The 141,715-nt window shown below is 44.9% G+C and overlaps 3 protein-coding genes across 7 annotated transcripts; all 3 read left to right on the plus strand.

Moving 5' to 3' along the window:
• The first annotated feature begins 3,972 nt into the window (after window positions 1–3,972).
• Kdm3b (lysine demethylase 3B) lies at window positions 3,973–81,328 on the plus strand. Of its 4 annotated transcripts, none has more exons than XM_042691929.1 (24): window positions 3,973–4,191; window positions 14,734–14,901; window positions 18,224–18,337; window positions 21,096–21,201; window positions 23,829–23,953; window positions 27,493–27,567; window positions 31,566–32,165; window positions 41,060–42,308; window positions 43,893–44,094; window positions 47,101–47,315; window positions 48,387–48,539; window positions 52,626–52,733; window positions 54,547–54,674; window positions 57,508–57,787; window positions 58,571–58,827; window positions 62,579–62,848; window positions 63,776–63,947; window positions 64,958–65,048; window positions 65,189–65,319; window positions 67,751–67,870; window positions 72,898–73,037; window positions 75,249–75,425; window positions 77,268–77,402; window positions 79,939–81,328. In XM_042691929.1, exons 1-24 carry the CDS (start codon window positions 4,000–4,002, stop codon window positions 80,017–80,019), a joined length of 5,289 nt encoding a protein of 1,762 aa, XP_042547863.1. In that variant the 5' UTR covers window positions 3,973–3,999; the 3' UTR covers window positions 80,020–81,328. The 4 variants fall into 4 exon arrangements, with proteins under 4 accessions (XP_042547863.1, XP_042547864.1, XP_042547865.1 ...); XM_042691930.1 differs by having other exon boundaries at window positions 62,582–62,848; XM_042691931.1 differs by lacking the exon at window positions 31,566–32,165.
• Window positions 81,329–83,298: 1,970 nt separating this feature from the next.
• On the plus strand, window positions 83,299–89,420 carry Reep2 (receptor accessory protein 2). Of its 2 annotated transcripts, none has more exons than XM_042692125.1 (8): window positions 83,299–83,346; window positions 85,031–85,103; window positions 85,395–85,471; window positions 87,830–87,950; window positions 88,135–88,248; window positions 88,575–88,722; window positions 88,820–88,950; window positions 89,036–89,420. In XM_042692125.1, exons 1-8 carry the CDS (start codon window positions 83,315–83,317, stop codon window positions 89,102–89,104), a joined length of 765 nt encoding a protein of 254 aa, XP_042548059.1. In that variant the 5' UTR covers window positions 83,299–83,314; the 3' UTR covers window positions 89,105–89,420. The 2 variants fall into 2 exon arrangements, with proteins under 2 accessions (XP_042548059.1, XP_042548060.1); XM_042692126.1 differs by having other exon boundaries at window positions 88,581–88,722.
• A 20,106-nt stretch (window positions 89,421–109,526) lies between these two features.
• On the plus strand, window positions 109,527–113,260 carry Egr1 (early growth response 1). The gene is made up of 2 exons (XM_042692195.1): window positions 109,527–110,070; window positions 110,751–113,260. The coding sequence occupies exons 1-2, from the start codon at window positions 109,773–109,775 to the stop codon at window positions 112,073–112,075; spliced, it is 1,623 nt and encodes a 540-aa protein (XP_042548129.1). The 5' UTR covers window positions 109,527–109,772; the 3' UTR covers window positions 112,076–113,260.
• Window positions 113,261–141,715: the final 28,455 nt, after the last annotated feature.

A 141,715-nucleotide genomic window follows, 5' to 3' on the forward strand; every position in this document is an offset into this window, starting at 1 on the left:
TAGAAACTTATCTAGATGGGCTTATAGGCTTTGGGTTGCAAGAAGATGTCAAAGTGAGAGATGGCCTGGACTCTGGTGCTGAAGAGATGTAAATTTAATCATCAGAATTTAGATTCTAAAGACCTAGGCAATTCTCCATCCTAAAAATACTTTTTCTTTTCAAATATCAGTCCTGGGGCTTGAACTCAGGGCCTGGGTGCTGTCCCTGAGCTTTTTTTTTTTTTGGTCTGGTTGTGCAGCTTGAATTCTGGGCCCAGGCACTGTCCCTGAGCTCTTCAGCTCAAGGCGAGCACTCTATCATTGAGCCACAGTGACACGGGTTTTCTGGTGGTTTATTTGAGATAAAAGTCTCACAGACTTTCCTGCCTGGGATCTCAGCCTCCTGAGTAGCTAGGATTACAGGTGTGAACACTAGTGCCTGGCTCCCTGAGCTTTTTTGTCCAAGGCTAGCATTCAGCTACTTGAGCCAAGCGTCATTTCGAGATTTTTAGTGGTTAATTGGAGATGAGTGTCACAGACTTTCCTCCCAGGGCTAGCTTCCAACTTTGATCCTCAGATCTCAGCCTCCTGAGTAGTTAGAATTACAGGTGAGAGCCACCAGCACCTGGCTATCCTAAAAACATTGCTTATACAAAATTATCCTGGCAGCAAAACTTCTTTTGTCCTAGGGAAAGGTATTTTCCCTAATGTTTCAATTTGCTGACAAGTCCTATTTGCTACGGAAAGAAGCTGCACTGCTCAAGTTTTTAGGACTTTCTTTTTTTTTTAATTATTTTTATTTGCAGATTATATGATCCTCTACCTAATAGACTCTACAGATTCTTTTTGCTTATGTGGTGCTGAGGAATGGAACCCAGGGCCTCATGCATGCAAAGCAAGCGCTCTACCACTGAGCCACCTTCCCAGCCCCAAGTTTTTAGGATTTTCTATTCTACCCTTCTCCCTACGTTAACAGTCATCCAACGTGTATAGATGAAACAGCTGCTTAGAGATCCAGGCAAGAGCCTCTAAAGGTTTTTTGTTTGTTTGTTTTGAAATTTACCATTTGTGGTGCTGACTTGTCAGGGCAGCAAGAATAAGATGCTTTAGCCTACATCCTACTTTCCAGTTTCAAATTTGTGGCATTCATTGAATACCAATGAATTGGCTTCCCTACCTGGGACAGAAACCCTAGAAAAAGTTGTCAGGAAGGAGGGGTTTTTGGAGATTAGGGAGGGCAGCAGAATGTGGTTAAAGAGGCTTAGAATCACAGCTTTTCTTTTAATATTTCAGTTTTATCTACTGGTGTGTAGGTAGACTGAACACTTAAAATGACTTTGGTCCTGCTTTTTTGAATTCTATAGATTTTTTTTTTTTTTAGTCAGTTGTGAAGCTTGAACTCGGGACCTAGGCACTGTCTGTCTCTGGGCTCTTTTACTCAAGGCTAGCACTCTACAACTAAGAGCCACAGCCCCATTTCCGGTTCTCTGGTGGTTAATTGGGGTAAGAGTTTCACAGACTTTTCTGCTGGGACTGGCTTCAAATCATGATTCTCAGATCTCAGTCTCCTGAGTAACTAGGATTAGATGTATAAGCCACCAGTGCCTGGCAGTCTATAGATTAAAAAAAAAAAAGTATATGTTTTGTTGCTATTTTAAGTGCTAGGATCAAACTTAGGGCCTTGTACATACTACACAAATGTTCTCCCACTGAACTAGACCCCTAGTCCTGTAATGGGATTTTCAACTTTATATTCTGTGAGACCAAGTTTAATAATAATGTCTGCACTCTGGGCCTGGGCGCTGTCCCTCAGCTCTCAGCTCAAGGCTAGCACTCTACCACTTGAGCCAAAGCACCACTTCGGCTTTTTTCTGCTTATGTGGTGCTGAGAAATCGAACCTAGAGCCTCATGCATGCAAGGCAAGCACTTTACCACTGAGCCACCTTCCCAGCCCTAATGTTTAATTCTTGAAGTCTCACCAGTACAGTAAAGAATGTAAACTCCAAGAGGAAAGGGTATTTTTAATTCAATGTTGTGTCTCCACACTTTGGAAAATTTCTAGTACATGATAAGTGCTTGCCATATTTGAATACATTTCTCCTTTTGCCCTTTCCATCCCTGAGATTTGTCTCTGGTGCTGTTAGAAAACAGCTTTAGACACCCAGACAATTAAAGTCTCATATAGGGGAAAACCTAAGCCGTTAATTTTGTTAGAAAAGCTGCAAGACAGGTCTTGTATGGATTCATACTATTTTCTTCCAACTACAATTTATAAGACATATATGCTTTCTTAGATATTTCTCAGTTCAAGGAATATTCTGAGTCAAGCTTGAGGTCAGCTGTGGAAGATGGAGTTTATGAGAATAGGGAGGGAATTGTTTTTGTTTTTGTTTTTGTTTTTTTGGTCTGTCATGGGGCTTGAACTCTGGGCTTGGGCACTGCCCCTCAGCTCTTCAGCTCAAGGCAAGCGCTCTACCACTTGAGCCACAGTGCCACTTCCGGTTTTTGAGTGGTTTATTGGAGATAAGAGTCTCATGGACTTTCCTGCCCAGGCTGGCTTTGAACCGAGATCTTCAGATCTCAGCCTCCTGAGTAGCTAGGATTACAGGCGTGAGCCACGGGCGCCCGGCGGGAGGGAACGTTTTGTGGGTGCTTCATAGGCTTTTCTAGATGTTGTGTGCTTCCAAGTTGGTATCACTGACAACAGCCTTTGCCACAAGGAAAGTTAGTAAAGGGTACAGATAAGATTATGGAGAGATGACTGAGAAGGCACTGAAGCTTTCTATTACATATAGGGCAGATCAATGGAAGTCCCGTTTAGAGCAGTAGTCATAGTTTATTACTAGACCCTTTATCCTGATTTGTATCTGTTTTGTATATACTCAATCTCTATATTCATGAGGCCATAAAATGTGCTAGGCTGACAATACCAACATTAATTGAGGTTTCCCATTGTCTCGTGAATAACTAGCCAAAAAAAAATCTCAGCATTTTTTTTTAGCATCTTCCTTTTGTACAGCCTCATTTTCTAATAAGAAATGATCAACATCCTACACCTGTAAGATAACTTCAGTTCGGAGTTATGGGACTTTTCTTTGCCTTCAACCACAACTTCCATGGTAAGATGAAGTGCACTGAAACCCAGAGAGGAAAATTCCTTTACTGCTGTTCTTTTTGCGTGTCCCTTAAGTTGAGAAATACTGTAGAATATAAGAATATAACATTGGAAGACTAGGAAAGCAAAGAAGCTCTGAGGGCTTAATATCAAGATGTTGGAGACATACTGGCCTTCATAAAATTCAAAGTAGCATTGTTACCACTAATTCATCGGCCAATTGGAAAGGAATTTATGAAGTACTAGCACTACACAATGGGATGGTATTATGTTATGGACCAATGAGAAGAAAGATACTGTATTTCATGGACCAATAGAGAATTTCCTAAAGGATAGTTAGGGGATGGGCGGAGCTAATTTTTCGGTTAGAAAATCAAAGGGATATTGGGGTCGCTAACTTAGCCCCAAACATCTACTGTCTAGGTACCTTGACCTCTTCTCCCCTACCTCCCTAAGTCATTGCTGTTGAAATGAAGTATGCCAAAATCTTCTCAACATATACTAACACTCTGAAAATGTCCGGGTGGTACCAGGGATGGTGACAAGGGGGCCTGAAGGCCCCACCTATTCCCCCCAACCGGGCCGAACCTGCAATTCCCCTCCCGACCGCAGGGGGCACTGCAGCCCCTGGGGAGGTTGGGGCGGAGCGCTGCGAGGGGCCCAGAGCTGCCGCCCCGCTCCAGAGCGCGGGGGGCGCTGTGCCGGGCCCGGGCTGCGGCTCCGCTCCCGGCCACGGGGGGCGCTGCGCCACACCGGTGGTTGGTGGTGGCTGTTGGGGGGGGTGGGGGGGGAGCGGCGGCCGCGGGTGGTGCGGAGGGAGGCCTTGCGGGCGGATCGGGCGCTCGGCGGCGGCGGAGGTGGTGGGAGGAGGCGGGCGGGAACGCGGGTCTGGCTGACCCTGGCGATGGCGGACGCGGCGGCCTCCCCGGTGGGCAAGCGTCTGCTGCTTCTGTTCGCGGACACCACGGCCTCGGCTTCGGCCCCCGTGGCGGCAGCGGTGGCGTGTGGAGGAGATCCAGGGCCTGCGCTGCGCACTCGGGCCTGGCGGGCCGGCACGGTGCGGGCCATGAGCGGGGCGGTGCCCCAGGACCTAGCGGTGAGTGGCGGCTGAGGCGGGCACTTGAGTCCGGTGCTGCAGGGCCTGTGGGCCGCCTCCCCGGGGGCCTTTGTGAGGGGGCGGTGTGGTGGGGGTGACCCAGTTCCGCGCCCCCGGATCTCCTTAGCGCCCCCCGCCGGCACTTCAGCACCCCGGCACCTGAGCTGTGGCCGGCATGGCTTCCGCGTCGGGGTGCGCGCCCCAGTTTCTCCTGGGGGGCGGCCAGGGTGCCAGGAGCTGCTGCTTCTAGCCGGTTGGCCCCGCCTCCTGGGCGCCCCTTTGCTCTGCGTCTCCCCCTTCCTCCTCCCAACACGCCTTCGGAACAAGCTCTCGAACCCGAGGTGCCCGGGCCTGGCAGAATTCTGCCGGCGCTGCCACAGCCCCCTAGAAGACGCAGACCTGTAATCCCCAGGTTTGCCCCGAGCCCCGCGCCCTGTTCATTTCCTCTCGGAGCCCGGAGTGGAGCGGCAATGTGGGCAGTGGTGGGAGGCACCGAGGCTGCAGTGGGAGCGCTCGGGGATTTTTTTTTTTTTAATCTGGCAGTTACTTCCTCGTCTGAGCTGGGCTTGGCCGGCTCTCACTCTGGGCTGTTTTCGAGCTCCGTTCTCTGCACTTGTGGGTGACAGGAAGCTGCAGTTTAGGGCTTGTTGAGAAGTTGGAGATCTTTCTCAGGGGCTGTGGGGTGGCTGCTGGGTGGGGTGTGTGGGGGGGTGCTCTTTTGCTCCCAGCTGGGCTACTCCCTCAACCTTGGGGACAGGTTTTGTTTTGAAACTTTTGTGTTGGAAGCTGGGTCGCTTTTGCACGCTTGCAGGGGTGTGTTTTGTGATTAAAGTAGTTCGGTGATTTAACTTCACTAGCACTCGGTCTTATAATGTATTAATTTTGTTAACGTGGTGGTAAAATAGCTGAGTTTGGGCAAGCCTCTTTAGTTCCTCATTCTAACAGCAGCCCTCTAAGATATTCTAGTGAGGTAAGGCTATGAAAAAAATGGAGTGGGAGAGTCTTTTGAAATTTAAGATAGATCAGCACGCAGAACCTAAATATTCTTGAAGAACTTGTTACTGCAGACATTTGATTCACTAAATAGTAACGTATTTTGTGAGATCTGAAGTAGTGTAGGCTTCTGATGTTCATTTTTCTTCCTTTTCATCAACAGTGTTAGACTGCCTTTTTTTTCCTTTATGGGTAGACTTGTGGCTGGCCTAAGCTTGCCTTTTGCTGCTTTGATACTCTCCCATGCTGTATAAGAAAGGCTGCTAGGACATTCAGTAGGTTTTAGTAGGGCAAAATCGTAATTTTTCTTAAACCACCCATGAATATTACAGGGTAAGGATAATGATGATCAAGACAAGGATTTGAATCTAAATGCCTCTGTGCTTGTTTTAGAAAGCTAGGATGGGGGAGGGAGGTGACCTCAGATACACTAATTCACCCTTGGAAACAATGCATATTTGATATATTTATGTGTGTATATATTTATATATTGTCCTGAGGTATAGTCTGCCTTACTACCTTTTTGGTTGAGGCTTTGTTTTCTAGTTCTTTCACTGGTTCTTTCCTCCTTTGTATGAATTGCTAATGGGTTTTGCACCTGAAATGGCTACCATTTCATTTTGTTGTTTTCTGGGCTCCATAAGGGCACAGATTTTTGAAACTCACTGAGAAGCTGAACATCGTCTAAATTCTGAATATTGAGCCCATGGAAAGGGGTTCTCAAACCAAGTAAAAAGTTGCAGTGATTATTAAAGTTCTTAAACCTGTGTTGAGGTTTGGCATGATGCTATCTGAATGTAGAAGCAAAAGCAAGTTTGGGCTTTGAGAATGAATTTATACTTGTATGTTTCTCTAGAAACATAGATAAGAAAAGAGATACAACAAAACTCAAAGTTGCTTTAGATTTTCTTAACTGGCTTGCAGAATTATTAAGATTTGTTATGTTCTGAAGTTCTATTAGTGACAATGACTAGAACTAGACCTTACTGTTTTATTGTTTCATTGAAGAGATTTCCTTTGGAGTCTGGGCATGTGGACCTTTCCAATTTGTACCACACACTGTAGTAAACACAACTATCCTCCAATCAAAAGTGTTCTTCCTGTACTCTAGGGTGGAGTTTGCAAGCAGCTGGCATGTGATTGGGCAGATTTTCTTTCAGTTACATTTAAGATGTTTTAAGGCACGCTTGGTTTTGAGTAAAGCATAGCAGGGCTCCCCAGTTTAAGGATGAGTAATTGAGAGTTGGATGAATGAGTTTCTTAAGTGATTGAAGATAGAATTCTCAACTTTAGGCTCTACTAATATCCTTTTCTAAATGCTTTTTGATGCAGAAGTCTCTCAGAATATAGTATTCATAGTTATCTGTTTTTATTTTTAAAACAATATCAATGGGCTTCCTTAAGATGTGATTATGCAAGTGAGGTTGCTATTGACTGGGAGATTCTTTTAGGTAGATATGTTGAATAGCAAATATATCCTGATAAGTAACTATTGAGATTTTTAGCCAACTATAAAGTTTTTTCCCCCTTTACCTTTGTCTTTCAAAACGAGACTTAAAAAAATCCTATTGCATAATTTTTAGTGTATGGATTTGGTACATTTATTGCTAGTTTTCCTTTCCTAACTCCGTTGTACTCTGTGTTTCTAAATCATTATTGGACCTTGGTACTTTCACATCTGTAGGTATAGTAGATAAACACACAGACCCCAAAATCATGGATTCATTTTTGTTATAAAAAGAGACTATTTGCAAAATGTTGAGCAAAGCTGTACACATGAAAAGACAGAAATCTTCATCCTCTACCAGGTCTACTTAACAACAACAACAACAAAATATATATGTATATATATACACACATATATAATTTTTACCTTAAGTATTTGACCAAAAAAAACAAAAGCGCTTATCTCTATGCAAAAATTTGCTGTTTTAGTTTTTTCTCTTTTTTAATTAAATAATAATAATAATAATAATAATTATTATTATTATTATTGCCTGGGGCTTGAACTCAGGGCCTGGGCACTATCCCTGAATTTTTGCTCAAGGCTAGCACTCTACCACTTTAGCTACAGTACCACTTCTGGCTTTTTCTGTTTATGTGGTACTGAGGAATGGAACCTAGGGCTTCATGAATGCAAAGCAAGCACTCTACCATGAAACCACATTCCCCCCTCCCCAAATTGCTGTTTTAGCAGGCTGCATTAAAAAAAATATTAACAGTATATCATGATCAGCTATATATATATATATATATATTTTTTTTTTTTTTTTTGCCAGTCCTGGGCCTTGAACTCAGGGCCTGAGCACTGTCCCTGAGCTGCTTTTGCTCAAGACTGGCACTCTACCACTTGAGGCACAGTGCTACTTCCAGCTTTTTCTGTTTATGTGGTACTGAGGAATTGAATACAGGGCTTCATGCATGTGAGGTAAGCACTCTACCAATAAGCCACATTCCCAGCCCTCAGCTGTATATCTTAAGACCCAATACAGGCACTCTCTTGCTGAAAGTGAATTCCAGGGCCTAACACATATTAGGCAAGCACTCTACCACTGAGCAACATTCAGAATCATTATAACTTCCTTATATTCCATAGAATAAATGCACTATCATTCATTTCTCCTTTTGGTGAATATTTGAGTTATTTAAAGGTTTTGGGGGGGAGGGCAGAAAGAGACACTAATAATTCTACCATTAATATACTTAAACATATATCTTTTGGTAATCCAGGATTTTTTTTCATTTTTTTATTGTTTTGTTTTGGTCAGTCATGGGGCTTGAACTCTGGGCCTAGGCCCTGTCCCTCAGCTCTTCAGCTCAAGGCGAGCGCTCTACCACTTGAGTTCTACCACTTCCAGTTTTTCTGATGATTAATTGAAGATGAGTCTCATGGACTTTCTAGCCCTGGCTAGGTTTGAACTGCAGTCCTCAGATCTCAGCCTCCTGAGTAGCTAGGATTACAGGCGCCTGCCTCAAGTAATCCAGGTTTTTATTTATTTATTTATTTTTGGGTCCGGTCATGGGGCCTAAACTCTGGGCCTGGGCGCTGTCCCTCAGCTCTTCAGCTCAAGGCTAGCGCTCTACCACTTGAGCCACAGTGCCACTTCTGGCTTTTTTCTTTTTGCTTATGTGATGCTGAGGAATCGAACCCAGGGCCTCATGCATGCAGGGCAAGTGCTCTACCACTGAGCTACCTTCCCAGCCCAAGTAATCCAGGTTTTATGTCTGTATTTTACCCATTTAGGACTGGATTGTAAGGTTGAGTATATGTGTTTTTAAGTTTCATTTAATATTACAGATTATTTCTCAATATTCTCCAAACAGCAAAAAAAAGTTTCAGTGCCAGTCTGATAGGTGAAAAATAGTATATAGCATTTTCATAACTAGTTTCTGTACTGACTTTTTACATTTCTTCCTTTCCATTCCCTCCTCCTCCTCTTCTTCTTCTCTTTCTCTTCCTCTTCTTCCTCTTCCTTTTTCTCTTCTTCCTCCTCTTCTTTTTTCTTCTTCTTCTTCATTTATGCACCAGTGGCTCATGCCTGTAATCCTAGCTGCTTGGAAAGCTCAGATCTGAGGTTCTCCGTTCAAAGCCATCCCAGGCAGAAAAGTCCACTAGACTCAGTCTTCAACTAACCAGCAAATAAACTGAACTGGAGGTGTGGTTCAAGTGGTAGAGCCTGTGCCATGAAGGAAAAAGCCAGAGGCGAGTTGGAGGCCCTCTTTTAAGTACCTGCCCCAGGACTGGTGTGCACGTGTGCACACACGCACACATGCACATGAAGAAGAGGAAGAAGAAGAAGAAGAAGAAGAGGAGGAGGAGGAGGAGGAGGAGGAGGAGGAAGATGTCATCACAATTCTCAGGCTTTTTCAATGGCTTGAGAAAAGTTTACTTCAGAAACTTGCTTGACTTACTTGAAAATAACTCTCCCAGATTAAAAACTTTATGAATAATCTTTAAATCTTTAAAAAATTTTATTTTGATCTTTGGATCTTTGGTCCATCTGGGATATTCGTTTTAATAGGCATGTGAAATCGAGAATCTAATTTTTTTTCCCCTAGTGAGTATCAATGTGTACCAGCAACAATTTTATTAAACTATTCCTTTTTTGTAGGAAAAAACTTGAATTAAGAGGTTCTATAAATGTAGCTTCTCAGCTGTCCAGAACTTGCCAGAGGAGGGGCTGGGAAGGTGGCTCAGTGGTAGAGTGCTTGCCTTGCATGCTTGAGGCCCTGGGTTCGATTCCTCAGCACCACATAAGCAAAAAAGAAGAAAGCCGGAAGTGGCGCTGTGACTCAAGTGGTACAACGCTAGCCTTGAGCTGAAGAGCTGAGGGACAGCGCCCAGGCTCAGAGTTCAGGCCCCACGATCGGACCCAAAGAAAACCCAAACAAAAAAACAGAACTTGCCAGAGGAATGAAAGCATAGCTGCCTTAATTTTTTTTTAATCAGTTGTGGAGGTTTAACTGGGCCTGGGCACTGTCTCTGAGCTACTTTTGCTCAAGGCTAGCACAATACTATTTAAACCACATCTCCACTTCCACTTTTCAGGTGGTTAATTGGAGATAAGAGTCTCACAGGGGCTAAGAACGTGGCTTAGTGGTAGAGTGTTTGCCTAGTATGCATGAAGCTTTGGGGTTTAATTCCTCAGTGCCACATAAACAGAAGAAGCTGGAAGTGGTGCTGTTGTTCAGGTGGTAGAGTGCTAGCCTTGAGCAAGAGAAGCTCAGGGACAATGCCCAGGCCTTGAGTTCAAGCCCTGGAACTGGCAAAAGAGAAAGAAAGGAAGGAAGGAAAGAAAGAAGGAAGGAAGGAAAGAAGGAAGGAAGGAAGGAAGGAAAAGAAAAGAAGGAAAGAAAGTTTTATGGACTTTCTTGCCGAGGCTGGCTTTGAACTGTGATCCTTAGGATTACAGGTGTAAACCGCCAATGCCCCAGCTCTGCCTTAATTTTTTATCCTATAATCTTCATTTCCATCAAAAAAGATATTCTAAATTCCTTTTTTTCTTTGATTCCAATTATAATTGTATCATGTTATTTCTATTTGGAAGTCTGCCAAGAGAAATGAAAGTGTATCTAAAGTATTTTGTTTTTACATCCACCTTTCTTTTCCTCTTTGTCTCAGGACAGAGTGGGCTAACTATAAAGTATTTGTTTACTGTGTTTCTAGATAATGTAATTATAGTCAGGTTCAGGATAGTACCATATTTTTAATGTACAATCCATTCCTATTCTCCATCTATGTTCAAACTTAGAATTTCATCCCTAATTAAAATAGAGTTTATACCTTTAAAATGTTTGTCCTAGCCGGTGCTGGTGGCTCACATCTGTAATCCTAGCTACTCAGGAGCTGAGATCTGAAGATTGCAGTTCAAAGCCAGCCTGGGCAGGAAAAGCTGTGAAACTCTTACTCCAAAAAACCACCTGAAAACTGGAAGTGGTGCTGTAGCTTAAGTGGTAAAGCACTAGTGTTGAGTTGAAGAGCTGAGAAGAGCTGACAGACAGTGCTCAGACCCAGAGTTCAAGCCCTATGACTGACCAAAAAAACAAAACAAAAATGTTTGTCCTAAATGTTCTTTTCTTGTAATTCCAAAAGTGAAACAAAAATATGAGTTATAAAAAAGTATCTCTTTTGTGTTTACTAAAGGCAAAATATTTTGAATGCTTAGCTTTAAAAATAGAGATTACTTAGTTGGTAAATATGTATACTGTTTAATTGTGGGCCCTTCTAAGTCACATCTTAATATCTTAACTCTATCCTTATAGTAGCAGGCTTATTTGTTTGTTTCTTTGTTTTTGTCTGTCGTGAGGCCTGAACTCTGGGCCTGGGTGCTGCCCCTCAGCTCTTCAGCTCAAGGCTAGTGCCGCTCTACCACTTGAGCCCCAGTGCCATTTCCAGCTTTTTCTGCCTATGTGGTGCTGAGGAATTGAACCCAGGGCCCCATGTATTCAAGGCAAGCACTCTACCACTGAGCCACCTTCCCAGCCTGCAGGCTTACTTTTGAAACGTGGAGCCACAGTTTAAGTTTTTAGGTACTCAGGTATTTTGCATAGTTCTTTTTTTTCGCTCTCTCTTTTCTGCTGGTCCTGGGGCTTGAATTCAGGGCCTGGGAACTGTTCCTGAGCTTTTTGCTCAGGTCTAGGGCTCTTCCACTTGAGTCACCACTCTACTTCTGGCTCTTTTGGAAGTTAGTTGAAGATAAGAGTCTTACTGACATTCCAGTCAGGGCTGGCTTCAAACCATGATCTTCAGATCTCATTCTCCAAGTAGCTAGGATTACAAGCATGAGCCACCACCAGTGCCCAGCTTGCAGCTTGCATAGTTTATTTCTAATTGAACTTTTTTTTTTTTTTTGCCAGTCCTGGGGCTTGAACTCAGGGCCTAAGCACTGTCCCTGAGTCTGTGCTGAAGGCTAGCATTCTACCACTTGAGCCACACCCCCACTTCTAGCTTTTTCTGTTTATGTGGTTCTGAGGAATTGAACCCAGGACTTCATGCATGCTAGGCAAGCACTCTACCACTAAGCTACATTCCCAACCCAATTAAACATTTTTTGATAGCTGGGCACAGTGGTACTGCATGCCTGTCATTGCAGCTTTGCAAGAATCTGGAGATCTGGAGGGTCCAAGAGTCAGGAGAATTTTGTTTCTGCCCCAGCATGTTCAGAAATATCTATGAGAACCCTCTCCCCACACCATGTTGGCATGCACTTGTCATACTAGATAAAACAAGAAATGTAAATAGGATTACAGCCCAGGACAGTCCAGGCAAAATAAAAGCAAATCCTATAAAAAAAATAACCAGAACCAAAAGGCCTGAAGCATTATTCACACAATAAAGCACCTGCCTAGCAAGCACCAAGCTCTGAGTTCAAACCTCAGTACACACGCACAGTGCTTTTGAGATGGGTTCTTGTTATGTTTGCCAGGCTGATCACTCCTTTTTCTCCATAGGTCCTAAAAATCTGAGCTCAATCAGTTCTCCTAGCCTTAACCCACCAGGTAGCCAAGACTACAGGCACCTGCCTGGTTCAGTTTCTTTTTTAAAAGTTCTATGAATATGTATTTTTGTTTTTTTCTATTTTGTGACAGGATTTTACTATATAGCTCAGGATGGCTTGAAACTTTTGATTCTCCAATCTTGGTCTACCAAGTTCTATAATTACAAGACTGTGCCACCATATCTAGCAATATATGATTTTGAATAGTTTTTTTCTGTGTACTAGGAATTAAACCCAAGGCCTTGCATAGGCTAATCACATGCATCACTGTTATGCTACATTCAAGCTATTAAAAGCTCTATCTTAATTTATCTCTGCATTCTCTTTATTTCAGAGTTATGCAGTGTGCCCACCAGTGATCATCACACTGTACATTCATTTTGTCAGCATCTCATCCTTTACTATATAATCAGATCTTTTAATTACTCATTTGTTTATTAGGGACTTGGTTCACTTATACCTCACCAAAGGCTTTAGACTCAGTTGATTGGACCTCGTCCCCAATTTGTTCTAGTTGATTTAGATTCCTCCTTCATAAACAGACTCAAAATGGGGCTCAGAGGCATGGCATTTTCTGTTGTTGGTGATTTACTTAACAACAGCTGAGATGGGTTCCTGTAGGCTTTGATTCCTCATGGCCTGGGGGACACAACACCTGTTACTGCTTCTCAGTTTTCCACTGCCTTTGACAAGATGGTGTTTTTTTAAGCTCTCCCTCCTCCTCTATCCTCATTTGCCTGTGTCTTTTACCCTTGTTCTATAGATGGGCAAAACTAGCCTGGTTGTTTTATAGTGACTCACATGGTATGAGTACATTGTTTATCAAGGAAGAAGCTTTTTTTTTTTAATAGGGACTTTAGGGGTAATCAGACCCAAGGGAACTGACTCACAAAACAAACTCTCTAGAGATTGATTTGAAACTCCATATGCAAGGCTATTAATTTACAATGGGATATTTACCTGTGCCGATGAAAGCCCACTCTTAGTTTCCTCAAGAGACCAAATTATAGGCAAGAAGGATCTTTGCCATGTGAAATATCAAAGAGAAATTGGGCTGAACAATTTTTACAGTAAGCAGCTCTAAGTTGGTGATTTTTTTTTTTTTTTTTGTCAGTCGTGGGGCCTTATCTCTGGGCCTAGGTGCTGTCCCTCAGCTATTCAGCTCAAGGCTAGAGCCCTAACACTTGAGCCACAGCGCCACTTCTGGCTTTTTTCTGCTTATGTGGTGCTGAGGAATCAAACCCAGGGCCTCATGCATGCAAGGCAAGCGCTCTACCACTGAGCCACCTTCCCAGCCCGCTCCCCCCCTCCCACCCTCTTTTTAAAGTAGGGGAGTGCTCATCCTGGTGTTTGAACTCCAGGCCTGAGTGCTGTCCCTGAGCCTTTTTGCTCTAGCCGCTTCTCCACTTCTGGCTTTTTTATGGTGGTTAACTTGAAATTAGAGTCTCACAGACTTTCTTGCATAGGCTGGCTTCAAACAGCAATCCTCACATCTCAGTCTCCTAGGTAGCTAGTATTATAGGCATGAACCACCTGTGCCTAGCTAATCCTCTGGGTTTTCTTTTGTTTTTTTTTTTGTTGTTGTTGTTTTTGTTTGTTTTGTTGGTCCTGGGACTTGAACTCTGGGCCTGGGCACTTCAGCTTAAGGCTAGTGCTGTACCACTTTGAGCCACATTGCCACTTCTGATTTTCTGGTAGTTAAGAGTCTAGAGGTATGAGTCTCACAGATTTTTCTGCCCGGGGCTGACTTTGAACTGCTATCCTCGGATCTCAGCCTCCTGAGTAGCTAGGATTAGAGCTTTTTTTGGGTGGTTAATTGAAGGTAAGAATTTCATGGACTTTTTTTGCCCTGGCTGACTTTGAGCTGTGATTCTCAACTCTCCTGAACAGTTAGGATTACAGGCATGAGACACCAGTGCCCAGCTAAGACAGTGTCTTGCTGTATAACCCAAGCTTGCCTCAAACTCATGGTCCTCCTGACACACCAGCATGTGTGTCCTGTTTTTACTCCCACTATAAACCATGTAAGAACTTCTCCCTACTCTCCCACCCTATCTACCCCCTAAATGTTCAGTCTTTTAGCAGCAATTGATATTAGCAACCTGAAGTTTGTAACTAGATAACCCCCAGTTTTGTTTTGTTTTTAAAGAGAAAAGGTTTTTCTGTTTCCTAGGTTGATACTGAACTCCTGGGATCAAATTATTTTCCTGCTCTTGCCTCCCAAATAGCTGGAACTATACCCATGTACCACTATGGTTGGCTTATCCTCCACCTAGTATGTGTAAATGTTAGTTGTAAGTTTCAGTAGGGCTACAACTAAACATTACTGAATAACTGGATAGTTTCCACTCTCTTAATTCTGTTCCCCTTTTTCAGAGTGAGGCTGAGACCAACTTTCTGGCTCTAAACTAAGATCAGTTTTCATTAGCATCCTTTAAAAGAATTTACAATAAGTATAATTCTTCCTAGTTATTCAAAACCTGAGGGGTTATTTTTATGTGTCACTCTGTTGTATTTCCCATCCAAACTGCTTCTTATCTCATTTTTACAGATTTTTGTAGAATTTGATGGTTGTAACTGGAAGCAACACTCCTGGGTTAAAGTTCATGCTGAAGAAGTTATTGTGCTTCTCCTGGAAGGGTCACTTGTATGGGCACCACGGAAAGACCCAGTCCTTCTCCAAGGCACTCGAGTTTCAAATGCACAGTGGCCAGCTCTGGTGAGTAGATTTTGTTTTTCTTTCTTTCTTTTCAGCAGTGTTGGGGAAGGAACCCAAAACCTCCTAGAGTCATGTGAAACTATAGCACTAGCTCTTCAAGTGGCTTTAATTTAAGTTAATTAATTTATTATTATCTTTAAGTAGTTGTACAAAGGAGTTGCCACTTGATACAGAAGTTTATAAATACAATGCACACTTTTCAACATCTCACCCATCCCTGCCAACTCATCCCTTCTCTCACTTTTCTTAATTGTAGCATATCGATTGAATTCATGAAGTGGTTTTTATTGGATAGGGATATACCTGAGCTCTCTTTTATTATAACTGCTGTAATCACCAAATAACTAATCCTTTAGAACTTGCAGAAATTACATGCTAAACATAATTTTATTCTGAAGTTACTAAATAAAAACTAAGAGAGCTTTTCTCCTATTTTCTAAAACTTTATATTTGGTAATATTTGATACTTTATTACCTCTGAAGAATTTTTTCACCTTTAGTCTTTTCTCATAGCAAGGTTCTGAAACAATGTAAACTACAACTTTTTTTAAAATCAAGCTTTGTTTTGTGAAGCGAGATACAAGTGTTATAAAATTTATGACTAGGAAGTGGTGCTGTGGCTCAAGTGGTAGAGCACTCCCTTGAGCCAAAGAGCTCAGGGACAGCACCCAGGCCCAGTGTTGAAGCCCCAGGATGGACAAAAAATAAAAAAAATTATGACTAGCCAGGTACAGGTGGTTTACGTTTGTAATCCTAGCCACTCAGGAGTCTGAGATTTAAGGATCAAGGTTCAAAGCCAGCCTAGGTAGCCACATCCAAGAGACTCTTAACTTCAGCTGACCAGCATAAAGTTGGAGTCAGCCTTGTGCAAAAAAGCTAATCCCTGCTGCGTGCTGGTGGCTCACACTTGTAATACTAGCTACTCAGAATGCTGAGATCTAAGGATAACCGTTTGAAGCCAGACCAGGCAGGAAAGCCCATGAAACTCTTATCTCTAACTACCAGAAAACTAGAAGTGACACTGTGCCTCAAAGTGGGAGAGCGTTAGCCCTGAGCAAAAGCTCAGGGACAGTGCCCAGGCCTTTAGTTCAAGCCCCATGACCACCACCAACAAAGTGGGAGGCTCGGAGTTCAATTTCCAGAATCAGCATTAAAAAAATGATAAAATAGAACTTAAAGCTGGGGCTGGAGAGGTGGCTTAGTGGTAGAGTGCTTGCCTTGCATGCATGAGGCCCTGGGTTTGATTCCTCAGCACCACATAAGCAGAAAAAGCCGAAGTGGCTCTTTGACTCAAGTGGAGTGCTAGCCTTGAGCTGAATAGCTGAGGGACAGCACCCAGACCCAGAGTTCAGGCCCCACCACCGACAAAAAGAAAAAACCCTCAAATCTGGGTGCATATGGCTCATACCTGTAATCTAGCTATTCAGGAAGCTATGAAGCCAGCCAGGATAGGGAAGTTTGTGAGACTCTTACCTCCAATAAACTACTCAGAAAAGGTCAGAAATGGCATTGTGGCTCAAGTGGTAGAGCACTAACCTTGAGTAAAAGAAGCTCAGGAACAGAGCCCAGGCCCAGAGTTCAAACCCCAGAACTGACCAAAAAAACAAAACCAATAAACTCAATACTTAGAGAATCCATTTGCTTCTAGCTATTCTATTAGCAAGATTCTTGCATAAATGATCATTTTGGGGGGGGGGGGGTCCGGTCGTGAGGCCTGAACTCTGGGCCTGGACGCTGTCCCTCAGCTCTTCAGCTCAAGGCTAGCACTCTACCATTTGAGCCACAGCGCCACTTCCGGCTTTTTTTTTTTTTCTTATGTGGTGCTGAGGAATGGGGTTTTGTGGGGTATTGTTTTGTGGTAGTCTCACAATATAGGCCAGGCTCTCAAACTGGTGACCCTTCTGAAATACTAGAATTAGGAGTGTGAAATACTGTTTTCCTTTTTTTTTTTTTTGGGGGGGGGGGGGAGGATCTGGTCGTGGGCCTGAACTCTGGGCCTGGGCACTGTCCCTCAGCTCTTCAGCTCAAGGCTAGCGCTCTACCACTTGAGCCACAGCGCCACTTCCGGCTTTTTCCTTCTTGCCTATGTGGTCCTGGGGAATCGAACCCAGGGCCTCATGCATGCAAGGCAAGCACTCTGCCACTGAGCCACCTTCCCAGCCCTGTCTTTCATTTTTGTTTGTTTTGCTTTTTGTTTTTCTGTTTTGCTAATCCTGGGACTTGAACTCAGGGCCTAGCCACTGTCTCTGAGCTGCTTTTTTGCTCAAGGCTAGCACTCTTCCACTTGAGCCACAGTGTCACTTTTTTTTCCCTGTTTATGTGGTACTGAAGAATCGAACCCAGGGCTTTGTGCAGCTAGGCAAGCACTCTGCCACTAAGCCACATTACCAGCCCTCATTTGTTTTTAAGTTTACTTAAACTATTAAAGCAGCTTTTACAAATGGAAACAGTGCAACTCAGCATTTCTTTTACAGACTATGAAATAGTGATAAGAATTTAACAGGCTCCCCTCTGTACAGTATGTTCACAAATAAAATAAAATAAAATGAAAAAAAAAAAAAGAATTTAACAGGCTGATCCTGATGGCATGGTCATGGCTGTGCAAGGCTTAAGGATTATGGGTTTTTTTGAGGCCAATCAGGGCTACATAGTAAGGCCCTCAAAAAAAAAAAAAAAAAAAGAAAAAAATATGTACATGTTTATATTAATAATTAGAAATCCCATAACATTTTCAGAGCAGTAAAGTATAACAGATTTTGCCTTCTTGAAGTCTGACAAAACGAGTCATATCCCTCGGAAAAATGAAGAATTTCTCATTTCTACCTGTCCTTTTTTTTTTTTTTTGGTCGGTTGTGGGGCTTGAACTTTGGGTCTGGGTGCTGTCCCTCAGCTGTTCAGCTCAAAGCCAGTGCTCTACCACTTGAGCCACAGCGCCACTTCCATTTTTCTGGTGGTTAATTGGAGATAAGAGTCTCACGGACTTTCCTGCCCGGGCTGGCTTTGAGCCACAATCCTCAGATCTCAGCTTCCTGAGTAGCTAGGATTACAGGCAAGAGCCACCCGTGCCCGGCTCTACCTGTCTTTTTTAGCTATAAATAAAAGTATTGGGCAGACTTTCTGCTTAATTTCTTCCTATAATTGTTTGAGGGACAGATGTTGAATTAGAAATGTTTTTCGAGGGACTCATGCTTTAGCCTATCTGTATTGATTGATAAGGATGAAAGATGTTTAGAAATGGGAACTTTCCCCGAACCTAGAGATTTAATTGTTACCTATTTTTCTTTCCAAGTGCTAATCAATTTCTTGTCCTTGTACTTCACAGACTTTCACTCCCTTAGTAGATAAACTGGGTTTGGGTTCTGTGGTACCAGTAGAATACCTTTTGGATCGAGAGCTTCGTTTCCTGTCAGATGCTAATGGATTGCATCTGTTCCAGGTATTTTATACTTTTGTACCTTCACTCTGTTATATTTCTTTGAGTGTGCTAATTTCTTTGTTGATGTAAGTATGAGTATTTATCACCCCATTTTTTAAAAAAAGATTTCCTCAATAAATTTCCTTGTGTGTGTGTATAATTAAGGTGTATTTGCTTCCTTGAAAAGCACATTTGGTGATTGAAGCTTCTCTTTTTTTTTCTTTTTTCTATTTTTTATGTTTCCCTATTCCAGTCTAAAATCACTCAATACTAAGAGGACAATTCTGAGGGTCCCTTCAGAAAGGTGACTTCTCTAAGGTAGCTTTTACTGTAACTTGAGTCTGAGACATTTATGATTACCTCAGTGACAGGTAAACTAGGAACAGTGTGGGCTGGTGCCCGGAAACATGAAATATTGAAGAGTTTAGGTTATGTCTTTAGCTACAAAGGAAAGGAGTAAGTGGTTTAAACAAACTAGCATCTCAGTTGTGGTTCAGAATTTAAGAAAAGATACTGTATTTTTCTTGTAAAGGTTGCTGTCTGAAGGATAAAAACTGAGAGTCTTCCCTGAGTGCTGGTGGCTTAACCCTATAATCCTAGCTACTCAGGAGGCTGAGATCTGAGGATCCAGGTGTAAAACCAGCTGGGGCAGAAAAGTCAGTGAGACTCATCTACAATTAATTAGCAGAAAGCCAGAAATAGAGGTGTGGTTCAAGTGGTAGAATACTAGCCTTGAGGAAAAAGCAAAGTGAGAGCTTGAGGCCTTGAGTTCAATTCCCGATACAGGCACCAAAAAAAAGTGAGATAGAGATCCTAAGAATTATATGGGCATTATCAAAGTTATAACAAGGATTTATTTTAGCATAACATTTAAAATAGGTAAAAATAGAAAAAGAAAAACATTTTCTGCTCTAGATGCAGAATATATAAAGACTAGCTAGGCGCTGGTGGCTCACACCTGTAATCCTAGCTACTCAGGAGGCTGAAATCTGAGGATCATGGTTCAAAGCCAACTCGGGCAGGAAAGTCCATTAGACTCTTATCTCCAATAAACCACTCAGGAAACTGGAAGTGGCACAGTGGCTCAAGTGGTAAGAGTGCTAGCCTAGAGCTGAAGAGCTGAGGGACAGCACCCAGACCCAGAGATCAAGCCTGGTGACCAACAACAACCACAAAAAAATTAAAGACTCGTTTTACTCTTATTATTGAGAAGTATTTTCTAAGCTGTATTCTGTGAGAGCTTAATGATTTCTTTTTGCTATATCTTCCTTTCTCACTAGGCAACCTTGTTTTGTTCATCTTTAGTGTTTATATGAAATGGCACTCAATAAGTGATCCACAAGTACTAAAATAAGCAAAAATTTGCAAAGAATAAAATATTTTGGGGGCTGGGAAGGTGGCTCAATAGTAGAGTAATAGCTTTGAGCTAAAGAGCTAAGACATCGCCCAGGCCCAGAGTTCAAGCCCCACGACCAAAAAAAAAAAAAATGTTAGTCAAGTAAGTGTAAGAAACATTGACATTGACATAAGCTGGGTGCCAATGGCTCATGCCTGTAATCTGAGCTACTCAAGAGGCTGAGATCTGAGGATCAGGGACTGAAAAGTCCCTATGAGACTTTTGTCTCCAATTAACTACCAGAAAACCAGAAGTGGAGCTGTGGCTCAAAGTGGTAGATAGAGTGCTAGCCTTGAGCAAAAGAGCTCAGGAATATCACTCAGGCTCTGAGTTCAAACCCTATGACTGACACCAAAAAAAAAAAAAGGAAAAGAAAGAGAAAGAGAGAAAGGAAGGAAGGAAGGAGGGAGGGAGGGAAGGAAGGAAGGGAAAAAAGAAAGAAACATTGGCTTGTACAGATTTATTTTTTTTCCATGTAACATCTCAGAACCATAATATTATGTCAAAGGAGTATTTAATATTCCCCAAACTTAACTGTCCCTAGCATTTATTTTTGCAAAGAATCTTGTAAAACTAGAGAGTTCTACAGATAATTTTAGCAAATGCTCTTAGAGTTTCTTTGTATAAGATTTTTTTCTCAGGGGCTAGGAAGGTGGCTCAGTGGTAGAGTGCTTGCTTTGCATGCATGAGGCCCTGGGTTCGATTCCCCAGCACCACATAAGCAGAAAAAGCCAGAAGTGGTACTATGGCTCAAGTGGTAGAGCACTAGCCTTGAGCTGAAGAGCTGAGGGACAGTGCCCAGGCCCAGAGAGTTCAGGCCCCGTGACTGATTTAAAAAAAAAAAAAAAAGATATTTTTCTTATCTAGTTAAATCTTAGTCCTGAGGCTTGAACTCAGAACCTGGGCATGTCTCTGAGCTTCTTGGGCTCAAGGCTAGCCCTTTACCACTTGAGCCACAGCACCACTTCTAGCTTTTATGTTTATGTGGTACTAAGGAATCAAACCCAGGGCTTCATGCATGCTAGGCTAGCACTCTACCACTAAGCCACATTCTTAGCCCCTGTGATTTTGCTTTTGTTTCTTTGGTTGTTTTTTTTTTTTGTTTTGTTTTGTTTTTGGTGCCAGTATTAGGACTTTAACTCAGGGCCCAGGTGCTGTCCCTCAGCTTTTTTGCACAAGACTGATGCTCTACCACAGCTTCATTTCTGACTTTTTGGTATTAATTGCAGATAATGGTCTCATAGTTTTTCCTACAGAGCTGGCTTTGAACTGCAATCTTCAGATTTTTAACTTCCTGAGTAGCTAGGATTATAGACATGAGCCAGAGCCTGTCTGATGCCATTCATTTTAATATTAGGTGTTCTCTTCTTTTATCTTTACCAGATGGGAACAGATAGCCAAAACCAGATCCTTTTAGAACATGCTGCACTGAGAGAAACAATTAATGCTTTGATCAGTGACCAAAAGCTACAAGAGATATTCAGCCGAGGTAAGAACAAGTAGTCTTCTGACCTGAAATGTGAATCAAGTGGACAGTCATGTTGAATGATGGAATGGGACATTTGTTCTTATCATCTTTTTGTGAGTGGAGTTCTAGTTAGCTGGATCTCCAAAGTAAATAGGATCTCAAGTAGACCAGTATTTTCTCTTCATTCCACATTTTATAACACACAATTTTGTTGTGAGTTTAGTTTTGTTGTTTCACTCATTTCTTCCATATGTACTAAGGCTGGGTAGCTGACACCTGTAATCCTAGCTACTTAGGAGGCTGAGATCTGAGGATCATGGTCCAAAGCCAACCTGGGGAGGCTGGGAAGGTGGCTCAGTGGTAGCGTGCTTGCCTTGCATGCCTGAGGCCCTGGGTTCAATTCCTCAGCACCACATAAGCAAAAAGAGAAAAGCCGGAAGTGGCGCTGTGGCTCAAGTGGTAGAGCACTAGCCTTGAGCTGAAGAGCTGAGGGACAGCGCCTAGGCCCAGAGTTCAGGCCCCACGACTGGACCCCCCCAAAAAAACAAAGCCAGCCTGGGCAGAAAAGTTCCCTTGATATTCTTATCTCCAATTAACCTGCTCAGAAAATTGAAGTGGAGCTGTGGCTCAAAGTGATAGAGTACTATCCTTGAGCAAAAGAGCTCGGGGACAGCGCCCTGGCCTTGAGTTCAAGACCTACAATGCACCAAAAAAAAAAGTGCTAAGGAGTACATGTACTAGACACAATGTTAAGGCACCAGGAATACTGTAAATAGCTAGAATAGCTAGAAAATGTTTACTTTCGTTGCATTTACTATTTGCAGATTTCTCAAGAACTCTAGATTTGATATCAACAAAAGATACAGAGTAAAAAATATATTTTTAGAATACTAGGTCCACTGACTCATTCACAAGAATCAGAAAAAGAGAAGGGAGGAGTGGGAAGGGGAGGAACTATGGATGTAGGTGAATATTGGAATGCTCACATAATATTCACAAGGCACCAGGCTCAATCCTTAGCACCAGGGGTAAAAAAAATATTAGCTTTTTTTCTTTTGTCAGATCTAAACAGGTATAGGTAGGAAAACTACTGGGGAAAGTTATAGGATATTTTTGGCCATACTGGGGATTGAACTCCAGGTCTTGCATTTGCTAAGTAGGCACTCTACCATTTGATCCACTTTCCAGCCTTATTTGTGTTGTTTATTTTTGAGATAGGATCTCATTTTCTTCCCCAGCCAGGTCTGGACTATAGTCCTCCTATATGTGCTTTTCTGCTTGCTAAAATTACAGGTCCATGCTATTATACCCAGCCATTAGTCAAGTTGTGGTCTCACCAACCTTTTTTTTTTTTTTTTTTTTGCCTGGGATACCCTCATACCATAATCCCCTGATTGCCACTCTCAAGTAGCTAGAATTGGGCTGGGAAGGTGGCTCAGTGGTAGAGTGCTTGCCTTGCATGCATGAGGCCCTGGGTTCAATTCCTCAGCACCACATATGCAGAAAAAGCCACAAGTGGTGCTGTGGCTCAAGTGGTAGAGTGCTAGACTTGAGCTGAAGAGCTGAGGGACAGCACCCAGGCCCAGAGTTCAGGCCCCACAACAGGCAAAAAAAAAAAAATCAAGTAGCTAGAATTCCCAGCATGAGCCACTGTGCCCAGCTAAAGTTATATTTAACCAAGTAGTAGTATAGAGGAAGAAAGAAGTTGAAGGAAAAATTGACATCAGAGATGAAATTTGAGTGACCACAATATGAAGAAAGGATTATGTGAATGTATATAGAAACATTTTAGGATCATCTAATAGTAATGCTTTAGCTATATAGCTTCAAATATACAATATATTGAAGAAACAACTGGCCTTCATTAAAGGGCAGCTGAAATTGTAAGGTAATATTACCTGCTGATAAATATTACCTTTGACCCTCTGTGTTCCTATGAAGACAGGTGATAGATTTGTTCAGACTATTACTTATAGAGAGATTAAAAATCTCATAAATTGAACTCTATCCACTGCTATTGAAAATCAGATAGCAGAATTTTAATAGTCAAATGTCATTCTTGTGATTGTTTGACATAACACCACATTAAATTTAGTAACCTACTTTTTTTCATGTACATATCAGGTACCTGAGTACATTTCCATACTTCCTGTAGGTTTTTAAAAAAATTATTGTAAAGGTAATATACAGAGGGGTTACAGTTACATGAGTCAGTAATAAATACATTTTCTTTTGAAGTCATCCCCCTCCCCCCAGTTTTCCCCTCCTGACTTCCCTCGCTTCAGAGTTGTATATTTCATTTCTAACATTGTGACTACTGCTTCATGTAGTTTTGACTTGTAAGTTTTCTTTCTCTTCCTATATTATTTCTAGAATTTTATACTGGAGAAGAGGTGGAATTGGGAGCCTGGGAATGTCTAAGGAATCCTCAATTAAATGAAGAATTTATAAAGATTGGGAAAAAAATCACTTTTTTTCTTAAAGTTCTGAGTATGGTAAAACTAGAATTGCTCCTTTATTGAGCTCTGTATAGAAAGTGTCATGTATTTACATTATATAATTTGTCTTCTACTTTTAGAATTGATTATAAAACTTACATATTTTGGATTATAATCCAAAATAGTCAACTGAATTGATCTCTTCTTTAGGTCCCTACAGTGTTCAAGGTCACAGGGTCAAAATATACCAGCCAGAGGGTGAAGAATGCTGGATCTACGGTGTTGTAAGCCATCAGGATTCAATCACCCGTCTTATGGAGGTATCTATAACTGAGGTGAGGCTCTATTATTCTAAGATCCATATATCTCCTTACTGAGGATAGTATAGAGAAAGTAAGCACTGTAGTACTTATAAGACTTTAGAGCCGGGTGCCAGTGGGTCACACCTGTAATCCTAGCTACTCAGGAGGCTGATTTTGAAGGATCACGGATCAAAGCCAGCCTGGACAGGAAAGTCCATGAGACTCTGATCTCCAATAAACCACCAGAAAACTGGAAGTGGCACTGTGGCTCAAGTGGTAGAGCGCTCACCTTGAGCTGAAGAGCTCAGGGACAGTGCCCAGGCGTGTTCAAGCCCCACAACTGACAAAAAAACAAAAAACAAAAACCTTTATGATTGTAAATAAAGGCCATGCAACTTTTTTTTTTTTTTTGTCAGTCATGGGGCTTGAACTCTGGGCCCGCGCGGCCCTCAACTCTTCAGCTCAAGGCTAGTGCTATACCATTTGAGCCACAGTGCCACTTCCATCTTTTTCTGTTTATGTGGTGCTTAAGGAATCAAACCCAGGACTTCATGCATGCGAGGCAAGCACTCTACCACTGAACCACCTTCCCAGCCCTGCAACTTTTTTTTAACCTCACAATTCTCATCTGTAAATTAGAGGTGATTATGCAGATCCCCCCTAACCTCATAGCACTCTTTTGAGGACTGAGAAAATGTACTTGAAAATACTTTGGAGCCATGTATCATAGCACATGCCTGTAATCCTAACACTAGTGAAGCTGAGGCAGGTTAATGGAAAGTTTGAGACAAGTATGAACTGCATAGTGAGAACCTGTCTCAAAAAACAAAGCAAAATAAAATAGAACTGGGAAAGTACCCCTAGTAATCAATAGGACAATATGTAAATGAAAATAGTAGTATTATATTCATAATAACTAGTTGTTAAAAGACTGGTTAGCCTTTGCTTTTGTACTGCTTCTATTATTATATCCTCGATGCTGAAAAAATGAATTGTTTCTAATGAATAAACAAGAAAATGGCATCTAGAGATACCTAGAGAATCATTTAGGAGAAATAATAGATGAGTGTTTGGAGGATGACAAATAGGTACTTATGGTATCTTTGGTTTTAGACTTACTCTTTTATGTGTATGTGCCAGCCCTGGGGCTTAAATTCAGGGCCTGGGCACTATACTTAAACTTTTTTGCTCAAGGCTAATGTTGTACCACTTGAGTCATAGCTCCACTATGGCTTTTGGGTGGTTAAATGGAGATAAGAGCCTCACATACTTTGCTGACTAGTCTGGTTTCGAACTGCAATCCTCACATCTCAGCCTCCTCAGTTAGGATTACAGGATGAGCTACTAGTGTCCAACCAGACTTACTCTTTTTTTTTGTCATAGGGCTTTAACTTAGGGTCTGGGCACTGTTTCTGAGCTTTTTCACTCAAGGCTAGTACTCTACCACTTTAGCCACAGCTCTACTTCCTGTGGTTTATGGAGATGAAAGTCTAATAGACTTTTCTTCCCAAGCTGGCTTTGAATCATGATCCTCAGATCTCAGATTTAGCTAGGCGAGGTGGCTTATACCTGTAATCCTTGAGGCTCAGGAGGCCGAGATTCGAGGATCATGGTTCCAAGCCAGCCTGGACAGAAAAGTCCCTGTGAGATTCTTACCTCCAATTAACCACTCAAAAGCAAGAAGTGGAGCTGAGGTTCAAAGTAGTAGAGTTCTCAGGGACAGTCCCTGAGTTTAAGCCCCATGACCGACAAGAAAAAAAAATCAAAATATAAATGAAATATTTCTATTTTATCATACAAAATGTAAACAAAAGTACTTCTGTTTGCACGCTCTCTCTTTCTCTCTCTTACATAGTAGAAAATGAGAGCTGTCCCTTTCAAATATCATTTTACCCACTCCCTTGGTAACTAACCATTAACAATTTGGTATGTATATCCCATATTCTTCAAAATATTTTCTATGCACATATACACATATAGTATACTTATTTGACAGAATTCTATAAGTTGTAGTTTAATAATTAATAGGTTGATATAGTATATCTAGTCACACAATTTCTCGTTTTTTACTAAATTGTTTCTAACATCTTTTTAGTGTATGCTGGTTCTGGGGTTTGAACTCAGGAGTTTGAAGCTCAGTCCCTGAGCTTCTTTTGTTCAACTCTAGCAGTCTACCACTTGAGCCATAGCTCTACTTCCAGCTTTTTATTAGAAATAAGAATCCTCCCAGACTTATATGCTTGGCCGGCTGCAAATTGTGATCCTTAGATTATAGCCTATTCAGGAGGCTAGGATTACAAGTATGAGCCACCAGCACCTGGCTATAACATCTTTATGTCAGTATAGAGATCTGATTCATCCTTTTAAAATATATTCTACTAAATGGATCTACAGTAATTAATCTAAAATTGAGGGATATTTAAATCACCACCAATATTTTCACTAATAAAATAATAACACAAGGAACATACATGAACCTCCTTTTTACATTCATTATTTATTTGAAATAAATTTCTTGGTATATAACTTATTGTGTATTTCCAGTAAGTTTGGTATTTCCTGTCAAATTACTCCCACTCCAAATTGTTTTTTCTTTTTTTGGGGGGGGGGGTCCGGTCGTGGAGCCTGAACTCTGGGCCTGGGCGCTGTCCCTCAGCTCTTCAGCTCAAGGCTAGCACTCTACCACTTGAGCCACAGCGCCACTTCCGGCTTTTTTCTTTTTGCTTATGTGGTGCTGAGGAATCAAACCCAGGGCCTCATGCATGCAAGGCAAGTGCTCTACCACTGAGCCACCTTCCCAGCCCAAGAAGTTTTTTCTTCATTGTTGTTTTTATTTTCTTTTTTGTCTTTTTTTTTTTTTGTCTGTCTTTGGGAGGGTAATGGGAAGCACAGAGGGAGGGGACAAAGGTGAACAAATGCAGCAGTGGTACTTACTAGACTAGTTGAAAATGAAGTCTGTAACTTGTAGGTATGAATGGGAGGGAAAAACTGGGAGAGAATGAGGGAAGGAGTGACATTATCCAAAAAGAAATGTACTCATAGTTGGAGGAAAATGAGGGAAGGGGTAACCAGTTTGACAAGAAATGTACTAGCTGCCTTATGTATATAACTCTAACCCCTCGGTACGTTACCTTGACAATAAAATTAAATTTAAAAAAAGGAATGTACTCATTATCTGACTTAAGTAACTGTAACTCCTCTGTATATCACTTTTATAATAACAGTAAAAAAAATTTAAAAACTTAATATGCCAAATAGAAATTAGAGATACAGAATTTGAAATGAGCATTCTTAAAAAGATATACTTGAGCCTTCACACAATCGGCTTTTTCATTAATTCACTTAACAAATATTTTCATATTTATTATGGTCCAAACTTCATTTCAGGTCTTACTATAGCAGTGAATGAGAGTTTAGATCCTTGCCCTCATGGAGTTGTCACTCTTGAAGAGGAATAGGAACAATACATAGTGTGTAAATGAGGAAAATGCATAGTTAAGTCTTGATAGATAAGGCATTAAATTTCTTTTTCCTCTTTTTTCTTATGTTCTGCTGTCCTACTCATACCACAGAGTGGTGAAATCAAGTCGGTAGATCCTAGACTTATCCATGTGATGCTGATGGATAACTCCACGTCTCAGACAGAGGTATTGTAATAGACTGAGTATCTGAGTAGACTCATGAGCTTGTATTCTCTTGTTATGTAATGTCTCTCACTCTCTGTATATGTTTTCCATGGATACTCTTTGATTATTCAACTTTAGCCACTACACCTTTTTTTCTGCAATATATGTATGTATGCGGGATAATCTCATGAAAGAAACCTAGTTTGAACAAACCTTTTAGTCATGGCTCCATTCTCTAGGTGTTACAACATCCAAGCCCTATTTATTTCTTCTTACATTTCTCATGACAGGTATATTTGAAAGAGATGGCAGATATTTAAGACTGTGATAAACAGTAGTAAATCATAACCTACTCAGTAATACAAACTGAAGAAAAAAGCCAAGCATTGGAGACTCATTCCTGTAATCCTAGCTTCTCAGGAGGCTAAGATCGGAGGATCATGCTTCACAGCCAGCTTGTCAGGAAAGTCCACGAGACTCCATATCCAGTTAACCAACCAAAAAAAATAAAAGGCCAGAAGTGGAGCTATGGCTCATGTGGTACAGCATTACCCTTGAGAAAAAAAGCTCAGAGACAGTGCCCAGGCCCTGAGTTTAAAACCTAGAATCAGCACACACAAAAAATATTTTTTTAAGAAAAAGCATGTTCTTCTTTTTGTTTGTCTGTTTTTTGTTTGTTTGTTTTGCCATTAGGTGGCAGTGAGCTCCCAGGGAATCTGAAATTCTATATTTCCAAATAGAACCAAATCAAACAGGTACCTGGTTTTGTGCTTTTTTGCACATAGTGAATTCTTTTATAATTATTACAGACTAACCCAAGTTTTGGTTCATTCTGAATTTTGGCAAGGAATTTGTAAAAGAAAGAAGGTAAGTTAGAAATATCTGCCTGAACCAATTAAGGAATACTGTGTTAATATCCTTTCATCTGTCCACATATTCTTCATAGTGCCTTAGCACCTCTGTAAATATTATTTTGGGGGAAACCCCTACTGAGTAGATAGTTCTTCATCAACTTTTTTTTTTCTTTTTTCTTTTTTTTGCCAGTCCTGGGCTTGAACTCTGGGCCTGGGCACTGTCCCTCAGCTCTTCAGCTCAAGGTTAGCACTTTACCACTTGAGCCACAGCGCCACTTCTGGCTTTTTCTGCTGAGGAATCGAACCCCGGGCTCATGCATGCGAGGCAAGCATTCTACCAATGAGCCACCTTCCCAGCCCTTTCATCGACTTTTTTATGTAGTCAGTCTTGACTAGATAAACAAGAGCAGGATGGGAAAGAAAGAAGTAGGTTTAATAGCTCTTATTATTATCGTGAATAGGGCTGTCTTGCATGACTGAAAACCTATTACTTCGATGGTGTATTGAGTCCCATTTTTCATTCCTTTCCTTACTTTATTTATTAAGTACTTATTTATACCAGATCCTATTCAGCAGTCCAGCTGTAACTGAAGAGTACCTACCTCAGTGTCCTATACTGCCTACTCATATCCTGCGTATTCACCATAAATGAGACACATATATTCTAGTTGAGGAGGTTGCTGTGCACCAGGCTCTGTAAGTTGGGTAAAAGAGTTAGAAGTAGAAACTGTGTTTTTTAGTAGCAAATTTAGGGTTTTTTCTTTAATTTTTTCCCCCAAGTTACTAAGGTTTGAGCTTAGAACCTACTGCTTGTTCTGGCACTCAATCAGTTGAGCTATGCCACTAACCCATGTTGTTCTACTTCCGAATTTGTAATGGAGTGACTATTTTCTTGGCTGGCCAATTGCAGTTATTATTGACAGTTTGTCAAGTTTAACAGAAACTCCTTTTAGAGATTCAGAATCACAGTTTCCTTGAAGTGAATGAGTGAATGAGCAATAAGGAAGGAAAGACCTTAATGAACATATTTCTTCTGTAGTTCAAAACACTGAAAACTAGTTTATGCTCTATGCGTATATCTATCTTCATAGCTACTTAGGAGGCTGAGATCTAATCATTACCATTCAAAGCCAGTCCAGGCAGAAAAATACAAGAGACTCTTACCTCAAATTAGCCAGCAGAAAGCCTGAAGTAGAGCTGTGGATCAAGTAATAGAGTGCTAGTCTTGAGCTGAAAAAAAGCTAATCTAGAGTTTGAGGCCCTACGTAGGTGCTAGTGGCTCACACCTATAATCCTAGTTACTCAGGAATCTGAGATCTGAGAATCATGGTTCATGGTTGGTAGCCAGCTGGGACTGAAAAATCCCTGTGAGACTCTTATCTCTAATTAAGCACTAGAAAGACTAGAACTGGAGCAGTACTTCAAAGTGATAGAGCTCTAGCCTTGAACAAAAGAGCTCAGGGACAGCACCTAGCCCCTGAGTTCAAGCCCCACAACTGACACACAAAAAAAGTATGAGGCCCTGAGTTCAAAAAAAGGAAACTCCATAATGATGGAGGTGAAAAAAAGATGAAGTTGTTTTTTGTTTTATTTTGTTTTTGTGCCCATCCTGGGTGCTGTTCCTGAGCATATTTGCACAAGGTTATTTATCCTATGAACCATAGCTCTACTTCTGGCTTTTTTTAGTCTCATATAGGCACTTTCATCCCCCAGGCTTGCTTCTAACTGCTATCCTCTGATCTCAGCCTCCTGCATAGCTAGGATTACAGGCATGAACCACTGGCACCCAGAAAAAAAAAAAAAGGAAGTTTTAAATGAGAATGAGGATGAAAACAGTGTTTAGCAAAATAATAGTTCTTAAATGAAATATTTAGGAAACTTAGCTAATATTACCCTAGTATGATAAGTATTTTATCATAATAAAAATACTATTTTATCTATGGCTATTATCTATTTTTGAATCTTACATAATATTCTCAGAAACAAGGGGGAAAGCACAGGAAACCTTGGCTTTCTGTGAAAGGAAAATATAAGAAAGAAAATGAAGGAGAAACAAATTAAGGCAACAAAAATATAGAATTAGAACTGGCAAGAATTATAAAATTTGAAAAATATTACCATTATAATAATGAATACAATGAAAATATAACTCTGTAAAGAATAACAGGGTGGGATGTAGCTCAGAGTCAAAGCACTTGCTTAACAAGTGCAACATCCTGGGTTCAATCCCCAGTACCAAAAAAAAAGAAAAAAGAAAAGAAAAGACAAAAAAAAATACAGTTAAACAAAAAGGAGTAGCTTAACTAAGCTGGTAAAAATTAGTGGCTAAATAACTATGTGTTTCTAGCTTAATTACCATCCTAACCTCTGAATAAACCTAAAAGCAATACCAACATTGTAATGGGATACCAGTATAAAAATGTTTTACATGTAAAGCCTTGCTTGAGAAATCTTAGCTATATCCTATGTCCCATTCTCCTTATCCTTCTTAGGGAACGACGATGATTGTTTCTTCCAATCCATATCATGAGATTGTCTGAAATTACCATAGAGAAAAGAGGGATTTTTCTTTTGGCCTATACTGCTCTTATTCTTTTTTGTGTTTATTTTGTTTTCCTCTGTCTAGATGCTTTGAACCAAGGTTTGAGGATCAGTTATGTCTTTATTCTTGTGTCTGTGCAATTCAAACTTGTCTTTGTTGGGTTCACTTTTCCTTTGGTCACCAATTCACAAATGTTGGTTTTGGTGACTTCTGGATAGAGTTGCTTTCATAGTTCAATTCTTGAAATGTAAGTATCTGTCAAAGACAAGGAGATAAATATATAATAGAGCAAATTATTTCATCAACGAATAAATGAGTCCCAACTAGCTATGATAGTTTGTTTTATAAAAGAAATTATAATATTATTAGAACCCTCACAAGTCTATTTGAAGAAGTCATGTTTTTTATGTAAGAATTACCTCTTGTAACTATTATCTTTAATGTGTATGTATAAAGTGAACAACAGGAAGACTCGTATTCTGACAAAGGGGATGTCTTAGGCATAGGAACGTGACAGTCTGTGCCTTTGTCTGCTTCTAGAGATGGGAAAGCTCTAATGGTTTGTAGTGTTCACAGGATGAAAGGTCCCTTACAATAAATCTTTTTTGAATTTTGTTTTGTAGGGGGGTACGTTAAAAGCAGTAAAATCATCCAAAGGAAAGAAGAAGAGAGAGAGCGTAGAGGGGAAAGATGGCCGGAGGAGGAAAAGTGCTTCGGACTCTGGGTGTGACCCTGCATCAAAGAAATTAAAAGGAGACAGGGGTGAAGTAGACAGTAATGGGAGCGATGGAGGTGAGGCAAGCCGAGGGTCCTGGAAAGGAGGTAATACCAGTGGAGAGCCAGGGATGGATCAGAGAGCCAAGCAACCACCGTCTACATTTGTTCCCCAGATTAATCGCAACATTCGCTTTGCTACTTACACCAAAGAAAACGGCAGGACTCTGGTGGTGCAGGATGAGCCTGTAGGTGGGGATGCACCTGTACCTTTCACTCCATATTCTACAGCCACAAGTCAGGCACCTTTGGCCCCAGAGGTGGGTGGAACCGAAAACAAAGAGGCAGGAAAAACACTGGAACCACTTGGCCAGGGCGTGGTGGCTTCAACAGGTGTGGTCACTACCGCCAACTCCACCCCAACCACGGTGAGGATTTCAGACACTGGCCTTGCAGCAGGGACTGGGCCGGAAAAACAGAAAGGCAGCTGGTCGCAGGCCTCAGGAGAGGTGAGTTGCTTCAGGGGCAGATTTGTCAGATTTGGGTTCACTCTTTCACCCTCCTTTATTGTTATCATGGTGAAAGCATCTCACTTATCCCAAGAAAGGAATGTTTTTCACATGCACTTAAATTGTATTCTCTGGATGGGCCTTTACTGGTCAAATGTATAGAAGAGAGAGAGAGAGAGAGAGAGAGAGAGAGAGAGAGAGAGAGAGAGAGTGTGTGTGTGAGAGAGAGAGAGAGAGAGAGAGAGAGAGAGAATATGATACTGGGGTTTAAACTTGGGCCCCTTGCTTGCTGGGCTGGTGCTCCACCAGGCATACTTCAAATCCCTAATCAGTGGGTTATTTTTAGGATAGGTTCTTACTTCCCTGAACCACTGTCTGCTTCTGCTGGGATTATAGGTTTGGCTACTGTATCTAGCTTCCCTCTGTGCTAGCCTTGAACTTCAGTCCTCCCATTTTTAGCCTCACAAGTAACTAGGATTACAGGCATGAGCCACTGGTACCTGGACGGATGTATATATATTTAATAACTTTTTATAAGCTCTTAAAAGTTACCTGAACAGGGGCTGGTAAGGTGGCTCAGTGTAGAGTGCTTGCCTTGCATGCATGAGGCCCTGGGTTCGATTCCTCAGCACCACATAAGCAAAAAGAAAAAAAGCCAGAAGTGGCACTGTGGCTCAAGTGGTAGAGCGCTAGCCTTGAGCTGAAGAGCTGAGGGACAGCGCCCAGGCCCAGAGTTCAGGCCCCACGACCGGACCCCCTCAAAAAAAAATCAGTTGTGCAAGAAAGTCTATGAGATTCTAATCTTGAAAAAAAACTACTCAGAAAAATCCAGAAGTGGCTCTGTGCCTCCAGTGGTAGAGTGCTAGCCTTGAGCACAAAAAGGCTGAGGAATGGTGCCCAGGACCTGAGTTCAAACACTAGGACTGGCAAAAAAAACAAAACAAAACACCACATCAGTTGTTTTTTGTTTGTTTATTGTTGTTGTTTTGCCAGTTCTAGGACTTGAACTTAGGGCCTGAGCACTGTCCCTGAGCATCTTTTTTGCTCAAGGCTAGTACTTTGCCACTTTGAGCCACAGTGTGACTTCTAGCTTTTTCTGTTTATGTGGAGCTGAGGAATCGAACCCAGGGTTTCATACATGCTAGGCAAGTACTCTACTGTCAAGCCATATTCCCAGCCCCAGTTGTGTAGTTTTTTTGTATTTTTTTTTTTTTTACTAATTTTTGCCACCAGAATATACTTATATGCTGCTGGCTATACTTTTTCAAATAAGCTGTTGATTCTTTTTTTTTTTTTTTGAGTCCGGTCGTGGGGCCTGAACTCTGGGCCTGGGCACTGTCCCTCAGCTCTTCAGCTCAAGGCTAGCGCTCTACCACTTGAGCCACAGCGCCACTTCCGGCTTTTTTCTTTTTGCTTATGTGGTGCTGAGGAATTGAACCCAGGGCCTCATGCATGCAAGGCAAGCGCTCTACCACTGAGCCACCTTCCCAGCCCAGAGCTGTTGATTCTTGATTCAAACTGGAATACAAAATACAGGGTAAACTTTTTATTTATTTTTGTTGGAACTGGGATTTAAACTCAGAGCGATTTGCTTCTCTGTTGGCTCTTTGTGACTTGAACCAGGCCTTCAGCTCAACTTTTTTTTTTTAGTCAGTTGTGGGGCTTGACCTCTGGACCTGGGTGCGGTCCCTGAGCTCTTCAGCTCAACGCTAGAGCTCTACCATTTAAGCCACAGTGCCACTTCTGATTTTCTAAGTGGTTTATTAGAGATTAGGGTCTCACAGACTTTTCCTGCCCAGGCGGGCTTTGAACCTCGATCCTCAGATATCAACCTCCTGAGTAGCTAGGATTACAGGCGTAAGCCAAGGCACCGGGCTCAACTTCTTTTTCTTTCTTTTCTCTTCTTTATTTTTCTTTTGTATTCCTATACTGGAGGCTTAAACTCTGGACCTAGGCCCTGTTCCTAAACTTTTGTTTGTTGAAGGCTAGGGCTCTGCCACTTGAGCCACACAGCTCCACTTCTGGCTTTTTGGTGGCTAATTAGAAGTAAGAGTCTCAAACACTTTACTGCCTCAGCTTCAAACTGCAATCCTCAATTCTCAGACTCCTGAGCAGCTAGGATTACAGGCGTAGCCACTGGCACCCAGCCTTAGCCTACTTTCTGCTAGGTTTTTTTTTTGTCAGTTGTGGGGCTTGAACTCTGGGCCTGGGCGCTGTCCCTCAGCTCTTCAGCTCAAGGCTAGCATTCTACCACTTGAGCCACAGCGCCACTTCCGGCTTTTTGTGCTTATGTGGTGCTGAGGAATCAAATCCAGGGCCTCATGCATGCAAGGCAAGTGCTCTACCACTGAGCCACCTTCCCAGCCCCTCTGCTAGTTTTTTTTTTTTTTTTTTTTTTTTTGAGATCGAATCTTACATTTCTGTCCAGGCTGGCTTTGAAGTACAATCTTCCTAGATATCAGTCTCCTGAATAGCTGATTTATAAGCATTAGCCACTGGCTCCCAACTTTGAAATACCAGTTGGGGTGTGGTGGGGTATTTTGTTGTTGTTGTTAAGTTTTAGCAAGGATTTATTTTGGTATAACTGGGTTAAAGTAGCAAGAAATTAAAAAGAGAAATGTTTTCTGTGCCCTGCCCAGAAAATGGCAATGTAAGTCTCTTAAGTGGCAGTTCCTCCCTCTCCCCAGCTTTTTTACTTTCTAAACTGAAGAAATACCCTTGATCTTGTAACAACTCACAATCCTTAAACAATGGTTGGGGCAGTGGGGGGTGAGAGGCTGGAATGGGTTTGGCCAACTCCAGAGGCTTGTAACCTTTGGAACTTTGTTTGGCCAGACATAACTTTCATGTATTCTTTGTCTACCCATTCATGAAGAGTTCCCAGATTTTTTTTTAATTTTTTTGCCAGTCCTGGGGCTTGAACTCAGGGCCTGAGCACTGTCCCTGAGCTACTTTTTTGTTGTTGTTGTTGGTGGTGGTGGTGGTGGTCGTGAGGCCTGAACTCTGGGCCTGGGCACTGTCCCTTGGCTCTTCAGCTCAAGGCTAGCACTCTACCACTAGAGTCATAGTTCCACTTCCGGCTTTTTCTGCTTATGTGGTGCTGAGGAATCAAACCCAGGCCTCATGCGTGCAAGGCAAGCACTCTACCACTGAGCCACCTTCCCAGCCCTCCCTGAGCTTCTTTTGCTCAAGGCTAGCACTCTACCACTTGAGCTACAGAACCATTTCTGCCTTTTTCTGTTTATATGATACTAAGAACTTGAACCTAGGGCTTCATGCATGCAAAGCAAGCACTCTACCACTAAGCCACATTCCCAGCCCCAAGTTCCCAGATTTAACTGGGTATGGCATAAAGCTATAGTCTCAGGCTAGGCTGTGAGATTACATGACAAATGGAGTTTGGGACCACCTTAGTGTTAGGTTTTTAAAAAGAGGTAGCCAAGTAAGAACAGCACCATGCACGTGCTATTCAGGTAAGGGGTAGGTTTATTCAGTAGACCTGCTGGGACCAGGCAAGGTTGGCACTCCATGCGGCTGGCAAAAGAGAACGTCTGGCCCCGGGTTAGGCCTTATACAGGGTAGGGGGGGGGGGGGGAGGAGGTGTGTCCAGGTAAAGGGAAGTAGGATCAGGTGGGAGAAAGGTGTGGCCACATCAGATTAAGATGTGACCTCATCGGATGCAGATGTGACCTCTTCCAGGTGTCCCAGTTGCCTAGGTAACGCAGGTACTGGGTGAGGTCTGTTCGTCCAGGAATGGACCTTACACTTAGGTAACAAAGAGAAGGAAAAAAAGTGTGAGGTAGAGCTAAGGCCAGCTTCAGCAAAAGGTTTGGGAGACCCTACATAGAATTATAATCCTAAATTGGAGTTTAAAGTAGTATCACAAGACCTATTGGCAAAAGGGCTCGACCTTATCTGAAAGATTAAGCAAAAAAGGGCTGGAGGTACGGCTCAAGAGGTAGAAAGCATCAAAGCCCTGAAACTCTAGTAATGTCCCCTCTCTCTTAGTCCAAAAATAAGTATAGTTATATATAGGAAATTACTGTGTGCTATGTACTGTACTTAAAATCCCACTTGGAATGAGTTCATATAATACAGTGGGAGCATTTCAAATGTAGTAGTGGCAGTTAAAACAAGCATAAGGCAAGAAGTATGACTGAGTCATAGAGCATCTGTCTAGCACATATAAGACTCCGGGTTCAAAATGTAGCACCACAAAACAACAAAAACCTATGACATATGTATTTCACCCATCTTCCCCCCCTTTTCTGGCAAATGCATCTTTTAAATCACTAGTATACCAGGATAGGGAGGAAGATGAAATGTCCAGGTAGAAAGGGAAAAGGCCAAGCCAGGTACCAGTGGCTCATGCCAATAATCCTAGCTACTTAGGAGATTGAGATCCGAGGTTTGCGGTTCAAAGCTAGCTGGGGCTAGAGAGTCTGTAAAACTCTTATTTCCAGTTCATCACAGAGAAAACCTGAAGTGGCACTGTGGCTCAGGTGGTAGAGTCCTAGGCTTGCACAAAAGGAGCTAAGGGACAGCACTTAGGCCCCAAAGAAAAGACCTGTAAATATAAATTTCATACTGTTCACGGTTTGACTAGCATTCACAAAAGAACCAGGTAAAGATGTTATGTAAATTTACAATGTGTAAGCCAGGCGCCGGTGGCTCACACCTGTAATCCTAGAGGCTGAGATCTGAGGATCACGGTTCAAAGCCAGCCCGGGCAGAAAAGTCCGTGAGACTCTTACCTCCAATAAACCACTAGAAAACTGGAAGTGGCGCTGTGGCTCAAGCAGCAGAGCTTTCCCCTTGAGCTGAAGAGTGCAGGTATAGTGACCAAGCTCAGAGTTCAAGACCCACGACTGGAAAAAAAGAAAAAAATTACAGTGTGTAAAGCCAGGTGCCCAGTGACTCACGCCTGTAATCCTAGCTACTCAGGAGGCTGAGATCTGAGGATCACAGTTCAAAGCTAGCCCGGGCAGGAAAGTCCATGAGACTGATCTCCAATAAATCACTCAGAAAACCGGAAATGGTGCTGTGACTCAAGTGGTAGAATGCTAGCTCTGAGGTGAAGAGTTGAGGGACAGTGCCCAGGCCCAGAGTTCAAGCCCAATGACCAAATAAATAAATAAATAAAATTTACAATGTGTATAAGTCATCATAATTCCACAGTTATTTAAAATCTACTCCTGGTCAAAGGTTGTGAATGTAAATGGGCATAAAACACCAAATTTTTCATCACACAAAGAAGAGATCCAGGGAATGCTTCTATTCTTAAAGTAGCAAATCTGAATAGATGAAATATGGATCAAATGAGAAGTTCTTCAAATGAATTAGAGAAATTTCTGTGACTATCAAGCCATTTTCTTTTTAAATGCCTGCGCCTGTTTTCTAGGATGATTTAAAAGTAAACATTATTACAGTGTTTAATCTAGAGAACAGCTACCAAGGAATTTCTTAGCCTAAGAACTGAGCTGAAATCAGTGTGCCATCGGTTTGTTGTAAGCAAAAGATTTAGAGTTTAAGCATATAAGCAAAAGTGTGTGTGTGTGTTTGTGTGTGTGTGTGTGTGTGTGTGTGTGTTTAATGGTAACTTTGGTAGAGAAATGTGATCTATTTATACACAGGGTTTCATTTAGTCATGCAGGTGTCAAGGCTCATGGCCAGTAGTGCTTATGAAATAACAACTAAATCTCAAGGCTTTGTTAAACCATTTTCCTTCCTGAGAAAAGGGTTTCAGTCAATACTTGTTTGGATAACAGAAAGACAAATTTTTAATCTTTTTTTTTTTTTTAATTTTATTTTATTTTATTTGAGAACATACTGTACAGAGGGGTTACAATTACATGGGCAGGAAATTTTTAATCTTTTAAAAAAATTTTAAAAATTGTTATTGTAAAGGTGATATACAGAGTGGTTACAGTTTCATAAGTCAGGTAATAAGTACTTTTTTGCGGGGAGGTCCATTCGTGGGGCCTGAACTCTAGGCCTGGGCGCTGTCCCTCAGCTCTTCAGCTCAAGGCTAGCGTTCTACCACTTGAGCCACAGCGCCACTTTCAGCTTTTTTCCTTTTGTTTATATGGTGCTGAGAAATCGAACCCAGGGCCTCAGGCATGCAAGGCTAGTGCTCTATCACTGAGCCACCTTCCCAGCCCATAAGTACTTTTCTTTTGGGATAGTGTCATCCCTTCCTTTGACAACTCCCAGATAAAACTTTAATCCTGGAAGCAGTATCTTTAGCAAATGTGAAATGGAGGAGATTCCTGACCTTCCTTTTTTGTCTATTTCTTTCTTTCTTTTTTTTTTTTGGGGGGGGGGCAAGTCCTGGGGCTTGCACTGGACACTGTCTCTGAGCTTCTTTTTGCTCCATAATAGTGCTCTACTACTTGAGCCATAGTGCCACTTCTGGCTTTTTCTGAGTAGTTTATTTGAAATAAGAGTTTCACGGACTTTTCTGTGGGGCTAGCTTCGAACAGCAATCTTCAGATCTCAACCCTCCTGAATAGCTAGGATTATAGGCATGAGCCACCAGTGCTGGGCTTGTTTGTTTGTTTCTTTTTTTTATTTTATTTATTTATTTATTTTTAGTCCTGTCAGTCAGTGGGACCTGAACTCTGGGCCTGGACTCTGTCCCTCAGCTCTTCAGCTCAAGGCTAGTGCTCTACCACTTGAGCCATAGTGCCACTTCCGGCTTTTTTCTTCTTGCTTATGTGGTGCTGGGGAATCGAACCCAGGGCCTCAGGCATGCAAGGCAAGCGCTTTACCACTGAGCCACCTTCCCAGCCCTATTTATTTATCTATCTATTTATTTTTGGTGCTGGTACTAGTGCTTGAATTCAGGGCCTGGGTGCTGAATACCACTTGAGCCACAGCCTCACCTCTGGCCTTTTGGTGGTTAATTGGAGATCAGAGTCTCACAGACTTTCCTGCCCGGGCTGGTTTCAAACCTCAATCCTCAGATCTGAGCCTTCTGAGTAGCTAGGATTACAGGCATGAACCATTGCATTCCTTGCTTTTTATGTTTCTTGCCACTCTCAGGGAAATTTATATTTGTAACACATTAAAATATATAACTTTGTAGTGTTTGGTATATTCATGTTATGAAACTCACCATTGTCAAGCTCCAGAAATTTTCCTTACATTTGGTGCCAAAACCCGGGAACTCAAAATATTTCCTTATACTCACCCCCAAAGAAAATTTTATATCCACTAATCAATGAGGGAATAATGTTTATTTCTACTGTTTGACCTCAGGGCCTAGGTACTGTCCCTGAGCTTTGTGTTCAAGTCTAGCTCTGTACCACTTGAGCCATAACTCTTATCATTTAGGAATCTGAAGGGGCTGGCTTTGAACCATGCTTCACAGATTCACGTATCTCAGCCTCCTTGAATAACTAGGATTACAACCATGAGCCACCATTGCCTGGCCTCTTCCAGTGTTTTAAAATGGATGTTTAGGTATATCATCCTCTACTACTTAGAATTCTTTTCTTTTGGTGACAGTCCTGGGGCTTGAACTCAGGGCCTGGGTGCTATCCTTAGCTTTTTTTTTTTTCTCAAGGGCTCTACCACTTGAACCACAGCTCCACTTTTTGCTTTTTTGGTGGCTAATAGGACAAATAAGTCTCACAGACTTTCCTACCTGAGCTGGCTTGAGCTTTAATCCTCAGGTCTCAGCCTATTGAGTAGCTAGAATTACACAAGGGAGCCACTGGTTCCTGGCCTTAAAGTTTATTTTTTAATAATCTGTGGTTTGCAAGTCTAATGCTAGGATATGAGTTTTATTCAACTGAATCAGTACTAAGAGTGTCTAGCTACTTATGAATGTTTCTGTCTACATGTATGGTACATAGTATATATGAAAGTATCCCACACACACCAGGAAAAAATAAAAGTTTTATTTTTTTCATTCTCCAGTTATGTGAAGTGTTTTTTTTTGTTTGTTTGTTTGTTTTTTGGGTCCGGTCGTGGGGCCTGAACTCTGGGCCTGGGTGCTGTCCCTCAGCTCTTCAGCTCAAGGCTAGCGTTCTACCACTTGAGTCACAGCACCACTTCCAGCTTTTTTCTTTTTTGCTTATGTGGTGCTGAGGAATCGAACCCAGGGCCTCAAGCATGCAAGGCAAGCGCTCTGCCACTGAGCCACCTTCCCAGCCCCATGTGAAATGTTTTTGTTTGGTAAATATTTCAGTATGTACCTTTTTCTTTTTGGAGCCTTGTTAGAGCCTAATTATAACAAAAGTGTCTAAGTAAATTTAGGTATAATGTTAATTGAAACAGCTGTTCAGCTTTTAGGTTGACTTGAACCCTTAAGTAAATGGCCAATTTTCAACAAGATTCATCTTAAAGAATTTCAGAATAATAAAGAAAATACTTTGCTATAACTTACAATGGGCTCGTCATAGGAGTTAAGTCACTCCAGTTGGGGTATTTGCAATATCTTAAGTAAATAAAAAATTTACAGTCATTTGAGGTTGATTGATGTTACAGGGGTCAAAGTAAGAGTTTGTTCACTAACACTTTTCCCTAGTTTCTAAGTGAAGTTTCTCTCCTTCCAAATACTGTAGATATTAAGAAGCTTATATAGCTTCCTAACAATGCCAACCAGCTGGGTAAGAACAAAGGGACTGGTAGGTTGACAGACATTCTGCTTTCTCTGGCTCACCTTGCTTAAGCAAAGATGCCTTCTATGGTCCTTGGCAGGTTTCTTTTTCATCATTGCTGGAAATCTAGTGATAAGAGCAGATTCATAGAATTTTAGAAGTTAATTGACTCAACATTCTACTAGAAATATTGATCTAGTTCTAGTCATAGCTAAGACAAAACAAGCCATCATTAATTAGATTGTGGTGAAAGCCAGCCATACTAATGTAGGCTAATTTTCCTTTCAGAATTCAAGAAATTCAATTCTGGCTTCTTCTGGATTTGGAGCATCTCTTCCGAGTTTGTCACAACCATTGACTTTTGGAAGTGGAAGGAGTCAGTCTAATGGAGTTATAGCCACAGAGAATAAACCCTTGGGCTTTTCTTTTGGCTGTAGCTCTTCTGTACCAGAGTCTCAGAAAGACTCTGATCTCTCCAAAAACTTGTTTTTTCAATGTATGTCCCAAACTTTACCCACCAGTAACTACTTCACTACGGTTTCAGAGAGTATGGCTGATGATTCCTCTAGCCGGGATTCATTCAAACAAAGCCTTGAAAGCTTGAGCTCAGGCCTGTGTAAAGGTAGATCTGCTGTTGGAGCAGACACTAAGGCAGGCTGTAAAGCTGGCAGCTCTGTAGACCGAAAAGTGCCTGCAGAGTCCATGCCCACTCTCACTCCAGCCTTCCCACGGAGTCTCCAAACCACCCGCACCCCAGAAAATCATGAAAATCTATTTTTACAGCCACCCAAACTGTCCCGAGAAGAACCTTCTAATCCTTTCCTGGCATTTGTGGAAAAAGTTGAACATAGCCCTTTTAGCAGCTTTGCGTCTCAGGCATCAGGTAGTTCTTCTGCTACCACTGTCACCTCCAAGGCACCACCCAGCTGGCCAGAGTCTCATTCCTCTGCAGATTCCGCATCTTTAACAAAGAAGAAAACTCTCTTCATTACAACTGACTCCTCCAAGTTGGTATCTGGTGTTCTGGGCTCAGCAATTACCACTGGGGGTCCAAGCCTCTCTGCCATGGGGAATGGCCGCTCCAGTTCACCCACCAGCAACCTCACCCAGCCCATTGAGATGCCTACTCTCTCCTCCAGCCCCACAGAAGAGAGGCCAACTGTGGGGCCTGGGCAGCAGGACAATCCCCTCCTCAAAACCTTTAGTACCATCTTTGGCAGGCACTCAGGCGGCTTTCTGTCCTCCCCAGCAGATTTTTCACAGGAGAACAAAGCTCCTTTTGAAGCTGTGAAAAGGTTCTCACTGGATGAGCGAAGCTTGGCTTGTAGACAGGACTCGGACTCCAGCACCAACAGTGACCTGTCAGATTTGAGTGACTCAGAGGAACAGATTCAGGCCAAAACTGGCCTAAAGGGGATTCCAGAGCACCTGATGGGAAAGTTGGGCCCCAATGGGGAGCGCAGTGCTGAGCTGTTGCTGGGCAAGGGCAAAGGGAAGCAGGCTCCGAAGGGCCGTCCTCGGACTGCTCCCTTAAAAGGTGATCCTGTTGGTATTATACATGGCTTTGTTCTGTCAGTGTCTGCCAGTGTTTATAGCAGGGGCCCTCACTTTGATAGAAAATTCTATAATTTCATAGAATTAAAGCCAAAAGAACCTGCAGAGGCCCCTCATCAGACCTCATTCAGGACAGGGTTGTATCTATACCAGTATAATAACAGGGTTATCTGTCCACACAAGAAGATTCTTGATCTTCATCAGTTATTTTTAGTTTGGAATTATGTCCTTGTATTTTTGATCTTTTCTTCTTTAGCCTCTCTCTTTCCTTTCTTCCTTCCCTTCCTTCCTTCCCTTCCTTCCTTCCCTCCCTCCCTTCCTTCCTTCCCTCCCTCCCTCCCTCCCTCCCTCCCTCTCTCTCTCTTTCTCTCTTTCTCTCTTTCTTTCTTTCTTTCTTTCTTTCTTTCTTTCTTTCTTTCTTTCTTTCTTTCTTTCTTTCTTTCTTTCTTTCTTTCTTTCTTTCTTTTCTTTCTTTCTTTCTTTCTTTCCTGGGTCTTGAACTCTGGGCACTGTCCCTGAGCCTCTTTGTGCTCAAGGCTAGTGCACTACCACTTGAGCCACAGTGCCACTTCCAGCTTTTTCTGTGATTAATTGGAGATAAGAGTCTCATGAATACATTCTCTCTCTCTCTTTCTCTCTCTCTCTCTCTCTCTCTCTCTCTCTCTCTCTCTCTCTCTCTCTCTCTCTCCCCCTCTCCCTCCCTCCCCCTTCCCCTCCTCCCTCTCCCCTCATTCCCCCCACCTCCACCCTCACCCCTTCTCTCATTCTTCTGGTACTGGGGCCTGGACTTAGGGCTTCATGCTCTTACTTGTTTTTCATTCATGGCTGGCACTCTACTGTTTGAGCCATTGCCTCCAGTACCAGTTTTTGCTGGTTAATTGGAGTTAAGGATTTATCTGCCCTGGTTGATTTCAGACTATGATCCTCAGATCTCAGCCTCTTTAGTAGTTAGGATTATAGGCATGAGCCAACAGCACCCAACTACTTTAGCTCATCTTTAAATTTACTTCTGGGAGTTACTAAGAACTGGGCTGATGACATGTTTGTAATCCCAGCAATTAAGAGACTGAAATAGGAAGATCATGAATTCAAAGTCAGCAATGACTACATAAAGCAAATTTAAGGCCACTCTGGGCTATATGCAAGACCCTGTTTCTAAAAGATGTTCATTCCCACATAGAAATCCTTTGTAGACTTGAATCCTCTCAGTTTGCTCTTCTTCAAAGCATACATAAGAATTTTAACACCTACCAAAATCCATTTATTTTTGATAGTAGGTTATGTTCCAGAAGTGGGTAAAACAAAGTCTAGTGGCAAAAGTAGCTGTTTTAGTGAAGAATTGATATCCTTTGGGAGCCCAAGAGGCCTTGATTAAGAAATAGTGATATCCTGAAGGACTAGATGCAGATGATGGCCACCTTCCCCTGCTTGAATTTTTCACGCTTATGTGATTTTCACAGGTTCTTTGTTTACAGTTGAATGCTTTCTGCTCCCTTCACTTTTTTTGGGTACAAAGAGTAGTTCATGTCTAAATCATGAAAGTTTTTTCTTCTCTCCTTCATTACAGTTGGCCAATCAGTGCTGAAAGATGTAAGCAAAGTGAAGAAGCTGAAGCAGTCTGGAGAGCCCTTCCTTCAAGATGGATCATGCATCAATGTGGCACCTCATCTGCACAAATGTCGGGAGTGCCGCCTGGAGCGGTATCGGAAGTTTAAGGAACAAGAACAAGATGATTCTACTGTAGCCTGCCGCTTCTTTCACTTCCGGAGGTGCCCAAATTTCTCTCTTCTGCCTTCATTCCCAGTATTCATGATTGAAAGTACCCACTCTTTCTTTGGGTTTATAAACGTGTCTTCTTCCTTGCTTTCATTACCATTTTGCTTTCAGGGTCTGTACAGAGGCTCTGTCATATTACTCACTAAGTTGGGATGAATTGAAGTTGATCAAAGTTAGTTTTAGCTGTAGCTCTGTGCTTTTCCCTGAGTTCCTATGTTGGGTTTCATTAAAAACCAATGGTATAGCAGAATTCCTTTTGTTGTTGTTGTTCGTGGGGCTTGAACTCTTGGCTTAGGTGCCGTCCCTCCACTCTTCAGCTCAAGGCGAGTACTCTACCGCTTGAGCCACAGTGACACAGCGCCACTTCTGGTTTTCTAGTGGTTTATTGGAGATAAAGAGTCTCATGGATTTTCCTGCCCAGGCTGGCTTTGAACCATGATCCTCAGATCTCAGCCTCCTGAGTAGCTAGGATTACAGGTGTGAGCCACTGGCGCCGGCTAGAACTCCCTTTTTTTTTCTTTTTGGTGCCCATCCTAGCGCCTGAATGCATGGCCTGCCATCCTCAAATCTCAGCCTCCTGAATGCTGATTTTGGGGGGAAATAAAATAATATATGCTGTAGAGGCATGACTCAAGTGGTAGAGTACCAGCCATGAATGAAAAAGCTAAGTGGGAATATGAGGCCCTGAATTCAAGCCCCAGAATCAACACACGTATGTGTACACACTCATACAATAGAAAGGAAGGGAAGGAAGGAAGAAGGGGGAGAGAGAGAATAAAAAACAATATCAAAAAGAGAACAGAGCTGGGTGCTGGTATCTCACTCTGTAATCCTAGCTACTCAGGAGGCTGAGATCTGAGGATCACGGTTCAAAGCCAGCCTGGGCAGAAAAGTCCATGAGGCTCTCTTTCTCCAATAAGCACCAGAAAACTGGAAGTGGTGCTGTGGCTCAAGTAGTAGAGCACTAGCTTTGAGCTGAAGAGCTGAGGAGCAGCACCAGAGTTCAAGCCCTATGACCAACAAAAAAATCTTAGAGAGAGAACAGAATTAGTAACAAGATGTCTTTGGAGTGGGAAAAAGAAATAAGACATATGTAAAGATATTGGCCTTCACTGGGACCTTATCAAAGTAGCAGATTAGATGGGAAATGAGCCCATTGGCAGGAATGTGTGGCAGTGTGGTAAAGTGAGCTTCTACTTTTACCTCCTACACACTCAATGAAATAGGAAATAAATTCTTTCTAGGGAAGATTATATTGGAAGTGTGGAAAGAAGCAAGACATGAAACTGCCATCTGAAAGAGGGAGTATACTAGGAAACTATATCATGACTACTGGACAATTTTTTTGTGCATGTGCATCAGTACTGGTGATTAAGGGCCTTGAGCTCTTAGCTTTTTTCACTCATAGCTGGTGCTCTACTGCTTGAGCCATCCTTCTACTTCCAGATTTATGCTAGTTAATTGGATAAGAGTCTAGAGAACTTGGGGCTCAGAAAGTGGCTCAGTGGTAGAGTGCTTGCCTCTCATGCTTGAGACCTGAGGCTGTGGCTTCTATTCCTTAGCACCACATAAGCAGGAAAAAAAGCTGGAAGTGGTGCTGTGGCTCAAGTGGTAGAGCACTAGCCTTGAGGTGAAGAGGTGAGGGACAGAGCCCAGGCCCAGAGTTCAGGCCCAAGACCGGAACCTTCCCCCTCCCCCCCCAAAAAAAAAAAAAGAAAAAAAAGAAGCAGTAAAGGCCAGAAGTGGCGCTGTGGCTCAAGTGATAAAGCACTGTCCTTGAGCTGAAGAGCTCAGGGACAGTGCCCAGGCCCAGAGTTTAAGCCCCACGACCGTAAAAATAAATAAATAAATAAGAGTCTAGAAAACTTTCTACCCAAGCTGGCTTTGAGCTTGGGTCTTCAGATCTTAGCCTCCTCAGTAACTAGACTTACAAGTGTAAGCTACTGGTTCCCAAGTCTACTAGATAATATATTAGGGCCCACCAATGATAGAAAAGTATGACATCGGGCTGGAAATGTGGCTTAGTGGTAGAGTGCTTGCCTGCATGAAGCCCTAGGTTCAATTCCTCAGTACCTCATAAACAGAAAAGGCCACAAGTGCCACTGTGTGTCCAGTGGTAGAGTGCTAGCCTTGAGCAAAGGAAGCTCAGGGACAGTGCCCAGGCCCTGAGTTCAAGCCCCAGGACTGACAAAAAAAGAAAGAAAGAAAGAATGATGTTCAGGGTGACTTTTTTTTCTAGTCACATTCTTTTTCTTTTTCTCTTTCTTTTTTGGTTGGTTGTGGGGTTTGAACTCTGGGCCTGGACGCTGTCCCTCAGCTCTTCAGCTCAAGGCCAGTGCTCTGCCACTTGAACTACAGCGCCACTTCTGGTTTTCTGAGTGGTTTATTGGAGCTGAGAGTCTCATGGACTTTCCTGCCCCAGCTGGCTTTGAACTGTGATCTTCAGATCTCAGCCTCCTGAGTAGCTAGGATTATAGGCGTGAGCCACCGGTGTTTGGCTCTAGTCACATTCTTTGGCTTAGCATAGGTATAGAACAGGTAAATGGAGAAACTGATAACTCTGGTAACAGCTTTTTAAAGAACTGGGACTTACTATGTTTTAAGTAGGATACATACAGTTGGACCCCCATATCTGCTATTTCACCTCCACAGATTTCACCAACCACAGATTGAAAGTATATTTAGGCTTAAAATGGACTGATCACTCAGATATTTTTGTCATTATTTCTTTAAAAATACAGTATAACAGTTGTTTACTTAGCAGTCACATTGTGTCAGGTGTTATACATAATCTCAAGATGACTTAGAATATATGTTAGGATGTCCATCTCTCTCTATATATATGTATTTGTATATAACATAAAAGTACTGTATCATTTTATGAGGGTCTTGAGTAACCACAGGTTTGGGTAGCTGGGGCTGGGAAGTGCAGCCTAATATCATTCCCCATCATATCCCAAGGGACAACTGTATTTGACTTATCTATTTTCCTATCTCAGGTTGATCTTCACCCGAAAAGGGGTACTTCGTGTAGAGGGGTTTCTAAGCCCTCAGCAAAGTGACCCTGATGCTATGAACCTGTGGATTCCCTCTTCTTCCCTAGCAGAAGGGATAGACCTAGAAACCTCAAAATACATCCTTGCCAATGTTGGGGACCAGTTCTGTCAGCTCGTGATGTCCGAGAAGGAGGCCATGATGATGGTAGAACCACATCGTAAGACACCCTGTTTATCTTCCAGACATTACTAGTTGGACATTGCTATTTTCTTTCATTTAAAGGGGGATTGGTATGAGTGGAGGTTAGCATTTTCTATGATAAGTTAAGATCCATCAACTTATTTTTGTAGCAGCCTATAATTAATGTCTTAACTGTATTCCCCAGACCTCATTGTTTCAGTCTTTGACAATTAACAAGCCAAAAACTCTGTTTCTGCTTCCACTTCATTTTTGTCACACTCCAATAAGATATAGATCCTGAGCTGGGAAGGTGGCTCAGTGGTAGAGCGCTTGCCTTGCCTGCATGAGGCCCTGGATTTGATTCCTCAGCACCACATAAGTAGAAAAAGCCGGAAGTGGCGCTATGACTCAAGTGGTAGAGCTCTAGCTTTGAGCTAAAGAACTGAGGGATGGCACCCAGGCCCAGAGTTCAGGCCCCATGACCAACAAAAAAAAAAAAAGATATATTTAGATTCCCATTTGGGTTTGATTCACCTTGAATATTTTAGTTTATTTTGAACAAATTCCTATTAGTAAACAATATACTATAGTTTGTTAATAGATGTGGTGCTACTTGAGTGCCACGTTTCTCCTATACAACCCACTTTATTATAGATATATTATTCTAAGTCTATGAGATACTGTACTCTACTTTTAGATCAAGGAAAATCATACTTTGAAATTGTGCCCTAAATTTACAAAAAAGAATCTTCTTATTTCAAGCTCTCCACAATTGAAAATTTTATGTTATAGTTTGTTTGCTTTTGAGACCAAGTGTGGCTATGTATATAGTCCAGGCTTGCTTTGAATTGATGATCCTTCTGCCTCTCTCTAGCCCTAGGACTTTACAGTTATCTTAAGTGACAAATCGAAGGAATAATTTCCTATGGACCTTAGGTTATCTTATTTGAAGCTTTCAAAATGCTATAAATTCCTTGCATTTTGTAACTATTATGATAGAAACAAACTTTGTGAAGCTTTCAATTTTATTGCTAGACAAAATGGGTGGTGGGTCAGTGGATCTGGGGTCTTTTGTTATATAGTCAATGCCTCTTCTTCGTTCCACCAGAGAAAGTGGCATGGAAGCGAGCTGTGCGAGGTGTTCGGGAAATGTGTGATGTATGTGAAACAACTCTCTTCAATATCCACTGGGTTTGCCGCAAATGTGGATTTGGAGTCTGCCTTGACTGTTACAGGCTCAGGAAAAGCCGTCCACGCAGTGGTAAGGAATTGTATTGTCCAGTACAGCTCTAGAGGTAACCTGAAGGTGTATGTTGAGAGTTGGAAACTGAAACAGATACCTGAGCATTCATGCTTATAATTCTAGCTACTCAAGAGGCTAACATCCAGAGGATAGTGGTTTGAAGGCATCCTGAGAAGAAAAATAAGACTTTTTTTGTTTGTTCATTTTTATTGTTTTGGGTTTTTTTCTTAACCTAAGATCTAACTTATTTATTTTTAAATTCTTATTGTTGATAAAAGTGATGTACAAAGGGGCTACAGTTACATAAGTCAGGTAAAGACAATATTATTTTTTGGGTTTTGTTTTTTGTTTTTTGTTTTTTTTGGGTCCGGTCGTGGGGCCTGAACTCTGGGCCTGGGCGCTGTCCCTCAGCTCTTGAGCTCAAGGCTAGCGCTCTACCACTTGAGCCACAGCGCCACTTCTGGCTTTTTTCTTTTTGCTTATGTGGTGCTGAGGAATTGAACCCAGGGCCTCAGGCATGCAAGGCAAGCGCTCTACCACTGAGCCACCTTCCCAGCCCCAATATTATTTTTTGGACAGTCACTCCTTCCTTGCTCTTCCCAGCTTTTCCCTCCCATCCCCACCCACAAGTTGTATAGTTAATTTTCAATGTAATGTCTAGTGATTACCACTGCTGCATTTGTTCACCTTTCATCCCTACATTTCTGTGTTCCCCTTACCCTCCCAAAGACAGATAAACAAAACAAAAAGAAAACAAAAATGGCAACAAAGAAAAACCTCATTTCCATTTTCTGGGTTAAAAATAAGACTTATCCAGAATAACTTGCAAAAACTCAGGCTGAGAAGTAGAATAATATGTCATTTGCAGGGAAATGGATGGACCTAGAACAAATCATAAGCCAAACTCAGAGAGACAAATAGCCCAGCCCATGTTTTCTCTCATATGTGCAAACAAGACCTATTTTAGGTCTAGAATGTATTTTACATGAGGACATGATAAATTATACAGGATTCTAGGCATTTACACATGAGAGGATACTCTTAGGAGAGGAACACAAACACATACACTAATAATAATAACAGTGAAATGACTAAGGAAAATAAAATAACCTTTTTTTGTATATATGCTAGTACTGGAGTTTGAATTCAGGTCCCCACACTGTCACTTGGCTTTTTTGCTCAAGGCTAGAGCTCTATCACATGAGCCACAGCTCCTGGCTTATTGCTGGTTAACTGGAGAAAAGCGTCTCTCTGATTAATTTGCATGGAGTGGCTTTGTACCTTGACCCTCAGATGTCAGCCTCCGAAGTAGTAGGATTATAGGTGTGAGCCACCAACACCCAGCAAAATAACCTTTTGAGCAATTTTGAAACTGTACTTCAAAGTAAATGTACCCTTTTACAGTTTCACCAGTAATATATTCAGATTCCATTTTTTTTACATTATTGCCAAAAGTAGTTGTCTTTTATAGTACACCTTGATAGTGTCTATAAAATCCATTTGATTCTGTGGTTTTGATTTGATTAGTGATGTTGAATATCATTTCAGTTTGTCATCTGGTTACTTTCTTTGGAGACATGTATATTCAAATTATTTCCTTTGGTTCTTAGTTTCTTTTCTTTTGTGTGTGTGTCAGTAATAGGGCTTGAACTCAGGGTTTCTCACTCTCACTTGGCTTTTTTTGCTCAAGGTGAGAGCTCTACCCCTTGAGCCATAGCTCCACTTCCAGCTTTTTGTAGAGTAATTGGTGATAAGAGTCACTTAAATTTTTCTGCTCTTACTGGCTTCAAACTGTAATCTCAGATCTCAGCATCTGGAATAGCTAGGATTACAGGCTTGAGCCATGTGCATCTAGCTTGGTTCTTAGTTCCTTGTATGCTAAAAGTCCTTAGCCCTTGATCTCATTCTTCTCTTGGAGTCCAGTGTAACCATTATAAAAATATTTTGGCGGGGGCTGGGAAGGTGGCTCAGTGGTAGAGTGCTTGCCTTGCATGCATGATGCCATGGGTTTGATTCCTCAGCACCACATAAGCAGAAAAAGCCAGAAGTGGCGCTGTGGCTCAAGTGGTAGAGCGCTAGCCTTGAGCTGAAGAGCTGAAGGACAGTGTCCAGGCCCAGAGTTCAAGTCCCATGACCAGAAAGTATACATATGTTTTGGATTGGTTGGTTTTTTTTTTTTTTTTTGGGGGGGGGGTCCAGTCGTGGGGCCTGAACTCTGGACCTGGGTGCTGTCCCTCAGTTCTTCAGCTCAAGGCTAGCGCTCTACCACTTGAGCCACGGCGCCACTTCTGGCTTTTTTCTTCTTGCTTATGTGGTGCTGAGGAATCAAACCCAGGACCTCAGGCATTCAAGGAAAGCACTCTACCACTTGGCCACCTTCCCAGCCCTTGTTTTTGTTTTTTTGGTTTTTTTTTTTGGGGTCCAGTCGTGGGGCCTGAACTCTGGGCCTGGGCGCTGTCCCTCAGCTCTTCAGCTCAAGGTTAGCGCTCTACCACTTGAGCCACAGCACCACTTCTGGCTTTTTTCTTTTTGCTTATATGGTGCTGAGGAATTGAACCCAGGGCCTCGAGCATGCAAGGCAAGCACTCTACCACTGAGCCACCTTCCCAGCCCCCCTTGTTTTTGTTTTTGAGATCCTTTTGACTGAGTTTCCTGAGTGCTGAGATTACAGGTTTGTACCACCACATCCAGCCTAACAGTGGCTTTTGTTGTTGTTGTTGTTTTAATTTACTTGTCAGAGCTTATGCTACTCAGATTTGAAACTTACTTCTACATCTTAGTATACCAGCTATGGTATCTTAGGCTAGTTACTTAAGCCATTAGAGCTTCACTTTCCTTGTCTATAATACAAAGGTAATATCCTTGCTATCCTCATAGCAGTTATTGAGTTACTATGAATTTGAATGAGTTATGAAATGAGTGCTGGCCGCTCATGGCTGTAATCTTAGCTACTCAGGAGGCTGAGATCTGAGGATCACAGTTCAAAGCCAGCCCGGGCAGAAAAGTCCATGAGACTCTGATCTCCAATTAACCACCAGAAAACTAGAAGTGGTGCTATGGCTTAAATGATAGAGCACTAGCCTTGGACTAAAGAGCTGAGGGACAGCGTTCAGGCCCAGAGTTCAAGCCCCACAGTCGACCAAAAAAAAAGAAAAAAAGGTTATTAGTATTTTGTCTATGAAATGGTTGTCTACGACCTGATACCTACTAGCTACTCCATAAATGTTAGTTGTTACAGTCTTTCACTCTTGCCCATTAAAGATTTAGCTGCTATAGGAATTGCCTTTCTATCATAAATAACAAGAAAACCTGGGTAAAACATATGAAATCCTAGTTTCAGGCATTGCTCATCTGACATTAAACAGTGATCCCTGAGAGAAATAAATAAAAAGATTCCCACAATTGCTCCAGCTTACTATATAGGGGCAGCTTTCAGCTATTAGCACAGGAAAACCCAAAATAAGTCCCAAAATGTGTCCTCTTGGACACAGATGTAATTATCTTTCATAAAATTTAAGCAAATTTAGGTCTAGACATATATAAAAAGAATAATAACATCATGATCAAACGGTATATACCATTAGTGGAATGTTAGTTTAACAGTTGAAAATCAGTTCTTGCAATCTGGTATGTTAAAGTAATAACCATATAATTTTTCTCAAGAAGTGCAAAGAAACTTTGTCTAGATATTAAACAAATTAGGGCACGCATGAAAGAAAGGTAAGAATTGGTTCTTAAAAGGGAAAGAGAATCTAAGGTGCAGGTTAAATATCCCTTACTTTAATTGTAGGCAACAAATGTTTCAGATTTTAGAGTTTTCAGATTTTGCAAAGTTTGCCTTAGACTTTACAGATAAAACCCAGAGTGCTATGAGGAATGACTTGGGTTTTAGCTCAGCTGTAAAGCCTTGCCTAGCATGCACAAGTTCCTAAAACTTAAAATGCTCCTAAATGGTTTGAATACACAGTTTTGTTTTGTTTTTTAAGTTAGCTGTTACTCTCTTTAGTCATGAAAAGATTGACCTTTAGGGTTCTAAAACTTCCTCTCACTGGGAGGAATCCACCTTGTAACCCTCATAAGTGAAAGCATTAATTTCTGTTTCAGAGACAGAGGAAATGGGTGATGAAGAGGTTTTCTCCTGGTTAAAATGTGCAAAGGGGCAGTCTCATGAGCCAGAGAACCTCATGCCTACACAGATCATCCCTGGCACAGGTAAGAAAATTCCTTTTATAGATTTGGGGGAAAAAGATGTGTTTTACATAGTTTTGGGTTTTGTGGTGCCGAGGATTGAATCCTGGGCACATGCTAGAAAAGCACTTCTAGAACTCATTTATATCCCTAGCTTGAAAAAATGTTTTTTTGTTCTTGCTGTTTTTGGTTTTTTGTCGGTCGTGGGGCCTGAACTCTGGGCCTGGGCACTGTCCCTCAGCTCTTCAGCTCAAGGCTAGCGGTCTACCACTTGAGCCACAGCACCACTTCCAGCTTTTTTCTGCTTATGTGGTGCTAAGGAATTGAACCCAGGGTCTCATGAATGCAAGCCTTCTACCACTGAGCTACCTTCCCAGCCCGAAAAAATGTTTTTGAGATATTCACAATCCCATAAAATTTGATGAAATGCTTTTTTAATTACACCTGATGCAATGACTTTTTTAAAATTAAATTTCACCAGATTTCTCAGAATTTGGATATTTAGATCTATACATGTTGTATATTTAGATCTATATATGAGGGGCTGGGAAAGTGGCTTAGCGGTAAAGTGCTTGCCTAGCACACATGAGGCCCTGGGTTCAATTCCTCAGTACCAACATAAAAATAATAATACATGTATATATGAGAGTGCATACAGCCACTGCATATTCTGCTCCACTTTTCTGATTATAGTTTCATATTTCTTATCACATTTCCAGATAGACTCTTCTTCTTCACTTAGGAAGCTTGGAGTATTACTTAGATCCTATGTAACTCACTGCTTCCAAACAGTGGCTTCCTGGGTGCTCCATGCTGGTTTAAAAAGCATGGTTAAATGTACCTGTACATGTGCAGTTTACATTGATTTTTTTCTTATGTCTTTTTAACTATTTTTTTCATTGTTAAGTATAGATTACAATAAAGTATATACAATATTTGGGGGGGTGGGGGTGGGAGAGGAGAGATGGGAAGGGATGGCATGGGGAAACAAAGAAGGAGGCAACAATGCTTGATAAGAAATGTACTCATTACCAGGCTGGGAAGGTGGCTTACTGGTAGAGCGCTTGCCTTGCATGCCTGAGGCCCTGAGTTCGATTCCCCAGCACCACATAAGCAAAAAGAAAAAAGCTGGAAGTGGTGCTGTGGCTCAAGTGGTAGAGGGATAGCACCCAGGCCCAGAGTTCAGGCCCCACGACCGGACCCAAAAAAAAAAATAAATAAAATAAAGAAATGTACTCATTACCTTGCTCATGTAATTGTAACCCCTCTGTATGGTATTTTCACAATTAAATAAATAAAAGTATACAATATTTATACTCTTAACCTTTAAGGAATCCACTCCTAGAATTTGGAGGATTTTTTGTTAATATTTGTTGAAGAAGAGAGTATAGCTTAGTGGTTAGAAGGTACAGAACATTGGGGCTAAGCTAAACCTGTGTTAAGAGTCTTCATACTAATATTTACCAACTTTACATTCTTGAGCAAATGACTTAAATTCTCAGTTTGAGTTTTATGACCAAAATATAAGGATAAAAGTCATTTGCAGCTAAGCAGTGGTTCCTGCCTGTATTCTTAGCTATTCAGGAGGCTGAGAACTAAGGATCGAGACTTGGGCCAGAAAGTTCATGAGATGTTATCTCTATTTAACCACAAAAAGCTGGAAGTAGAAGTGGAGTTGTTACTCAAGTAGTAGAGCTCTGACCTTGAGCAAAAAGCTCTGGGATAGTATTCAGGCCCCGAGTTCAAATAAGGACTGAGGGAAATAATATAAAGAAAACCCTTAATACAACATATGGCACATAAAAATGTCCTGATAAGCTGTTATCTATTATTCTAGCTCTTTACAATATTGGAGACATGGTACATGCTGCTCGAGGCAAGTGGGGAATTAAAGCAAACTGCCCTTGTATTAGTCGGCAAAACAAATCTGTGTTGAGACCTGCTGTCACCAATGGGATGTCACAGGTAAGTAGTATGTCTGAGTGTAAATGAGTAAGCATTAATTCTTAGTACCACGAAATGCCCCATTTTCAACAATGTCCCAGGCTTTATAAGGATTTCTGGGGAATTAGGGAATGGGGAAACTTTGTAAGAAGTTTCTTCATCTTTAAATCAAGCATGATTGATAAGTTGCATGGAGAGGGCTGGGAAGGTCGCTCAGTGGTAGAGTGCTTGCCTTGTATGCATGAGGCCCTGGGTTCGATTCCTCAGCACCACATAAGCAGAAAAAGCCAGAAGTGGCGCTGTGGCTCAAGTGTTAGGGCGCTAGCCTTAAGCTGAAGAGCTGAAGGACAGTGCCCAGGCCCAGAGTTCAGGCCCCACGACCAGCAGAAAAAAAAAAAAAAAAGTTGCAGGAAAAAAAAAAAGTTGCATGGAGATTCTTTATTATCTTGTCAAGTTGCATACTTTAGATAGGCCATCTTGATTCAAGCTATTCGGGAAGCTGAGATCTGAGGATAGTGGTTCAAAGCTAGCTCTTGCGTTAAAGTTGTTTTTTATTTCCAAGTAAACAACAAAAGCAGAAGTGGAGCTGTGGCTCTAGTGGTAGAGCTACTAGCCTTGAGCAAAAAAGCTAAAAGACAGTAACCAGACTGAGTTCAAGCCTCTGTTTCAGCACCAAATATAAATTAAGTAAATTAAGAAGGGTCTTTGGCCAGGTGCAGGTGACTTACACCTGTAATCCTAGGTAACTCAGGAGGCTGAGATCTGAGGATCACAGTTCAAAGCCAGCCTGGAAAGGAAAGTCCGTGAGACTCTTATCTCCAATAAGCCACCAGAAAATTAGAAGTGATGCTGTAGCTCAAGTGGTAGAGCGCTCGCCTTGAGCTGAAGAACTGATGGACAGCGTTCAGGCCCAGAGCTCAAGCCCCATGACTGACCAAAAAGAAAAAAGGTCTTTGTACAGATGAAAATATGGAAAAGATTACAAGGAGCACTGTTGGCCTTTTAAGTCAGATGTAAGAAGGTCCCTATCACTTGAGTTCATGTTAGATACAGAAGACAGATTTTTTTTCCCCAATGAGTTGAGTTTATTCTATTCTCAAAACAGTCCCCAGCCTCCAGAGAGAGATAGTGATTTATTCATTGCTCTCTCAGAGATTGAAGATATTGTGATTTGACAGTAACTATTATTTTAAACAAGGTGTTTTTGTCTGGTTTTTGTTTTTTGTTTGTTTTTAGTTTTTGTTTTGTTTGCCTGTGGTGCCACTCCTGGGGCTTGAACTCAGTGCCTAGGCTCTGTCCCGAGATTTTTTGCTCAAGGCTATTGTTAAAGCTGGCTTTGAACTTCAGTCCTAAGACCTCAGCCTTCTCTGTAGGTTTCTTGTCTTTTATTTTTTTTTATTTTTATTTTTTTTTGCCAGTCCTAGGTTTCAGCTCTGCCTGGATGCTGTTCCTATTCTTTTTGCTCAAGGCTAGCATTCTACTACTTGAGCCAGAGCTCTACTTCCAGCTCTTTTAGTAGATTATTGAAGATAAGAGTCTCATGGATTATCCTCCTGGGCTGGCTTCAAACCAAGATCTGAGATCAGCCTTTTGAGTAGCTAGGATTACAGGCATGAGCCTCTGGCACCAGGCTTGAGGTTTTGGTTTTTTTAAAGAACCTGTCAAGCCAAATGCTATTAGCTCACTATAGTTCAAAACCAGCATAGTATAAGACCCTAAATTTAAGCCTTAGTACTAACACAAAAAGAAAAAAGAACAGTTACTTTTTCTTTCTTTTGTCAGTACTAGTTGAACTCAGGACCTTGTGCTTCTAGGCAGGCATTCTACCACTGATCTGTACCTCTAGCCCTACTGTTTACTTTTTTTTTTTTTTTTTTTGCCGGTCATGGGTCCTGAACTCTGGGTCTGACTGCTGTCCCTAAGCTCTTTCACTCAAGGCTAGCACTCTACCACTGGAGCCACAGCGCCACTTCTGGCTTTTTTTTTTTTTCTGTTTATGTGGTGCTGAGGAATCGAACCCAGGGCCTCATGCTTGCAAGGCGAGCACTCTACCACTGAGCCACCTTCCCAGCCCACTGTTTACTTTTTTAAGGACTTCTGGGACACCACTGATACACAGTTGATTATATGGGACATAGAGATGCTAAGAAATCTGGAGATAAAATTTCAATAGAGTTGACATATCAATCAAGCAAATCATTTGGAAAATTCAGTATTACAATAGAGTACTAAACATTTATTATATATTTGTGTGTGCCAGAAATAGGCTAAGGCCTTTACATATATGATCTCATTTAATTCCCAGAACAGTTTTATGAGTCACTGATTTTTTACTGGAAAGAATTATAGACTTTTTTTTTTTTTTTTTGGTGGTAGTACTAGGGCATGAACTCAGGACCTGGCACTCTATCTACCACTTCAGCCACAGCTTCACTTCTAGCTTTTTGCTGATTAATTGGAGATAAGAGTCACAGACTTTCCTGCTCCAGCTACTTTGAAACACAATCCTTAGATCTCATCCTCGTGAGTAGCTAAGATTCCAGGCATGTGACACCATCGCCTAGCTAGTAACTGATTATCTATTGCAGAAATAATCTCAATCATGCTAAATCTTTAATTTTAGTCTTAGTTACTTTGTTTCCTTAGGACATAATCTAGTTTCTGGCATATTGTAAAACTCAACAAATGCATGTTGAATTTATAGAATGGATGGAATAACTGTTTATGGGACAGTATCAGATTTTTCTTCCCAGATCTATGTAACATCAGCAGCCATTGCCAGTCGTGTTTAATTTTCTGTATCCAACTCACTACCCTAAACATGGTTCTAACCAATACTCTTCCCATGCCTTAGCTTCCTAGCATAAACCCTAGTGCCTCTTCTGGAAATGAAACTACCTTCTCAGGAGGAGGAGGAACTACAGCAGTAACAGCACCAGAGCCCGACCAAGTTCCCAAAGCCGACAGCACTGACATCAGATCAGAAGAGCCCCTGAAAGCTGATGGTTCAGCATCAAATAGCAATAGTGAGCTAAAAGCCATTAGGGCCCCGTGCCCGGACACTGCTCCTCCTTCCTCTGCCCTGCATTGGTTGGCAGATTTAGCAACTCAAAAGGCTAAAGAAGAAACAAAAGGTGAGATGAACAAACTGCCTCTGCCCTAACTCTCTGTGAGGAGTCCTTACATTATTCTCAGACTCAGACATTACCATCCACATTTGTGAAATATGCCCCTTGCTTTCTGGGACTGGTCACATAAAAAGAGGGAATGCCTTTCAGTTTCTTCCTAGAAGAACTATTTTAAAAATGCATGTGTCTGGGCCCTCCCTTCGACCTCCTTAGTCAGAATTGGTGCAAGGTTTTAAATAAGCTTTCCAGGTGATTCTGTTCTGCAGCCAGAATTTAGAGCTAGGTTTAGAGCACTCATTTAAAATGGGAATTGTTAAAAACGCACATTCCTGGCCAGGCGCCTGTGGCTCACACCTAAATCCTAGATACTCAGGAGGCTGAGATCTGAGGATCACTGTTCAAAGCCAGCCCCAGGCAGGAAAGTCCGTGAGACTCCCAGAAAACTAAAAGTGATACTGTGGCTCAAGGGGAAGAATGCTCACCTTGAGCTGAAGAGCTGAGGAACAGCACACATGCCAAGAGTTCAAGACCCAAGATTGACCAAAAAAAAAAAAAAATGCATATTCCTTCATCCAACTTAGAATCTCTTGGAATAAGACTCAATAATCTCCATTTCTAACAAGCACTCCAGATGAATACAAGTATTCAGAAGATATACTTTTCTAAGCTGTAGAAAGTAAAGAATTGAGATAGGAACAAAAGGAAATATATGCAATTCATATCAGGAAAAATAGCAGAGCTGGATATTCCTTACTGTGCCTAATACTATTCCTGGTTATGTTCTTACAGAAGCAGGGTCTCTGAGGTCGGTGCTCAATAAAGAGTCTCATTCACCCTTTGGGCTGGACTCATTCAACTCCACTGCAAAAGTCTCTCCATTGACTCCAAAGCTTTTTAACAGTCTGTTACTGGGTCCCACTGCCTCCAACAACAAAACTGAGGGATCTAGCCTTCGAGACCTCCTTCACTCCGGGCCTGGAAAGCTTCCTCAAACCCCCTTGGACACAGGAATACCCTTCCCCCCGGTCTTCTCTACATCCTCAGCAGTAAGTGTCGTGTCTACCATTCTAGCCTTTGCTGCTTTTCCATGAAAGAACTATCAGAACTATGAGTGGATTGAAGGGTACCCTGGTACATAATCAAAATGAAAAGTCTCCCTTAACATTAAGTTTTGGAAATTTTTGAGATCTTTTTAAGTAGTAAACTTTGTACCATATTAGGAAATCAGTAAAAGTTTAGATACTGACATCTTTTAGTCACCACCAGAAAAATTATTATATTTATCCACTTGATTTTCTTGCAGACATTCATTTTTTTTAACCTAGGTAGTACACAAATAGTGTACTCTCCTTATTATTATTATTTTTTTTTGACAGTCCTGGGGCTTGAACTCAGGGGCTTGGGCACTGGCTCTGAGCTTCTTTTGCTCAAGGCTAGCACTCTTGAGCCTATTTTTGAGGCTTTTTCTGTTTGTGTAGAACTAAGGAATCAAGTCCAGGGCTTCATGCAAGCTAGGCAAGCACTTTACCACCAAGCCACATTCCCAGCCACACAGTGTATTCTTGGATTATCTGAGAGGAAACCTTAAACTTTTAACACATCTAGATATGCCTGTGCACCTGCTCCCCTGTAGTGTTCATCCCTTGATCAGTGGCATCTCCTGAGCAACTGCTTATTCCAAAGATGTTAAGTTATTTGAGACTTTCTTTTACATTTCATATGTAATTTGTCAGCAAATCCTTTGTTTGATCTCCAAATGTATTCATCATCTACCTATTTCTCAACAGATCTACTTCCTTTCTGATCTGAACCAGCATCCTCTTTTGCTTAAACTTCTGTGGTAAATTCTTCATACATCCCCCTGTTTCTACTCTTTTGTTGTCCTTATTGTTGTTAGCTGTGGGCTTGAACTTGGGGCCTTGGCTCTCTCCCTGAGCGCTTCTGCTCAAGGCTGGCATTCAACCATTTTGAGCCACAGTGCCATTTCTGATTCTTGAGTGCTTAATTGGAAATAAGAGTCTCATGGGCACTTTTCTCCCTGGGCTGGCCTCAAACCATGATCCTCAGATCTCAGCCTCCTGAGTAGGGTTACCAGCGAGAGCCTTTACAGTGTACTTCAGTACTTTGACAGTGTTTCTCTTTAACTTCTCTCTGACTTCACCCTTCTTCCTCGTGTTCACTGTTCTAGCCATTCTACCCTTCTTATGGTCTTTGAACATAGTATGTTTCCTCTGGTCTTTGCATTTGTTATATCATTCACCTAGAATTTCCTTCTTATGTAACCACAAGGCTTCCCTCATAATTACCTCCTTGTTCCTCCTGAAATGTCACTTTCTTTCGGTAAGTTTTTTTCTTTGTATAGCAATGTATCTTTCTCTCTTTCTTTCTTTCTTTCTTTCTTTCTTTCTTTCTTTCTTTTTTGGTCTTGTCAGCTTTTCAACTCAGGACCTAGGCACTGTCCCTGAGCTCTCTTGCTCAAGGATAGTGCTCTACCGCTTTAAGCTACAGCACCACTTCCAGTTTTCTGGTGGTTAATTGGAGATTAAGAGTCTCACAGAGACTTTTCAGCCCTAGTTGGCTTCAAACTGTGATCCTCAGATCTTAGCCTCCTGAGTACAGGATTACAGGTGTAATCTGAGTAGCTAGGATTACTGGTACCCATCTTCATATAACAATCTTAATTCCATCATGTTTTTATCCTCCACTTACTTTTTTCTGCTTTATTTTTTTCACAGCACAGTGTTTTGTTTAGTTTCTGTCTCTTGCCTCTCGTAAAGAATAAATATCACGGGCTGAGAAGGTAGCTCAGTGGTAGAGCTCTTGCTTTGCATGCATGAGGCCCTGGGTTCCATTCCTCAGCACCACATAAGCAAAAAGAAAAAAGCCAGAAGTGGCGCTGTGGCTCAAGTGGTAGAGTGCTAGCCTTGAGCTGAAGAGCTGAGGGACAGCGCCCAGGCCCAGAGTTCAGGCCCCACGACTGGACCCAAAAAAAAAGAATAAATATCACTAGTAAAGATCACTAATACCATGGTATCTGACCTATAGTCATATTTAATAAGCCTTATTGAATGAGTTAATTAATTCACAAGGTATAAAATTTAAGAGATACTGGGGCTGGGAAGGTGGCTCAGTGGTAGAGCGCTTGCCTTGCATGCCAGAGGCCCTGGGTTGGATTCCTCAGCACCACATAAGCAAAAAAGAAAAAAAGCCGGAAGTGGCGCTGTGGCACAAGTGGTAGAGCGCTAGCCTTGAGTTGAAGAGCTGAGGGACAGCGCCCAGGCCCAGAGTTCAGGCCCCATGACCGGACCCAAAAAAAAAAAAATTTTTTTTAAGAGATACTATGGGTTTGTTCCTTGTTCTCAGGCATGTCTTTTCTGGGATTGCCATTGTTTCTTGGTGCTATTTTTCAGAAATATTGTCATGTATATAGTTTTTCCCTTCTTTATATAAATGTGTTACAACTTGCTTTCTTGTTTTTCAGTTTATATATCATGCAGGCTATTTCCGATAAATATATAAATATGGTTTTAATTTAAGTACACAATTGACTAAAATATGGCATACTATGGTTGATTTGAGTGTTCAATTTGGGTTGTCTCCTTTTTTTTTTTTTTTTTTTTTTTGTTGGTCATGGGGCTTGAACTCTAGGCCTGAGCACTGTCCCTCAGCTCTTCAGCTCAAGGCGAGCACTCTACCACTTGAGCCACAGTGGTTTATTGGAGATAGGAGTCTCACAGTCTTCCCTGCCCGGGTTGGCTTTGAACCGCAATCCTCAGATCTCAGCCTCCTGAGTAGCTAGGATTATAGACGTGAGCCACCGGCACCTGGCTATTTCCTCTTTTTGATAAGTAACTTATAGAAACAGTTATTCTGTTATTTTTGTAATTGTTCATACCCTGTTCTTTTTTTAGTTTCTTTCTCAGAGTATTATATGAATACATGCTTTTTGTATAGTTATCAAGTTTGCCAGTCTATCCCCTCTTTCATTCAGTGGCTTACAAATGTCACTTTTATGTTTGAGCTGAGCTGTCTCATCAGCTGAAACAAATGAGCAGTGCTCAGTGGCATCCAATTCTTCTTGGACATCCTGGTGCACCCCATTGTTAATGTAGAAAACTACCACTTTGATATATCTCTTCCGTTACTTAATTGAAGTATCCTATCCTTGGGCATGCAAAGCTAGAAAAAAAAGTAGATATCCCCCACCCTTGCCAAACTAAATGATCTTTTTGAAATAAGTTATTTATGTGTCCCATCACATCACCTCTTATTCCCATAGCGTCTCGGGTTTCTGCTCCTGCTTCTTCCCATAATGCTGTGAGTTTCCTCTCAAATGCTGCTTCTTCCAATAATGCACTGGATACCTGCTCAATTGATGAGAAGAGCTGGGTTGGCACATACACAAGTCATTAAGCAGTCATAGCCAAGGGGAAGAAATATTGCAGAAGACCCATATTATAAAACTGCCCTCCAAGAGGGAGATAATTTTTTTGTTTTTGTTTGCTTGTGTTTTTATGCCAGTCCTCAGTGTCTAGGTTCTGTTCCTGAGCTTCTTTTGCTCAAGGCTAGCACTACCACTTAAGCCACAGCTCCACTTCCAATTTTTCGGAGTAGATTATTGGAGATAAGAGTTTCATACTTTCCTGCCTGCGCTGGCATTGAATTGGGATCCTCAGATCTCAGCCTCCTGAGTAGCTAGGATTACAGGCATGAGCTACTGGTGCCCAGCTGAGATAATTTTTTTAATGCTTTTATCCTGATGCCTCAGGCAAGCTTACCTGATGAGTTTGTCTCTGGCAGGGTGCAAAGAACAAGGCCAGTCTACCAAACTTCCTTGACCACATCATTGCCTCAGTGGTAGAAAATAAGAAAACCTCAGATGCTTCAAAGAGGGCATGCAACATGACTGACACCCAAAAGGAAGTGAAGGAAATGGTGATGGGGTTAAATGTTCTGGACCCCCATACTTCTCACTCCTGGCTTTGTGATGGGAGGCTTCTGTGTCTCCACGACCCCAGCAACAAAAACAATTGGAAGATTTTCCGAGAGTGTTGGAAGCAAGGTCAGGTAAGCAAAAATAAATAGTTCTAGGGCCAGCTACATGCATGTCTGTTACAGATCCCAAGATAATCCCAGCTTCTGGGAGGTCTTTTGCCTTTAGACATATTAAGTTTATGTTGTAGGTATTCTTGCTGCTACTTCAAGTTGTCCTGGATTTCCAAAATCAAGGAGATTTCTAAAAATAGATTAGGTCTAGGTGTACTTCTGTTATTTGTTGTACTTTGTGTTGTTTTTATTTTTGACAGTATTATAGCTTGGACTCCAAGGTTTTCTTGGCTGGCACATTTGAGGCACTCCTCCAGCCCTGCTTTTTCACTGATTATGATTATTTTTGAGATGAAGTCTTAGGGACTTTTCTGCCCAGGCTGGCCTTTTACTCAGCCTCCTGATTAGTTAGAGTTATTGGCATGACTCACAGCTGTCTGGTTTGTGTTCTGAAAAGGGCAGATGAAATTCCTGTTAGGTGTTTTGCTGCATCGATGGCACCTTAGGAGAAGAATCCTTAAGTTTGATATTGGGTAGGATAGAGGTGTGAGTGAATGTTTGAGAGCCCTAGAAGTTTATCTAATAGAATAGTGACACTCTGATGCTTACACCTTCACAAGTGCTTGAGGAAGCAGGAGCTTATGGAGTTGTCTAGACAGTTTTTTATTTACAATATGAAAAGGTTGTTTCAAAGTTGTATTTCTCAGCTTTTGGTCCTTTTGCCTCAAAACTAGCGGTAGATACCAGAGCAACAGCAGTGGCATACCTCACAGGGTAACAATCCAACATAGTAATTTAGTTGATGTTTAGAAATCTAACGATTATAAAACTGGGAAAAAAAATAATAGATTTTCATAGAGAAGAGCTTTCCTCAGGAAACCTTCCTTTAGTCTTGAGGCTAACAATATTTCTTAGATAGCTCTGATTGTAATAATTTTGTTTTCACAGCCAGTGCTGGTTTCAGGAGTACATAAAAAGCTCAAATCTGAGCTTTGGAAGCCAGAAGCCTTTAGCCAGGAATTTGGAGACCAGGATGTGGACTTGGTGAACTGCAGGAACTGTGCAATAATTTCTGATGTAAAAGTTCGGGATTTCTGGGATGGCTTTGAGATCATATGCAGTAAGTAACGGTTAAATGTGCCTTGGGATGTTGGGATGTCCTCATAGGATTAAGGACACCAACTCAAAAGGAACTTGGCAAGGCAAAGTTTACTTCTGCAGAGGGTGCATCAACAGCCAAAAATCTGGCAAGCAAACACACAGAGCAAGCAGGCAGGCTGCTCACTTTTATCCCTAACCTAGCAGGCTTTGCCCCTCTGCTTGGATTGGCTGAGCTCAGATTCACAATCTACAAAAGGATGTGGCTTAATTAACAGGAATAGGATTCTAACCGGATGTCTTAATTAAAGTGTAGCAGGAAAAGGATGTAGCTAACCAACAAGGACCAAGCCACCTGGCCAAAGCAGAAACTTTCAGAAAAATGATCCTCACATGATTGACAGAAAGGAATCAACCCACTTTGATAGAAAAGATGGCTTTTCTCACAATAACTTTGATAACTGGTTGAATGATGGCATACTAGCCCTACCTATGAAATAAAATATTATGTCCTCTTGGCAAGAGGAGCCTTCTATACTGGTGCCAACAATTTAGCTTACATGGCAACCCTTTGGCTCTCAGAGCAAGTCTTGGCGTCAGCATGTGAACTGTGGGATGTGCAGAACACTTTCACTCTGAGGAAAGAAGATACAGCATTAAGTAAGGAAAACAAAGTCCATCTAACTTAATCTATTAGATTAACAGATCTGAAAGAAGAGGTTTTGAGCCAAGTGCCGGTGCTCTCAGCTGTAATTCTAGCTACTCAGGAGGCTGAGATCTGAGGATCATGGTTTAAAGCCAGCCCAACTAACCACCAAAAAAAAAAAAAGAAAAGACAGAAGTGGAACTGGCTCAAGTGATAGAGCACCAGACTTGAGTAAACAAAACTCAAGGACAGCGCTCAAGCTGAGTTCAAGCCCTAGTACCAGCACAAAGAAAAAAGAGTTTTTGTCTTCTAAAATCTTTAGTCTCCAGAAAACTGGGCAGCAGCCAGCCCAGCAAATGTTTATGCAAGTGCTGTCTGTCTTCCAGAGAGACTAAGGTCGGAAGATGGGCAGCCAATGGTGCTCAAACTCAAAGACTGGCCTCCTGGGGAAGATTTTCGAGACATGATGCCAACAAGGTTAGTGAATTCTAATGGTGCCCATCTTCAGACTTGTTCCTGACTGAAGCAATTACAAATTAATCATAGAGAAGTGAACTTAACCTCTTCTCTTTCTTCCCCTCTAACAAGCTGAAATCACCATTTCTTCCCTTTTGTAGGTTTGAAGATCTGATGGAGAACCTTCCTCTTCCAGAATATACCAAACGAGATGGCAGGCTCAACCTGGCCTCTAGGCTACCCAGCTACTTTGTAAGGCCTGATCTAGGCCCCAAGATGTACAATGCCTATGGTATGAAAGAGAGGCCAGAATTGCACTTTTGGGGGACTATTGTTCTCACTTCACATATAGATGGACATCTGTGATCAGTGTTGTGTGTAAAGATGATTGAGGAGAGGTGACAGGTGATGGAGAAGATAATAGTATCCAGAGTAGTTTTGAATTGTTTGCTTTTGTCATTACTAATTTGGATATCATCCACATGGGCCCAATACATAACTTATATATCTCCAGGAATTAGTTTCTACTTAAAAAAAAAAAAAAACCTAGTTAATGAGACATACTTTGCCAGGAGCTAGTGGCTCTTTCTTTATAATTCTAGCTACTCAGGTAGCTGAGATCTGAGGATCACTGTTCAGAACTAGCCCTGGAAGAAAAGTTTATGAGCCTTTTTTTTGGGGGGGGGGTGGGAGGAGTCCGGTCGTGGGGCCTGAACTCTGGGCCTGGGCGCTGTCCCTCAGCTCTTCAGCTCAAGGCTAGCGCTCTACCACTTGAGCCACAGCACCACTTCCGGATTTTTTCTTTTTTGCTTATGTGGTGCTGAGGAATCGAACCCAGGGTCTCATGCATGCAAGACAAGCACTCTACCACTGAGTCAACTTCCCAGCCTGAGACTTTTTTTTTTTTTTTTTTAAATTGGTGGTGGGGCTTGAGTTCAGAGCCTGGGCACTGTTCCTAAGCTCTTTTGCTCAAGGTAGTGCTCTACCACTTGGAGCCACAGCACCACTTCCAGATTTTGAGTAGTTGAAGAATTTCACGGGGTCCTTTCTGCCTGTCCTGGCTTTGAACCATGATCTTTAGATCTTAGCCTCCTGAATACTAGGATTACAGGTATGAGCCATGGGTGCCAAGGAGTATATGAGACTCTTATATCTAATAACCAGCAAAAAGCTAGATGAGGAGTTGTGACTCCACTATCTGAGAGCCAGCCTTAAGCAACAAAAGTCAAGCCAAGAATAAGAGGCCTTGGGGCTGGGAAGTGGCTCAGTGGTAGAATGCTTGCCTTGCATGCCTGAGGCCCTGGGTTCGATTCCTCAGCACCACATAAGCAAAAAGAAAAAAGCTGAGGTGGCGCTGTGGCTCAAGTGGTAGAGCACTAGCCTTGAGCTGAAGAGCTGAGGACAGCACCCAGGCCCAGAGTTCAGGCCCCACGACTGGACCCAAAAAAAAAAAAGAGTAAGAGGCCTTGAGTTCAAGTCCTACTACTGGCACCCAAATAAAAATAAAAAGATAAAAGAGACATGGGGCTGGGAAGGTGGCTCAGTGGTAGAATGCTTGCCTTGCATGCATGAAGTCATGGGTTCAATTCCTCAGCACCACATAAGCAGAAAAAGCAGGAAGTGGTGCTATTGCTCAAATGGTAGAGCACTAACATTGAGCTGAAGAGCTGAGGGACAGTGCCCAGGCCCAGAGTTCAGGCCCCACGATTGACCAAAAAGAGAGAGAGAGACAGACAGACATATTCTTGGGGATTTTTGTGTTGTTTTAGATATACATGTGCCAGTACTGGGGTTTGAAGAATATCACTGACTTTTCTGCCTGGTCTGGCATTGAACTGCAACCCTCAGATCTTAACCTCCTGAGTAGTTAGGATTATAGGTGTAAGCCACCAGTTTCCTGGCAGGAATTTAAGGAATTTGATGAAGGCTGAACATCAGGCTACTAGCCATCACTTTGTGAAGTTCAGAAATGACTATGAAAGTTATCTGAATGCCCCTAGTATCTGTTTTGCTTTTCAAAGAGGGTTTTTTTTTTGAAGGGGAGGAGAGGGATTGTCAGTCCTAGAGCTGGAACTATGGTCCTGGGAGCTGTTCCTGAGCTTTGGTGCTCAAGGCTAATGCTCTACCACTTTGAGCCACAGCTCCATTTCTGGAGGGACTATATTTTAGGAAATGATTGGTTTCTTGGTCAGTGCTAATGATAGTGTCACCCAAACTAGAAGTAAACCTTAATCAGTATAATCAAAATGAGAATCCTTCCTTTGTTCCTTCTTTCCTTCCTCCCTTCCTTCTTTCATGTATGTGTATGTATGTCCACGTCTAGATTGTTGACATTGGAATCTAGGGCCTTATGTATGCTTGCCAAGTACTGCCACTAGGCTCTTTTTTTGTGTGTGTCAGTTCTGGGACTTCATCTCAGGGCCTGGGCACTGTCTGTGAGCTTCTTTTGCTCAAGGCTAGCACTCTACCACTTGAACCACAGCACTAGTTAGGGCTTTTTCTGTTTATGTGGTACTGAGGAATCAAACCCAGGGCTTCATTCATGCTAGACAAGCACTCTACCACTAAGCCACATTCCCAGCCCCAGTGCTGACTTCTTAATAATATACTTCATTCTCTCAGTGGTACTCATTTAAATACTCTTGAGCATATTTTCAGTGATAGGATCTTTATAGATTTAGGATATTGTTACTTCACCTTGAATGTCTTTCTTTTACCTTTAGGATTGATAACAGCAGAAGATAGAAGAGTTGGCACAACAAATCTTCACTTAGATGTGTCTGATGCTGTTAATGTGATGGTGTATGTTGGGATCCCCATTGGGGAGGGTGCCCATGACGAAGGTATGATTTCTAGAAAAATTGCTTCAGATACTAAGGCTTACTTAGTCTCAGAATTAACTTTTCCTACTTAGTTAAGGACTTTTTCTTTCTTTTCCACTCTGCTTTCTTTATCTCTTTTTATTCTCCCAAGGGAAAATTTCTCCCAGGCCTCATACGTAGTTAGTATTCAGTGAACAGTGTTAGACAGAGTTCTAGCAGAGTACAGTGCTTATGTACCTTTGACCAGCATCTTTATCTTTCTGGAGTACTGCCCTTTCCTACTGAGTGTATAACCTCACAATGAGGAATGGAAGAAGCTTTCAGAGAGCTCTCCATCTATTTGTCTCACTAGCCAGATCAGCTGTGGGGTAACATGGTAAAACCAAGTTACCTGCATAAAAATGAAACGCAAGCCAGTGCCAGTGACTCACCTGTAATCCTACCTACTCAGGAGGCTGAGATCTGAAGACTGTGATTCAAAACCAGCCCAGGCAAGAAAGACTGTGAGACTCTATCTCCAATAAAGTACCAAAAAGCTGGAAGTAGAGCTGTGGCTCAAGTGGCAGAGCACTAGCCTGGAGCAAAAGAAGCTAAGGAACAGCATCCAGGCCCTGAGTTCAAGCCCCAGGACCAACACACACACACACACCCAAGAAACATAAAAATGATATTTTTGCTGTATCTGAATTCCCTTCCACCTCTTATCTAAATATTATCTTAAGAGCACTCAATAGGCTGTGAGCCCATTGTATTAATGTCCAATTGGGCAGGATGATTTAGAGAACAGCCCAAATCCCAAAGTTAAAATTAATGTATTTATAATGAAAGTTTCAAAAAAAATGAGATGATTTTTTAAGGTAACTTAAGAATCGGAAAGGGCTGGGAAGGTGGCTCAGTGGTAGAGCACTTGCCTTGAATGCATGAGGCCCTGGGCTCGATTCCTCAGCACCACATAAGCAAAAAGAAAAAACCCGGAAGTGGTGCTGTGACTCAAGTGGTAGAGCGCTAGCTTTGAACTGAAGAGCTGAGGGACAGTGCCCAGGCCCAGAGTTCAGGCCCCACGACTGGACCCAAAAAAAAAAAAAAGAATCAGAAGGTTCAGAAACCTTAGTATATTTTTTGTTAAACATTTGCTTTTGTGTGTGTGATGATAGTGTGGCTTGTGCTCAGAGCTCACTTTTTTTTTTTTTTTTTTTTTTTTTGTGGGTCATGGGGCTTGAACTCTGGGCCTGGGTGCTGTCCCTCAGCTCTTTAGCTCAAGGCCACAGCACCACTTACAGTTTTCTGGTGGTTTATTGTAGATAAGAGTCTCACAGACTTTCCTGCATGGGCTGGTTTTGAATGTTATCCTCAGCCTTTTTAGTAGCTAGATTTACAGGCGTGGGCTACCGGTGCCCAGCCAGAGCTCAAACTTTTTTTTTTCTTTAGTTTTATTTATTTATTTTTTTAATTTTTTTAGGGCTTTTTTTTTATTATTGTGAAAATACTGTACAGAGGGGTTACAATTACATGGGCAAGATGAGTACATTTCTTATCAAGCATTGTAGCCTCCTCCTTTGTTTCCCCTTCCCATTCCTTCCCATCCTCACCCCACCCCCTCACTCAATCCCCCCCTTCCCCCCCTGCACTAGTTGTAAAGTTCGTTTTCGACATAACGACTTGTACATCTCATTGTTGCAATGGGTCTACCTGTATCCCTAGTTTAGCTATTTTACTTAAGGCTGAGAGTGCTTGCCTAACATGAATGAAGCCCTGGGTTCAATTGCTCAGTACCATATAAACAGAAAAAGCTGGAAGTGGCACTGTGGCTCAAGTGGTAGAGTGCTAGCCTTGAGCAAAAGAGGCTCAGGGACAGTGTCCAGGCCCAGAGTTCAACCCAGGACTGGCTCACTCCTGTAATCCTAGCTACTCAGGAGGTTTAGATCTGAGGATTGTGGTTCAAAGCTAGTGGGGCAAGAAAGTCCATGAAACCACCAGAAAACAGGAAATGGTGCTGTGGCTCAGGTGGTAGAGTGCTCACCTTGAGCTGATTTTGTTTGTTTGTTTTTGTTTTGGTCAGTTGTGAGGTTTGAACTCTGCCTGGGCGCTGTCCCTCACCTCTTTAGCTCTCATTTGAGCCACAGCTCCATTTCTGGTTTTCTGGTGCTTAATTGGAGATAGTAGTCTCACGAAGTTTCCTGCCTGGGCTGCCTTTGAACCATGATCCTCAGATCTTAGCCTCCTAAGTAGCTAGAATTATAGGCATGAGCCACTGGTGCCCTGCTCAAGGCTACTTAACCACTCAAGTACTCTTAACCACTTGAGCCACACCTCCACTTCTGGCTTTTAGCTGGTTTAAAAGTATTTTAGATTTATTTGCTCAGGCTGGCTTTGAACATTGATCCTCAGTTCTCAGCCTCTTGCATAGCTAGGATTATTAGATATGAGCCATTGGTATCCAGCTAACCTTTGTTTTTGATGCTATGTACTTATAAACCTTTCCATTATATTTTCTTTTAGGGAATTATAATAGACCTTCATTAAAAGTCAACTTTCCAAATTGCCAGAAAAGCTCTGAGATTTTGACAAATCCACACAATGCAAGACTCCATTTACTTGCAAATCTTGTTTCTTAATAATCTGCAAGTTACATGCAAAATAACACAGTTATTTGCATGGTACCTGTCAGGACCAGGGACAATGCCTAGGCTCTGAGTTCAAGCCACAGGGCACACACACACATACATACAATACCATAGTTAGCTGGGTACTGATGACTCATACCTGTAATCCTAGGCACTCAGAAGGCTGAGATCTGAGAATCAAGAGTCACCAGACAGACAAATCTAAAAGACTCTTATTTTCAGTTAACCAGCAAAAAAGCTGAAAGTGAACATATGGCTCAGTGGTAGAATACCAGCCAGGAGCGAAAAATCCAACAGAGCTCAAGGCCCTGAGTTTACTATAGAGTGAATGAGGGTGAATATGAATTATGAAAAGGAAACAATGAAACCAGTTGAAAATGTTCTAAGAAGGAGGAAAGCAGGATGAAACAGGTTGATGGAGGGAGGCTTATGAGGTACATTGTATACATGTATAGAGAGGTCACAATGAAGCCAGGTGCTGGTGGCTCATGCCTGTAATCCTAGCTACTCAGGAGGCTAAGATCTGAGGATCACAGTTCAAAACCAGCCAGGGCAGGAAAGTACATGAGACTCTTATCTCTAATAAACCACTAGAAAACTGGAAGTGGTGCTGTGGCTCAAGCGGTAGAGTACTTACCTTGAGCTGAAGAACTGAGGAACAGTGCCTAGGCCCAGTTCAAGCCACATGACCAACAACAAAAAAAAAAATAAAAAAGAAAAGAAAGGTCACAATGAAATTCCACTTGTACAACTAATGTATGCTAATAAAAAAAATTACAAATTGGGTACCAGTGGCTCACACCTGTAATCCTAGCTTTTCAGGAGGCTGAAATATGAGGATTGTGATTCAAAGCCAGCCCAGGTAGGAAAATCCATGAGACATCTCCAATTAATTACCAAAAAGCCACAAGTGGAACTGTGGCTCAAAGTGGTAGAGTACTAGCCTTGAGCACAAAAGTTCAGGGACAGCGTCCAAGCCCTGAGTTTAAGCCTGAGGACAACACAAAAATAAGATGGTGATATTGAAATAACCTGAAAGTTAAATATAACAGGTATATAGTTTGACCAAAAAAAGTGCCTTAAAGCCAGATATGCATACTTGTCATCCAGGCACTAAGGAGCAGTACAGAAGGAGATCAGAAGTTTTAGGTCAACCTGTGCTACACAGTGAAAGCCTTTTATGCTTCCATTCCTCCTCTTCTACCATCCAAAACAACAACAAAAAAAGGACGAAACTATATATCCCAGAAGGCTGAGTTCCTGTTAAGTCCTTATTTCCTCATTCTTTTTTTTTTTTTTTTTTTTTTGGGGGGGGGTGGGAAGGGTCTGGTCGTGGGGTCTGAACTCTGGGCCTGGGCGCTGTCCCTCAGCTCTTCAGCTCAAGGCTAGTGCTCTACCACTTAAGCCACAGCACCACTTCCTTCTTTTTGCTTGTGTGGTGCTGAGGAATCAAACTCAGGGCCTCATGCATGCAAGGCAAGCACTCTACCACTGAGCCACCTTCTCAGCCCTTGAGTTCCTGTTAAGTAAGGAAAGTTAAGAAAGGTTTACTATTTCTTATTCTGTGTGGAGGGAGATTAGACCAATATGAATTGTGATCATTTGTTTCTTCAATACTGGAGTTTGAACTCAGGGCCCTGGCTGTCAGGAAAACACTCTTATAATTTGAGTCATGCCCCCTCTGTACAGTATTTTCACAATTTAAAAAAAAAAAAGAAATGTACTCATTATCTTGCCCATGTAATTGTAACTCCTCTGTACAATATTTTCACAATTAAAAAAAATTTAACACTGGAAAAAAATAAAAAGAAAATACAAAAAAAATAATAATTTGAGCCATGCCTATAGCCTGAATTTTAATTCTTTGTGATAATACTCTATCAAGAAATGAAGAAAAATAGAAACCAAACTTGAAGTAGACATTATGCTTTTCTCAGAAGTACTGAAATGAGGGGCTGGGAAGGTGGCTCAGTGGTAGAGCGCTTGCCTTGAATGCATGAGGCCCTGGGTTCCATTCCTCAGCACCATATAAGCAAAAAGAAAAAAGCCGTAAGTGGTGCTGTGGCTCAGTGGTAGAGCGCTAGCCTTGAGCTGAAGAGCTGAAGGACAGCGCCCAGGCCCAGAGTTCAGGCCCCACGACCGGACCCAAAAAAAAGAAGTACTGAAATGAGGGCTGAGAAGGTGGCTCAGTGGTAGAGTGCTTGCCTTCCATGCATGAGGCCCCTAGGTTCCATTCCTCAGTACCACATAAGCAGAAAAAAGCTGGAAGTGGTGCTGTGGTTCAAGTGATAGAGGGCTAGCCTTGAGCTGAAGAGCTGAGTGACAGCACCCAGGCCCAGAGTTCAGGCCCCACGAGCGACAAAAAAAAAAAAGAAGTACTGAAATGACTGATTTCATTGAAATTGTTATTTTGTGCCTTTCCAGAGGTACTCAAGACAATTGACGAGGGAGATGCTGATGAGGTGACAAAGCAGAGGATTCATGATGGAAAAGAGAAGCCAGGTGCTTTGTGGCACATCTATGCAGCCAAGGATGCAGAGAAGATCCGGGAGCTTCTCCGAAAGGTATGGGTCTAGGTGGGCTGTGTTCCTAGCTTGTAGGTTAAGGGTCTGGAGGCTGAACTGTATACAGATTATCTAATGTGGACTCCTTTGATTTTAAAGATCTGTTGGTGCTTATACTAGCACTGAGGAGAGAGGCAAGAGGATCTTGAGTTTAAGGACAGCCTGAACTGGGAGACCTTGTCTCAAAAACAAGAGTAGCACAGCCTGGCACCAATGGCTCATGCCTGTAATCCTAGCTACTCAGGATCTGAAGTCTGAGTTCTGAGGCTCAAGATTCAAAGCCAATACAGGCAGACAAATCTGAGAGACTCTTATCTCCAGTTAGCCCATAAAAAGCTGGAAGTGGTCAGGCACTAGTGGCTCATGCCTATATTCCTAGCTCTTAGGAGGCCAAGATCTAAGCATATTGGTTCAAAGCCAGCCCCAGCAGGAAAGTCCATAAGGTTCTTATCTGCAATTAACAAAAAAAAAAAAAAAAACTGGAAGTGGAACTATGGCTCAAGTGTTAGAGTACTAGCCTTGAGCATAAAAGCTCTAGGAAGCCAGGTGCCGGTGGCTCACGCCTATAATCCTAGCTACTCAGGAGGCTGAGATCTGAGGATCTCAGTTCAAAGCCAGCCCGGGCAGGAAAGTCTATGAGACTCTTATCTCCAATAAACCACCAGAAAACAGGAAGTGGCTCTGTAACTCACGTGGTAGAGCGCTTGCCTTGAGCTGAAGAGCTGAGGGACAGCGCCCAGGCCCAGAGTTCAAGCCCCATGACCAACCAAAAAAAAAAAAAGAGCCAGGCGTCAGTGGCTCATGCCTGGTATCTGAGGATCCCAGTTCAAAGCCAGCTGGGCAGGAAATGTGAGACTCATCTCCAATAAACCACTCAGAAAACTGGAAGTGGCCCAGTGGCTCAAGTGGTAGAACGCTGGCCTTGAGCTGAAGAGCTGAGGGACAGCGGTCAGGCCCAGAGTTCAAGCCCCATGACAGAAAGAAAAGGAGAGGAGGGAGGGAGGGAGGGAAAGAAATAGAAAGAAAGAGAGAGAGGGGCTGGGAAGGTGGCTCAGTGGCAGAGCACTTGGCCTTGCATGCATGAGGCCCTGGGTTCGATTCCTCAGCACCACATAAGCAAACAGAAAAAAGCCGGAAGTGGTGCTGTGGCTCAAGTGGTAGAGCTCTAGCCTTGAGCTGAAAAGCTGAGGGACAGCTCAGGCCCAGAGTTCAGGCCCCATGACCGGACCCAAGAAAAAAGAAAAAGAAAGAGGGGGAAAAAAAGAGAGAGAAAAGGAAGGAGAGAGAGAGAAAGTTTCATCCATAGTAATGCTCTCTTTCCCCCCTTTTCCTCCCTCCTGTCACAGTATCTTCTAATTTAAAGAACAAACTTTAGGGGCTGGGAAGTTGGCTCAGTGGTAGAGTGCTTGCCTTGCATGCCTGAGGCCCTGGGTTTGATTCCTCAGCACCACATAAGCAGAAAAAGCCAGAAGTGGTGCTGTGGCTCAAGTGAAAGAGCACTAGCCTTGAGCTGAAGAGCTGAGGGAGAGTGCCCAGGTCCAGAGTTCACACCCCACTACCAGGGGGGAAAAAAAAACTTTTTATCTTTGTCATATTTGAATTGTTATCATTACTTTTGTACTTTGGGCCATTATTAAGTTAAATAAAGGTTATTGAACACAGCACTGTGAAACTTCAGCAGTCAGTTTGAATTGAAACAGCTAGTAGGTAACTAACATTATGATAAACAGGAATGTAGGCAAGCCTGGCGCCAGTGGCTCACGCCTATAATCCTAGCTACTCAGGAGGCTGAGATCTGAGGATCGCAGTTCAAAGCCAGCCAGGGCAGGAAAGTCCATGAGACTCTTATCTCCAATAAACCACTCGAAAAACCAGAAGTGGTGCTGTGCTGTGGCTCAAGCGGAAGAGCGCTCAACTCTTGAGCTGAAGAGTGCAGGGACAGTGCCCAAGCCCAGAGTTCAAGCCCCACAACTGACAAAAAAAAAAAAAAAGGAACATAGGCAGGAGATGATTAACATCCATGGTAAGATGGGAGTTTGAGAGTTCATCACGCTACTTAATGCACTATTTAAAATTATTTCTGGACTTTTCTGTTTAATAATACCATACCTCAATTGACTATAGATATCTGAAACTACAGAAATTAAAACTGTGAATAAGGAAGGACTTCTGTGTTAATTTTTCATTCTTGGATTTTGGTCATGGCTTCAGGTTGGAGAAGAGCAAGGCCAAGAGAATCCCCCTGATCATGACCCAATTCATGACCAAAGTTGGTACCTGGATCAGACCCTACGTAAGCGACTCTATGATGAATATGGAGTACAAGGCTGGGCCATTGTACAGTTCCTAGGTGATGCTGTCTTCATACCTGCCGGAGCCCCACACCAGGTAGGGATTTGGCTTGACAACTCTTTGGGCTTCCTTACTTCTGTTTCTCTTTCTTATCTGGCAAGAGATATAAATTACAGGATTAGACTGGTTGCTCCCACACCACATCTTTGCCTTTTAGTTTTCTTCCTTATAATTTGGGGGGGGAAGGATGATGGTCGTGGGGCTTGAACTCTGGTCCTGGGCACTGTCCCTCAGCTCTTCAGCTCAAGATGAGTGCTCTACCACTTGACCCACAGTACCACTTCTGGTTTTCTGGTGGTTTATTGAAGATAAGAGTCTCACGGACTTTATTGCCCCAGCTGGCTTTGAACCGTGATCTTCAGATCTCAGACTTCTGAGTAGCTAGGATTATAGCTGTGAGCCACGACACCTGGCTCTTCCTTAATAATTTTAAATGCTTGGTTAAAATTTTTTCAGCAATGTCATCAGCTACCTGAACTATAGTCCATATCCATCCCCTAATTCTGCCTTCCCAATCTAGGATTTTTTTTCCCCTGGAGAAAGCCTACTGTCAGTCATTTGTTATATATTTTCCAGACCACTTTTTGTGATAATACTGACATTTTTATTTTTAAATTTATACATGTAGTGTTTTTGTATTTGTTATTATAAAATGGAGAGCTGGAACTGGTGGTACACACTTACAGTCACAGCTACCCTTGAGACTGAGGAAAGAAGATGCTTGAAACTAGGAGTTCAATGTAGGGGATAAAACAAACAAGCAAACAAACAAACCTGGGCATGGTGGTAGATACCTGTGATCCAGTGCAAAGTAAAAGAATCAGTCCAGTTCTAGTCTGGACAAAAGCACAAAAATACACTAAAAGCAAAAGGACTTGGGATATGACTCAAGTGGTAGAGTCAAATAAGAGGCCTAAGTTCAATGCCCAGTACTCATACATGTACACACACATTAAAAATATTAATAATAATAGCCGGGTGTCGGTGGCTCACGCCTATAACTCTAGCTACTCAGGAAGCTGAGCTCTGAGGATCGTGGTTCAAAGCCAGCCCAGGCAGAAAAGTACATGAGACTCTTATCTCCAATAAGCCACCAGAAAACTGGAAGTGATGCTGTGATTCAAGTGGTAGAGTGCTAGCCTTGAGCTGAAGAGCTGAGGGACAGCGCCCAGAGTTCAAGCCCCATGACCAACAAAAAAATAATGATGATGATGGTAATGATAATAATAATAGGATTTGGTTTGTCTGCTAATTTTTATTTTTATTGCAATATTAGGGATTGAACTCAAAGGCAAGAACCACTTGTGTTTACTAGGCAGGTGTTCTACCACTTGGCCCATACCTCCAGCCCTTTTTTTGCATTTGGTTTTGTGTCTCTGTCTGTGGCCAGTGGCTTGAACTCAGGGCCTGTGAGCTTTTTTGCTCAAGGTTAATGCTCTACCACTTGAGCTACAGCTCCACTTCTGGCTTTTTAGTGGTTAAAATTGACAATAGGAGCCTCAAGGATTTTCCTGCCCAATCTGACTTTGAATCATGATCCTCAGATCTCAGTCTCCTGAATAGTAGAATTATAGGCGAAAGCTGCTAGGAGTGCTGGTTCTTTTCCAAGTAGGATATCACTTTATGCCTGGAATGATATGGGCTGTAATCTTCCTACTTATGCTCCCCTTATTCACTCACATGGTGAGTGTATACTACTACACTAGCCATTTTGTGCTTCCCACATCAGTGGGATGCAGGTGACATGTCACCAAGATCTCCTAGTCTCTGCCTCCTAAGTAACTAGGATTACAGGTTTGAGCCATTATACCCAGCTGTCAAGTATATTTCCATCATCTGATGACTCATGTTTTCCCTCTGTATTCCCCTCGATCCCAGGTTCATAATCTGTATAGTTGCATAAAAGTAGCAGAAGACTTTGTATCTCCAGAACACGTGAAGCACTGTTTTCGCCTGACTCAGGAATTCAGGCATCTCTCCAATACTCATACCAATCATGAGGATAAACTGCAGGTAAATAACCCTTTATACCATGTTGTTTTTTGGGTTTTTTTTTGTTGTTGTTGTTGTCAGTTGTGAGGCCTGAACTCTGGGCCTAGGTGCTATCCCTGTGCTCTTCAGCTCAAGGCTAGCACTCTACCACTTGAGCCACAGCGCCACTTCTGGCTTTTTCTGCTTATGTGGTGCTGAGGAATCGAACCCAGGGCCTCATACATGCAAGGCAAGCACTCTACCACTGAGCCACCTTCTCAGCCCTCATGTTGGCACATTCTCTCCAAGGGTATTCTTTGGAGTTCTAACTGGAGGAGAAATAACTCAGAGAAACCATGTCTGGGAACATGAAGTCTTCCTATTGGAAACATCTAACTAGTTTTTTTTTTTTTTTTTTTTTTTGGTCTGTGGTGGGGCTTGAACTCTGGGTCTGAGTGCTGTTCCTCAGCTCTTCAGCACAAGGCAAGCGCTCTACCACTTGAGCTACAGCGCCACTCCCAGTTTTCTGGTGGTTTATTGGAGATAAGAGTCTCATGGACTTGGTTGCCCCAGCTGGCTTTGAACTGAGATCCTCAGATCTCAGCCTCCTGAGTAGCTAGGATTACAAGCGTGAGCCACCAGCGCCCAGCTAACTAGTCCTTTTGAGTATGTTCAAAGAATACTCAATCTTTTCTGTTTTGGGGTTGTTTTTTTTTGGGGGGGGGTCCGGTCGTGGGGCCTGAACTCTGGGCCTGGGCGCTGTCCCTCAGCTCTTCAGCTCAAGGCTAGCACTCTACCACTTGAGCCACAGCGCCACTTCTGGCTTTTTTCTTTTTGCTTATGTGGTGCTGAGGAATGGAACCCAGGGCCTCATGCATGCAAGGCAAGCGCTCTACCACTGAGCCACCTTCCCAGCCCCTCAATCTTTTCTGTTTTATTTTGTTTCATTTTGGTTTTTGGTGATACTGTGGTTTGAACTTAAGGCCTTATGCTTGACAGGTACCCTTGGCAGGAAATTAACATGTCTAACATGTAGCAGGTAAATATTTGTTAAAGTAATAGAAAAGAATTAATAGAGACTAGCATAAAAGATCTTGTGTATAGGGCTGGGAAGGTGGCTCAGTGGTAGAGTACTTGCCTTGCATGCCTGAGGCCCTGGGTTCGATTCCTCAGCACCACATAAGCAAAAAAAGAAAAAAGCCAAAGTGGCGCTGTGGCTCAATAGGTAGAACACTAGCCTTGAGGTGAAGAGCTGAGGGACAGCACCTAAGCCCAGAGTTCAGGCTCCATGACCGGACCCAAAAAAAAACAAAAACAAAAAAAGATCTTGTGTATAGGCCTTTTGTGCCTACCGTAAAAATGCCAGTGCTGGGGCTTGAACTCAGAGCCTGGGTGCTATCCTTTACCTTTTTCCATTCAAGCCGGACTCTGTCACTTGAGCCATAGATCCACTTCGACTTTTTGCTGGTTAATTGAAGATAAGAATCTCATGGACTTTCCTGCCCAGACTAGCTTTGAACTGCAGTCCTCAGAGCTCAGTCTCCCAAATAGCTAGCTGACAGCCATGAGCTACCAGCACTGAGCAAGAAATATTTTTTTTTTTTTTTTTTGTCGGTCGTGGGGCTTGAACTCTGGGCCTGGGCGCTGTCCCTCAGCTCTTCAGCTCAAGGTGAGTGCTCTACCACTTGAGCTACAGCGCCACTTCCGGTTTTCTGGTGGTTTATTGGAGATAGGAGTCTCAGGGTCTTTCCTGCCCGGGCTGGCTTTGAACCGCGATCCTCAGATCTCAGCCTCCTGAGTAGCTAGGATTACAGGCGTGAGCCACCAGCGCCCGGCTTTTTTTTTTTTTTTTAATTATCTTCAAGGCTAGAAGTGTAGCTCACATGATAGTATATCTGCTTAGCAAACACAGAGTCCCAAGTTCAAACCCTAATACTGCTAAAAAAATCACGAAAATTATCTTTAGCCTGTTCACTTTAATGATTTTTTTTTTTGTCGGTCGTGAGGCCTGAACTCCGCCTGAGCACTGTCCCTCAGCTCTTCAGCTCAAGGCAGGCGCTCTACTGCTTGAGCCACAGCGCCACTTCTCCTTGTGCTTTTTTTACTCAAGGTTGGCACTCTACCACTTGAGCCATACCTCCACTTCTGGTTTTTTGCTGGTTAATTGGAGATCAAAGTGTCATGGACTTTTTTGCCTGACTGGCTTTGAATCACAGTCCTCAGATCTCAGCCTTCTGAGTAGGTAGGATTACAGTTGTGAACCACTGGTTCCTGGCAAGGTTCTTAGTATGGAAACTTTATTTCCTTTGTTCTCATGTAAATTCTACCTTGTAGGATTATAGCAAAGATTAAATGAAAATCCACATAAATAACTTAATAGCAGTGCCCAACCCATAGTAAGCATATAAATTATGGTGATTATATACCCTTTCAATGATTTCAGTCTTCCTTAAATATAAACTATACATGACAGTCATTTGAAGGGTTTCCTCGTCGAGAGTCAGGGCAGAACATACATTTATATTTGTAGAACACAGCATGGTGTTGCCACGAACTAACAGTGCTGATTGCTCCCTAGGTGAAGAACATCATTTACCATGCAGTGAAAGATGCTGTTGGTACCCTCAAGGCACATGAATCCAAACTGGCAAGGTCTTAGGCATGGAGAATTCAAGCTCTCCACTGAAGCAGTACTTTCACTCACAATACTTACAGGGAACGCCAAGGTTCTCTGCAGGAGCAGAGGCCCTTCACCCGGAGCCACAGTGTGGTCAGTATTACAAACTCTCCAGCCACTCTTTCTATGCTGCCTCAACACTGAAGGTTGACACAGGAAAGTTGCACTGTTCACACACACACAGTTTCAGACTTCAAACTGAGGGTGCCACCTCCCTATCCCCCAGCCTTTGGCAATCCAGATTACCTTGAACATTGATGGGCTTTCCCGCACATTCTCCTGATTTGAGATCAAGGAAACTGGGAATGTGGCACTTCTCTTTCCTGTTCCTCTTGTGCCTAGTTAAGTGGGAATGTGTTTGAAGATAGACATAACTGGTACAAGTATGGGTGAAGCCTGACAGTGTCTCTGCACGTGACCTCTGACATGGCCCATCCCAGGAACTGGGGTGCAGCCATCCCCCACACTCTCCATAAACACTGGAGTCTTACAGGACCCGGGGAGAGCCCACTGCTTTCCCAGGAGGCTCCAGGATGAGGAAATGTGTGTATTTAGTGAAAAATAGGTTTGTAGTGAAATAGTTACTATTTCATGAAAGTAGATATTTTTAGAATTTTTGAAATACCACAGTTGTTTTCCTGGATTATGAGGAAAGGCACATTACATTTAGTCTTCCTTTCGATAAAATTCTTTGAAGAAATAAGATTTTTAGAAATCAGCTGCCCATTATAGCACAAAATCAGCCAAAGCAGAATTTAGAAGAATTGGCTTTTAGGGTTCTTTTAGTTTCTACTCTTCCCTCTCAGTCTTACCTTGAGGGAACAGTCATCTGAGAAAGAACTTCGTCATGTCTGAGCTGTGGTGTGTTCCCTGTATGCACACACTGGTCTCTCCAGGAACCATTTTCACCAATTACCAGCTTTCCCTTGGGACTCGTTGTATGTTTCAAAATGAGACGGAAAGTTTGATTTCCAACATGAGGGTTTTTTTGTTTTGTTTTTTGGGGTTTTGTCCAGAAATATTTTCAACAAAACTTTCCAACTCAGTGAAGTTTTTATTAAGAATTTATTTGAAAATGATGGAACTCATTGGCCCATAGGTACATTGGAAAATGTATCTCTTTCCAGCTGTACTGTAGTGCCCTACAGGAAGGCTTGTTTATATGTTCACAGTTACTTTTTTTAAAAATAAAAGTCATTTACTGTAGAATTTAATTTCACTTTCTGTATTTTAATTTTGTTGAAGGGCTGATTGGGATTTCCATGTTCTTATTAAAAATCTAACAAATCTATTTGTAGTGGACTCAATTCTTCCTGTTCCAACCTTTCCAAAGTCAAGGCCATGTTTGAAGTCTGAATTAGAGGTGGGGGATTTATATCCAGGTCTTTATTTTTGTGTTCCTTACCCTTTCTCTTGGTTTCCTAAACTGTGCAATTAGGAGAAAGTTTCAGGGTGAAGTATCAGGTGTGGTTTGTGGGTTTAAGACAAAGAACTACGTGAGTTACTGGGTGGAAAGATGGGCATCCCCACAGTTTATGCTCTGTGAGTGGAACAGGAGTAGAATCCTGCCTTGCTAATAAGGCAGAGTCTAGGAAGGGCAAGGCCACTAGTGGTAAAGCCTGAGCAAGATTTTGAGCAATCAGAATTCCTTCCCAAATGTAAGAAGGCTGGCTGCTGAGTGTGGTGGCTCACACCTCTAATTCTAGCTACTCAGGAGGCTGAGATCTAAAGACTTCAGTTCAAAGCCAACCCACACAGAAAAGTCCCTGAAACTTTCCAGTTAATCAGTAAAAAGCTGGAAGTGGTAGTGTGGCTCGAATGGTAGAATGCCAGCCTTGTGTGAAAAAGCTAAGCAAGACTGAGGCCCTAAGGTCAAGCCCCAGTACCAACACAAACATAAATGAAAATTAAAGGAAGAGGCCTAGCTGCCGCCCATTTATGAAATAGGTGGCACTTGGAAATGGTGGAAGAAGACTCAACTGCAATTATTTTTGTAAATCAAGCAAAATTAAAGTATCTTGAGAACAGACTGCATTTCAATTATATGAAGCCTTTTGGAGAGGAAGTTGTAAAGAATAGCAAGAGGGGTTGTCAAAGGCATTTTCTGTGGAACCTGCTGTTAGACACTTTAGCCTGGAAATATCATTATCAGACTAGAAATAGACCATTGTGTGGTTCAAGGATGCTGAGTTTGAATAGGACTATAACTCTTTGAAAGTACAGCACTCTAAGCATGTCCTTTCAGCCTGGATAGGACAAGTTGATGCTGTGGTCACTAGATGGTTTACACCTCAACATAAAGGATAGAGACATACAGAAGCTTCAAAATGGGACGGAAAAGGAGAGCAGTGGGGGAAGGGGTGCTTTGGAACTTGGTCGCTTTGGTCAGAGTCAGGAGGCAAGCTAGCCTACATTCTGGATATAAATGTCTTCAGAATTAGGACATTCACTGCCACTGGTGCTTGCTAATGAGGGTAGAACTAGGGCCCTTGGATTTAACACTGACCTGGGTCTTGGACCCCTCTCCCAGCCCCAACCCTGTTCCCCTGCAAAACTTACATCCTTAAGCAGATCAGATTCACCTGGGAATTCTTTCAGCTGGGAGTTAATGACTGTAGAGAAGAGAAGGGATGGACAGGTGCCGTGTGGGACTTCAGGAGCTCAGGTGGATGTCTACAGGGCGTGAATTGGGAGAAGAGACTGCTAGTTATGGCATGTTCCTAGGTTCATATGTTAGCATCATGACTTAGTGGTTTTGTGACCCTCCTTAAATTCCTATTTCCTCATCTTCAAAATGATCATTTCTGCCTTGTAGTGAAGTCTTTAGTATTCAGTGAAATAATACAAGCTCTTGGCTTATAGCTGTTATATCCTCATGGGATATTTAAGATTTCAACCTGAGGTGGGCAGGAGATAAGCTTAGGGCTGATGTCACAGTGGAACCAAGGTCCTCTGCCCAGTGCTTGCAAGCCCAAGGAAGGCGAACAAGCAATTAGATTAAGGCCAGACAAGGAGGATGAAGGCGCGACGTGGAGGATGAAGACGCATGCTCCAGCACAGCAGGTGCTGGGGGGAGAGGGGGGGGCGCCGCTGTGGCGACCTCCCCTTTAAGAACCGCCACCGCCCACAGCCCGCCGCTACTGCGGAGACCTCCCCTTTAACGGCGGCCGCACGGCGCTCCGCTGCCCCCGCGGCGGCTGCTGCGGCTACTGCAGCTCCTGCTGCCGGCGCCTTTTCGGCCTTGGGCAGCTGCATCCTTGGCCCGGCCGCCCCCGCCATGGTCTCCTGGATCATCTCTCGCCTGGTGGTGTGAGTGCGGAGGCAGGCGGGCGGGCGGGCGGGGCGGGGGGTCGGGCCGGGGGGCGGGGGCCTCACGGCTCAGGACGGGCTGCCCCCGCGGCGGCATCCTGCGATCACCTCCAAGCCCAGACCGTGTCGGGGGAGCATGTCAGGCCCAGGTTCCCGCAGTGTTTCCAATAGCGCCGGTTATTCTCTCCTGCCCCGCTCCCCTCCCCTCCGCCATCGCCCCTCGCCGGGGAGTGGGCAGGTGAGCGCGCCTCCTCCCCCACATGGCCGATCGGGGATGCTGGGTGAAGCCGCCCAGCCGAGCAGCCCCTCCTCTCCCTGGGGGAAAGGGATTCGAAGAGTCAGGAGCCAGATAGGGCCTGGTCGTCATTCCCTAGTTCAGAGCCGCGGCCCATTCCGCGGGCCTCCACCGAGGCTCAAGCCCTCCTCCTGTGTCCACCAACTGTCAGGAGACCGAGGCTGAGGACACCCGCCCTGAGACCCCCACCCCCACCCCACCCCCAGGTAGGCAATCCGGGCCTTGGGAAGCAGAGATGGCGGGAGGACAAAGTGTGAGAGGCCACTAGGAACGGTGTCTGTGCTCAATCCTGAGCCGCGAAGTGTGGAGCTGTATCCCTGGCCCCTCCCCAGGCTCCAGGAGTGCACTCACAACCTTAGACTGTGTCCTCGAGGGTTCTGCCCCGCAACTCATTCCCTCTGCACAGGCCAGTTTGAAGGTGTCCTGCCTCCACCACGCAGCACTGTTGGGAAGGGCCTGAGCCTGGTGGGTACCTAGTGAGTTTTAGTACCAATCACCAGTCTAGCTTAGGACTCTGCCCCTTAAACCTCCTGGGACTCCCATCCCAACAGCTCCACCCTGCCGTCTTCCACTCAGTGCTGTAAGGGCTTGTGTCCTGGTTTCCTTTGGTCCTATAGGAGTCTTTTTTCCTTCCCTACCACATAGAGAAACTAGGGGCCTCATTCAGTACCTCCCTGTGGCCTTCAAGTCAGCTGCTTCTGTCTGGAATAGGCACACTTCTTCAGGGGCATCTCTCCTTTCCTCACCCATGGCCTATCTGTGGTCTGTAATGGAATCCCCAGCCAGGGCTTTGAGCCCAGGACCCTCCTCTGAGCCTGGTCCTGGGAGTGTTGACATGGAAGAATAAATTTGCCCGTCACAGGGCCTCCTGCCCCTGTGCCCTCTGGTCCCCAAGTCCCCAGGGCCACAGTAGTGCTCTTGATTGCCAGGTTGAGTGCCCTCTTAGGTGGTGTCAGGTTCCCTTGCCGAGCTGGCCTTACCCAGCCTGGCTCTGAGACAAGGAAGTGGAGAATAAGAATACATGAGTTAAATGGGTATGAGGCCGAGAAGGACCAGACCCTTGTTCCCCATGACATGGTTTTCTGTAACCAGGGATCATGGCTCAAGGAACCACATTGGACCTTCTGACGCGTGTGTGTGTGTGTGTGTGTGTGTGAAGGACTAAAGTGAACAATAGAGGGAGAATGGCATCCCCCTCGCTGACCACAGCCTCCATACAAGGATATCTCCTTCCTGAGTCTTCACTGCTTTGGCCTGAACCCCTAACCGCAGTTCATCAATCCAGCTGATATGGCTCTCTGGAATTCTATCCCTTTTCCTCTCACTATCCGGTGACTGGTACAGAGCTGGGAGTGAGAGGGGCCGGGTTAACCATGTTTGCCTTCCTAGGCTCATCTTTGGCACCCTGTACCCAGCCTACTCATCCTACAAGGCCGTGAAGACCAAAAATGTGAAGGAATATGTGAGTGAATGGCCTGTACCCCCTACCCAACCAAATGGCACAGATAGTGGATGGTGGTTACAATACAGATGGGGGTGATTTTGTGCTACATTGTAAACCAGTAAGCAAAGGAGATTCTAGGGTATTTCCTTCTCCCTCCCCCCAGCACCTCCAAGGTGGTCAACAGACAGAGATGGGGTCTTGGGTTTTCCTACCCCCCAGCACTGTGAAATAAGGATCTAGCAGACTGGGGATCTTGGGAGTTGTGGCCCATTGGCCCAGCCCTAGTAAATGCCGTCCTTTGTTCCCCAGGTGAAATGGATGATGTACTGGATCGTCTTTGCCTTCTTCACCACAGCTGAGACACTTACAGATATCATACTGTCCTGGTGAGATCCAGCATGCCCTACTGCACCTAAGGCCCCAGGTCTCTCCTTTCTCTAACCAGACAGATGGGAAGTTGAGCACTAGGGTGGGTACTTGATTTTCCTCTCCATACCTGACTTGATCAGCAGAATGAGAAGACATAACCTTCACATTTCTTTTTAGTGGCAGTCAGAGCACCCCCATGAAATTCAGGGAGCCTGCTTCTTTTTTTTTTTTTTTTTTTTGGTCAGTTGTGGGGCTTGAACTCTGGGCCTGGGTGCTATCCCTGAGCTCTTCAGCTCAAGGCAAGCGCTCTACCACTTGAGCCACATCATCACTTCCAGTGTTCTGGTGATTAATTGGAGATAAGAGTCCCACAGACTTTCCTGCCTGAGCTGGCTTTGAACGGCGATTCTCAGATCTCAGCCTCCTTAGTAGCTAGGATTATAGACAAGAGCCACCAATGCCCAGCTTTTTCTTTATTCTTTGATCTGTATGCAGATCACCATTCTCTAGATCTTAATTTTCTTACTTGTGAAACAGACATGTGATTCAGTCGTATAGACAATGAATGCTTGCATTTCCAAGGCACTGCTGGACCATTCTCATTAAGGATAGGGAATATGTTTGAATCATTTACACAGTCATTGCGGGAGCTCAGAAACATTTACTGAATGACCAAATGCCTCTTGGAAGAGAAAATGTACAACACAATACACTGAAAATCAAAAGGAGAGAGTTTACTGATGAGTATAAGACAAAAGATCATTGTTTATAGAGACCTTGTATTTGAGAATAATAATGTGATGAAGAAAGAGATCGAGGGTAAAAAAAAAGAGATCTAGGGTAGTAAGTCTCCATGACATTAGACTATGATGAAGGCTTTGTGAAGACATAGGAGACATAAAGGAGTCTGTGGCCTAGGCAGCAGCAGCAGCTATGGGGATTGCCCCTTAAAAATAAGGGGCACATGTACATCACACCTTACAGTTCAAGCTACTCAGGAGACTGAGCAGGGGGATCTTTTTATTTTTGGTTTTTTTTGGGGGTCTGGTCATGGGGCCTGAACTCTGGGCCTGGGCACTGTCCCTCAGCTCTTCAGCTCAAGGCTAGCACTTAGCACTCTACCACTTGAGCCACAGCGCCACTTCCAGCTTTTTCTGTTTATGTGGTGCTGAGGAATCAAACCCAGGGCCTCATGCATGCAAGACAAGCGCTCTACCACTGAGCCACCTTCCCAGCCCCCAGGGGGACCTTTTGATCTGTGGAGTCCAAGCCTAGCCTCCTGGATAACAAGCCTCCATGTCAAAAAAAAAAAATTTTGTGTATATCTGTCCTGGAGCTTGAATTCAGAGCCTGGACCCTGTCCCTAAGCTTTGTTGCCACAGTTCCACTTCTTTTTGGTGATTAATTGGAGATAAGAGTTTCAAGGACAGTCGGGCACCAGTGGCTCACGCCTGTAATCCTAGCTACTATTCAGGAGCTGAGAGCTGAGGATCAAACTTCAAAGCCAGCCCAAGCAGAAAAGTCCCCATGAGACTCGAATAAGCTACTAAAAAATGCTGGAGTGGTTCTATGGCTCAAGTGGTAGAGCACTAGCTTTGAGCACAAAGAGTTTCAGGGACAGCACCCAGGCCCTGAGTTCACGCCTCAGGACTGGGGGTGGGAGTGAGAGGGGAAGCGTTCCAAGGACTTTCCTGCTCAAGTTAGCTTTGAACTGAGGTCATCTCAACCTCCTGAGTAGCTAGGATTACAGGTGGGAGTGGGAAGAAAAAGTTATTTATTTCTTGAGGCTTGAACTCAGGGCCTAGGCACTGTCCCTGAGCCTCTTTTGCTCAAGGCTAGCACTCTACCACTCGAGCCACAGCACCATATCTGGCTTTTTCTATTTATGTGGTACTGAGGAATTGAACCCAGGACTTCATGCATTCTAGGCGAGCACTCTACCACTAAGCCACATTCCCAGCCCAAAAGTTTAAAAAAAAAAAAAAAAAAAAAGGCCAAGGAGCATATTATGGCAGCAAGAATTGGGATCCACAGCCCATTCCAGTCTTCTTCATAGAGAGAAGACAGCAAGAGTGTGAGGAGCAGTCTTGTCTTGGTCTTGACTTCAAAGGAATGGGGGTGGGGGGGGGTATTTAGCAGGAATGAGGCGGCTAGAAATTAAAGAGAAAGGATGAGGAGAGCTACTGATCCATTAGATTCTTTCCAGGGCCACTTACCTTCCCACTTGGGAGTCTCATGTGAGCCTCCAGGTCTCACTGGGGACTCCATGAACCTGAGATTTAGGGAGCTGTCCATGGTGAAGCAGGGGGTCAGTGCTATTGAGTCCAGCACCCCTCTGATTCCCTGCCCTGTTCTCTTTGCTTGCCCCCCAACAGGTTCCCCTTCTACTTTGAGCTCAAGATTGCTTTTGTGATATGGCTGCTGTCCCCTTACACCAAGGGTTCCAGTGTGCTCTACCGCAAGTTCGTGCACCCAACCCTGTCCAACAAGGAGAAGGTTTGCCCCCGCCCAGCTCACCTCCCGGCTTCCCCTGGCTGAGGTAGCCCCACACCTGAACCACATGTGCTCCTGGCTCGCTGTCAGTGCCCAGAGCCTTGGCGCAGGTGTGAACAAAAGTAGAACCGGGCCTCAGTGCAACTTCTATCCCTCACTTCTTCCTCCTTCCCCTCCATCCTCTCAGGAGATCGACGAGTACATCACTCAGGCCCGAGACAAGAGCTATGAGACCATGATGAGGGTGGGCAAAAGGGGCTTGAATCTGGCTGCCAATGCTGCAGTCACAGCTGCTGCCAAGGTGAGATGGGGACAGACCCAGACGCCCACAACCTCCTCCTTGGTCGTCTCGCACCCCTGGTCCAGCCCCTTGGCATCCAACCTGTTATCGGAGCTGTGGAAGCTTCAGGCTTGTGTGCAGCTCAGGCTCCAGCTCTGCCTCTATCCAGGCAGTTTGCTCATCTGTCCAAGAGAAAGTATGGCCCCAGCCTCTTGGCATTGTGCAGGCCTGGGTGAGGTCAGTGTGGAGAAAGCACTGAACCCAGGGGCTGTTGCCAGCACCATGGTGACCTCTCTCTCCACCCCGCCCCTTCCCCTGACTCTCTTGGTGCGTGGTGGTGACCCTAGGGCCAGGGGGTGCTGTCAGAGAAACTCCGGAGCTTCAGCATGCAGGACCTGACCCTCATCCGGGACGAGGATGCATTGCCCCTGCAGGGCCCTGACGGCCGCCTCCGACCTAACCCTGGTGGCCTCCTGGAGACCATTGAGGACTTAGGTACAGATAGGACTCAGGGCTGTAGGGGAGGCACAGGGTTGAAGGCCAGGTGGGAGAGATCCCTGGACTCCTATTCTCTTTTCTTCCCTTCACCCAGGAGATGACTCTACCTTGAGTTTAAGGTCTAGCCCAAACCAGGCAGATCCCCGGACAGAAACCTCAGAAGATGACATGGGAGATAAGGCCCCCAAGAGGACCAAATCCATTAAAAAGGTGCCCAAAGCTGAGGTGAGAAGTATGGGCCAGAGTTTTGGGAAATGAGGAGGAGGTGGAAGCAGTTAGGTGAGCCCTGTCCCCCTTCCTCCCTCCACAGCCACTGGCTTCCAAGACACTGAAGGCCCGACCTAAGAAGAAGAGCTCTGGCGGGGGGGACTCAGCCTGAGGCCCTCCTATCCTCGGAAGGGCTGCAGCCCCAGCTCCTGCTCCACACTGTGCCACTAGCCCAGGTGTCTCAGGCCCTGGGCCTTCCCATACACACACACACACACACACACACACACACGCAACTGTTTCCAGGACCCTTCCCCAGTGGCCACCCCTCTCAAGCAGGCTCAGCTGTGGGGGTGAGGTTGGTAGAGGCTGGCCCAGGGGCTGATGACTGAGCCCCCAAAGAGGGGCTCATCTTCTCTCTGGCCCTACCTACCCAGTGCCTTGCTGAAGACCTTGCTGAAGAAGACCAACCTCTATCCCCTTCTCTGAGGCCCCCACTCTCCCTGGGATGGGATGGAGGACGGGGGTCGGGGGGGGGGGGGAGGACAGTCACAGCTCTAACAAAACAAGGAAGGTCTGAAGGCATCTGGTGAGAGGAAGGCAAACGTGGGCTACTTGGCTACGGCCTCCAGGCTCAGCTTTGATTGGAGGACACGGGGATTCAATTACCAGAATGGCCCTGCCAGAGCTGCAGCTGGTAGGACTGAGGGCTACCTATTCCCACCAAAAGAGATGGGGCCCCAAGGTGTATGAAGAAGTATGTTTACCTTACTGGGCTTAGGGCTGGGGGATGTTTGGGTAAAAGCCTCTCCCTCCATTGGTCACCCCTCTTCCCACGCTCAGCTCTGGCCTTACCCCTCTAGACCTTCCCTGCTAGTCTCTGAGCCTCTAAGGACCCCAGTCCATGGCAGAATGGGACCTCTCACCTCCCCCTCTGTTCTTGATCCTTTCACCTCATCCATTTCTGCCCTGTCCCTGGGCTGGATTGCTCCACTCCCAGGAGGTCCTGTGGAGCAGTCTCCTTTCTTGTCCCCTTAGGGGTCCCTCCTTCCTTGCCTCAGTGTCCCCTTGCTGTGCCAACCAAACCCCCGCCAGAGCCATACCCTTTCCCACTTCTGTCACAGCTTCAGGCAGGGCCAAGAGGAATCTGTGAAGAAGAAAGAGAAATACATGAACCAAGGAACTTCCAATTCCTTGGTGTCTGTTGGACCTTCGGCACTGGATGAGCCAATAAACTCTGGCACCTCATTTGTTGTGGCCTCTGAGTTTTTCTTGCCTCACAAGTTGACAGATAGAAAAGAAACCAAGTAAGAAGCAGGCTTAGCTGAGGGGAGGAGAGGAAAAGACTGGACTGAGCCAAAGCAGCTGTGACCACGGAAAAGGTGCCTTAGGTTGGTTCCACCTAGGAAAATGGTTTGTAAGACCAAGATAAAATGAAGAGAGGACTCAATCCCCAAAGACTATCTTGCTGCTTAGAAACCTGTCCCATAAAAAAAAAGAAAAGAAAAGAAAAACCTGTCCCACAGAAAGCGCCATATATAAGATCTAGTGATTGGGCTGGGAAGGTGGCTCAGTGGTAGAGTGCTTGCCTAGCATGCATGAGGCCCTGGGTTCAATTTCTCAGTACCATATACACAGAAAAAGCTGAAAGTGGTGCTGTGGCTCAAGGTAGAGTGTGCTAGTCCTGAGCACAAGAAGCTCAGGGACATTGGTGCTGTGGCTTAAGTGGTAGAGCACTAGCCTTAAGCTGAAGAGCTGAGGGACAGTGCCCAGGCCCAGAGTTCAGGCCCCACAACCAACCAACAACAACAAAAAAGAAAAGCTCAGGGACAGTGCCCAGGCCCTGAGTTCAAGCCTCACAACTGGCAAAAAAAAAAAAGAACTATACAACTTGTGGGTGGGGATGGGAGGGAAAAACTGGAATAGAGGATGACATTGTTCAGAAAGAAATGTACTCATTAGCTGACTTATGTACCTGTAACCCCTCTTGTATATCACCTTTATATATCACCTATAATAACAAAAATAAATTTAAGCCAAGTGCCAGTGGCTCACACCTGTAATTCTAGCTACTCGGGAGGATGAGATCTGAGGACTGCAGTTCAAAGCCAGCCTGGGCAGGAAAGTCCATGAAACTATCTCCAATAAACCACTCAGAAAACTGGAAGTGGTACAGTGGCTCAAGTAGTAGAGCACTAGCCTTGAGTACAGAGAGGCTCAGGGACAGTACCCTGGCCAAGTTCAAGCCCCAGGACTGGCAACAACAAAAAAAAAAGTTGAGTAAAGAGGAGACTAAGGATCAGTGGAAGAACCAGCCCAATAGATTCCTGGGACAGGTGTCTAGGGGCTAGGCCTAGGGGGAGCTCAGTAAGGCACCGAGAAAGGAAGCCATGAACCTTGAACTGCTGCTCTGGGTTGAAGGACAGGATGGGGAGGGAGGCTGCAAGGCATGGGAAAAAACCAATGCCAGCGATAAGTCCCTGGAATGGAGCACTAGAACCCACAAAAGGAAAAATGTGGCAGAGGAAGCAACCAGAGATTAACAAAGGAAGAGTAGAAAGGGAGAAGAAGAGTAAAGCATCACCACTTTGAGGAACAGAATATGGGTTAGGTATGTATGTGACTATTATATGACTATTCACATACACACTTTAGATACTAAGGTTGGGGGTTGGAGCTGTGGCTCAGTTGGTAGAATGACAGACTATGGGCAAAGTGCCAGGTACCAAGTTCAAGTCTGGTCTGACAAGAAAAAAAAAAGGAATAGATACTAAGTCTGATAAACTGTCCCTATGCAAGGCTTTCTTCTTTCTCTGGCATCACATCACATGGAATGTCGGCCTGCCAAGAACTTCTTTTTTTGTTTTGTTTTTGTCAGTCATGGGGCTTGATCTCTGGTCCTGGGCGCTGTCCCTCAGCTCTTCAGCTCAAGGCTAGCACTCTACCACTTGAGCCACATCTCCACTTCCCGTTTTCTGGTGGTTTATTGACGATAGGAGTCTCATGGACTTTCCTGCCCAGGCTGGCTTTGAACCTCGATCCTCAGCCTCCTGAGTAGCTAGGATTACAGGCATGAGCCACCGATACCCGACTCAAAGAACCTCTTGAAGTCATAGTGTAGCCAGGATGTGAGAAACCTCCTTTGTCTGCTTTGGAATCCTTTAGTCAACCAGCACTCTGAAGGCTACCAATTCATCACTGTCACTAAGAAATGTATCTCCTTTCTTTAAGGAAAGGAGAGGAAGATCCTCAGGGATAAAAATGTTTCAATCAGCGCCAGGCGCTGGAGGTTCAAGCCTGTAATCCTAGCTACTCAGGAGGCTGAGATCTGAGGATCTCAGTTCTCAAAGCCAGCCCGGGCAGGAGAGACCGTGAGACTCCTATCTCCAATAAACCACCAGAAAACCGGAAGTGGCTCTGTAGCTCAAGGGGTAGAGCTCTCGTCTTGAGCTGAAGAGCTGAGGGACAGCGCCCAGGCCCAGAGTTCAAGCCCCACGACCAACAAAAAAAAAAAAAAAAATGTTTCAATCAGGGGCTGGGAAGGTGGCTCAGTGGTAGAGCGCTTGCCTTGCATGCCTGAGGCCTTGGGTTCCATTCCTCAGCACCACATAAGCAAAAAGAAAAAAGCCGGAAGTGGCACTGTGGCTCAAGTGGTAGAGCACTAGCCTTGAGTTGGAGCTGAGGGACAGTGCCCAAGCCCAGAGTTCAGGCCCCACAACCGGACCAAAAAAAAAAAAATTTCAATCAGTTGGGCGCCTATGGCTCAAGCCTGTAATCCTAGCCACTCAGGAGCCTGAGATCTGAGGATCACGGTTCAAAGCCAGCCAGGGCAGGAAAAAAAAAGTTTCAATCCCATGTTTACAGCTACCATATGGAAAACAGATTAGGTTTGTTTTTTTGTTTTTTTTGTGGTTGTGGGCCTGGGCGCTGTCCCTGAGCTCTTCAGCTCAAGGCGAGCACTCTACCACTTGAACCACAGTGACACTTCTGGTTTTCTGGAGGTTTATTGAAGATAAGAATCTCAAGCTGGAGTGAGTGATGGTGGCTCACGCCTGTAATCCTAGCTACTCAGGAGGCTGAGATCTGAGGATCCCAGTTCAAAGCCAGCCCAGGCAGGAAAATCTGTGAAAGTCTTATCTCCAATAAAAACTACCAGAAAATCGGAAGTGGTGCTGAGCTCAAGTGGTAGAGACAGCACTCAGCTCCAGAGTTCAAGCCCCATGACCGACAAAAAAAAAGAGTCTCATGGACTTTCCTGCCCGGCTGGCTTTGAACTGTGATCCTCAGATCTCAGCCTCCTGAGTAGCTAGGATTACAGGCTTGAACCACTGGTGCCTGGCAGGTTCTCTCATTTCTTATTCCTCTCTTTTTCCCCTCCTTCCTTTCCTCCCTCCCTCTCTCCCTCCCCCCTCCCTATCTCTATCTCCCCCCCCCCCCCACACTCACACACACATGTACATGTGTGGCTAAGGTCACTGCCAGATTCTGTATTGCCAGGCTATCCACATACATCTGCGTTTTGTTATGTCAAAAGCATTATGCTCAGATTTACAGGTTCATTGGTCTGTTGTCATGGAAACATTCAGGCTTCTAGAACTCTGAGCATAGGGCCCGCCCCCACACCCCATGGTGCAAGGGTGGAAAGGAGAGCTAAATGTTGACAAAAAAAAGGATGAAAGGGCTCCTGGGAAAAGAATGATCGGTAGGACCTGCCTGGCCCTAGGTGACACCCTTTTTTTGGGATCACTTGCCTCTCCAGGTCAGAGGAGTGGAAAGGAGATGTCAGAACAGAGAGAGGTAAAAGGCCAGAGCTAGGTGGAGGGTGCTAGATCACTGCCTGGATCCTCAGGGAGCTTTGAGAGATATTAATTTTTGATTGGGGACTAGCACTGTGTCCTTTGCCCAGGGGACAGCCCTTCAGGTGATGATGAAGCCACTCAGCTGACTCCTCCTGTCTTTCCTGCCTTGCTGTACATTGAGAACCTGCATAAAATGGGATTTCCAGCCCTTGACGTCAGAGGAAAGCCTGCAGCTCCATCCAGCCCTTGCCAGCTCTCTCCCTCCTTTAGGAAGCAGAGCTAAGTCCAGCTTTGCTCCGCCTGGAAAGAGGTGGGACTGGAAAAGGAGAGAGGGCTTGATTGGCTGTAGACCATGGTCATCCTGTCAGTGGCATCCTGCCTGACAGGAACAAGATCTTTCTTGGTCAAGAGCCCATGCTGCCTTCCCTAGTACCTTAAATTGCATCCAGTTCATGATCACTTTCCAAATTCCCCGATTTTTTCCTATGTGTGCTGAGTCCTGGGGGAGGGAGACACACCTCAAGCAGCTGGACAGCGGCTTCCTTTGAGGTACCTGAATATGTCCTACATGTAGGCTGCAAGGAGGAAGAAGCCCACTAGATGGCGCAGCTCTCTCCCAGTGTGGAATTTCACCACTGGGCAGAGAACTATTTCTTCTACAACTTGTCACTCAAGGCTTGATGAACAGAAACCTCATGGTCTATTCTCAAAGATAGGCAAGGCTGTGGATTCTCAAGGAATCTCTTCTAAGCTTCCGTGCACATCTCCTGTCCACTTCCCACAGAAGGTGATGAGACCCAGAAGGTACAGGGAGAAGGGAAATTGTCAGGCTGACTCCACAAGAGATTCAACCTAAGCTTCTGAACTGGAGCTGATTTCAGGATCACAAGAGAAGGGCCAATGTGGGGGTTGAGTCCAGAAGAAGGGAAGCACATGAAGCTTCAGTGATCCCTGGACAAAGCCACAATAGTCATCTCAGACCTGCTCCAGACTTTTCTACCTTGTGCCTTCCTTTTTCTCTAGAAAAAGAGTCAAAATCCTAGTCCTTATACCCTGCAATCCTCAAGTATTCTTGCAGGAACTGGGGGTGAAACTCCTCAACTGATCCACCTTTCCCCCGACCTCTTTCCTGAAATGACCCGTGAGCCTTGTATCCCTGGTGATTTACACCCTCCTTTTGTCACAGCCAGATGAATGATCAATAAATAATGTTGCTTGAAATATTGATGGTGAGTTTTACACAGCATCCCTTAGCTGTGCCTGTCATTTAGGAACGTAAGTGCTGACAGGAAAATGCATATGTCACAACACACACACACATACACACACACACACACACACACACACACACACACACACACACACACACACTCTTTCCAACAGCACAGGGGCTTCCTTTGCCAGGATTTCCACCCTATCTTCTCTCATGACTAAGCCCTTAGAGGTCAAGTCAACATTCCTTGGAAAGGTTGGGTTAATGTAAACAAAGCAGAGATGCTTACTGATTGATACCTTGATTTCCCCTGGTGAGGTCCACACCCCTCTTCCTCTGTTCTAGGTCCATTTGGGGACTGCCAGTTTCAGATTTCTGAATGGCACACTCAGGAGACAGCACCCTCCTTGCTCCCACCTAGATTATTTGGAGTGTGAACAGAAGGTTCTCACAGGCTTCCAGACTTCCATAGCACAGGTGACTTTTCTTTTTTCTTTTTTTTTTTTTTGGTTGGTCGTGGGGCTTGAACTTTTGGCCTGGGCGCTGTCCCTCAGCTCTTCAGCTCAAGGCGAGCACTCTACCACTTGAGCCACAGCTCCACTTCTGGCTTTTTCTGTTTATGTGGTACTGAGGAATCAAACCCAGGGCCTCATGCATGCAAGGCAAGCACGCTACCAGTGAGCCACCTTCCCAGCCCCACAAGTGACTTTCATCTGGTGGTTTTCCAAGGGGTTGAGGAGGAAGAGGAAGTGACTTAGGAGACAGAGAAGACCTTGAACTAAGTCTCCCAGCACCAGCTCCCGGCTAAACAGAAGCTTAACATGTACCCCCCACTGTGTTTTTTGTTTGTTTTGTTTTGCTTTTGTCAATCATGGGGCTTGAACCCAAAGGACCTGAGTGCTGTCCCTGAAGGTTTTTTGTTTTGATTTTTTTTTTTTTTTCTTGCTCAAGGCTCATGTTTTAGCACTTTGAGCCACAGCGCCACTTCCAGTTTTCTGGTAGAGGAGATGAGAGTCTCACACACTTTCCTGCCTGTGCTGGCTTTGCACCATGATCTTCAGATCTCAGCCTCCTAAGTAGCTAAGATTAAAGGAGTGAGCCACCAGTGCCCTGTTGCATTTGCTGTTACTTCTGCCTGAGCACCCTGTTCTTCCGCTTCAGCAGGTCAGCTCCTGCAAGTTATGTAGGTATCAGTTTAGACATTACTCGCCTACCATCCCCCAAGTTGTAAGATGCTCCCTCCAGCTCCTCCCACACCTGTCCTACCTGTTGACAGCCCACATCACCCATTTAGTTATTGCCTGTTTCTGAGCTAGTTTTCCCACAAGGCTGAAAGCCTACACATAGGCAATGGGTCCAAGTGGTTCACCATTGTTGGCCCAGCATGTGGCACAGGGCATGTACACAAGCAGTACACTTTCACGGAATGTTTAAATGATACCCCTGCAGCGTTATCCTACTCCTGGAAAAACACCCTTCAAACCTTAGCTCCCTCTGCCTAGCTGCTGACCTGTGTTTGAAGATGGGTGTCTGAACTACACAGAAGTTGCCCAGACCTGCTGCCCTGCCTGCTGCCCGGCCTCTGATCCTCTCAGCGTGCGCCCACGCTCTTCTCTCTTCTCTTTTCCCTCCCGTACACAGATGGGAGTCAGTTTTCCAGCCACATTCAGTTCTCACTTTAATTCAAATGCTAAATTGGGAAGAAGAGCAGCTTCACACTCCAGATTTAGCCTGAGAGAGAAAAAGTGAGACAGCCTGGATGTTGCCAGGGAAAGAAGAAGGCTCCTCCAGCATTGGAGGTAAGAGCAAATCTACTTAGAGCTCTGGCCCCAGGAAGACCTTTTCCTATGCCAGGCTAGGCATTCCAGAATTACTTCCATGAGGGCAGGGGAACGGAGTCATAAGTTATTAAATTTATCCAGGGTAAATAGGTGTGCCTGATTATAATCCAAGCACTAGGAAGGCTGAGGCAGGACTGAAGATTCAAGTCAAGCTTGGGCTACATACTGAGATTCTAACTCAAACTTCAAATGGCTGGGTGCTGGTGGCTCAGGCCTATAATCCTAGCTGCTCAGGGTGCTAAGATCTGAGGATTGTGGCTCAAAGCCAGGCCAGGCAGCAAAGTCCATTAGACTCTATCTGCAAATAACAACATCAACAACAACAACAACAACAAAGCCAGAAGTGAAGCTGTGCCTCAACTAGAAGTTGAGCAAAAATTTCAGGGACAGTGCCCAGACCTTGAGGCCAAGCCCAGGACTGGCAAATAAATAAATAAACCTTAAATGGTGAGGGGACTTTAGACCCTATAATAATAATAATAATAACCTATAGGTTATTAAGACTCTGAGTCTAGGCTCGGCGCCAGTGGCTCCATGCCTGTAATCCTAGCTACTCAGGAGGCTGAGATCTGAGGATAGAGATTCAAAGTCAGCCCAGGCAGGAAAGTCAGTGAGACTCTTATCTCTAATTAACCACCAGAAAACCAAAATGACGCTGTGGCTCAAGTGGTAGAGCACTTGCCTAGAAGAGCTCAGGGACAGCATCAAAAAAATAAATAAATAAAAGAAAGACTCTTAGTCTACAATCACTTACACAACAATATTTTTTTTTTTTTTGAGTCCGGTTGTGAGGCCTGAACTCTGGGCCTGGGAGCTGTCGCTCAGCCCTTCAGCTCAAGGCTAGCGCTCTACCACTTGAGCCACAGTGCCACTTCTGGCTTTTTTCTTATGTGGTGCTGAGGAATTGAACCCAGGGCCTCTAGCATGCAAGGCAAGCGCTCTACAACTGAGCCACCTTCCCAGCCCCACACACAATATTTTTAACACCACTATTTACCGTAGCTAAAAAGTGCAAAACACTCTTTGTCCACCAACAGAGGAATGGATATGCAAAATGTGAAAGAAATGTATGTACAGTGGAATATTAATCTTAAAAAGGAGTGAGTTTTTCCTATTCCTGTGGTTTGAACTTGGGGCCTATGCACTATCCCTAGGCTTTTTTTGGGGGGGAGAGGGGGGGTTCCAGTCGTGGGGCCTGAACTCTGGGCCTGGGCGCTGTCCCTCAGCTCTTCAGCTCAAGGCTAGCACTCTACCACTTGAGCCACAGCGCCACTTCCAGCTTTTTTCTTTTTGTTTATGTGGTGCTGAGGAATCGAACCCAGGGTCTCAGGCATGCAAGGCAAGCAAACGCTCTACCACTGAGCCACCTTCCCAGCCCTCGCTAGGCTTTTTAATTCAAGGCTAACACAATACTGCTTGAGTCACATCTCAGATTATAGGCATGAGACACCTGAGCCATCAGGATTGAGATTGTGTGTGTGTGTGTGTGTGTCCTGGGGCATGAGTACTATCCCTGAGGTTTTGTGCTCAAGGCTAGCACTCTACCACTTGAGCCATAGTTCCACTTCTAGCTATTTTTTGTAGTTAATTGGAGATAAAAGTTTTATGGACTTTCCTGCCTGGGCTGGTTTTGAACTGAGATCCTCAGATCTCAGCCTCCTGAGTAGCTAGAAATACAGGTGTGAGTCACCCTCGCCAGGCTAGAAATGAGATTTTGAAGTATGCTATAATATGGATGAACCATGAATACATTATGCCAAATAAAATACATTAGACACAGAAGGTAATGAGTACTGGGCTGGGAATGTGGCTTAGTGGTGGTAGACTGCTTGCCTAGATGCATGAAGCCCTGGGCTCAATTCCTCAGCACCACATACACAGAAAAAGCTGGAAGTGGTGCTGTGGCTCAAGTGGTAGAGTGCTAGTCTAAGCAAAAGAAGCTCAGGGACAGTGCCCAGGCCCTGAGTTCAAACCCCAGGATTGGCCAAAAAAAAAAAGTAAAAAGACACTGAGTTCAATGTCAGCTTTAAGACACCATTTTGGTCCCTCTATACCTAAGCTAGAAGGACACTGGGTCCTATATATAAGCTCCAGAGCCTCCCTGCTACCCTAGCAGTGCTGCCTCTGCTGAATGAAGCAGACATCTCTCTGCAGATGTCTCTGGGCAGCAGCTTGCTCTCTCCCTCTCCTGCTACTTGCCAGTTTAATCTCTGCACAGAGCTCCTCCTCCAGTTCAGAGTGCCAGCTTCCTCTCTGTACTCATTTTGATTTTTCCCTAATACAGAGTTCTCATAGGCAGGTTGTTGATATGAAGGAGAATGGCTGAGAGGGAAAAAAAAAATGGTCCCTTCCAGCCAGCCTCCCAAACATCTTCCTGCCATTGTATCAATGGCATCAATGGTCCTTTGCATTAAGCTGTCACTGAATTCAGGTGTCAGTTTTTAACATCTCTCTGCATCTAAGCAGGAGACCCTGTGGAAGTCCCCATGATAGATAGCTTACTAATATACCTAGTCCTCTTCTCTCCTAAACTATGGCCTGCTGCACTCACCACCTGCCCTTTTCTATCTCACCTCCCGCAATTATAAAATGGCAAGTTAGCTCTCTAGCTGTCTGGAAGGCACTTGAGGGGGTGCAAACTAGATTGGGGCTCCCTATAAAAGCACAACAACACCTTGTCATATAGCTATCACTGCTTCTTTACTTGTCTATCTCCTTTCCTAGGTTGTGAGCTGCAAAATGGGGAGGGACTCTCCTTACTTCTTTTTGTGTCTTTAGTGGCTACAGCAGAGATGTTGAATGAACAGAAATAATCTATCCAGCAATGAAACCTGATGGAACTGTTTTGGAAGTGGAGAGAAAGTAAGGGAGAGTGATGGGGTGAGTTTGGTAGGTATACATTGCATACATGTAATGGAAATGTTGCAATGGAACCTCCCTTGCATGCCAATGACAAGAAAAAAAGAAGTCAAGTCAGTTTCTGGTGGCTTCTTTCTGAAATCCTAGCTGCTCAGAAAGCTGAGATCTAAAGATCAAAGCAAGCCCAGGCATGTTAATCCAATCAACTCTATCTCTAATTAACCACTCACTAAAGCCGGGCACTAGTGGCTCTCGCCTGTAATCCTAGCTACTCAGGAGGCTGAGATCTGAGGATCGCGGTTCAAAGCCAGCCCGGGCAGGAGAGACTGTGAGACTCCTATCTCCAATAAACCACCAGAAAACCGGAAGTGGTGCTGTAGCTCAAGTGGTAGAGCGCTCGCCTTGAGCTGAAGAGCTAAGGGACAGTGCCCAGGCCCAGAGTTCAAGCCCAGGACCGACCAAAAAAAAAAAATTAACCACACACCTGCTCAAGCTGTGATGTATGGCTTAAGCTGTAAAGTGCCAGTCTTTTTTTTTTTTTTTTTAATTTAATTTTATTTTATTTGAGAACATACTGTACAAAGGGGTTACAATTACATGGGCAGGATAATGCATACATTTCTTGCCAAGCATTGCAGCCTCCTCCTTTGTTTACCCTTCACCTCCCTTCCCAGCCTCCCCCCTCCCTCCCACCCAATCATACCCCCCCTCCCCCCCCCCCACCGACGTTGTAAAGCTGGTTTTGACATGACATTTTGTACTTCTCATTGTTGCAACAGGTCCACCTGAATCCTTAAACGACTTGTTTGTCCCCATCTCCTCCACATGTTATACTGACATCAAATATAGTGAAAGCGGGGGTTACACTGTGGGGGAGGGATAAAAGTGCCAGTCTTAAAATAGCTAAGCAAGAGTGCAAGGCCAGTTCTGTGCACACTTTCACACAATAATTTTTTTTTTGGGGGGGGTCCAGTCATGGGGTCTGAACTCTGGGCCTGGGCGCTGTCCCTCATCTCTTCATCTCAAGACTAGCGCTCTACCACTTGAGCCATAGCACCACTTCCGGCTTTTTTCTTTTTGCTTATGTGATGCTGAGGAATCGAACCCAGGGCCTCATGCATGCAAGGCAAGCGCTCTACCACTGAGCCACCTTCTCAGCCCCAATATATTGTTTTTTTTTTCTTTTGTCAGTCGTGGGCTTGAACACTGGGCCTGAGCGCTGTCCCTGCGCTCTTCAGCTAAAGGCGAGCACTCTACCACCTGAGCCACAGTGCCACTTCCAACACAATAATTTTTTTTTAAGGAAAAAAAAAAAAGAAAAAAGAAAGAGGCTGGGGGCTGAAGCCTGTAATCCTAGCTACTCAGGAGGCTGAGATCTGAGGTTTGTGGTTCAAAGCCTGCCCGGGCAGGAAAGTTCATGAGACTCTTCAATTAACCACCAAAACACTGAAAATGGTACTGTGGCTCAGTAGTAGAGCGGTAACTTTGAGCTGAAGAGTTCGGGAACAGCATGTACGCCCAGAGTTCAAGCCCCACAACTGACAAGAAAAAGGAAGGAAGGAAGGAAGGAAGGAAGGAAGGAAGGAAGGAAGGAAGGAAGGAAGGAAGGAAAGAAGGAAGGAAGGAAGGAAAGAAGGAAGGAAGGGAGAGAGAGAAAGAAAGAACTTCTAGATCTCGGAATGTGGCTTAGAGGTAGAGTGCTTGCCTAGTGTGCATGAAGCCCTGGGTTCAATTCCTCAGTACCACATAAATAGAAAAGGCCGGAAGTGGCACTGTAGCTCAAATGGTAGAGTTTTAGCCTTGAGCAAAAGAAGCTCAGGGACAGTGCCCAGGTCCTGAGTTCAAGCCCCAGGACTGGCAAAAAAAAAAAAAAAAGTTTATCTGATTTGTTCTGGGAGAGAATGGTTCTTGGTATAAGGTAGGATTTGGACACAGGATTCTGAAGGCAAACTGTCTGAATTGAAATCAGGGCTCCACAAATTGACCAGCTCTATGATTCTGAACAAGTTACCTGTGCTCTCTGAGCATCAGTGAAATGGAGGAGAAGGTATGATGAGGATAAATACTTTCAACAGTTCAGCACAGAGCCTGTCACGTGTCAGTGCCGATGTGTGTTGGAATGGAGGTAGCATGGAGAAAACCCAGAGATTAAGGAAAATCAGAGGGAAAAAGCACACTCCATATTACTATTGTTCTCCCTGCATTTCGGGGGGTTTGTTGGGGTGGGTGAGGCCAGTTCCAGAGTGGGGTAACCCCAAAGGCTACCTGCCCTCTCCCACCCTCCCCCTCCTGCTAATTCTAAGCTCACCCACCAAGAAGCTGAGCAGCCTGAACGCTGGGCGGTGGTGAGGGGCCAGAAATAACTGCTGTTGCTATTCTTGCCTTTCTGGGCTGGATGGAAACACTGCCTTTCTAATCTAAAGGCTGCTCTCGACTTCCTGCACATCAGTGAGCTCTTATGTAATTCTCCCCTCCCTTTCCTACCCAGAGAGCTTCCAGAGATTTCTGCAGTGGGCTGGCTTTGCTGCACACTCAGCTGGGAGTAGGGGCAGCAAAGAAACCGCCACAGACTGGCTTGCTCTCTGATCCCAGGGTCCTGCCAGACTCAGACTTGGGACAGGGCTTCCCAGAATAGGGTGGAGGGCCTGATGTCCGAGGATAACAGCCTTTTTCTGCCTTTGCAAGGCATCCTGGGTCAGAGCCCTACCTAAGTGTTCAGCTATGTTTAGCTACTACTGCCCATCCCCTGCTGTCTTTATACCCCCTTGAGGATACCGTATCATCTCCCCCAAGTGATGATGGCCCAGTGGCTTTTATTTTCAGTCTAACCTAACTCTGATTCTGAGGACTTGGATCAAGCCACCAAGACTGTAACCATCTCAATCAATCCCACAACCTATCGTCAACTTCTCCAAGGTCTCCTCCCTGGATCCTACCTGGGATGTGCCAATCACGCCCTACCTGTCTGTGTGTGGGGTGGGGCCTGGGTATGAAACCCCAGAGCCTTGTCCGTGCTACGGCCGTGTTCTACCTCTAAGCTTCACCCCCAGCCCCTCAGCTATCACTCTATATGCCCCTGCCCACCTATGGTAGGACCCAGGGCTGTCCTCTGGCTTCTTTACTTGAAGTAGACAAGATGATTTCACATCTCAACACAAGGGGATGAACCTGTCTCATCGCTCTGCCTTCCTCTAGGACACCCTATTTGTCTCCACCCCCTCGGCGCACCTTCTGTCCCAGCCATGTGTGGCTTCTTCGGGTTTCTTCTCAGCATTCAAGGCTCTCCCTGGGTGGGAGTGCAGCTGTTCCCAGACCTTCCAGGCAAGTCATTTGGGTTTCCGCTGGAGCCCATCAGCCATCGGAAAGTGTGACAAGCAACTTAGAACCCAAGAGAGAGTCACTTCCTGAGCCCCAGGCCAGCCACTGAGCAACAAACCACGGCCTGAACCGCACATGTGGGTGCTGACGTAGCCTACTACCAAGAGTAGGAAATGGCAATGGAAAAAAGGGGCTTGTTTTCCTCTGAGAGCTGCAGCTTGCTCGGCCTCGGGTTGGGTGTCTGAACCAAGATTGTTCTACTGGTTCTCTTCCAGAACCTCAGCTACTTTGGGTGAGCTACTTCTTGTTCACCCCTGGCTTTTCCTCTCCAGTTCGTAAGGAAAGGCCAAATACAGATAGCAGCTCTGACCTGAAGACTTTCCCAGGGCCTGTCCGCTCTCCTAGAGCTTCTGGAACCATTCATCTGGCCAGCTAGGCCATCCCCAAGTATCCCTTGAGGCCCAGAAGAGAGAGAGAGAGAGAGAGAGAGAGAGCACGCACGAGAGAGTGAGCAGGTCCTAGGGCTTGAATTCAGGGTCTGGGTGATTTGTCTTAGTTTTTGTACTCAAGATTGGAGCTCTATCACTTGAACCACAGTTCCACTTCTAGCTTATGGTGGTTAATTGGAGATGAGAGTCTCACAGACCTTTCTTCTGCAGGCTGATTTAGAATCATGATCCTCATATCTCTGTCTTCTGAACAGCTAGGATTACAAGTGGCTCAGCAGTTTCTTTAGTTCTGGATTGGGTTCTTATAGGCCCAAGTAAAGTAACTCCATCTGGCTTAGTAGGCATAAGTTTGGAGGTCGCATTGAGGTCAGTTTGGAGCCCAAATTGATTTTTCACTCTGTGTCCCCTTCCTACCCCCAATTACATCAAGCAGGAGTGTGTCACTGGCCTCAAGACAGATTAGAGGACTATTGAGGGGTGTAACTCTCTCAAGCCTGACTTGCAGGCCTTTCTTCTTACTGGCTGCCCTTTCACAGGGGTTTACAGTCTGAGAAATGTGCAGGGCTTTTCAGTTCCTTTCACTGCTTCTGGGCAGGGATTCTGCCATGGAGACTTCCTTCTCTGAGCTGTGAGAGCAGAGAGAAGGAAGAGTAGAGTTTAGCCTCTTCAAGGTGCCTCTTCCACGACACCACCCTTATCTCCCTAGTATATAAAATGTATCTACTGTAATCTGAAATTGTCCTTGTTATTTACATAACTTTATTTTTATCCTTCACATTGAATGGTTGCTTCCATGAGGCAAACATCACTTTGTAATTTGTGCCTGATATAAACTTTTTTAATTTTTGTGCCTGTCCTGGGGCTTGAACTCAGGGACTGGGCTCTGTCCCTAAGCTTTTGTGCTCAGGGCTAGCACTCTACCACTTAAGTCACAGTCCCACTTTCGGTAGGTTATTGGCAATAAGAGTCTCCAATTCATCTTTTGGCAGTTTATTGGAGCTAAGAGTCTCTGGAGTTTCCTGCACAGGATACCTTTGAAATGCAATCCTCAAGATCTCAGCCTCCTGAGTAGCTAGGATGACAGGCATGAGCCATCAGCCCCCAGCTATCAAACCTTTTTCAAAAGAACAAATGTAGCCAGGTCTTGGTGGCTCACACCTGAAATCTTAAGCTACTCAGGAAGCTGAGAGCTGAGGATCTAGGTTTAAAGCCAGCCTGAGCAGAAAAGTCCATGAGACTCTTACCTGTAATTAACCTGCAAAAAGCTGGAAGTAGAACTGTGACTCAAGTGGTAGAGCACTAGCCTTGAGCATAAAGGTAAGCAAAAGTCCCTGAGTTCAAGCCTCAGTACTGATACTAGATAAATAAATATCTTTTTTTCCTTTTAAATTATCTTTAAGTAGTTGTACAAAGAAGTTCCCATTCTAGAAAAGAGTATATGACTACAAAGTGTCTGCTGGGAAGGTGGCTCAGTGGTAGAGTGCTTGCCTTGCATGCATGAAGCCCTGGGTTCAATTCCTCAGCACCACATAAGCAGAAAAAGCCCAAAGTGGCGCTGTGGCTCAAGTGGTAGGGTGCTAGCCTTGAGCTGAAGAGCTGAGGGACAGCACCCAGGCCCAGAGTTCAGGCCCCATGACTGACAAAAAACAACAACAACAACAAAGTATCAGACAATACTGTCACCCATCGCTCCTAACCTACCCCTTCTAAATTTCTTAAACTGGGTTTGGAGGCCTGTGCCTCCCAATGCTTGGGAAGTTGAGGCAGGAGGATCTTGTTTTTGTTTTTGTTTTGGGTCCAGTCCTGAGGCCTGAACTCTGGGCCTGGGCGCTGTCCCTCAGCTCTTCAGCTCAAGGCTAGCGCTCTACCGGCTTTTTTCTTTTTGCTTATGTGGTGCTGAGGAATTGAACCCAGGGCCTCATGCATGCAAGGCAAGCGCTCTACCACTGAGCCACCTTCCCAGCCCAGCAGGAGGATCTTGAATTTTAGCTGGACAACCAGGGTTATAAAGTGACATAGTGACCTACTGTTTCACCTTGATGAATGAATCAATGATTTAACCTTACCTTCTGCTACTTGCCAATAGGAATCTCCTTTGCTTCAACCTGTTTCTTCACTTTCCAGCCTCATTTTTCCCGACAGGTCACAAATAGTTCCTCCTGGCTATCCTAACTGCTCCTAACCGCCCCTCACGCCCCCCCCCCCCCCCCCCCCCACTAAAATAGCATCTAGCTTCTCAGCTCTCACCCCTGACCACAGAGTTTGGTTCTTTTCATGTTATTTCATCTCAAAATCTCTTCCTTGTCTCTGCCCTTCTCCTAGCCCCCTCTCCTTTCTTTTATCTCTCATATCCCTGATATCACTGACATTCAGTGTGAGTGCTTCCTTCTTACTCTTAATTGATATGACACAAATTCAGGCCCCTTTCTACCTAACTGCAAGCTCCTTAGTAGAAGAGCCTGTACCATAGACCTCATTCCCAGACTTGGTTCACAGGAGTTTCTCAAGGGTTTTGGCTGCTGTTGACAAATAGTGTATTAATTAAAAATCTGTTGGGTTGCAGAACTGAACCAGTTATTTCAACAAGTAAAAAAGGAACTCACTGACCTACATTACTAAAGAGCCCAGGCTAAACCTGGGAACTTACTCTTGATGTCTACAGTTCTTTTGACTTCCTCTGCTTGTCTTCATTCTTAGACAAGCCAGATGGACTTCAGGCTTACATTCTATTGGTTTAGTACTATCAGGGAAAGAGAATTATTCTATTACAACAGTTCCAGAAAGAGTTCTAGAAGTGATCTCACTGGCATGTTTTGAATTAATTACTATGACAGATAGAATGCTGTTAGACGGCATCAGGGACTGCATCATCCTAGATGAATTGCAGGCCTTGGTTACAGAGCTATTCCTAAATTTAGGATGGGATTATTTTCTCTTAGCTACATAAATGAGAATAGTTCCCCCCCCCCCCCAAAGAACTTTGCCAGCTGGGGACTATTTGGGCACACAAAAAAGGAAAAGATGGCCGGGCGCTGGTGGCTCACGCCTGTAATCCTAGCTACTCAGGAGGCTGAGATCTGAGGATCGCGGTTCAAAGCCAGCCCGGGCAGGAGAGACCGTGAGACTCCTATCTCCAATAAACCACCAGAAAACCGGAAGTGGCGCTGTAGCTCAAGTGGTAGAGCGCTCGCCTTGAGCTGAAGAGCTGAGGGACAGTGCCCAAGCCCAGAGTTCAAGCCCCATGACCGACCAAAAAAAAAAAAAAAAAAAAAAGGAAAAGATGTAAACTTTAAGGATTTCTGGTATACAGCTTCAGAAGTACCTGAAGCTATCTTAGGTCTGTTTGCACATTAGAATTTTAGGACAATAGATTTGCTCTAACTAACTGCCCAGGCACACTCTAAGGATACTAGGCTGGGCTAAGGATACATAGTCAGTGCTGGTATTCCCACATTGAGGACAATTGTGATCTGGTTGATCTAAGGTAAAAATCTTTTTTCCCCACTGCTCTTCACACAAATCTGCTGTACAGTCATGGCTAAACATTTCAACTCTGGAAAAGGATGTTCTACTGTAGCTGAAAAGATTCAGATTAGCTCTTAAGGATAATATCCTTAATGCATCTCTCCCTTACTCTGTACAACTTTTCAGACCAGTTTTCGTTTTTTAAGACTGAGGATTGGTAGAGAATGTAGATGATGCTGTGGGTCCAAAGCCCCTAAAAATAATCACAGCTACTGTTTATCGAATGTCAACAGCAAGACAAACATTGTGCACTGGAACCCTACAGGTGGCAGCCTCATGTAAAGGTCATATTTCCACCCAGGTACTCGTAACATTAGCCCATTTTACAGTCCAAGAAAGTGAGGTAGGTAAAGTTTGGCTAGAGTACTCCAAAGGAGAGTGACAGATGGGATCCTCTGACACATGGCCTGTCTGGCCTTCCTGTCCTCTAACCGAACACTCAGAGAAGAGAGGGTGCTTCATTACTACCTCTAAGCAAGTTCAAATATATAGGAGTACACTGTTCAAGCTCAAATATAAAAGAGACCTGGTCCTTGCTAGATTCCTTAAGTAGATTATTTTATAAGAAAATGGGGGAGGGGCTGGGAAGGTGGCTCAGTGGTAGAGCGCTTGCCTTGCATGCCTGATGCCCTGGGTTTGATTCCTCAGCACCACATAAGCAGAAAAAGCCGAATGTGGCACTGTGGCTCAAGTGGTAGAGCGCTAGTCTTGAGCTGAACAGCTGAGGGACAGCGCCCAGGGCCAGAGTTCAGGCCCACAACCAACAACAAAGAAAAAAAAAAAAGAAAATGGGGGAGAGGGGTGACTCTAGATTCATTCCTCTGAATCTAGTCTCATCTTCCCTCTCCCCCGCTGGAAGCTTCTACTCCGACCCGGGAAGCTAGTCTGGCGCTGCCCTTCCTCTTCACCCCCAGCCCCCACGATCTGCTTTTTTAATTAAGAAACAACACCTCCCCTAGACTGAGAGCGGGAGCAGAAGCCTTGACTTCCCGGAATCCCGGGCTCCTTGAGGGGTGGGGGGGGGCCGGGAGGGCTTCCCCGTTCCGGTTCTGCTCCCGAGGGCGCTGCGGAAGCCGCCGCCCCAGCACCCCAGGCCTGGGCCCCGCTCGGAGAGAGAGGAGGATTATCCCGAAGCCGGGGCGCCCTGGCAGGGACGCCTCCCCGGGGACTGCGGGGAAGGCCCACGCCGCGGCGCCTGCTCAGTCCGCGCTCACTGCGTCGAAGGCTCCCCCGGCCTGGCTCGGCGCCCGGCGCAGCGGCTGGGCGGGGAGCGCGGAGGCGGCGGAAGAGCCCGCTCGGCGGGGGGCCCGGGAACGCAGACCACAGGAAGCCTGCAGGGGGCAGCACCGCGCCGCTCAGCGCGCCCTTCCCCTAGCCTCGCCCGGGGGTCGCCCAGCAGCCCGCAGGCCCCTCTGCAGAACCCCGCAGGTCCGCTCCGCCGCTGCCTGGACTAATAAATTGGTGGAGACATGCCCCCCCCCACACACAAAAACAGCTTCTGGTGGGAACTGAACTCGCGACTCAGGCAATCGGGTCCTGCCATCCAGGCCCCGGGGGCGACTTGTTTTTGCCCTGTAGAGACCAGAGAATAGCTTTTCGCTTCTTAATGGCCAAAAAAGGGGCCCCCCAACGGTCCTAGCCAATTGGCCAGGTGACGGAGACGCAGGCGTCCCACCGCTACGTAGTGTCCTAAGAACCGTGTGAACACCACCGTCTCCGAGCCTCAGTTTCCCCACTGACATCTAGGAAGTCACCGTGCCACTGGTGAAAACCGCGGCTCAAGGCCCCGCCTCTCGGGGACGGCCTCTGCCCCGGCTGGCCCAGCTGCTCCTCCCCTGCGCTCCCCGCCCGCTCCCACGGTCCCTAAGGTGGGCGGGCGGGTCCTGGACGACGGCTGCAGAACCTGGGCCCAGGCCCGGCCCGGCTCGCCCTCGCCCCCGCTCCGGGTCTGGGCTTCCCCAGTCCAGTTCGCGCCCGGGGGCCGTCTGAGCAGCTGCGCGCCCGGCGCTACGCTCCCCGCGCCCTCCCCACGCGGGCGTCCCCGGTTCCTTGCGCGCTCCCGGACTCCCGACTGGGAACCAGCGAGGGGGGGGGGGGAGCGAGCGCGGGAGCGACACACTGCGACCCGGAAACACCAAATAAGGAGCAGGAAGGATCCCCCGCCGGAACAGCCCTTATTTGGGCATTGCCTAATATGGAATGGCCCGATATGGCCCTGCCGCTTCCGGCTCGGGGAGGAGGGGGGGGGGGGCGAAGGGGCGGAGGCAACTCTGAGAACTCCGGAGCCCTAGGTCCGGGAGTGGCCCGGCTGCGGCTCGGACACTAAGCTTCTCCGAAGCCTGGGCGCTGAAGATGCGGCAGCAGGCGCGGGCCCCGGGGTGTAGGCTGTAGGCGCTCCAGGATGGGGGGTTGGGGTGGGCTTCACGTCACTCCGGGTCCTCCCGGCCGGTCCTGCCATATTAGGGCTTCCTGCATCCCATATATGGCCATGTACGTCACGACGGAGGCGTGCCCGAACGGTTCCAGACCCTTGAAATAGAGGCGGATTCGGGGAGTCGCGAGAGATCCCAGCGCGCAGAACTTGGGGAGCCGCCGCCACCCGCCGCCGCCAGCTTCCTCCGCCGCAAGACCGGCCCCTGCCCAGCCCGCGCGGCACGCCGGGTCCACCTCGGCCCGCTGCAGCCGCGAGCCTGGGGATCCCACCTGCGCTCTCCCCACTGTGCCCCGCATGTGACCCGGCCAGCCCCCCGCGAGCGTGTCCCCTATAGCTCCGGCCCCGGGGCTTGCGCACACCCGCCCCCAAACAACACCAGTTCTCCAGCCCCCCTTGTCCGGGATGGCCGCGGCCAAGGCGGAGATGCAGCTGATGTCCCCGCTGCAGATCTCCGACCCGTTCGGCTCCTTTCCTCACTCGCCTACCATGGACAACTACCCCAAGCTGGAGGAGATGATGCTGCTGAGCAACGGGGCTCCCCAATTCCTCGGGGCCGCTGGGGCCCCAGAGGGCAGCGGTGGTAACAGCAGCAGCAGCGGGGGCGGTGGCGGTGGAGGCAGCAACAGCGGTGGTAGCAGCAGCAACGCCTTCAACCCTCAGGGGGAGCCGGGAGAAGCACCCTACGAGCACCTGACCGCAGGTAAGCCGTGGCCTCTGCCGAGGATGAGCCCTTTCGCCACCATCCTGACGCCCTTCACCACGGGGCTGCTCCTGGACCTCGGGGATACAATTGGGGTTTCCCTTGAATTTTCCGCATTCTCGGGATCTTATATTGGAGGGATGCCCGGGGACACTCCCCCCCCCCCCCCAGCCCTCTCCTAGCGGTGCGCAGAGGACGGAGCATTTGTTTTGGATGGAGAGCGCTGGCGCTGCGTGGGTGGGTGGAAAGGGGGAGGGCTTGTTTTGATGAGCAGGACTGCCCCCCCCTTCCAGAAAGGCTCGCGTTTGCCTGCTGCTCGTCCCTCAAGGGAGGGACGACATCCAGGGACAGGATGTCCTGGTGGTCTATGGTAGGGGAAGCATACTAGCCGCGGGTGGCAGCCGAGGTGCTAGCGGGAATCCCTGGCCCCGTGGCAGCCACTGCTGCTGAGCACTTGGAGCTGCAGTAGAGGGGGATTCTCTGTTTGCGTCAGATGTTTTGAAATGGGCTCTGCCACTGGAGCAGGTCCAGGAACATTGCAATCTGCTCTTATCAATTATTAACCAGCTCAGGAGTCAATGGTAGCCAGCCGACCTCAGCCTGGTAGCTGGGGTCCTCATTGTCCTCCAGTGATTATTCTCTAGTAACCAGGTCTTCCCTACCTCTCTCTCTCCTGACAGAGTCTTTTCCTGACATTTCTCTGAATAACGAGAAGGTGATGGTGGAGACGAGTTACCCTAGCCAAACCACGCGGTTACCTCCTATCACCTACACCGGCCGTTTCTCTCTGGAGCCTGCACCCAACAGTGGCAACACCTTATGGCCTGAGCCCCTCTTCAGCTTGGTCAGTGGCCTGGTGAGCATGACCAACCCACCGACCTCCTCATCCTCAGCACCATCTCCAGTGGCATCCTCCTCTTCTTCGGCCTCTCAGAGCCCACCCCTGAGCTGCGCAGTGCCATCCAATGACAGCAGCCCAATTTACTCAGCGGCACCCACCTTCCCTACGCCCAACACTGACATTTTCCCTGAGCCACAAAGCCAGGCCTTTCCAGGCCCAACAGGCGCAGCGCTCCAGTACCCGCCTCCGGCATACCCTGCAGCCAAGGGTGGCTTCCAGGTTCCCATGATCCCGGACTACCTGTTTCCACAGCAGCAGGGAGACCTGGGCCTGGGCACCACAGATCAGAAGCCCTTCCAGGGCCTGGAGAGCCGTACCCAGCAGCCTTCTCTTACTCCACTCTCTACGATAAAGGCCTTTGCCACTCAGTCGGGGTCCCAGGACTTAAAGACTCTCAATACAACCTATCAGTCGCAGCTCATCAAACCCAGCCGCATGCGCAAGTATCCCAACCGGCCCAGCAAGACACCACCCCACGAACGCCCCTACGCATGCCCAGTGGAATCCTGTGATCGCCGGTTCTCGCGTTCGGATGAGCTTACTCGCCACATCCGCATCCACACCGGCCAGAAGCCCTTCCAGTGTCGCATCTGCATGCGCAACTTCAGCCGCAGTGACCACCTCACGACCCACATCCGCACCCACACAGGAGAGAAGCCCTTTGCCTGTGACATCTGTGGGAGAAAGTTTGCCAGGAGTGATGAACGCAAGAGGCACACCAAGATCCACTTGCGGCAGAAGGACAAGAAAGCAGACAAAAGTGTTGTGGCCTCTTCGGCCACCACCTCCCTCTCTTCTTACCCATCCCCCGTGGCTACCTCTTACCCATCCCCAGTTACTACCTCTTACCCATCTCCGGTCACTTCATACCCATCCCCTGTGCCCACCTCCTACTCCTCTCCCAGCTCCTCTACCTACCCATCCCCTGTGCACAGTGGCTTTGCGTCACCCTCCGTGGCCACTACCTATGCCTCCGTTCCTCCTGCTTTCCCTGCCCAGGTCAGCAGCTTCCCTTCCTCCGCTGTCACCAACTCTTTCAGCGCCTCAACAGGGCTTTCGGACATGACGGCAACCTTTTCTCCTAGGACAATTGAAATCTGCTGAAGGGAGAAAGGAAACAAGGGAAAAAGAAAAAGAGACACAAAGGAGAGGAGATGACCCAAGAGAGGGTCCTCTTAGGTCCGATGGAGGTTCTCAGAGCCAAGTCCTTCCCCTCCGGTTGGAGTGGAAGGTCTGTTGGCCAACAATCCTTTCTGTCCACTTCCCCTTTCCCCCAAATTCCTTTGACTTCAGCTGCCTGAAACAACCATGTCCAAGTTCTTCACCTCTCTCCAAAGAACTTGATTTGCATGGATATTGGATAAATCATTTCAGTATCATCTCCAGCATATGCCTGACCCCCTTGCTCCCTTCAATGCTAGAAAAACAAGTTGGCAAATGGGGTTTGGGCCCTTAGAGCCTCACCCCTGTATCCTTGTACAGTGTCTGTGCCATGGATTTTGTTTTTCTTGGGGTACTCTTGATGTGAAGATAATTTGTATTCTCTATTGTATTATTTGGAATCGGGTCCTCACTTTTGGGGAGGGGGGGAGAGAAGAAAAGCCAAGCAAACCAATGGTGATCCTCTATTTTGTGATGCTGTGACAATAAGTTTGAAACATTTTTTGAAACAGCAGTCCTAGGTATTAATCAGAGCATGTGTCGGAGTGTCGTTCCGTTAACCTTTTTGTAAATAACTGCTTGACTGTACTCTCACATGTGAAAAAAATACGGTTTTGTTTTTTTGAAAAAAAATTTTATTTGTCCTTTTGGTTAAAAAGTTTCACGTCTTGGTGCCTTTTGTGTGACACGCCTTGCTGATGGCCTGACATGTGCACTTGGGAGGGACCTGCTTACCTCTAGCCTTAAGGGGGGGCAAGGAGTGATGATTTAAGGGGAGGCTTTGGGAGCAACATAAGGAAGGGGCTGAGCTGAGCCTCGGGTCTCCAGAATGTAAGAAAACTAAATCTAAAACTAAATCTGAACTCTCAGAAGTCTATTTTTTTAACTGAAAAAATGTAAATTTATACATATATTCAGGAGTTGGAATGTTGTAGTTACCTACTGAGTAGGCGGCGATTTTTGTATGTTATGAACATGGAGTTCATTATTTTGTGGTTTAATTTTACTTTGTATATGTGTTTGCTTAAACAAAGTGACTGTTTGGCTTATAAACACATCGAATGCGCTTTATTGCCCATGGGATATGTGGTGTATATCCTTCAGAAAAATTAAAAGGAAAATAAAGTAGTTGTGATTGGGTATTTCCTGGGCCCCAGGGCAAAGTTTTACAGTAGCAGTCTTACTGGTGGTGGTCCTCAATATTCTAGAATCTGTACAGGTACAAGGGTACTCCAAGAGTCATGTCCATTGTGTTCCTGAAGTGTTCCTGAAGTGAATTGTTCATGAGCATTGAGACCAAGTTACATTTCCCCCTTCCCCAGTGTTGGGCATTAGACCCAGAACCACAGCGTCATGCTAATCATGTCCTTGACACTAGCCTATTCTGCCTCAAGCCATGGGGTGGGCTACAGCTTTACCTTGGTTAGTTAGAGCTAAAGATGACCACAGGGACCTATAGCTAGAGACAGTGCTCTCTCAACACCAACTGTTTGGATAGCTTCATTTCACCCCGCTACCTAGGACTGAGAAAACTTGCACACCTGGGGAGAAAAAAGGGGGCACCAAGGCTTTGGGAACCTACAAAAAGCTTAGTCAGAAAATAGCAAGTGAGGGCATCAAAGACAAAGGCCAGTTCTTAAGCCAAGAATCCTTCCAGGAAGAAAATCTTACCACTTGCCAGCTGGAACTGCCATCATTGGCAGTATCCTGGGACAGAGGGCAGAGTGAGCAAGATGGCCTGGTATCTTAAAGTTCTATTCAGGCAAGATGTCACCATTATGTAGAAGATGTGCAGTGCTAGGTTCTCTTGGCTCCATCCCCCAAGGGTCCACTTTCACTTCTGGAACAATTCTTGTGGGTATGCGAGCATCTGTCTTCTCTGTGAGAGGCCTTGACCTGACCATGATGGACGCAGCAAGAACAGCTCCTATTCCAAGAATACAGATTGTGAGTTAAAGAGACAGATGTAAGCCAAAATTACAACATGATGTTATAGATTATATAATATAGGGCTTTTTGAAGCACAAAGAAGAGTACCAACCCTCCCAGGGGCTTAGAAAAAGTGGAAAAAATTGGATTGGAAAGCCTAAGTAAGAGTCAAGCTAATTTTCTTGGGTTTTGCCTTGGGATTGTTGAATTTTTTTTTTGTTTCTTTTTTTTTTTGATAGAATTTTACTGTTAGTTATTAAGTTGTTGTACAGAGGGGTTACCATTGCATAAGTCAGGTAGTGAGTATGTTTCTTTTTTGGACAATGTTACCCCATCACTTTCTCCCATTTTCCCTCTCCTGTCCCTGCTCACAATTTACATAGTTCATTTCCCACATAGTGTGTACTGAACAGCATGATTGTATTTGTTGGTTGAATTTTTAACCCAGGAGCGAGAAGAGAATGGGTACTGAATGGAAGTACTACCTGATGTTTGAGTCTGGTTTGAACTGGTGAAACACCCCCATTCTCTGTTCCTTCCCTTCCCACTAAGGGTCTTCCCAGATTTCTTGACCCTTTTCTAGGGTCAGAGGAATTTTCACAGCCCCTTGGCATGTCAAATCCTTTTTTTTTTTGGGGGGGGGGGGGTCCGGTCGTGGGGCCTGAACTCTGTGCCTGGGGGCTGTCCCCTCAGCTCTTCAGCTCAAGGATAGCACTCTACCACTTGAGCCACAGCACTACTTCTGGCTTTTTTTGTTTGTTTTTTTTGCTTATGTGGTGCTGGGGAATCGAACCCAGGGCCTCAGGCATGCAAGGCAAGCGTTCTACCACTGAGCCATCTTCCCAGCCCCTGTCAAATCCTTTTGTGTTCTAGTCCTTAACCACCAACACTGTTCCCATCACCCACCCCCACCCCAGGTGCCTCAGCTTGAAGCACGGGCACCTTTTCTAGACAATAGCACGTCCCTGGATGAGCCTTGTGGTGAACCTGCAGGTCCCAATAGGACAAATTTGGGTTGGCACACCTTTACCAGCCCCGCCTGCTCTTCTCCCCCTTGCTCTAGGCTCGGGAATACAGGTCTGTGCCTGCTACACATTCTTTAGAGCTTCTCATCCCAGATTCTCAAGGAACAAGGTACAGCAAAAGTAAAATAAGAAAGAGTCTTCTTTAAGGCAAAGGCTTTTAGGTATCTCACTGCATCAGGATGAAATTCCCAGGCCCCATCTCAAAGCACACTTAGATGCTTTACATCTGAGGTGGAGTCCTGGAATTGGCCTTAGTAACAACACCATTCCTTTGTAGATGGCTGATTAAGAAACTGTCCAAGCTGGGAATATGGCTTAGTGGTAGAGTGCTTGCCTAGATGCATGAAGCCCTGGGTTCAATTCCTCAGTACTACCTAAACAGAGCCGGCAATGACACTGTGGCTCAAGTGGTAGAGTGATAGCAAAAACAGGCTCAGCGACAGTGCTCAGGCCCTAAGTTCAAGCCCCAGGGCTGGCAAAAAAAAAAAGAAAAGAAAAAAAGAAACTGTCAAGCTTGCTAATTTTTATTAATTCTAATACCAAGTTTCATTAGGTTTTGACAGTCCAAACTCACGTTCATTTATAGGGTTGAAATAGGGCACAACTAAAACTTACTGATTTTTACAGACCAGTAGTAAGAGTGAGTTGACATAAAAATAACTGAAGTAAGCTGGTGGCTCACACCTGTAATCTTAGCTAATCAGGAGACTGAGATCTGAGGATCTTGGTTCAAAGCCAGCCTTGGCAGGAAAACCCATGAAACTCTTACCTCCAGTTAACCACCAGAAAACCAGAGTTGTGTGGTTCAAAGTGGTAGAGCTTTAGCCTTGAGTAAGAAGAGCTCAGGGACAGTGCCGAGGTATTGGGTTCAAGCCCCACAGCTGACAAAAACAAACAAAACCCTGAAGTGTGGGGCTGAGGGTGTACCGTAGAGCACTTGCCCAACATGTACCGTAGAGCACTTGCCCAACATACTTGTAGCCCTAGGCTTCATAGTCAGCACCAAAAAGATAATAACAGAAGTATTGATAATAACCCCCGTTCCTGGGAGGGAAATGTGAAAATAGAGGTACAGGGCAATGCTGATAAAATGGCTCATCATTGAAAAGGTTGAGGTTTGGAAACAATCCAGAGAAGGTTGAACAATGACTGCTACTTCGGAACTTGGTCTAGGGCTTCTGGAATGGGGGAAGGACAGAGAGCAGTAGGGAAGGAGAAAACAGAGAAGGGAGGGGGAACCCAGCCTTCTAAGGACCCAAGTAGGTCTCAAGTTAAAGAACCAGGTCTTGAGGATCCTTGGTCCTTCCTCCTAGTACCTGAGAGGAACTCTTCTATTTTGAACTTCAGGAATGTTCAACCTCAACCCTTTTGAAAGGTTCCAAGCACTCAGGAAGGCAGAGTTGGCTTGGTTGTCACCTTCCAGGCTAGCTGTGTGCTTTCTTCTACTTCCTCCCACTCACAGAGCCCACCACAGGAAGAAAGGGAACCAGATCTGACTATTAACAGAATCAGAGGTATTCCCTGCCGCATCCTCCCCAAACTCCAGCTGCCTTCGCAATTTCATGCTACATTTAGCTGGAGTTTGAGAAGGAAGACCTGGGCAGAGAACCCAGGGACCTAAGGGAAATGAGACCAAGTCCAGAAGAATCAGTCCAGACGTCAAATAAATAAGATTTCAACATTTTACCCAGAAACCTTGTGGTTCTAATAAGATTTTCACAAACATATATCAAACCTGACCAATACATCCGTTACTTTCCTTCCCCACTCTTCCTGGGGAAGCCTTTGTGGCTAAGCTCACTTGGGATGATTAAGTCAAGATGGTGGTTCAGCTCATTGGATACAGGTAAAATTTCTCATTCTCCTTTTCAGGGAGCTCTCTCTAATCAGGCTCATTCTTTCAGTATTAACAGCTTTTAAAAATCATTACTACAGGCTAAGAAGGTGGCTCAGTGGTAGAGTGATTGTCTTGCATGCATGAGGCCCTGGGTTCAATTCCTCAGCACCACACAGCAGAAAAAAACTGGAAGTGGCGCTGTGGCTCCAGTGGTAGAGTGCTAGCCTTGAGCTGAAGAGCTGAGAGACAGCGCCCAGGCCCAGAGTTCAGGCCCCATGACTGACAAAAAAAAACTACAGCCAGGCACCAGTGGTTCACTCCTGTAATACTAGCTACTCAGTAGGCTGAGATCTGAGGAACTGGGGTCGATGCCAGCCTTGGCAGGAGAGACTGTGATTCTCTCTCTCTTTTTTTTTTTGTCGGTCGTGGGGCTTGAACTCTGGGCCTGGGCGCTGTCCCTCAGCTCTTCAGCTCAAGGCGAGCGCTCTACCACTTGAGCTACAGCGCCACTTCCGGTTTTCTGGTGGTTTATTGGAGATAGGAGTCTCACGGTCTCTCCTGCCCGGGCTGGCTTTGAACCGCGATCCTCAGATCTCAGCCTCCTGAGTAGCTAGGATTACAGGCGTGAGCCACCAGCGCCCAGCTCTTTTTTTTTTTTTTTTTTTTTTTTTTGCTAGTTCTGGGGCTTGAACTCAAGGCCTGGGCACTGTCCCTGAGCTTCTTTTGCTCAAGGCTGGCATTCTACCACTTGAGCCGCAGCACCACTTCCAGCTTTTTCTGTTTATGTGGTACTAAGGAACTGAACTCAGGGCCTCATCTGTGCTAAGCAAGCACTAAGCCACATTCCCAAACCTGTGAGATTCTTATCTCCAATTAACCACCAGAAACCCAGAAGTGACACTGTGGCTCAAGTGGTAGAGCATTCGCCTTAAGCTGAAGAGCTCAGGAATAACCCCCAGGCCCAGAGTTCAAGCCCTAGCACTAACCAAAAAAAAACAAAAAAACAAAAAAACGAGGAGGAGGAGGAGGAGGAAGTAGCTGACATCTGAGGCTCACAGCTGGAAGCCAGCCTGGGCAGGGTAGTCCTTGAGACTCATATCTCTAACCACCAAAATCCAGATGTGAAGGCATGGCTGAAGTGGAAGTGGTAGAGCATTATCCTTCAGAAAAAGAAAGCTCAGGGACAGCACTCAGAACCAGTACACACACACACACACACACACACACACACAGACACACACACACACACACACACACACACACACACACACACAACCACTTTATTGAAGTACAACTTAGCTGTACATGTAAATTGTATGAATTAGGTTTGGGAATGTAGCACTTGTCTAGCATGTGAGATTCCCAGCATGAGAAGCCATTTGATGAACTTTGACATATATGTACACAGGTGAAACCACCATCAAAATTACGATAGTGAACACACTCATCTCCTTCCTTACCCCCTGTCCGCAACCAATCACTAAGCTGCTTTCTGTTGTTACGGTGCAGTCTACATCTTCCAGACGTCTTTACACACAGAACCATTCAGTGCATACTTATTTTGGTCTCACTTCTTTCATTTACTGTCATTTCATTATTTAAAAGAAAACAGAAATATTGATAATAACCCCTACTCCTGGGAGGGAAAATATGAAACTAGGTACAGGGCAATGCCAATAAAATGGCTCATCATTGAAAAGGTTGAGGGTTGGAAACCACCCAAAGAATGTTGAACAATGCAGCCCCCAGCCTACATTTTATTTTGAAAATCATTTATGTTGCATGCATAAATCTCTCCTTTTTAAATTGCTGAGTAGTATTTTACTACAGGGCTACATTATACTATGTTCATCTTTTCTTTTCTTTTCTGTTTTGGTTGGTTGTAGGGCCTGAACTCTGGGCCTGGGCGCTGTCCCTCAGCTCTTCAGCTCAAGGCTAGCGCTCTACCACTTGAGCCACAGTGCCACTTCCAGTTTTGTTTTTTTTTAAGCTTATGTGGTGCTGAGAAATCGAACCCAGGACCTCATGTATACAAGGCAAACACTCTACCACTGAGCCATCTCCTCAGCCCTCATCTTTTCATCTGTGGATGGATATTTGGATTGGTTTCCTTTGGAGCTATTGTGAAAGCTGCCGTGAACACTATAGTGCGTTTGTGTCTGGCTCCTTCCCATCACATCTCTACTAACTCACCTTCCTAATTTGTGACAGTAATCACCCCTTGCTCCTAACAACCACAGAGTCAGTGTCCTGCCTCCTTAAAATTTGCTTCTTTTAATCTTTCCTTGAGTAAACAGAGCCAGCCACTTCATCATTTTTATTACTCTACTGCAAGCTCAGTCCTGTTTGTTTATATTGTTTATATTTTCCTGGTAATGAGATATCTGGGCTAAACAAGGTAGACTGTACTGTCATTATCTATTCAACTCAGCAAATACATGTAAGTCTTTGAGAATAGTGTTCTCTGGCCCAGGAAGCCAGAGATCAGTGAAACACTCCTATCCCATAAAAGAGGAAGGGGTCAAGAATCGGATGATTTGAAAAGTTGCTCCAGGAACCTGATCCTAAGAGGCTAAGGCAGGAGGACTGAAAGTTTTGAAACATGGCAAGACAATTGTCTCAAGAAACCAATAACAACAATTTAGCTTTGAGCAACGGTATAGATCAAGTTCAAATGCCTGCTTAACACACATAAGGCCCTAGATTCCATCTCCAGCATCACACAATAAGCAAATAAAATAACATAATATAAGAAATAATTTCTGGACAAATAAGTGTTGGCAAGGATGTGAAAAAATGGCAACTATAGAGGTACAGTCACAACTAGCTATTTGTGACTCACATCTATAATCTTAGAAACTTGGGAGCATGAGAGGGGAAGAATCAAAGTTTTCAAAGTCAGCCTAGTTGGAAAAGTTCAAGAGACTCTATCTCAAAAATCACTAGCAAGCTGGGAGCCGGTGACTCATGCCTGTAATCTTAGTACTCAGGAGACTCAGATCTGAGGATCACAGTTCAAAGCCAGCCTGGGCAGGAAAGTCCATGAGATTCTTATCCCTAATTAACCACCAGAAAACTGGAAGTGGCACTGTGGCTCAAGTGGTAGAGTGCTTGCCTTGAGCTGAAGAGCTCAAGGACAGCATGCAGGCCCAGAGTTCCAGCTCCATGACTGACAACAAACAAACAAAAAAATCACTAGCAAAAAACCAGGCTGAAAGCCAGGCGCTGGTGGCTCACGCCTGTAATCTTAGCTACTCAGGAGGCTGAGATCTGAGGATCGCGGTTCAAAGCCAGCCCGGGCAGGAGAGACCGTGAGACTCCTATCTCCAATAAACCACCAGAAAACCGGATGTGGCGCTGTAGCTCAAGTGGTAGAACGCTCGCCTTGAGCTGAAGAGCTGAGAGACAGCGCCCAGGCCCAGAGTTCAAGCCCCACAGCTGACAAAAAAAAAAAAAAAACAGGCTGAGCCAGGCACTGGTGGCTCACACATGAAATTATAGCTCATCAGGAGGCTGAGATCTGAGGATTGTGGTCAAAGCAAGCCCAAGCAGGAAAGCCTGTGAGACTTTTTTCAGTTGGTGATATTCATCATAGGGCTTGAACTCAGGACCTGGGCACTGTCCTGAGCTCTTTTTCGTCAGAGACAGTACTCTTGTGCTTTGAGCCCCAGTGCCACGCCTGGTTTTCTGGTGGTTAATTAATCTGGCCTTGACCCTCAATCCTCAGATTTCAGCCTCTTGAGTAGCTAAGATTATAGGTATGAGCTCTCAGAGCTTGGCTGTGTAACTCTTTTTTTTTGTGGGTCCTAGGGCTTGAACTCAGGGCCTGGGCTCTGTCTGCTCTGTCAGCTCCTGGCTGTGAGACTCTTTTTTTTTTTTTTTTTGGATGGGGGGTTTGGTCGTGGGGTCTGAACTCTGGGCCTGGGCGCTGTCCCTCAGCTCTTCAGCTCAAGGCTAGCGTTCTACCACTAGAGCCACAGCGCCACTTCCGGCTTTTTTCTGCTTATGTGGTGCTGAGGAATGGAACCCAGGGCCTCATGCATGCAAGGCAAGCACTCTACCACTGAGCCACATTCCCAGCCCCATGTGAGACTCTTATATCCAGTAAACTACTCAAGAAAGCCAGAAGTGGCACAGTGGCTCAAGTGGTAGAGCACTAGCTTTTAGCAAAAGAAACTCAGGCAGCCGGGCGCTGGTGGCTCACGCCTGTAATCCTAGCTACTCAGGAGGCTGAGATCTGAGGATCACGGTTCAAAGCCAGCCCGGGCAGGAAAGACCATGAGACTCCTATCTCCAATAAACCACCAGAAAACCAGAAGTGGCACTGTAGCTCAAGTGGTAGAGCGCTCGCCTTGAGCTGAAGAGCTGAGAGACAGCGCCCAGGCCCAGAGTTCAAGCCCCACGACTGACAAAAAAAAAAAAGAAACTCAGGGACAGTGCCCAGGCCCAGAGTTCAAGCCCAGGACCAACAAAGAAAACAGGACTGGAGGCATGGCTCAAGTGGTAGAGTACTAGCTTAGCAAGTATGAGATGCTGAGTTAAAACAAAACAAAAAAAAAAGGTGAGCAGGGCGCTGGTGGCTCACGCCTGTAATCCTAGCTACTGAGGAGGCTGAGATCTGAAGATTGCAGTTCAAAGCCAGCCCGGGCAGGAAAGTCTGTGAAACTCTTAGCTCCAATAAGCCACCAGAAAACCAGAAGTTGTGCTGTAGCTCAAATGGTAGAGCACTAACCTTGAGCTGAAGAGCTGAGGGACAGCATCCAGGCCCAGAGTTCAAGTCTCATGACTTAAATAAAATAAAAATAAAAATAAAAAAGGTGCAGTCACTTTGGAAAAGAATAGTTTCTCATAAAGTACACTTATTATATGACCTAGTAATTGTATTCCTGAGTATCTATCCAAGAGAAATGAAAATATGACTTACATGTCAAAAGACTTACACATGAATGTTCATGGCAGCATTATTTATAATAACTAAAAAAGGGGAAAGTACAAGTACTTGCTTTGCTGGTAAATTAATAAACAAAATATGGCATACCCAAACAATAAAATACTGTTCAACAATAAAAAGGAGTAAAATAATGGGCATGCACTGTAACATGCATGAACTTCAAAAACATTACCATGAAGTTAGGCGCAAAGGACTACATATTATGCAACTGCATTTACATGAAATGTCCAGAATAGGCAAATAGCTACAAACTGAGAACTGATTAGTTAATTGTTGTCAGGCTGGGAGAAAGGCAGGTGCTTTCTTTTTTCTTTTTCTTTTTCTTTTTTTTGTCATTTGTGGGTCTTGAACTCTGGGCCTGGGCTCTGTCCCTGAGCACTTCAGTTCAAGGCGAGTGCTCTATCACTTGAGCCACGGTACCATTTCCTATTTTCTGATGGTTTATTGGAGATAAGAGTCTCATGGACTTTCCTGCCTGGGCTGGCTTTGAACTGCGGTCCTCAGATCTCAGCCTTCTGAGTAGCTAGGATTACAGGTTGTGAGCCACCACATCCATCTTTTATTTCTGAGCAAAACTAGATAATTAAACTAGATTTGATGTTTGAATTTATGGTATGTTAACTTATACTTCAAAAAAGAATTATTATTGTTATTTTTTTTTTTTTTGCCAGTCTTGGGGCTTGAAGTCAGGACCTGGGCACTGTCCCTAAGCTTCTTTTTTTTGCTCAAGGCTATCACTTTACCACTTTTTTTTGGGGGGGGGGGCGGGGTTTGGTTGTGGGGCCTGAACTCTGGGCCTGGGCGCTATCCCTCAGCTCTTCAGCTCAAGGCTAGCGCTCTACCACTTGAGCCATAGCGCCACTTCTGGCTTTTTTCTTTTTGCTTATGTGGTGTTGAGGAATGGAACCCAGGGCCTCATACATGCAAGGCAAGCGCTCTACCACTGAGCCACCTTCCCAGCCCATCTACCACTTTTTTTTTAAATAAGTTTTTTATTGTGAAAATACTGTATAGAGGGCTATCACTCTACCACTTGAGTCTAATGCTACTTGTATATTTTTGTATATAGGGTTCTGAGGAGCCAAACCCAGGGCTTCATGCATACTAGGCAAGCACTCTACCACAAAGCTACATTCCTAGCCCAAGAAAATTTCCAAGAATTAATTAGGGCTTTGAAGTATAGGGGGTGGAGCACCAGCCCAGCAAACAAGGGGTCCGAGTTTAAAATCCAGTGTCTCTCCCTCCCTCTCTCTCCTTCTTTCTCCCCCTCTTCCTTTTTCCCCCTCCCCCTTCTCTTGAATCAGGGTCTTGCTATGTAGCCCTGGCTGGCCTCAAACTGGAGAGCTTCCTGCTTCAGAGTGCTGGGATTACAGGTACGCACTACCATACCTAACTGCCTTCTTTGCCTTTCTCCAGATGAACTTCCCATTATACAGACCTGTGTTCCATCTACTGTTACCTATTCTTGGGTGTCTTTTTTTTTTTTGTCGGTCATGGGGCTTGAACTCTGGGCCTGAGCGATGTCCCTCAGCTCTTCAGCTCAAGGCGAACGCTCTACCACTTGAGCTACAGCGCCACTTCCTCTTGGGTGTCTTGACTAGCCTGTCTGACAGCCCTCTAAAACTATGAGGCTGTTTTTTTAACTGAAAGCCAGACAGAAGGCTCCAAGTACTAGGAATTTCAACCTACGTAAGACAAACTGGAGGCTCATTTTGAGGGTGGAGACTTAAGAAATTTTGGTAGAGCTGGGAAGGTGGCTCAGTGGTAGAGTGCTTGCTTTGCATGCATGAGGCCCTGGCTTCAATTCCTCAGTACCACATAAATAGAAAAAGCTAGAAGTGGCATTGTGGCTCCAGTGGTTGAGTGCTAGCCTTGAACAAAAAAAGCAGCTCAGGGACAGCGCCCAGGCCCTGAGTTCAAGCCCCAGGACTGGAAAAAAAAAATGGTAGCCAATGGGTAGAATCTCCTAAAGTGTGTTTCCTCATGTCTGTGGCCCATGTAAACCAGGCCGCACAGGAAACTCTGAGTGCCCCTCATTCCCAGCTTCCCAGCCTCCCCAGCAGCTCATTTCTCCTGAGAGCTGACTTCTCATGCTAGGGACCATACTTCTGAGAGCACCATCTTTGTTGGAACTCAATGGGGCACATCTAAGCGAAATCAGCAGTGCAACTCTATGAGACCCTGGGGACTTGGAGAGGGCCTAAGAGGAGAAACTAACCACCCAACCTCAGCCTTTCAGCCATCTTTGAATCTCATTAGAACCAGTTTTGGATTTCCTCAAGATGGCTTCTCACAGAGAGTGCACCTTTTCTGCTGCCTTATCAGAACCCATTTTCAGTCACCTCAGCATCCTGTGTCTATTTCAAACTTTTCTCATAACCACCTGTTTAATATTCTCAGGCCTTCCTGAAAAGATCCATGTATAAGGCTTCTCTTCTGAGTAATAGGTTGTATTCTGTCTTTTACCATTGAGATCTATACAAGTTTCTTTTTTTGGGGGGGGGTCCGGTCGTGGGGCCTGAACTCTGGGCCTGGGCACTGTCTCTCAGCTCTTCAGCTCAAGGCTAGCGCTCTACCACTTGAGCCACAGAGCCACTTCTGGCTTTTTTCTTTTTGCTTATGTGGTGCTGAGGAATCGAACCCAGGGCCTCAGGCATACAAGGCAAGCGCTTTACCACTGAGCCACCTTCCCAGCTCCGAAATCTATACAAGTTTCAATTCTCCTTAAGTTCCTATAAAAGAGAAACTGGATGGACTTTGGTGATTCATACCTGTAATCCTAGGTACTTCAAGGCTCAGATTTTATCATCTTGATTCAAAGCCAGCTGAGTCAGGAAAGTCTGAGAGAGTCTTATCTCTAACTAACCACCAAAAATCTGGAAGTAGAATTGTGGTTTAAGCGGTACTGTGCTAGCCTTGAGCAAATAAGCTGAGGGATAGTGCCCAGGCCCTAAATTCAAGCCCCAGTACTGGCACAAAAACAAAAAGAGAGGGAGAAAGATAAAGGGGGGAGGGAGAGAGAAATTGGAGTGGTGACTGCTTCTAAAACTATGACAGCAGCCTCAGAGTTCATTTTATCCCCTCACATTTTGACATCCCTCAGTTGTTCCCTCAGAGCCATCTTTCATTCCCTCCAGAGTGATATTTCACTTTTGGTTAATGAAATAGTCAAGGCCCTTAGAACTTTCTGCTCAGATGGTACGATGCGGGTTCTATTCAAGAAACCCTTTTTATCTATTCAACCCTAACTTTCAGCCTTTGTAGAGAAAATCTTTAATTTACGCATCCAAGGGCTTTGGTTTCCCCCATTTGCTTAATGAAGGAAATAATGCTTATTTTCTTCCTTTTTGAAACAATAACCTAAAGCCAGAATGGTGCACACCCGTATTCCCAGCACTTGGGAGGTTGATATAGGAAGATCAGAGTTCATCAGCACAGGCCACACAGTGAGTCTTGGCTCAAAAAAAAAATGTGAATTTTAAAAATATAAAAGCATTTTATCCTTTTTACATGTCAAGAGAAGCAAAAGCACTTTGACATCTGAAACTCTTCTGGTACTGATGGAGGGAGAATTGGACTCTGCCTTCCCAATGACAACTCAACAGCATGAATCAAGAGTCTTATAAAGGTTTATGTCACTGGGAGCTGGTGGCTCACAACGGTAATCCTAGCTATTCAGGTGGCTGAGATCTGAGATCTCTAATCACCAAAATAAAGCTGGAAGTAGAGCTATGACTCAAGTGCTAGCCTTGAGCAAAAAGCTCAGGGACCAGCACCAAAAAAAAAAGGCTAGGCACAATGACCTATGACTGTAATACTTAGGAGGTAGATATCAGGAGAATTGTGGTTTGAGGGCAGCAAAAGAGTTATGAAGACCCCATCTCAACTAATAGCTGGATAGTGTAACTAGTACATATTATCCCAGCTATGCCTGGAATCAAGGAGGATGAGAAACATAGTCCTGCCTGCAAGCAAAATGCAAGACCCTATCTGAAAAATAATGAAAGCAAAATAGGATTGGAAGCATGGATCAAGCGGCAGAATTCCTGCCCATCAAGTACAAAGCTCTGAGTACAACCAGAAATACTACCAAAATGGTAAACAAATACATAAATAGAAATAAAAAATAAATTAAGAAGGGAAAGAGAGGTTAGAGGTATGGCCCAGTTGGTAGAGTGCTAGACAATAACTGTTAGATATTGAGTTTGAGTCCCACCCTTAGACCTAAGCAGGGAAAGATTTCCTAGGAACTCAGGGCTCTAGGCTCTTTTCTGAAGAGATGCAAGCTGGTATGTCCTGTAAGTGAGTAGTCGGTTAGGATCTGGCAGGATAAAAGGACCAGATAGCCAAAAAAAAACCTCACAATATGTTTATGGGGCTGGGAAGGTGGCTCAGTGGTAGCGCGCTTGCCTTGCATGCATGAGGCCCTGGGTTCGATTCCTCAGCACCACATAAGCAAAAAGGAAAAAGCCAGAAGTGGCACTGTGGCTCAAGTGGTAGAGCGCTAGCCTTGAGCTGAAGAGCTGAGGGACAGCACCCAGGCCTAGAGTTCAGGCCCCATGACCGGACCCAAAAAAAAAAAAAAAAAAAAAAAAAAAGGACCAGATAGCTGCTGTTTGCATCTAAATCTAATTCTAAAAATCAGGTCATCAATGGCTCAGGCTTGTAATCCTACCTACTCTAGAGGCTGACATCTGAGGCTCAATGTTCAAAGCCAGTTTGGGCAGGAAAGTCCATGAAACTTTTTTTTTTTTCCTTTTGCTTATGTGGTGCTGAGAAATCGAACCCAGGGCCTCATGCATGCAAGGTCTACCACTGAGCCACCTTCCCAGCCCTCCATGAAACTCTTATCTCCAATAAACTTCCAAAAAGGTCAGAAGTGGAGCTCTGGCTCAAGTGGTAAAGTACTAGCCTTCAGCACAAGGAGCTCAGGGACAGTGCCCAGGCCCTTAGTTAAAGCCACATTCCCCCCACATTTCCCTCCCCCACCCCAAAATGAAATCAGGTAGGGCCAGTCATTGCAGTACAAGTCTATTATTCTAGTACTTTTAAGGCAGAGGCAGAAGGATGAGTTTGAGGCCACTCTGAGCTACACAGTGAGACCCTGTTTCAAAAAAACTAAGGTCTGGGGCTGGAGATGCAGCTTGTGGCAGAGATTTGCCTAGTACACCCAAGGCCTTGGGTTTGATCCCCAGTGTACACACAAATCAGACCTTCCCCAGTGCTCTCTCTCTCTCTCTTTCTCTCTCCCCCTTCTCTCCTTTCTCTCTCACCTCCCCACCCCTCTATGTTACTTGAGGCAGAATCTTTCTATGTTACCTAGGTTGGTCCCAAACTCCTGGGCTCAAGCCATTGCTTTTTTTTTTTTTTTGGGTCCAGTGTTGGCGCCTGAACTCTGGGCCTGGGCACTGTCCCTCAGCTCTTCAGCTCAAGGCTAGCGCTCTAGCGCTTGAGCCACAGCGCCACTTCCGGCTTTTTTCTTTTTGTTTATGTGGTGCTGGGGAATCGAACCCAGTGCCTCATGCATGCAAGGCAAGCACTCTACCACTGAGCCACCTTCCCAGCCCTCAAGCCATTGCTTTATCTTACCTTCCCATGTCTAAGTAGTTAGGATTACAGGTATGTAGCACCTTGCCCAACTTCCTCAACTATTTCTGAGAAAATTGGTGAATCTTGCCCATCACTGAATTCTCTTTTCATGCTCATTTCCAATACACACTTCATATATTCCTTTAGTCTCAGAGCCATTCTTTTAAATATCTTTTTTTTTTTTTGTCAGTTGTGGGGACTGAACCCTGGGCCTGGGCGCTGTCTCTCAGCTCTTCAGCTCAAGGCTAGCACTCTACCACTTGAGCCACAGTGCCACTTCTGGCTTTTTCTGCTTATGTGGTACTGAGGAATTGAACCCAGGGCCTCAGGCATGCAAGGCAAGCGCTCTACCACTGAGCCATCTTCTCTGCCTCTAAATTTCTTTTTTCTGCCTATAAGTATTGATGCTTAGACTAATTTGTTCTGGTGTTCCTTGTTTTTGTGGACACCTCTTGAAAGGAAGAGCTCAAGTCTGGGTAACTTCATGGGACCACAGTCAACATCTAGAATGTATTGATTGGTTCCTTCAGTCACTCAGTCAAAACTTACCCATAAGACATTTACCAAATACCTACTTTATGTTGGGCTCTGGGAACAGAGGATAAATGGCATAAGCAGTCTGGGTAAGCACAGAATTGCGGAGGGAGGGAGAAATTTGGAAATTAAGTACTAGATAATATGATTTATTAGAAGCACATGCGCACGCGCGCGCACACACACACACACACACACACGAAGCACAGGACAGGAGTGATTAATTCTATCTAGAAAGAGATGCAAGATAGAGAAGACTGAGAGTCTAGAAGCACTTGAGGCAGGGGAAACAGCAAGCTTAAGAGCTAGGTACTGAAGAACAAGCAAGCAGCCAACCAATGGAATGGTGGTGTGGCCAGGAAACAAGGAGAGGAGGGGCAGGGAATGCAACTGGAAGGGCAGGTTGAGACCAGATTTAGAAGGCCCTTAATAACAGGCCAGTGGATGCATTTTTCTTGGAGGCATTCTGGAGCAGCCAGACAACTTAGTTTGACTGTTTCTGGGTGTGTGAAAGCCTCCATGCTGGGGCTGGGAAGGTGGCTCAGGGGTAGAGTGCTTGCCTTGCATGCCTGAGGCCCTGGGTTCGATTCCTCAGCACTACATAAGCAAAAACAAAAAAAAGCCAGAAGTGGCGCTGTGACTCAAGTGGCAGGGTGCTTGCCTTGAGCTGAAGAGCTGAGGGACAGCGCCCAGGCCCAGAGCTCAGGCCCCACAACCGGACACACACACACACACAAAAAAAGAAAGCCTCCATGCTTCCTGTCTTTGGGGGAGGGTCCTGATGCTCCTTTCCTTCTGATTCAGTTACTGCAGTAATAATAGTTCAGACTGATCACTCAAAATAAATTTTTGGTGCCTTTATTAGGGTTTGAACATTGGGCTTCATGTTCTCACTTGGCTTTTTCCACTAATGGCCAGGGTTCTTCCACTTAAGCAATGCCTCCAGTATCAACTTTTTGCTGGTTAATTGGAGATGAGAATCTCAAAGTTTGGTCTGCCTGGGTTTGCACTGAACCAGAACATTTAAATCTCAACCTCCTAAATAGCTAGGATATAGGCATGTGTGTGTGTGTGTGTGTGTGTGTGTGTGTGTGTGTGTGTGTGTGTGTGTGTGTGTGATTTATTAGGAGCATGTATACACACACACATTCACACACACTTTTTTTTTTTTTTCCAGTCCTGGGGCTTGAACTAGGGCCTGGATACTGTCCTGAGCTTCTTTTGCTCAAGGTTAGCACTCTACCACTTGAGCTACAGAACCACTTCTGGGTTTTTCTGTGTATGTGGTACTGAGGAATGGAACCCAGGTCATTGCATTCTAGCCAAGCACTCTATCACTAAGCCACATTCCCAGCCCACTTCAATGTGTATCTTTATAAATGTTTGTAAGTTCAGTTGCTTGAATTAAGAACCCAAAATACCACATTTTGCATTTGGTTGATGTATCTAAAATTTCTTTTTAGCTTCAGTAGTTTGTCTTGCTATATTTTTATTGAAAAAAAAAATCAGGTTATTTGTCCTAAAGATTTCTAAAGTTTTGGAATCTGATAGACTGCATTGTTTTTGATTTTTGTTCTCTGTGTCTTTTATTTCATTAATTTCCTATAGATTGGCTATTGGACCTTGGGGATAGGTCAGATTCAGGTTCAATATTTAGATGATGTTATTTAGTTACTACTGCAACATAAAAAGTTAATAAATTGCCAGGCGCAGGTGGCTCACGCATATAATCCTAGCTACTCAGGAGGCTGAGATCTGAGGATCATGGTTCAAAGCCAGCTGAGGCAGGAAAAGTCGGTGACACTCTTACCTCCAATTAACCATCAGAAAACCAGAAGTGGTGCTGTAGCTCAAGTGGTAGAACACTAGCCTGGAGCTGAAGAGCTCAGGGACAGAACTCAGACCCAGAGTTCAAGCACCACAACTAACACACACAAAAAAGTGCAGGGCTGGGAAGGTGGCTCAGTGGTAAAGTGCTTGCTTTGCATGCATGAGATCCTGGGTTCGATTCTTCAGCACCACATAAGCAGAAAAATCTGGAACTGGAGCTATGGTTCAAGTGGTAGAGTGTTAGCCTTGAACTGAAGATCTGAGGGACAGGGCCCAGACCCAGAGTTCAGGCCTCACAACTGACCAAAAAAAAAAAAGTGCATTTTTCCCTTTAATTCTTAGATATGATCTTTTAAAGTGTAATTGCAATTACATAACACTAAATTCTCCATTTACAAGTATACAATTTATTGATTTCAGCATATTTGCATTGTGGTATAATTATGGCCAGTAGCTAATACTTGAATATTATAATGAATCCCAAAAGAAATGCTGAACCTGTTTTTTTTTTTCTTTTTTTTGGGTCCGGTTGGTCGTGGGGCCTGAACTCTGGGCCTGGGCACTGTCCCTCAGCTCTTCAGCTCAAGGCTAGCGCTCTACCACTTGAGTCACAGCGCCACTTCCGGCTTTTTTCTTTTTGCTTATGTGGTGCTGAGGAATTGAACCCAGGGCCTCAGGCATGCAAGGCAAGCACTCTACCACTGAGCCACCTTCCAGCCCTCTACAGATTTTCTTGTTCTGGATATTTCATATAAATGAAACCATATACTATATGTCCTTTTGTGTCTATCTCCATTCACTTAGCACAATGGGTTTGTTTTTCGTTGTTTGTGGGGTTTTTATTGTCGTTGGTTGCGAGGCCTGAACTCTTGGCCTGGGTGCTGTCTCTCAGCTCTTCAGCTCAAGGCTAAGGCTCTACTACTTGATCCATAGCACTACTTCCGGCTTTTTCTGCTTTTTTTTTTTTTTTAATTGTGAAAATACAGAGGGGTTACAATTACATGGGCAAGATAATGAGTACATTTCTTTTTTTTAGTTTTTTTATTGTGAAAATACTGTATTGAGGGGTTACAATTACATGGGCAAGATAATGAATACATTTCTTATCAAGCATTGTAGCCTCCTCCTTTGTTTCCCCTTCCCATCCCTTCCCATCCTCCCCCCACCCCCCAAAGTTGTAAAGTTCGTTTTTCCACATAACGACTTGTACATCTCATTGTTGCTATGGATCCACCTGTATCCCTATTTAAATGATTTGTTTTTCCCCTTCCCCTCCACAAATTATACCAACATCAAATACAGTGAAAGCATGGGTTATACCATGGGGGAGGGACATACAAAGCAACAAAGAAATAATCTTATAAATGTGTTAGAAACAACCACCTGAAAGAAAAAAAACATTTGAATACATATCTTAGGGTTCATTTCCCTAACATTAACTTATCTGACCTTTTCTGCTTGACTCAGACATATACTAGTTATTGCAAATAAGGGAAACCATGGGACCTAAGTTTCTTTGGGCCTGGCTTACTTCACTTATTTTAATTTTACAAGTACATTTCTTTTTTTTTTTTTTTGTCGGTCGTGGGGCTTGAACTCTGGGCCTGGGCGCTGCCCCTCAGCTCTTCAGCTCAAGGCGAGTGCTCTACCACTTGAGCTACAGCGCCACTTCTGGTTTTCTGGTGGTTTATTGGAGATAGGAGTCTCAAGGTCTCTCCTGCCCCGGCTGGCTTTGAACCGTGATTCTCAGATCTCCTCAGATCTCAGACTCCTGAGTAGCTAGGATTACAGGCGTGAGCCACCAGCGCCCAGCTTTACGAGTACATTTCTTATCAATCATTGTAGCCTCCTCCTTTGTTTCCCCTTCCCATCCTTTTCTGCTTACATGGTTCTGAGGAATTGAACCCAGGGCCTCATGCATGCAAAGCAATCATTCTACCACTAAGCCACCTTCCCAGCAATATTTTTAATGTTCACCTACATTGTGGCATGTATAAGTATTTACCTCAGGGCTGGGAAGGTGGCTCAGTGGTACAGTGCTTGCCTTGCATGCATGATGCCCTGGGTTCGATTCCTCAGCATCACATAAGCAGAAAAAGCTGGAAGTGGTGCTGCGGCTCAAGTGGTAGAGCACTAGCCTTGAGTTGAAGAGCTGAGGGACAGCGCCCAGGCCTAGAGTTCAGGCCCCACAACCAACAAAAAAAAAAAAAAAGAAAGAAAGAAAGAAAAAGAAAAGAAGAGAAAAAGAAAAAAAAAGTACTTCATCCTTTTTTTTTTTTTGTCGGTCGTGGGGCTTGAACTCTGGGCCTGGGCGCTGTCCCTCAGCTCTTCAGCTCAAGGCGAGCGCTCTACCACTTGAGCTACACCGCCACTTCCAGTTTTCTGGTGGTTTATTGGAGATAGGAGTCTCAGGGTCTTTCTTGCCCGGGCTGGCTTTGAACCGCGATCCTCAGACCTCAGCCTCCTGAGTAGCTAGGATTACAGGCGTGAGCCACCAGCGCCCGGCTTCATCCTTTTTTTTTAAATCTGAGATTTTAAGTTAACTCAAGGTCTGATGCTTTCACTCACTGGCTGGCACCCTACCACCTGAGCCACAACTCTAACCCCCTTTACCCCTGTTTATGGCTGAATAATATTCTATTATATGAAAATGCCACATTTTTGTTATCTATTCATTAATTGGACATTTGTATTGGTATTACTTTTGGCTATTATGAGTAATACTGCTGCTATGAAAATTATGTTTAGGTTTCCTTATGAACATGCTTTCAATTGTCTTTGGTGGGTGTCTGTTTTTATAATGTCAAATTGATGGATTGGTATTATAAAGTATCCCTCTTATCTTGAGCTTCGGAATGCTAGTGTCACTTATGTCTGGCCTTCCCTTATTGATGATCCGTGTCTAAATCCATGATCTCATTAGGAGTTGCAAAATGGTGATTTCACAATTCTATTATCCCATTTACATTTATTAGTCAGGATTTTTCTAGATTGAATCATAGGTGTGAAAAAAGGCAAGATAAATTCTAGACTTTCTTCTTTCATTTATCAAATAATAATATCTTGTACTTGGAAGTGGCACTGTGGTTCAAGTCGAGTACTAACCTTGAAGCTCAGGGACAGTGCCCAGGCCCTGAGTTCAAGCCCCAGGACCAGCATGAAAGGAAGAAAGAAAGGAAGGAAGGAAGGAAGGAAGGAAGAAAGAAAGAAAGAAGGGAAGGAGGAAGGGAGGAAGGAAGGGAGGAAGGAGGGAGGGAGGAAGGAAGGGAGGAAGGAGGGAGGGAGGAAGGAAGGGAAGAAGGGAGGAAGAAGGGAGGGAGGGAGGAAGGAGGGAGGGGGGTCTGGGAATGTGGCTTAGTGGTAGAATGCTTCTTGCCTAGCACACATAAAGTCCTGGGTTTGATTCCTCAGTACACATAAAAAGCTGAAAGTGGTACTGTGGCTCAAGTGGTAGAGTGCTAGCCTTGAGTTCAAGCCCTAAGACTGGCAAAAATAAAAAAAAAAAGGAAGAAGGAAGGAAAGAAGGAAGGAAGGAAGGAAGGAAGGAAAAATCTAAGAAGCCTGGCTATTCAGGAGGCTGAGATCTGAGGGTTGCAGTTCAAAGCCTGGGCAGGAAAGTCTGTGAGACTCTGATCTCCAATTAATCCTCAGAAAACCTCTAGAGTGCTAGTCTTGAGTGAAAAAGGTCAAAGACAGTGTCCAGTCTCTGAGTTCAAGCCCCAGGACTGAAAATAAATCTTGTATTCACCTGCACGCAATCCTAATAAAACTTCTACATAGGTGTTACAAACAAAGAATTATAGCTGGGCATCTACGCATAATCCCAGACTTAGGAGGCTAAAGCAAAATTGGAGACCAGCCTGGGATACACAGAGATCCCGCCTCAAAAAGCAAAAAACTCAACGCAACAAAAATCAACTAAAAATAAACAAAAAGAATTATTATCCTGCTTGGCACTGGTGTCTCACACCTGTAATCCTAGCTACTGAGGAGGCTGAGATCTGAGGATCCAAGTTCAAAGCCAGTCTGGGCAGGAAAGTCTGTGCGACTCTTTTTTTTTTTGTAGGTCGTGGGGCTTGAACTCTGGGCCTGGGCGCTGTCCCTCAGCTCTTCAGCTCAAGGCGAGCACTCTACCACTTGAGCTACAGTGCCACTTCCTTTTTTTTTTTTTTTGTGTGCGACTCTTTATTGCCAATTAATCACCAGAAAACTGGAAATGGCTCAAAGTAGTAGAGCACTAGCTTTGAGTAAAAAGAGCTCAGGGACAACGCCCATGTCAATTTCCATGGCCAACAATAACAACAGCAAAAAGAATTAGTATCCTGAAGCAAGAAAATAAAGCTTAATTCTAATTTCTACTTGTGGAATTGCAGGTTTCTTCTTAATGTCCCAAAGCAATATGTTATAAAAGTTCTTATTTTCTTTTCTAATCCTCTTTCCCATCTCCCTTCCCTTTCTTTGTTATTCTATAGATCATTGCCCCTGTCTATATAGATCAAGCTCTTCTTTCTACCAGCCTCTCAGGATCCCATTCTTTCCCCCAAACCAGTACCCCCAGTACCCCTCATTCTGCTTTACAAAAGACCTGGAAGTGAGACTGGCAAAGGCCAAACTCTCCAAGTGTGTATGAAGGGAGTGGGGGACATAAATTTGTCCCTGGAAACCTTTTGTGGTTAAGAGGGGAGGAAAAAGGGAGAAACATGTTAATAACGGTTATCTCATCACCTGTGTGGTCTGCAATGAAAAGGCATCACACGTGGTGGACTGAAAAAAAGCAAAGAAGATGTTAGAAAAATGAATGAAAAGAAATGGCAGGAAGTGGGCACTGTTCTCAGTTTCCAATTCCCCTTCCTCTCCATGTACAATTGCATCCTTGACTTTCTGTTCTAGGGCAACCTAGAACAGAAACTTTGCTCTGAGTCAGGATTGCTAGTCGTTTCCCACCCCCACAAGGCTGCTACCGGTGAGGGAGCAATGGCGTCATGCTCCTTACCAGCACAGGAGAGCTCCTAGAAGGGCCGCAGAAGCCAAGGTACTGAGGCTTTCAGTACCTTAGAGTGGTAACAATAGGGTGCAGCTCCTGTATCCACAAGACTAAGCCTTGTGGGGCTCTCCTTCCTTTCTCCAAGAAACACTTCCTGGGATTTACCTCTATTGTCTGCAGGCTGTTCAATGTAGACAACTTGGCATCTGCAGGGAAATCTCTAGGCTTGAGAAGGTTAAAGGAGCCTCTCAAGGCCTCCTTTTGCCTCAGAAGTCCAAGACTGAAGTGAGAGGTCAGTTAGCAGCAGGTCCCAAGAGCCAAGACCCTACCTTTCTTGGCCATCCTATCTGCTCAGACTCTGTAAGTTCTCTGGTGGCAAGTCTGAACTAAGCAAAGTGAATGCTGGCTAACTTTTTAACCTGTGTAGTGAGAACTAGGCTAGAAATGAAGTATACTTTTTGTGGTCTTGGCTTTTTTTTTTTTTTTTTGTCAATGTGGGGCTTGAACTCTGGGCCTGGGCGCTGTCCCTCAGCTCTTCAGCTCAAGGCAAGCACTCTACCACTTGAGCCACAGTGCTACTTCCTGTTTTCTGGTGGTTAATTGGAGATAAGAGTCTCATGGGCTTTTTTTCCGGAGCTGGATTTGAACTGTGATCCTCAGATCTCAGCCTCCTGAGTAGGTAGGATTACAGGTGTGAGCTGGCTGGTCTTGGTCTTTTTTTTTTGTAATTTAATTTTATTGTCAAAGTGGTGTACAGAGAGATTACAGTTACATTACGTAAGGTAGTAAGTTTATTTTGGTCTTGGCTTTTTGAGCCTTTCTTGTGGTGAAAGGGATTGAACCTAGGGCCTTGGCTTTTTTTTTTTTTTTTTTTTGGTGGTGGGGCCTGAATTCTGGGCTTGGGAGCTGTTCCTCAGCTCTTCAGCTCAAGGCTAGTGCTCTACCACTTGAGCCACAGTGCTACTTCCATTTTTTTCTGCTTATGTGGTACTGAGGAATTGAACCCAGGGCCTCAAGCATGCAAGGCAAACACTCTACCACTGAGCCACCTTCCCAGCCCTGGGCCTTGTACTTTCTAAGCAAGAACTCCACCTGTGAACTATACCTCTACCTGTCAATTATTATTTGTAGGAAATGGGCCTAATGGCTTGGCATGGTAGTTCATGCCTGAAATCTCAACTACTTGGGAGGCACAGGAAGGAGAATCTACAGTTTAAAGCCAGCCACAAAGGTAAGTAGGAAGACCCTGTCTCAAAAACAAAAAAAAGAGTCCGGCACTGGTGGCTCATGCCTATAATACTAGCTACTCAGGAAGCTGAGATCTAAAGATCGCAGTTCAAAGCCATCCCATGCAGGAAAGTGAGACTATTGTCTCCATTAACTACCAGAAAACCAAAGGTGACACTGTGGCTCAAGTGGTAGAGCACTTGCCTTGAGCTGAAGAGTTCAGGGACAGTGCCCAGGCCCAGAGTTCAAGCCCCACAACCAACAACAACAACAAAAAAGAAGAAAAAAAAAGAAAAAAAGAAAGAAAAGAAAAAGGAAAGGTATAGTTCAAGTGGTAGAACGCTTGCCTAGAATGTGTAAGGCCCTAGGTTTAATCCACAGTACTGAAAACAAACAATTAGTGCTAGTGGCTCACATCTATAATCTAGCTACTCAGGAGGCTGAGATATGAGGATCAAGGTTAAAAGCCTGTGAGACTCTTATCTCCAATTAACCACCAAACAGCTGGAAATGCAGCTACAGCTCAAGTGGTAGAGCGCTAACCTTGAGCAAAGAAGTTCAGGGACAGTGCCTAGGACTGGCACACAACAACAAGGCATAATGCTTACCTACTCACATTAACTGATACTGAGGAGCCTGTGAGCTTCAGTTTCCTCATGCATGCGAGGCAAGCACTCTACCACTGAGCCCCTCAGTTTCCTCTTTTATAAAACAGGGATAGGGCTTGAAAGTGTGTGCTTAGTGCCCGAGTGCTTACCTAGCAGGCATAGGTTCTGGGTTTGAACTTCAGCACTGCAGAAACAAAAACAAAACAAGAGTAAAATAGGCCTAAGTAGTAAAATTTGCCTGAGGAAGAGGGTTGAATGAAAAGTGGTTGATACACTGTAAATAACTATTAACATGACAGGTCCCTCCTCCTACAGCTTTCTTCCTTACTCTATTCTAGTTGCCAGAAAATGGTCTTTCTTGTCTTTTTGGAAGAAGACACATTGACAGAAGAATGGCACCTAGAAAAGAGCATATGGGGGAGGGGGAATTCCAGGGGGTCTCTCCTTCCTGACCCCCCTCTCCACACTCCAAACCACTCCTGAATTGGACTCTGCTCAAGGGTTCGTTTTGCCCACTTCTGTAATACCAAGAGGATCAGCATTCATCTCCCTCACCAATGACACATGAGTGGCAGCTTGAAGCCCAAGTGCTTCCCAGCCAGAGAGAGAAAGAAATGGAAGTTTCTTTTCTTTCATGCTTTTTTTTTTTCTTTCTCCTGTGTCTCTCTCCCCTCCCCTTTGCGGGGGAGCTGACAGCTCTCCCTGGAGAGACTAAGGGAAACCCGGTTGGCTCTAATGTGATTTTGCCTAGATGGAGCTGGCGGCTGGGAACCGCATTCCCTGGGCTTGCCCTCTGCTGGGGAAACTCCATGACAGAGACCAGGCAGCTGGCAGGGAGAAGCCTCTGGATCAGGCTGCCACTGAGCAAGGCCACACAGGACCACTAGGGACATAGAAACAGACAATGATGCCACTATTCCTTCCTAAGTGCTCCCAGGAAGACAATTCTTTGGGATTTGAAAGGCAGAGGCTTGCTTTGCTTGCTTTAAACACAGAAGTAAATTAAAAAAAAATCATAAGGCAGGACCTTACAGAAAGGGTATGGTGTGGGCATCTGAAGATGGGCGTCTCACTGCTGGTGCTTCATGATTTGATGCATTTTTTTTGTCAAATTATTTAAGACTTTTGCTCAAATTCTAACATTCTTTCCTTCCTAATTAATTTAGTAGGGTTTTGAACCCAGGGACTGACACTTGCTAGTCAAATACTGTACCACTAGAGACATGACCTAGCTCTTTTTGTTTTGGTTCCATTTCTTTTTTCTTTTTCTTTTTTTTGGGGGAGGGGGTCTGGTTGTGGGGCCTGAACTCTGCGCCTGGGCCCTGTCCCTCAGCTCTTCAGCTCAAGGCTAGCGCTCTACCACTTGAGCCACAGCATCACTTCCTGCTTTTTTGTTTTTGCTTATGTAGTGCTGAGGAATTGAACCCGGGGCCTCAGCATGCAAGGCAAGCGCTCTACCGCTGAGCCACCTTCCCAGCCCCTTGGTTCCATTTCAAGATAGGGTCTCACTTTCTGCCAGGGCCTACCTGGATTAGGATTTTTCCACGTAGCTAGGATGACATATGTAAATTACCATGCCCAGTTTTTCTGTTAAGATGGTGTCTCATAAATTCTGCCTGAGCTGGCCTAGAACCTCAGTCCTTCCAATTTCAGCCTCCTGTATAGGATTACAGTATAGGTATAACCCACCATGCCTATAATTGACTAATTTTCCAATTCATAAAACAAGTGTTGAGGGGCTGGGAAGGTGGCTCAGCCGTACAGTGCTTGCCTTGCATGTATAAGGCTCTGGGTTCGAGTCCTCAGCACCACAGAAAAGGCCAGAAGTGGTACTGTGGTTCAAGAGGTAGAGCACTAGCCTTGAGCTGAAGAGCTGAGGGACAGCACCCAGGCCTAGAGTTCAAGCCCCACGACCTACCAAAACAAAACAAAACAAAAAAACAAGTGTTAGAAGACCTCATCGGACAGTGGGGGAAATTAGTTGAAATAATGCATGGTAAGCTGAAAGGAGATGGTTAATAAGTATTCATTTCACAGAAGAATTGGAGAGAAAGGAAATCACTAGATTCTCAGCTTATTCCACAGAAGGAAGCCCTAGGTGTCATGCAATTTGTTGAGTGCCTGGTATTAGTGAAGATGCTTATCACTCAACATGAGATCCCAAAAAATAATCTGGGCCTCAGAACCAGTTTCTCTGGGTAGCAAGAATTGACACTGGCTGGGCAGGAGATCTAATCTACATCTCCTTTGAGTCTTTGGCTGTGCTCAGGAAACCAGTCCTTCCTTTCTGCTACCAACACCACGTTCCTGTTCTAGGGAGGCCTGGATGACACAGCTTCATGTCACCCAGTGGCCTCCAGAGTGTGTCAGGGGAGGAGCTGTGTCCTTGCTGGAATTGAAAAGCATCCTTGAGGGCTGAAACTTTTACAGCGAAGGTTACCATGCCAACGACAGCACAACAGGGATAAAAGGAGGAAACAAGGCCGTGGGTGACACGCATCTATTGTATGTCCACAAATTTGCCTGGAACTATCAAGGGGCTGCTAACTGCTGCTCAGCAGGGCATGGCATAGAGAATCAAACCTGAATTCTAGAACAAGCTGGACCGATCAGGGTAGGGCCAACAGGAGAGGATTGGGAAATGCCCTTCTAAGATTGATACCCATCTTTTGGTGAAATGTGTGGGTGTGGTACTGACAGCAGGCATGGGTGGGAATGGTGTCCTAGATACTAGGTTCTGGCTGTGATGGAACTTGAACTTCCTCTAGGCTTTTTTTTTTTTCTTTTTTGGTTGGTCGTGGGTCTTGAACTCGGCCTGGGCGCTGTCCCTCAGCTCTTCAGCTCAAGGCTAGCGCTCTACCACTTGAGCTACAGCGCCACTTCCGTTTTTTTTTCTGATTGGTTTATTGGAGATAAATAAGAGTCTCACGGAGTTTCCCGCCCAAGCTGGCTTTGAACCGAGATCCTCAGATCTCAGCCTCCTGAGTAGCTGGGAATACAGGCGTGAGCCACTGACGCCCGGCTTAGGCTTTTTTTCCTTTTGTCCTTGCCAGACCTGATCCCAGAGACCCTCTGTGCTCTGGGGGGAGGTAGAGAAGGGCAGTAGGCAGGGACAGCAGGTCACTTGAGCAGCTACTGATGTGAGAAAAGGGAGTCTCAGGACCTCAAGCGTGGTACAAGTATTCAAATCTTGGCAATAAAGCTTTGGTGGGCTGGGGACACAGCTCAAAGGTAGAGTGCTTCCCTCACATGCACAAGGCCTTGAGTTCCAGTCTTACCACTCAAATGGTGGTGGTGGTGGTGTGGCACCCAGAAATGTCAAAGGAGGCACAGCCTCTCCAACGGGGTAGGGCCTTCCAGGAAGACTGTCCCAAATGTTCAAGAGAGTGCCTATTCCATGTCCACACACTCACACACACACTCACACACTCACATTCTCTCTCTCTCTCCATTTCATTTGCTTGTCAAAACAAACTTGCAAAGCAGGGCTTATTGATTCCCATTTCCCTGCGAACGTCGAGGTTTGCAGAAGATGAAGTCTATCATTCCTAGAATCAATCAACCAGCTGGGAAGGGAAGGCGCTGGGGCTGGGCACTGCTCTGTCTGAACCTTGGAAATGAAAACACTAGGCCTTAGGAATGTCTTAGTTTCTTCTGGAAAGCTCTCTTCCATCCAGGCTTGGGGTGTGGGGGGGAGCAGTGGGCTGGGAAGAGGCTGTAGGAAGCCCCGTCATCCGTGGTCTGGGAAAACCGCCTCCGCCTACAGTCCGCAGAGCAGGGCCTTCTTTCTCATTTCTCTCCCTCCTCTCCTCGGCAGACCCAGTGGCTCAGAGACCACAGCGGCTTCTCGAAGGTCACAGAGCGCACGCGCGCGCGCGGCCGAGCTGGGATCCTGAGAGACGGGCGCGCGCGGGGGGCGGGGGAGGCGGGGCGCGCTCGCGGCTCCCGTTGGGCGCGGGGCGGGCGCGCGGGGGCGGGCGCGCGTGCGCGCGGCGCAGGCTCGGCGGCCCTCGGCGGCGGAAGCGCCTCCATCTCGGGCGCGCTCCCCGCCCCCGGCCCGCCCCTGGTCCGCCCCCGCCCGCCCCGCGCCATGTATGGCGCTTCCTCCCCGAGCTCTACAAGGCACTTCCTCCCAGTCCGAGGCCCATACAAGGCGCTTCCTTCCCGGCGCGGCTGGCAGGCGGCCCACGGAGCTTTGCGGGCTGGGAGCCCGGCCCCGGGGGCCGCCCGCGCCGGGGAACCCGAGGCCGAGGGACCCTGCCAAGGAGGCGGCGGCGGCGGGAGGGGGCGCGCAGCTCGGCGCGGGCGGAGGGAAGCGCGAGGTAGGCCCCGCTGGGGCTCCCCGGGAGGCGCTTCCCGTCGCCTCGCTCAGGTCCGAGGCGCCCCCTGCCCCCCGCGTCTCCCCGATCGCACCCGTCCACCCCCCCCCCCCAGCACAGCACATCCTTGCGAGGGATCCCCGAAGCCCAGCTCCTCGGCCGTGGGCTTCCCAGCCCGCAGCTCCTCCACCGCCTTCCTGCCCTTGATCTGGCAAGATGACTTTAGGGTAATAGCTGCTTGTGTCGCTCTCCTTTCCTCCCTTCTGGCTGCCTTTACTCGAGCTGTCTTCTCTGCCCCCTGCAGTGCCCTGCCCGTATCGCTCTGGTAGGCCGCGCTGCTCAAGCTTTGTGGACACCCTCCACCCCACCCCGTAGGTCACCAGACCGCTGCCCCTAACTACCTTCTTTATGCATCCGTCTTTCGGGACCGTATTTTGGTCTTAAACTCGTCCTTCCGTTCCTACTCCCCAACCCAGACAAGAAGGAGTTCTTACTGTTTTTGAATGATACTAAAGTGGGAAAGGACCTTGTTAGCAACCAGGCTTCCACAAGTCCCTTTTCAGCTTGGTCAGGGATCTTTAATTTTAGGTCTGGTCCCCTGAACGCCCCTGTGCTCTGAAGACAACACACAGGTTCCAAAACACTAGATGAGTAATTTGGCTCCTTAGGAAGAAGTTGGAGTGTGGGGTTGGGGGAGCCATGGGTAGGCCAGGTGTCAGGCCACAGGAGGGGTGTGTGTGCCCGCGGTGT

This window comes from Dipodomys spectabilis, unplaced genomic scaffold (assembly GCF_019054845.1).
Source record: "Dipodomys spectabilis isolate Male_0828 unplaced genomic scaffold, ASM1905484v1 ptg000147l, whole genome shotgun sequence".
Taxonomy (NCBI): domain Eukaryota; kingdom Metazoa; phylum Chordata; class Mammalia; order Rodentia; family Heteromyidae; genus Dipodomys; species Dipodomys spectabilis.

What these genes read in the sequence shown, in the direction of transcription:
- Reep2 (XM_042692125.1), top strand. Translation starts at nt 83,315, where the DNA reads ATGGTCTCCTGGATCATCTCTCGCCTGGTGGT. An exon ending in CCAAAAATGTGAAGGAATAT is followed by an intron (nt 85,104 to 85,394) that starts GTGAGTGAATGG and finishes TTTGTTCCCCAG; the next exon opens with GTGAAATGGATGATGTACTG. An exon ending in ACAGATATCATACTGTCCTG is followed by an intron (nt 85,472 to 87,829) that starts GTGAGATCCAGC and finishes GCCCCCCAACAG; the next exon opens with GTTCCCCTTCTACTTTGAGC.
- Egr1 (XM_042692195.1), top strand. Translation starts at nt 109,773, where the DNA reads ATGGCCGCGGCCAAGGCGGAGATGCAGCTGATGTCCCCGCTGCAGATC. An exon ending in CTACGAGCACCTGACCGCAG is followed by an intron (nt 110,071 to 110,750) that starts GTAAGCCGTGGC and finishes CTCTCCTGACAG; the next exon opens with AGTCTTTTCCTGACATTTCT.
- Kdm3b (XM_042691929.1), top strand. Translation starts at nt 4,000, where the DNA reads ATGGCGGACGCGGCGGCCTCCCCGGTGGGCAAGCGTCTGCTGCTTCTG. An exon ending in GATGATGGTAGAACCACATC is followed by an intron (nt 47,316 to 48,386) that starts GTAAGACACCCT and finishes TCGTTCCACCAG; the next exon opens with AGAAAGTGGCATGGAAGCGA. An exon ending in CTGCCGGAGCCCCACACCAG is followed by an intron (nt 75,426 to 77,267) that starts GTAGGGATTTGG and finishes CCTCGATCCCAG; the next exon opens with GTTCATAATCTGTATAGTTG.